The 144179-nt window shown below is 43.7% G+C and overlaps 2 protein-coding genes across 2 annotated transcripts; one reads left to right on the top strand and one right to left on the bottom strand.

Moving 5' to 3' along the window:
• Positions 1-43182: 43182 nt before the first annotated feature.
• LOC103640480 (achilleol B synthase) lies at positions 43183-119011 on the bottom strand. Its single transcript, XM_008663047.3, has 18 exons — positions 118662-119011; positions 118292-118492; positions 118081-118170; positions 117808-118002; positions 115195-115279; positions 104497-104663; positions 92852-93040; positions 66081-66194; positions 64970-65092; positions 64740-64862; positions 60472-60570; positions 59880-59936; positions 49554-49600; positions 49314-49457; positions 49047-49224; positions 44899-44973; positions 44376-44459; positions 43183-43504 (listed from the first exon to the last, which is right to left on the bottom strand). The coding sequence occupies exons 1-18, from the start codon at positions 118857-118859 to the stop codon at positions 43388-43390; spliced, it is 2286 nt and encodes a 761-aa protein (XP_008661269.1). The 5' UTR covers positions 118860-119011; the 3' UTR covers positions 43183-43387.
• Positions 119012-138625: 19614 nt separating this feature from the next.
• Positions 138626-140180, top strand: LOC103645009 (serine/threonine-protein kinase-like protein CCR4). Its single transcript, XM_020547189.1, has one exon. It carries the CDS (start codon positions 138649-138651, stop codon positions 139732-139734), a length of 1086 nt encoding a protein of 361 aa, XP_020402778.1. The 5' UTR covers positions 138626-138648; the 3' UTR covers positions 139735-140180.
• The last annotated feature ends 3999 nt before the right edge of the window (positions 140181-144179 follow it).

The following is a 144179-nucleotide window of genomic DNA, read 5'->3' as shown; positions in this document are numbered from 1 at the left end:
AAGTAAATAATGGAACATGAATAACATCGAGCAACAGTTCGCACAATGGAGTACGAGAATGAATACATTTGACATGGATGTGATCAAGTATATGACACATAAATCAATCAACGGTATAAACCACCACTATTTTACTTGCCTTCACCGGGGAAGTTTGGACAAAGCCCTAAGTACGATCCGGAAGTCCACCACCTGTTTTTGACATACAACTTAGTGCACAAATTTCACATAACAACACTCATAAACGACGCCGCACCTACGCACAATTCAAACCCCGCCGCGGGCGACAACTCTCCCCAACACCCACCAAACTGCAGCGGCGCTGCTTAACAATTTCATATCTTTAAAATATGACAGCAGTGGTAACAAATAAAAACTCTAGAGGCATCTACATAACATTCCCCACAAGTTTTGTATACAAATTATAATTAAATTCCAACATCTAGTTAGCCCAAAACCATCCACAAGATAACCCCTGCAATCTGTTTTTGGACAGCAACATACCCGGATTCAAACGGCGATATCTCCTAAAATATAACTCCGAATCGAGCGCATTAGTACTCGTTGGAAAGGTATGACAAAGCTCTACATGATTCTCCCACTAATTCCCACCAATTACACACAAAAAAGTCCCAGAAACCACTAGAACTACTGCTGCTCGCCCACCCACAAAATTTCTGGACAGCACCTCTACCGATTCGCATAGGTTAACGTATAATCAATTGGATTGCAGCACAATTAAACAAGAGATGATCTCAAAATCACCTTGAATTCTCCCCCTTTTCTCCCTCCTTCCTTCCACCAAAATCTAATTGGAGACTTGCACCAATGCGACGTGGATCCACGCGGGAAAGGGGCTGCACCTTGGGAGGGGAAGAGGGGGCTAGGGTTGATGTGGGGGCTGCAAGAACTTGAGGGAAATGGAGATGGGGAGGGGGGCGGCGGCCAACACAAGGGAGAAGAGAGGGGGGAAGGGGCGGCTGCACACTAGGGGAAAAAAGAGAGGGGGCGGCTAGGGTTGGGGGGAGGAAAAGAGTGGGCTCTCTGTCGGATCGAGATCAACGGCCCAAAATCGCTCACATGCCTGTGCTCCCGTCCCCCGCATACACAACCAACATAAATTCTACTGTTTTTCTGAGGTTTTCCTCCCAAAATTCCAATCCCCAAAAGCGCACCACCCGAAAGAGAAGAAAAAAACTAAGAAAGAATAAACTCCAACCTCTCTTCTTTGCAAACTGGGTATCACACTCTACCCCCTTAAAAAGAATTCGACCTCAAATTTCAACGCTTCTATCGGAACAACAAAAGAAAAATTAACAAAACAAAACAAAACTCACCCAAAACGAAAAGTTCAGGATATTTCTGCCGCATCAGCTTCTCAAGTTCCCAAGTCCTCGCGCTCAGACTGATTAGTCCATAAGACCTTAACATACTTAATTGATCTGTTTCTCATAACACGCTCTAAGGACTCCAAGATACGCACCGGACGACACTCCAGAGTCAGATCCTGCTACACAGCAATTGATTCCATCTTGATCTGATGATCCAGATCCCGCAAGAACTTTCTCAACATAGAGACATGAAATACCGGGTGTACCCCTGCCATGGAATCCGGCAATTGCAAGCGATAAGCCAAGCTGCACACCCGAGCCAAGATAGAGAACAGTCCAATGTATCTCGGGCTAAGCTTTCTAGAGACACCGAACTGAACGACTCCCTTAGTAGGTGATACCCTGAGAAGGACTTGGTCACCCACTACAAATTCCAAGTCCTGCCTCGTCACATCAGCATAACTCTTCTGACGGCTCTGAGCGGCCAAAATATTCTAACGAATTTCCCGAACCTTCTCTGAAGTCTGCTGAACCCAATCAGGACCAACCACCGATCTCTCTCCAAAATTCTCCCAGCACAGAGGGGAGATACACCGCCTTCCATATAAGGCCTCATATGGTGCCATCTTGATGCTAGCCTGGCAGCTATTGTTATAAGCGAACTCGACCAATGAGAGATGATCCTCCCAGCTACCCTTCCAAGACAGAACACAAGCACGCAGCATATCTTCCAAGGTTTGGATAGTTCGCTCCGACTGACCACCAGTCTGAGGGTGAAAAGCGACACTAAGCGAGAGCTTGGTACCCAATGCACTGTGAAGACTCTCCCAGAATTTGGATACAAATTTGGAGTCTCGATCAGAAATAATGGACTTAAGCACCCCGTGAAGCCTGATTACTTCCTTCATATACAAGGGAACCAACTCTGAAGCTGAATTTGTGGTCTTCATGGGAATAAAGTGCGCAGACTTAGTCAAGCGATCCACTATCACCCATATAGCATCCCTTCCCCGAGGAGAACGAGGTAAGCCCACCACAAAATCAACGGTGATATGCTCCCACTTCCACTCCGGAATTTCCAATGGCTTCAGTAAACCTGCAGGCCTCTTATGCTCGACCTTCACGCGCTGACATACTTCACAGGCGGCCACATACTTAGAAACGTCAACCTTCATCCACTTCCACCAGAAGTTTTGCTTCAAATCTCTGTACATTTTGGTTTCGCCAGGGTGAACGGTGTAAGGCGTTTTATGAGCTTCTCTCAAGATATCCATCTTCACCTCTGATTTTTGTGGCACACAAAGACGGCCCCTGAAACGAACCAAATCATTCTCATCAATGGTGAACTCCCGGGGTTTACCATCGCCAACCCTCTTTCGAGCTTCCTGCAATAATCGATCCGGCTGCTGAGCCACACGCACTCTCTCCATGAGGGAGGAATGAATAAGCATCCGAGTCTCCTCACTAGCGGTGCCGACATAGCACAAAGCGATCCCCAAATGGTCCAGATCAGCGATCAAAGGCAAGGCCACTTTTGGAACCCCGGACCTGCTAAGGGCATCAGCCACCACATTTTCCTTCCCCAGGTGATAATGAATGGACAAATCATAATCTTTAATCAATTCGAGCCACCGACGCTGCCTCAAATTCAGCTTCTTTTGAGTGAAAATATACTTGAGACTTTTATGATCAGTGAAAATGTCACAACACTCACCATAAATATAATGCCTCCATGATTTAGAGCAAAGACCACTGCGGCCAATTCAAGATCATGAGTTGGGTAATTCCCCAAATGCTTCCTCAACTGCCTTGAGCCATAAGTGATCACTCTGCCTTCCTGCATCAACACACAGCCAAGACCAATTCAAGAAGCATCCGTATAAACTGTGAAACGCTTACCATTCTCAGGCAAAGCTAGGATAGGGGCTGTTGGGTCTATGCTTCGTCGCCGAAGGTCTTCAAGGGAGAAGCGGCTTAAAATGTGTGAGCAGGTATCTTCGGACTCGTATCAGAAAGGGAAAAGCTACGAAGGTTGACACAACGCCGAAGCTGTGAAGCAGGAAAGCTTCGGCATGTTCGCAGAAAAGGGAACCGACTTAAAGATGAAAAGGCCATTTAGACCTCGATAGAGTGCTATAGAATTATCACCAAATGTAAAGGGCATGTATGTAATTTTGTATGGGTTGTACCTCGTGCCTATAAATAGGTGAACAGTACCCCCGTACTGTTCACGTGGACTTGGCATTTGCTTTTGCGTCACACTTGTATTTTCATCTCCTTCCAAGCCGAAGGTACATTTATAATTCGATATTGTTTCTATTTCTCTATGATGATATAATAAAGTTAAATGAATGATGTTATATGATTATTCGTGCAATCTTTTATGTTTCATATGCTTCGTCTTTCATTAATGTATACTGTGATGATGAAGGTTCGTCCTTCATGACCTTCGTCCGGAGATCGTTATATCCTAAGGGAAATAATGCCTCAAAGGACGAAGGACTTTATCGTTTAACATTCTCTGTGTTGCCTTGTTCTTAACTCATAGCATTTGAGAACAAGTCCCCAACATTGGCGCCCACCTCCGGTGAACTCACTTCCACTTTTTGAGCTGATGGCTTCGTTCAACGACCAAGCTGGAGCTGCTTCGGACCCGAAGCTGGTGCTCCCGATCACAGGTGGCTCGTCCTCAGAGCCAGCTAACAAGAAACAGAAGAAGGAAGCACAGAGAAGGGTACAGCATGTTGGGGTGCAAGGACCCTTCATCAAGTCAAGATGGTCTCACATTCCTATTACCTTCTCTCAAGAGGACCTTCAGCTCAAAGATTACCCACACAACGATGCCATGGTTATCTCTTGTGTTATCAAAGGATTTCTGGTCCACAATGTCTTGGTTGACACAGGCAGTGCAGCTGACATCATATTTGCTAAGGCCTTCAGACAAATGCAAGAGCCAGAAGATAAGATTCATGATGCTACACATCCTCTCTGTGGCTTCGGAGGAAGATAGATTGTAGCATTGGGCAAGATCACCATGTCAGTGACCTTCGGGTTCATCAACAACACTAGAACTGAGCAAGTTGTGTTTGACATTGTCGACATGGAATACCCTTACAATGCAATTATTGGTCGTGGTACTCTCAATGCCTTCGAAGCAATCCTTCATCCTGCCTATCTTTGCATGAAGATACCTTCGGATCAGGGACCCATCGCTATCCATGGAAGTCAGGAAGCTGCAAGAAGGGCCGAAGGTAATTGGACTGACTCAAAAGCAATCCATAACATCGATGGAGCTGAAGCTTGTGAACAGTACAAATTCAGAAGGGAGAAAGTAGCTTCAGCAGACCAGCCGAAGCCTATGCTCTTATGTGAGGACATAGCAGAGCAGAAGGTGCTGTTAGGCTCTCAGTTATCCGAAGAGCAGGAGAAAACCTTGATAAGGTTTTTGTTCAATAACAAGGATGTTTTTGCATGGTCAGCCAATGATCTCTGCGGAGTTAATAGAGATGTTATCGAGCACTCACTCAATGTCGATCCATCCTTCAGACCCAGAAAGCAAAGGCTTCGGAAAATGTCAGATGATAAGGCCGAAGGTGCTCGCAACGAAGTCAAAAGACTCCTTAGTGCAGGAGTTATCAGAGAAGTGAAGTACCCAGAATGGCTAGCTAACACTGTTATGGTAAAAAAGGCCAATGGCAAGTGGCGAATGTGCATCGATTTTACAGATCTTAACAAAGCTTGCCCGAAGGATGAATTCCCACTACCAAGGATAGATTCTTTAGTTGATGCAGCAGCTTCTTCAGAGCTCATGAGTCTGTTAGACTGTTATTCAGGCTATCACCAAATTTGGATGAAGAAGGAAGATGAGCCGAAGACTAGCTTCATAACTCCAAGTGGCACATATTGCTATCTTCGGATGCCTGAGGGGCTCAAAAACGCTGGAGGAAGTTTCAGCCGAATGACTGCAAAGGTTCTCCAATCTCAAATAGGCAGAAACGTGCTAACTTATGTTGATGACATCATTGTCAAAAGCACGAAGCAGGAGAATCATATTGCTGATCTGCAGGAGACCTTCGCCAGTTTCAGGCAAGCTGGCTTGAAGTTAAATCCAGAAAAATGCGTCTTCGGAGTGAAGAAGGGGAAATTTCTTGGATGCTTGGTTTCAACAAAGGGGATTGAAGCTAATCCAAGTAAAATTGAAGCTATACTTCGGATGGAGCCACCAACTACAAAGAAGGGGCTCAAAGATTGACAGGAAGATTGGCATCTCTCAATAGATTCATATCCAGATCAGCAGAGAGAAACTTACCATTCTTCGAAGTGCTGAAGTCAGCCGAAGTCTTTAATGGGGACCAATCCAACAGAAGGCCTTTGAAGAGCTAAAACAGTATTTAATAAATCTAACAACATTGACTCCACCAATGCCAGGGGCTCCTTTGTTATTATATGTGGCAGCTTCGCACTCAGCGGTAAGTGCAGCGCTTGTCCAGGAAAAGCTTGATGGTCAAGTCAAGAGGCAGGCCCCAATATATTTTGTATCCGAGGTTCTTAGTTTGTCAAAGAAAAATTATACAGAACTGGAGAAGGTATTGTATGCTGTCTTGATGGCCTCCAGGAAGCTTCGACACTATTTCCAAGCTTACAACATAATTGTTCCTTCATCACAACCTCTGAAGGATATTATGAGGAATCGAGAAGCTACTGGAAGGATTGGAAAATGGGCTGTAGAGCTCAATGAATTTTGTATTGAATATGTTCATAGATCTTCGATTCAGTCACAGGCGCTGGCAGACTTTATTGCTGATTGGACGCCAGGGGCTCAGGAGGAGGAAACGAATAAAGACAACGAAGCCTGGACAGTGTTTTGTGATGGATCTTGGGGAACCTTCGGAGCAGGAGCGGCTGCTGTGTTGGTTTCACCTTCCAAAGTCAAAATTTGTTATGCGGTAAAACTTGATTTTAATTGCACAAATAACATTGCTGAGTACGAAGCATTGGTTCTAGGTCTTCGGAAGTTAAAAGCAATGGGAATCAGAAGGGCCATACTTAAAACTGATTCCCAGGTTGTTTCGGGTCATATTGACAAAAGTTGTAAGGCTAAGGATCCGAAGCTTGAAAAATATCTGGATATGGTTCGAAGAGTCGAAGCTTCCTTCGAAGGGTTTTCTGTCAAGAATATTCCTCGAGGACAAAATGAGCATGCTGATCTGCTAGCTAAGTCAGCAGCACAGGGGCTGCCTTTACCTTCGGATGTGTTCTTCGAAACAATAAAAGCACCTTCGGTGGAACTTCTTGAAAGAGCAGTTCTTAATATATCTCCTGTTTTTAGCGAAGATTGGAGAACCGAGATCATCTCTTACCTTCAGGGTAAATTTCTTTCAGATGACGAAGCTTATAACAAGAGGATAGAAGCAAGAGCTCGTCCATATGTCATGATAGAAGGGGAGTTGTACAAACATGGAGTTTGTGCTCCGCTGCTCAAATGCTTATCCAGAACCGAAGGTATAGAGTTAATGAAAGAAATACATGCAGGCCTGTGTGGATCTCACATCGGATCTAGGCCGTTACTCGGAAAAATTTTCCGTCAAGGGTTTTATTGGCCGAAGGCAGCTTCGGATGCAGCAGAATTGGTTCAAAAGTGCGAAGGTTGTCAGAAATGTGCAAGAGATCAAAAACAACCTTCGTCCCTAACACAGCTCATACAACCCACTTGGCCATTGCAAAGGTGGGGCCTTGACTTGTTAGGTCCGTTACCACCGGCCCAAGGGAACCTGAGATATGTTGTAGTAGCTGTGGAATATTTTTCTAAATGGATTGAGGCGAAGCCTTTAGCAACAATAACTTCGGCCACCGTCCAAAAGTTTTTCTGGCAGAATATTGTTTGTCGTTTCGGGGTGCCAAAGGCCATCACTGTGGACAATGGGACACAGTTTGACTCCGAAGCTTTCAGGGATTTCTGTGACCAAATTGGTACGAAGATCCATTTTGCATCAGTTAGGCACCCGGAGTCAAATGGACTCGTTGAAAGAGCCAACGGCATTATAATGACAGGAATAATGAAGTTAATCTTCAATCAACCCAGAGGAAAATGGCCAGATCAGTTAATCAAAGTGGTGTGGAGCCACAACACGACAACATCAAGGTCTACAGGCTTCACTCCATTCAAGTTGTTATTCGGTGACAAAGCAATAACTCCAGAGGAAGCTAAAACCGGATCAATAAGGATAGTAGCTTCGGCAGAATCAGATTCCGAAGCTGCTTATTCTATAGAAAAAGATGCTTTAGAAGGGATCAGACTGCAAGCCGTGGAGAATATCAATAAATATCAAGCTGAAACAGTTAAATGGCGGGATAGAAAGGTTCGGCTAAAAAATATTGGGCCAGGGCACTTGGTGCTTCGGAGGGTGGCCAACTCGGAAACAGTGGGCAAATTGCAGTTGAAATGGGACGGGCCTTTCTTAGTAGCATCTTCGTCAAGACCCGGTTCATACAGATTGAAAGATATGGACGGCAATGACATTCCTAGATCTTGGAATGCGGATGAGCTTCGGCGATATTATGTATAATGCGATGTAATTTTTCATATTTTTTATTTTTTAGATCTTCTTTCATGGCACCCTTTTCCTTTCCGAAGGGGGAGAAAGGTTTTTAATGGGGCCATCACGTGTAATTTTCTTTTTTAGTTCTATAAGAGCAAAATCCCCCAAAGAATGTAAATGTAAAAGCTGAGAATGCACCATCGAGTGCCAAAAAGAAAAAAAGAAGCTCCAAAGACGTTCCTAAGGGAATGCAGAGCTTACAGCGAAAAGTCAACGCTGATTCCGCCAAAAGTAAAGGCGAAGAAGCTCCAAAGACGTTCCTAAGGGAATGCAGAGCTTACAGCGAAAAGTCAACGCTGATTCCGCCAAAAGTAAAGGCGAAGAAGCTCCAAAGTCGTTCCTAAGGGAATGCAGAGCTGAGGTGTGATTGTTTTTAAGAAAATAATGGCTATGAATATGGCTTCGGATACGTGTTTGGCCATTCATTTGCACATCACATTACATCATAGCATTTGCATTCATAAACATTCATCTAGGCATATGTAGGATAATCATCTTCATCGCATAAAATGGTTGCTTCGGCAAGAAGAGAAAAAAGAAAGGGAAAATTTCTATGAAGGAGAGCTTCGGAGAAAAGGAAAATGTTGTTTTCTATGAAGGAGAGCTTCGGAGAAAAGGAAAATGTTGTTTTCTATGAAGGAGAGCTTCGGAGAAAAGGAAAATGTTGTTTTCTATGAAGGAGAGCTTCGGAAAAAAGGAAAATGTTGTTTTCTATGCTTCGTTGCGTACGAAAAGAAGGGAAGGTGTTTTTTCGCCTTCGGCTCAAAAAAGGAAATTTCGTCCACACCAAAGCATTTCTCATACATCAGTGAAAGGTTAAGGATATATTACAAGGTATGAACAGCATACATTAAAAACAAGTTTTTGTTTACATTTACAAAAGTTATCTCAAAAGTTTTTCAAGTACTGTCTGCAGTCTACTATCTAAATCTCCAAGGAGCTTCGGCTTCGGCGTTATTTTTGATCATCAGCTTCGGCTTCGTCATCCTACATGAATAAGGTCGTTGGAAGTCAGAATCAAGTTTACAGGAAAAGGTAAGCACAAGGTATGATTTCTTACTGGATCAAGGTGGCTACGAGCTTCGTCTCCAGCTTTCTCTCGACCACCTTTTGTCCATATCATTTTTACAAATCGATTCGAGATGCTTCGGGCGAGATCAGGGATGTCATCCAGGATTGATGGTGACAAAGTAAAATTTGGCCTATTGACAATTTTCCCATGATCACAGCCAGCCTTCATGAAGGCTGCAGCAGTCCCTCGAGAAGCCACCCAGGCACAGAAGTCACCATGCCCAGCTATGACTTCGTCGAGCTCGTCAATCTCCCCCTCAATGTGTTCGAAGGTTTTTGGTAGATCTTCAGCTGAGGGGGTAAATTTTTCGCTGCTAGCTCCAACCGAGTAAAAAATCTTTCTTAGTCGTTGAATGCACTTGTTGCTAAATTCCAGGCATTTTTCTTGAAGATTTGTTAGTAGTTTTCTCAAATCCGAATTTTGCTGAGCTTCGGCTTCAAGTTTTGCATTGAGATCTTGTTTTTCTCGTTCGAACTGCTCAGACTGGCGGAGAAGCTTCGAGTTCAGTTCTGATATTTTTGCTTCAGCTTCCGCCAGTAAGCCTTCGGCTGCTTGGAGCTCAAAGTTCTTTTTCTCAAAAGCATCTGATTGCTCCTTTATTTTGTTTTCCAAATTTCCGATTATGATTTCATGCTTTTTATCTTCAAGATCTTGCTGCATTTGCAAGGCTTTGCTCAATAACATACTCTACACAAACACAACCTTCGTCAGACATGTTTTTATTAGAAGCAATAAAGGTTAAGGGACAAGTCATTCACCTTGAAGTTGGAGTAAAATAAACTACCAACAACATGTTGTCGTCGGTAGCGGCTGATGTCTGTTTCTAGCTTCGGGAATCCAATACTCTTGGACAGAGTACTGATAACTTTGGCCCCTGTTTGGTCCCGAATACACTCTAATTTCTCGTCATCAACGCCTCCGAAGAGGAGTGCCCCAGGTTTGTATCCACAGGATTGGGCATACTCTTTAAGCTCTTCTATTTCAGCTTTTGTTAGATGTTCTCCAACTAAGTTTTGGAACGCGAAGGCTTCATTTTCTGAAGCTTCATCAGCAATTTCTTTTCCTTTCTTTGACGCTGCGGTCACAGTCTCTTCGGCAGCAGTGGCAGCTTCTTCTGCAGCCATGTCTAGCAGCATTTGGTCAATATGTTCAATTGTGCTCTCTAAATTCAAATCTTCAGCTGAGGTAACTTCGGCGGCTGCGGCCTCCGAAGGTGCAATTTCAATATCTGCCCCCTCTAAAGCTGCTCGTGTTTTTTGGGCCGAAGCTCTTGGCGGCGTTTTGTCAATTACCTCTGTCACGGTAATGATTCTTTGTTTCCTTGCCTTGATTGTTTTCTTCGATTTCTCGGGCTCCTTGTCCTTCTGAAAAAACTTTGTCAGTTGAGGACCCAGTGGACTTAGCTTCGCAGGTAAGGATTCAGTCATTACCTTCAGAATTTCCTCAACAACAGCAGCAGAAGGTGATGCGGGAGTTTCTTCTGCTTCGGATATTTGTTGCTTCGGAGAAGAAGCTTTCCTTTTCTTCGGAATTTTCTTCGTTACTGGCTCTTTTTCACCTTCATCTAAGGCTTCAGTTACCCTTTTCCTTTTTTGGCCTCCGGCACCTTTGTTCAGATTTTCGTAGTCTGGGTATTCGAAACCCAAGGCGTCCAACACTCGATTTAGCCTTCGTTTCGGACGAGTGCCGAAGGCTGCGGTCATCAATTGATCTTCTTTTTTGGAATAATTGCCAAGTATTTCATTACACATTGCTTCAATCGTATCTAGCCACTCTTGGCAAGGTGCTTTAAAGTACTTTTTAAACTTGAAATAGTAAGGTAAACGTACGAGTTCACCTTCTTTCTTTTCCCCCTGTAGCTTCGGCATTTCCCATTCTCTCAAACTGGGAAAAACTTTGAATGCTAAAAACTCTTGAACCAGGTCCCTTGTGCTGATATGCTCTGCAATAATTCTGAATTCACTCATTGCTTGTTATGTTGGACCTTCGGGTGTCATATTGCAGCGAGGTCGGGTTTCTCCGAAGATTAATTCCAGCGGGCTTTGTACAAGCTTTTCCTTGTCGTCATCAACCTTGACATAGAACCACTCTGATTTCCAGCCTGCTGCCCACTTGCTTCGGTAGCTAATTACAGGGAACTTTGTAGTTTTCCAATAGGCAAAGTTATAGCAACCAAAATTATCGTGTAATCCATCTTTTCTAGCCTTTGTTTGATAATGTAGCTCGTGAACCCGGCAGAAGCTGTCTGCAAATGGTTCCACTGCTTGGCTTCGGAGTGCCCAGATATAAACAATAAGCCTAACGATAGCGTTAGGGGTCAGCTGATGAAAATAGATACCGAACCTCTTCAGTACCTCTCCAATAATCCCATGCAGGGGGAACCTTAATCCAGCCTTTAGAAAACTTTTAAAAATAACAATCTCATCCTTCTCTGGCTTCGGGGTAGTCTCTTCTCCACCGAAGCGCAACAGCTTCTTCTGATTTTCAGTGAAAAAGCCCGATTTTACCATCTTGGATAGATCAGTCTTCGAAACAGTAGATTTTCCGAAGTCCAAGTGGCTCGGCTTGCTTGGCATGGCAATGCGGTAATCATCTTCGGAATCAGTTTCCTCAATATCTTCTTCCTCTGCTTCAGCGATTGCTTGTTCTGCTTGTTTTGCATCATCATGAGGGATCTTTTCTGAAGTCACTAGACCCGATCGTTGCATGGCTTCGGAGATGGGAAGAGTCTCCGAAGCTTCAGTTTCCTCCCCCTCGCGCTCAACCCTGGCGGTAGAGCGGACTCTGGCCATTCAATTATGAACTTGTGAAACTTTAAAATTTTCTTCCTCCGAAGCAGGTTTCAAACTGGAGCTTCGTTCGTTTCTAACAGACAAGCTTCGGCGATGGTTAAAAATTTTGGCAGGAAAACAGTGCAACTAGCAATGAATGCTGTGGTAACTTCACACCTACTCGTCTGTTTATATAGTGCTGCAGGTAAGAAGGCGAAGCGCCAGAGTTTTTACACCAGGCGCACACCCGCTTGCGCTCGCTGCGCGGTGGACCGCAGGGACAAACAGTAAACTCTGCAAGGTGGGACCGCTGCGTGCTGGGAAATTAAATCGTTTCTCGGCAACGAGCTCAGGGAAGGTGTTTTTTGGACCTTCGGCTCCCCGAAGCTTAAGAGACTTTTTTCACGGATCAAGCTCGTTACGAAAAACGATCTAGCACCGCGAAAGGGGCTACTGTTGGGTCTATGCTTCGTCGCCGAAGGTCTTCAAGGGAGAAGCGGCTTAAAATGTGTGAGCAGGTATCTTCGGACTCGTATCAGAAAGGGAAAAGCTACGAAGGTTGACACAACGCCGAAGCTGTGAAGCAGGAAAGCTTCGGCATGTTCGCAGAAAAGGGAACCGACTTAAAGATGAAAAGGCCATTTAGACCTCGATAGAGTGCTATAGAATTATCACCAAATGTAAAGGGCATGTATGTAATTTTGTATGGGTTGTACCTCGTGCCTATAAATAGGTGAACAGTACCCCCGTACTGTTCACGTGGACTTGGCATTTGCTTTTGCGTCACACTTGTATTTTCATCTCCTTCCAAGCCGAAGGTACATTTATAATTCGATATTGTTTCTATTTCTCTATGATGATATAATAAAGTTAAATGAATGATGTTATATGATTATTCGTGCAATCTTTTATGTTTCATATGCTTCGTCTTTCATTAATGTATACTGTGATGATGAAGGTTCGTCCTTCATGACCTTCGTCCTGGAGATCGTTATATCCTAAGGGAAATAATGCCTCAAAGGACGAAGGACTTTATCGTTTAACATTCTCTGTGTTGCCTTGTTCTTAACTCATAGCATTTGAGAACAAGTCCCCAACAGGGGCGTTCACCAACTTGTTCTTCAATGTCTGATAGCTGACCTTGCAATCGCTGGACCAGATGAAAAGAACATCCTTCTCCAAGAGTCTAGTCAAAGGCTTAGCAATGCTGGAAAAATTTGGTACAAAGCATCGATAATATCCGGCGAGCCCCAAGAAACTTCGGATTTCAGAGACACTAGAGGGTCTCTTCCACTCCACCACAGCCGCGACATTCTTGGGATCAACCGCAATGCCCTGCTGACTAATCACATGCCCCAGGAAAGCCACTTTGGACAGCCAAAAGGCGCACTTCTTCAATTTGCCATAAAACTGATTCTTCCTAAGAGCACTCAAAACGAGACGGAGATGCCGTTCATGCTCTTCCTCGGTCTTTGAATAAATCAGAATATCAACCAGGAACACGACCACAAAGTCGTCCAAGAATTCATGTAACATCCTATTCATTGCTTCCATAAAAGCTGCAGGGGCATTAGTTAAGCCAAAAGACATGAATATGAACTCGTAATGCCATACCTGGTGCAAAAGGCTGTCTTCTCAATATCCTCCTCACGAATCCTCAATTGATGATAACCAGAGTTCAAATCAATTTTAGAGATCAACTGTTCAAAGAGAACCTCAATACGGGGTAGCGGATATTTATTCTTGATTGTCACTTGATTCAAAGCACGATAATCCACAGATAGCCTCTTGCTTTTATCTTTCTTCTCAACAAACAATACTAGGGAAGCCCATGGCGACCTGCTAGGCCTAATGAAACCCTTAGCCAACAGATCATCCAATTGTCGCTTCAATTCAACCTGCTCCTTTGGAGCCATCCGATACGGGGCCTTATGAATAGGGTGTGTAACCGGAATTAGTTTGATTTCAAAAGCTACATTGCACTCCGGTGGAATGCCTAGAAGTTCTGCTGGAAACACGTCGGCAAAGTCACACACCACACATATGTCCTGCACTCACAAGGCAGCCTCACCCTCCACCACCATGGAGTAAAGAATTCCCGACTTCCTTGACCGACGATCCGGAAGCAATTGCGACAACAAGGATAACGTGAACTTTGAAGAACTTACCAAGAATATCACCTCCCTACCCGACGGCGCCTGCAATAACATTGTCTTCCAAAAACAGGATATAACTGCGTGATACTGAGATAACCAATCCATACCCAAGATAACATCGAATGCCCCCAAGGAAATCACAACAAGATTAGCCGAAAAGACATCATCAGCAAGAATGATGGAACGCCCCTGACAAACTGAACAGCTACTAACGGAGCCATTAGCAGAACTAACCAAAATTGGGTGACCCAACCTCTGCACCAAAAGACCAGCTCACGACACAAAATTCTGCGAAACAAACGAATAGCTAGCGCCAGAGTCAAAAAGAGCATGGGCCACAAACAAATCAACTGAAATCGTACCTGTCACCACGTCTCCTTGCTCTCTGTCATCCGCAGAGGGTAGCACATAAGCTCCGGAAATACCCGCAGAAGAGGAAGCTCCTGGAGTGAAGTTAATAGAAGAACCCCACTAAGTCATCGGGTGAGGCAGACGCGGAGCTCCAAACTGAGACAGTATAGTAGTAGTCGGTGCAGGAGTAGGCGCGGCCAGATACTGAGGAAAACCCTGCATCGGCACGAACTGAGAAGTCCCAGGTACATAGAACTGCTGCGGAGGAAGTGGAACTGAAAATTGTTGATCAGCGCTTGACATCATGTTGACAGTGCCCTGAGAAGAGGAGGAAGTCACTGGCTCCCATCTGAGCTTCCCATTGGGATTCCTCCTACACACCACATCCTTATGGTATTGGCTGCATATAGAGCACCTGCCACCCCACTGACACTCAGCACGGCGATGCACATTACCACAAAGGAAACACACCAGCCCCAGCCCGGGCTTAGGAACAGCCCGATACATCTTAGTACTTCCTCCTGAAGTACCCGATTCAGAGGATTTGCCATGGTAGGGGTGGTGGCGCTGGTGCTTAGACTTGCCCCTCTTGTGGGCTGGACCACCAGTGTTGCCCCTCCTCGCGTCCTGGCCACGAGGCTGATCAACACCCGAAGACTTCTATGACTCCATGGTGTACTGGTGTTGCATCTCCACACCCAATGTCTGCTCCACTGTAGTACGGAAATCCACCAATGGAAAGGCTCCCAGGGCATTACTAATAGAAGGTTTCAGGCCCTTACGGAACTGGCTCGCCTTCTCCATCTTATTGTAAGCCACATGAGGAACAATGAGGACCATCTTGTTAAAGCCCACTTCATACTCTGTGACAGACTTCTTCTCTTGCTTGTAGGACTGCAAATCAATCTTCATTTTCTCCAGGAAGGTGACCGGGTAGAACCTCCTCTCAAACTGCCTGATGAAAACATCCCAGGATAGGACTCCTTGTGAAGAGGAGTGAGGTGTCTGCACGCCTCTCCACCAAATTTGAGCCCCTCCCTTCAGCAGTTGTGTGCCAAAGCGAACACGATCACCATACACAATCTCAAAGACATTCATCTTATCCTCCATGTAAGTTAGCCAATCTGCCGCCTCGACCAGAGTACCACTGCCATCAAAAGTGTCCAACTTCATGCCCATCCACTACATCAGAGAAAGACCACTGACGGGAAGAGGCACCTCAGCCCCACCACCTAGAGCAGCACTCGCAGGGACAGCGCCCCCAGGCACTCCTCCACCACTCGCACCCTAAGCAGCATCCGCAGGGGCAACAAAATAGCTTGCCTCAGAATGGCCAACTCCTGCTGCATGGCCTGCATCACGACTAACATTGTCGCCGGAATCATCGAGTCCCCACTAGGAACTTGCGAGCTGCCACGAGCCCTACGAGGCGGCATAGCTGCAGCCACAATGGGTGAGAAAATAAGTAAATAAGATTGGCATAGCACCTCATCAGATAATGTCAAGCCAGCACAAACAATAACATAATATATCAATAGTAAAGCAGGAAACCCATCCTACATGTGTAGTGTGTCAATTTATTATTATTCTAGTTGTTAGGACCTACAGCCTATTGCTTTGATACCAACTTTAACACCCCATTGCTCCCACACAATGAATGTTACCAAAGCCCTTCCCATAGAAACTTCAACAACATAAGAAAAGAAGTAAAGACAGAAAGTAAAGAAAAATCCGGCAGCACCTCCCTTGAAAATAGCAGAAACGAGAGGAACATACAGTTTACACGTAATGTAAGAGATAGATAATCCACAGAGTATAATCAGAATGCATAAGGTAGTAACAAACATTCATTACCAAAATAAATTAAAATAGAAATGAAAGGGTGTAGTGACCATGCTGCTACTTCCCACCTTTCCCCAAGCAAGATTCAAGTGCCTGCATCAAACAATGCAAGAGTGAGATGACACATCTCAGCAAGTAAAATGATCAAACAACAATTTGACAATGTAAACAAACCGTGTTTTAACAACCACGTGGTTCACAACTTCCTTCTTGAATATTAAAATGCAGCAAGTATACAAGATATCAACTACTCAATTCCAAAACAAAACACAAAGTGAAGATCTACAATAACCACATAGCCTTAACAGGCCCACATTCCACCCATGAATGCACATGGCTATAGATGCAGTAATGACTTCTGTCTTCATATCTCTAAGGGTATGAAGCTGCATCATACCCCTCCTTGAGCAACGTATGATGCTGAGTGTACCGGTACGGTCACACCATAGGATCACGACAAAACTTCTATGCAAGGGATGATGGATGCACTATGCATGACAACAACATGAGACCCTCCACCCAACATGTGGTAAACATAAACTTCCACTTCTTCAAAATGATAATTAACACGTGTAATAAGCTCGAACAACATCTTCAACATAAGTAAATAATGGAACATGAATAACATCGAGCAACAGTTCCCACAATGGAGTACGAGAATGAATACATTTGACATGGATGTGATCAAGTATAGGACACATAAATCAATCAACGGTATAAACCACCACTATTTTACTTGCCTTCACCGGGGAAGTTTGGACAAAGCCCTAAGTACGATCCGGAAGTCCATCACCTGTTTTTGACACAAAACTTAGTGCACAAATTTCACATAACAACGCTCATAAACGACGCCGCACCTACGCACAATTCAAACCTCGCCGCGGGCGACAACTCTCCACAACACCCACCAAACTGCAGCGGCGCTGATTAACAATTTCATATCTTTAAAATTATGACAGCAGTGGTAACAAACAAAAACTCCAATGGCATCTACATAAAATTCCCCACAAGTTTTGTACACAAATTATAATTAAATTCCAACATCTAGTTAGCTCAAAACCATCCATAAGATAACCCCTGCAATCTGTTTTTGGACAGCAACATACCCGGATTCAAACGGCGATATCTCCTAAAATATAACTCCGAATCGAGCGCATAAGTACTCGTTGGAAAGGTATAAAAAAGCTCTACACGATTCTCCCACTGATTCCCACCAATTACCCACGAAAAATTCCCAGAAACCACTAGAACTACTCCTGTTCGTCCACCCACAAAATTTCTGGACAACACGTCTACCGATTCGCATAGGTAAACATATAATCAATTGGATTGCAGCACAATTATACAAGAGATAATCTCAAAATCACCTTGAATTCTCCCCCTTTTCTCCCTCCTTCTTCCTTCCACCAAAATCTAATTGGAGACTTGCACCAACGCGGTGTGGATCCACGCGGGAAAGGGGCTGCACCTTGGAAGGGGAAGAGGGGGGGCGGCTAGGGTTGATGTGGGGGCTGCAAGAACTTGAGGGAAATGGAGATGGGGAGGGGGGCGGCAGCCAACACAAGGGAGAAGAGAGGGGGGAGGGGGCGGCTGCACACTAGGGGAAAAAAGAGAGGGGCGGCTAGGGTTGGGGGGAGGAAAAGAGTGGGCTCTCCGTCGGATCGAGATCAACGGCCCAAAATCGCTCAACATGCCTATGCTCCCATCCCCCACGTACACAACCAACATAAATTCTACTGTTTTCTGAGGTTTTCCTCCCAAAATTCCAATCCCCAAAAGCGCACCACCCGAAAAAGAAGAAAAAACAAAGAAATAATAAACTCCAACCTCTCTTCTTTGCAAACTGGGTATCACACCATCAAGTTGGTGCAAGCCTCTAATTGGAGAATTGTTGGGAGGAAGAAGAAAGGGGTGAAGGAAGAACTCAAGGGGATCTTGTGTTTATTTTGTATTTGTGCTGCAATTAAATTTGATTATCCGTTCCCCTAGGCGAATTGGTAGAAGTGCTGTCCGGATTTTTGGTGGTGCGAAGACAGCAGTAGTGTTGGTAGTTTCTGGGATTTTTGCGGGGGTAATTAGTTGTAATCACTATGAAAATCATGTAGAGCTTTGTCATATCTTTTCATGGAGTACTTATGCGTTCGATTCGGTGGTATATTCTAGGAGATATCGCATTTTGAACTCAGCTAGGTTGCTATCCAAAAAACTGAACACATGGTGTACTTATTCGGCTGTTTGGGGCCATCGAGATGCTGGAATTTAGTTATCTTTTAAATACGAAACTTGTAGGGAATTTTATGTAGATGTTTCTGGAGTTTTTGTTTGATATCACTGCTGTTATAATTTTAAAGTTATGAAATTATCAAGCAGCGTCGCTGCAGTTTGGTGGGTGATGGGGAGAGTTGTTGCTCGCGACGGGTTGGAATTGTGCGTAGGTGCGGCGTTGTTTATTAGAGATTGTTATATGAATATGTGCACTAAGTTGTGTGACAAAACAGGTGGTGGACCTCTGGATCGTACTTAGTACCTTTTCAAATCCCTGGTGAAGGCAAGTAAAAACAGTGATGGTTTATTGTGATACCTAATTTTCAAAAAAAAAGAAGTTGGAGTTTATTCTTTCTTTATTTTTCTCTTTCGGGTGCCATGCTATTAGGGTTTGGAATTTTGGGAGGTAAACCTCAGTAAAACAGTAGAATCTATGTTGGTTTTGTACGTGGGGGACGGGAGCACAGGCATGAGTGTGGGTTTGGACCGTTGATCTCAATCCGGCGGTGGGGAGCCCACTATTTCTTTCCCCACAACCATAGCCGACCACCCTTTTTCTCCCCCCCCCCTTGTGTGGCCGCCACCCCCCCTTTTGTCTCCCTTGTGCAGCCGCCCCCTCCCTCTAGCCCTTGGCCGCCCCCCCCCCCCCCCCCCCCCGCCCTCTCCCATCTCCTCCTTCCTCAAGCTCTTGCAACCACCACAACCTTAGCCGCCCCCCATCTTCTCCTCTCCAAGGTGTCACCCCTTCTCCGCTTGGATCTGCGTCGCGTTGGTGCAAGTATCCAATTGGATTTTTGGTGGAAGCAAGAAGGAGGGAGGAAAGGGGGGAGAATTCAAGGTGATTTTGTGATTATCTCTTGTTTATTTGTGCTGCAATCCAATTGATTATATGTTTACCTATACGAATCGGTAGAGATGCTGTCCAGAAATTTTGTGAGAGGGCGAACAACAGTAGTATTATCAGTTTCTGGGGATTTTTCGTGGGTAATTAGTGGTAATCAGTATGATAATCATGTAGAGCTTTGCCATACCTTTCCAACAAGTACTTATTCGCTCGATTCGGAGTTATATTTTAGGAGATATCGTTGTTTGAACCCGGCTAGGTTGCTGTCCAAAAACAGATTGCATGGTGTATCTTGTGGAGTGTTTTGGGCTAATTAGATGTTGGAATTTAATTATCATTTGAGTACAAAACTTGTGGGGAATTTTATGTAGATGCTTCTGGAGTTTTTATTTATTACCACTGCTGTCATAATTTTAAAGATATGAAATTGTCAAGCAGCACCGCTGCAGTTGGTGGGTGATGGGGTGATAAGTCGCTCGTGACAGGTTCAGAATTGTGCGTAGGGGCGACGTTGTTTATGAGCGTTTGTTATGTGAATTTGTGCACTAAGTTGTGTGTCAAAAACAGGTGGTGGACTTCTGGATCGCAATTAGGGATTTGTCCAAATTCCCGGTGAAGGCAAGTAAAATAGTGATGGTTTATCCCGTTGGTTGATTAATGTGTCCTATACTTTATTATATTTATGTCAATTGTGTTCATCCTCATATTCCTTGTTGGGTACCGTTGCTTGAAGATATTCATGTTCTATTATTTACATATGTTGAGGATGTGGTTTGATCAAGTTACACATGTTGATTATTATTTGGAAGGGGTGGAAGTATATGTTTAACACATATTATTTGGGGTGGTCTCATGTTGTTGACATGCATAGTGCATTCATCATCCTTTGCATGGAAGTTTCGTCACGATCTTATGGTCCGACCGTACCGGTTTAATAAGCATCATACGTTGCCCGAGAAGGGGTATGATACAGCTTCATATCCTTAGAGGTATGGAGGCAGAAGTCATTACTGCATCTGTTGCCATGTGCATTCACGGGTGAAATATGGAACCTGTTATGGTGGTGTGGATATTGTGGATCTTCACTTTGTGTTTCATCTTTGAATTGAGTAGTTGTTATCATGTTTACTTGCTGCAATTTGATATTCAAGAAGAAGTTGTGAACTATGTGGTCATTAAAACACGGTTTGTTTACATTGTCCAATTGTTGTTTGATCTTTTTACTTGTTGAGATGTGTCATCTCACTCTTGCATTGTTTGATGCAGGCACTTAATCTTTGCTTTTGGGAAAGAAGGGAAGTAGCAGCACGGTCACTACACCCTTAAATAATTGTACCACAGCTTAGTAATGATGTTAAATAGGGGTTCAAGTCTAGGGGATTAATATGTTTTAGCCTTCATGGTAGTCGTATTTTCTTTTGGGTCGACTGAATTTCATTTTTATTTTAGTAATGAATATTCATTACTACCTTTGCATTCTGATTATACTCTGTGTATTACCTTTCTTTTTACATTATGTATAAACTTTATGTTACTCTCGTTATGCTACTTTCAAGGAAGGTGCTGCCGGATTTTTCTTTACTTTCTGTCTCCATTTCTTTTCTTATGTTGTTTCAGTTTTGTGGGAAGGGTCTTTGGTAACATTCATTGTGTGGGAGCAATGGGGTGTTACAGTTGGTATCAGAGGGATAGGCTATAGGTCCTAGCAAGTGGAATAATGATAAATTGACACACTGCACATATAGGATGGATTTCCTGCTTTACTATTGATATATTATATTATTGTCAGTGCTGGTTTGACAATATTTGATGAGGTGCTATGCCAATCTTATTTACTTATTTACTTACTCCTATGGCTGCAGTTATGCCGCCTCGTAGGGCTCGTGGCAGCCCGCAAGTTCCTAGTGGGGATTCTATGAGTCCGGCGGCAATGTTAGTCGCGATGTAGGCCATGCAGCAGGAGTTGGCCATTCTGAGGCAAGCTATTCCTGTTGCCCCTGCGGGTGCTGCTCAGGGTGCTGGAGGTGGAGGAGTGCCCGGGGGCGCTGTCCCTATGGGTGCTGCTCCAGGTGGCAGGGCTGAGGTGCCCCTTCCCGTCAGTGGTCTTTCTCTGATGCAGTGGATGGGCATGAAGTTGGACACTTTTGATGGCAGTGGTACTCCGGTCGAGGCAGCAGATTGGCTGACTTATGTGGAGGATAAGATGAATGTCTTTGAGATTGTGTATGGTGATCGTCTTCGCTTTGGCACATAGCTGCTGAAGGTTGAGGCTCAAATTTGGTGGAGAGGCGTGCAGGCAGCTCACTCCTCTTCACTAGGAGTCCTGTCCTAGGATATTTTCATCAGGCAGTTTGAGAGGAGGTTCTACCCGGTCACCTTCCTGGAGAAAATGAAGTTTGATTTGAAGTCCTTCAAGCAAGAGAAGAAGTCCGTCATAGAGTATGAAGTGGGTTTTAACAAGATGGTCCACTTCTATCAGGCATGCTCTAGGCGCCTTTCCGTTGGTGGATTTTCGTACTACGGTGAAGCAGGCATTGGGTGTGGAGATGCAACACCAGTACACCATGGAGTCTCAGAAGTCTTCGGGTGTTGATCAGCCTCGTGGCCAAGACGCGAGGAGGGGCAACACTGGGGGTCCAGCCCACAAGAGCGGCAAGTCTCAGCACCAGTGCCACCACCCCTACCGTGGCAAATCCTCTGAATTGGGTACTTCAGGAGGAAGTACTCAGAGGTATCGGGCTGTTCCTAAGCCCGGGCTAGAGCTGGTGTGTTTCTGTTGTGGTGATGCGCGTCGCCGTGCCGAGTGTCAGTGGAGTGGCAGGTGCTCTATCTGTAGCCAAGATCACAAGGATGAGGTGTGTAGGAGGAATCCCAATGGGAAGCTCAGATGGGAGCCAGTGGCTTCCTCCTCTTCTCAGGGCACTGTCAACATGATGTCAAGCGTTGAGCAGCAGTTCTATGTGCCCGGGACTCCTCAGTTTGTGCCTAAGCAGGGTTTTCCTCAGTATTTGGCCGCGCCTACTCCTGCATCGACTACTCCTATACCACCTCAGTTTGGAGCTCCGCGTTTGCCTCATCCTTTGACTCAGTGGGGTTCTTCTGTTAACTTCACTCCGGGAGCTTCCTCTTCTGTGGGTATTTCCGGAGCATACTTGCTACCCTCTATGGATGGCAGAGAGCAAGGAGACGTGGTGACAGGTATGATTTCAGTTGATTCGTTTGTGGCCCATGCTCTTTTTGACTCCGGCGCTAGCTATTCGTTTGTCACCCAATTATGGTTAGTTCTGCTAGTGGCTCCATTAGTAGCTGTTTAGTTTGTCAGGCTTGTTCCGTCATTCTTGCTGATGAGGTCTTTTCAGCTAATCTAGTTGTGATTTCCTTGGGGGAATTCGATGTTATCTTGGGTATGGATTGGTTATCTCAGTATCGCGCGGTTATATCCTGTTTTTGGAAGACAGTGTTATTACAGGCGCCGTTGGGTAGGGAGGTGATATTCTTGGGAAGTTCTCCAAAGTCCACGTTATCCTGGTTGTCGCAATTGCTTCTGGATTGTCGGTCAAGGAAGTCAGGAATTTTTTTCTCCATGGTGGTGGAGGGTGAGGCTGCCTTGCGGGTGCAGGACATCCGTGTGGTGTGTGACTTTGCCGACGTGTTTCCAGCAGAGCTTCTAGGCATTCCTCTAGAGCGCGATGCAGCTTTTGAAATTAAACTGATTCCGGGTACGCAGTCTATTCATAAGGCCCCGTATCGGATGGCTCCAAAGGAGCAGGTTGAATTGAAGCGACAATTGGATGATCTGCTGGCTAAGGGTTTCATTAGGCCTAGCAGGTCGCCATGGGCTTCCCTAGTATTGTTTGTGGAGAAGAAGGATAAAAGCAAGAGGTTATGTGTAGATTATCGTTCTTTGAATCAAGTGACAATCAAGAATAAATATTCGCTACCCCGTATTGAGGTTCTCTTTGAACAGTTGAGGGTTGCCCAGGTGTTCTCTAAAATTGATTTGAACTCTGGTTATCAACAATTGAGGATTCGTGAGGAGGATATTGAGAAAGCAGCCTTTTGCACTAGGTATGGGAATTACGAGTTCATAGTCATGTCTTTTGGCTTAACTAATGCCCCTGCTGCTTTTATGGAAGCAATGAATAGGATGTTACATGAGTTCTTGGATGACTTTGTGGTCGTGTTCCTAAATGATATTCTGATTTAGTCAAAGACCGAGGAAGAGCATGAGCGACATCTCTATCTCGTTCTAGGTGCTCTTAGGAAGAATTAGTTTTATGGTAAATTGAAGAAGTGTGTCGTTTGGCTGTCCGAAGTGGCTTTCCTGGGTCATGTGATTAACCAGCAAGGCATTGCGATTGATCCCAAGAATGTTGTGGTTGTGGTGGAGTGGAAGAGACCTTCTAGTGTCTCTGAAATCCGAAGTTTCTTGGGGCTTGCCGGATATTATCGACGCTTCATACCAAATTTTTCCAGCATTGCTAAGCCTTTGACTAGACTCTTGGAGAAGGGTGTTCTTTTCGTCTGGTCTAGTGATTGCGAGGTTAGTTATCAGACATTGAAGAACAAGTTGGTGAACGCCCCTATCCTAGCTTTGCCTGAGAGTGGTAAGCATTTCACAGTTTATACGGATGCTTCTCGAATTGGTCTTAGCTGTGTGTTGATGCAAGAAGGCAGAGTGATTGCTTATGGCTCAAGGCAGTTGAGGAAGCATGAGGGGAATTATCCAATTCATGATCTCAAATTGGTCGCGGTAGTCTTTGCTCTAAAATCGTGGAGGCATTATCTTTATGGCGAGTCTTGTGACATTTACACCGATCATAAAAGTCTCAAGTATATTTTCACTCAGAAGGAGCTGAATTTGAGGCAGCGTCGGTGGCTCGAATTGATTAAAGATTATGATTTGTCCATTCATTATCACCCGGGGAAGGCAAATGTGGTGGCTGATGCCCTTAGCAGGTCCGGGGTTCCAAAAGTGACCTTGCCTTTGATCGCAGATCTAGACCGTTTGGGGATCGCTTTATGCTATGTCAGCACCGCTAGTGAGGAGACTCGGATGCTTATTCAATCCTCCCTCATGTTGAGAGTGCGTGCGACTCAGCAGCAGGATCGTTTATTGCAGGAAGCTCGAAAGAGGGTTGGCGATGGTAAACCCCGGGAGTTCACCATTGATGAGAATGATTTGGTTCGTTTCAGGGGCTGTCTTTGTGTGCCTCAGAAATCAGAGGTGAAGATGGATATCTTGAGAGAAGCTCATAAAACGCCTTACACCGTTCACCCAGGCGAAACCGAAATGTACAGAGATTTGAAGCAAAACTTCTGGTGGAAGCGGATGAAGGTTTACGTTTCTAAGTATGTGGTCGCCTGTGAAGTATGTCAGCGCATGAAGGCCGAGCATAAGAGGCCTACAGGTTTACTGAAGCCATTGGAAATTCTAGAGTGGAAGTGGGAGCATATCACCATGGATTTTGTGGTGGGCCTACCTCATTCTCCTCTGGGCAGGAATGCTATATGGGTGGTACTGGATCGCTTGACTAAGTCTACGCACTTTATTCCCATGAAGACCACAAATTCAGCTTCAGAATTAGTTCCCTTGTATATGAAGGAAGTAGTCAGGCTTCACGGGGTGCCCAAGTCCATTGTTTCTGATCGAGACTCCAAATTTGTATCCAAATTATGGGAGAGTCTTCACAATGCATTGGGTACCAAGCTCTCACTTAGTGTCGCTTTTCACCCTTAGACTGATGGTCAGTCAGAGTGAACGATCGAAACCTTGGAAGGTATGTTGCGTGCTTGTGTTCTATCGTGGAAGGGTAGCTAGGAGGATCATCTCGCGTTGGCCGAGTTTGCTTATAACAACAGCTACCAGGCTAGCATCAAGATGGCACCATTTGAGGCTTTATATGGCAGGCGGTGTATCTCCCCTCTGTGATGGGAGACTTCGGGAGAGAGATCCTTGGTTGGTCCTGTTTGGGTTCAGCAGACATCAGAAAAGGTTCAGGAAATTCGTTAGAATATTTTGGCCGCTCAGAGCCGTCAGAAGAGTTATGCTGATGTGATGTCACACCCGGGCTTTAAGGAACAAAGCCGGGTGCATCTCATATATGCGCCAAAGAAGACAACACATATAATAATAGAGTGCATAGAGATAAATGTCATAAATATCATAAATGTACTTATTACATAGTGGAAGTCTTACAGAAATAAATGATAAAATAAAGCGAACTATATATTATTCCCTGGCGCCACAAAGCTGACTGGAAGACACCACCTAGATCAAGTCGAAAGCCTCAGTGTTAGGCGGCTCCTCTTCAACCACATGTTCTTCTCCTGTGGGGGGGTGTGAGACAGCAAGGGTGAGCTCACACATGTTCATCGCTCAACATGTTGTGGGGAATAAGGTGCATGAACTCACCAAAGGTGGGAGTTCATGTGAAGTGTAAGGCTAATCAACAAAGTGAAGGTTGAAGCTGAGCATTGCTTTTATAAGTTGGTCAAAATTTTATTAGCAGTTACTAAGTGTAAGTAAATACCAAACCATAGTAATAGTAAGTAAAAGTAATAATAAAATAATCCTAATGCGTTGCAAATGACAAATTAAGTTTTAATTCCATAGATTAATCATGTGAGTGTCTGAGCCGCTCATGACCGTGAGCATGGCTAGTATACCAGTTTTACACTCTGCAGAGGTTGCACATCTTTACCCACAAGTCGTGTTACCCATTTGCCACGGAGTTGATCAGACCCCATACACCTCTACCAAGGAAGCGAGGTAGGGTACCACTATGAGACCTTTACAAAGTTCCACTAGCTTCAGAAAACTCGGTACAGTTTATAGGAAGCTCCAGTGCAGGAATCCCTCGCCTAACCCCCATCGTAGCAAAATCAACCCAAGGACCTCTCTACAATGACCGCTCCCCTACTGTCGTTGCCCCTTTCGGGTAAGGTAGTCATCCACTAGCTTTCCTAGTTAATTAGCCAAGGGCGTCCCATTAAACCCTTGTGGTAGCACTATTTTTCTAGGTGGTTCTCTATGTTCCCATTAACATAATGATCTTATTATGAACAGTAAATAATAAACAGATAATAAAAAGTGTAATCATGAGTAATGAATATCTCTATACCCAAAACAACATAAAGAAATAGCATTAACTACACAAAAAATTAGTAGTAAAACTATTGGTGAAACAAGGTATAAAGATAGTCAAAATCTAGGGTAACCTATTGGGTCCCATCAAAATTAACATATGTAGATCATTATGATTAATAAGAACATGACTGGGTAAAAGAAGTGATCAAGGGCACAACTTGCCTTCAACGAGCTCCTGCTCAGCAGTCTCTATCAGCTGAAACCCAGGATACTCAGTAGCTTGCTCGTCTACACGCATCAACACAATACATACATAGTATAGCAAAAATTAACATCACACCAAACATGTAAATAAAATATACAATAATAATCTAGACATTAAAATAAGATCATAGGAACTAGAATCATTAAATTTGGAGTTATAGATTTTAAGTTATGAATTTTCTAAGGTTTTATGTATTTAATACAAGATTAAGTACTAGATAAATTTTAATGTGTCTTTCATGTCAAAACAGTGACACTAATGGATAGACAATAATATTACAAAAATTTAGGAACTGGAATGGGCCAATTTGGAGTTCATATGGATTTTCTACAAATTAAACAGGTTTCTGAAATTAAATATGTACAAAAAACTATTTTCTAAATAATTTTCCTGGTTTTATCAATTATCTGGACTGGGCCTCAAATACAGAGAAGTACAGGGGCCACGGGGTAAAATGTCCTAGACAAAGTGAGCAACAATACGGGACGACGGGTTCTATTTTCTAAAACTATAAGGTTTCTTATGCAAAAATCCAGGCCGAAGGGGTATGGTTAACTATGAGCCATTAGATCACGATCTGCGGTTAGGATTAGATCATGAAAGGGTACGCGACCCCAGACGCAGGATTTGATATCAAGGGTTCAGATTCTATAACGCGAAGGGGTATGCGGGTCAACATCTCTACCGTCCATCTCAAATCCTACGGCCAGATCACTACTCTGAACCGATCAAATCAAAGTCGCCCAGATAGGATCGAGTGGCCAGCACGTGTTCTACTCCACGGCCGACCGAACGGACGGCGACGCCGCCCTGAACGCGACGGAGCGACACCGGCGAACTCCAATCCGGCAAACCCGAGCGCCCCATGCCGATTCTACTGGTTTTAAATGAAGTGGACGACCACGCGAACATGGAGTGCAAATACTCACCAAAGATGGCGCGCACAGGAGGGTTGGCCACTGAGGAGTGCGAGTGCATGGCGGAACCTATCCTCCGACGAGCAATCCACGCCACACCGACCACAAAACTTGCGTGGCGAGACTACGGATGTCCTCAGGGTGGTGAGGCGAAGCTCCCACACTGATTCGGGTCAGCCTGACGACGGTGGTCGCGTACTTCAGCCACGGCGGAATCAGCGGCTGCGGCAGCACTTCGTTCGCTCCTTCACGGTTCACGGAAACGGCCAGGAGAGGGAGTCATGTGCGGCGGCCGAGACCCTGGGAGGCATTTATCCTCCACGCGGACGAGTTAGGGGAAGGGGTTGTGGTCGCCGGATTCGTGATTATAGCGCGGACTCCTGCCGAGTTCGGGGCGTTTGTTGAGGGGGAGAGAGCTGACAAGGTAGGGCCCACAATCTAGCCAGCACGGAAGCTGCGGAGCACGCGCGGGTGCTCGGTTGTTAGTGGCTGCCAGTGGGTCCCCCCTTACCAGGCGGCAGCGCGTGCGGTGGAAGAGAGAGTGTGGGCCACGAGGATGGCTTTCACTGATGGGCCAGATAGGTGGCGCACGGCCCAAACGGGGTTTTGGTTTTCTTTTTCTTTTTCTTTTTTTGTATTTTCTTCTCTCCCTTTTCAAATTCAATTTGAATTCCAATTTAATTCAAACTGTTATGGCCCATCATTACCAAGTGTATTTGTGAAATTGGAGGTACTAATTCTAGAGATATTTATTTATATATATTGTTTATTTATTCATATCCTTTATCTTTTCTCTTCTCCACATTTATAGAATTCCCTTTAAATCTTAAATTCCCATTTAGGTATTAATATATTTCTCTTTATTCTATTTTTTGTATTGCCACAAAATGCACACAAAATAAAGTCCAGCATGATGCACAATTTAGTGACATATATATTTTTATTAATTGTTTTTTAAAGATGGTGCTCACATGTGATGACAAATATAAAGGAAAACAATTGCTCCCTTTTATTCTTCCTTACAATTTGGGTATTACATGTGAGGAGGCGGGACATGGAATTTGTAGTGGGTGACCAAGTCCTTCTCAGGGTATCACCTACTAAAGGAGTTGTTCGGTTCGACGTCTCCGGAAAGCTTAGCCCGAGATACATCGGACCATTCACTATCTTTGCCCGAGTGGGTAGCTTGGCTTATCGCTTGCGATTGCCGGATTCCATGGTAGGGGTGCACCCGGTATTTCATGTCTCTATGTTGAGGAAGTTTTTGTGGGATCCGGACCATCAAATCAAGTTGGAACCGATTGCTGTGCAGCAGGATCTGACTCTAGAGTGTCGTCCGGTGCATATCTTAGAGCCCTCGGAGCGTGTTATGAGAAGGAGATCAATTAAGTATGTTAAGGTCTTGTGGACTAATCCGTATGAGCGTGAGGCTACTTGGGAACTTGAGGAGCTGATGCGGCAGAAATATCCCGAACTTTTCATTATGGGTGAGTTTTGTTGATTCATTAATCTTTCTTTTGTCGTTCCGATAGAAGCGTCAGAATTCAAGGTCGAATTCTTTTTAAGAGGGGGTAGAGTGTGATACCTGTTGGGGGCCTTCGGCTTCCGAAGGTCCTCAAAAACATGATTTAACAGTGTTTCTAGAGTGTAATGTGTGAACAGGTACCTTCGGACTTATATCAAAGAGGGAGAACCTCAAAAGATACGAAGGTTGGCAGTGCCGAAGCTGTGAAGCAGGAAAGCTTCGGCATGTTCGCAGAAAAGGGAACCGACTTAAAGATGAAAAGGCCATTTAGACCTCGATAGATTGCTATGGAATTATCACCAAATGTAAAGGGCATGTATGTAATTTTGTATGGGTTGTATCCCGTGCCTATAAATAGGTGAACAGTACCCCCGTACTGTTCACGCTGACTTGGCATTCGCTTTTTGCGTCACACTTGTACTTTCATCTCCTTCCAAGCCGAAGGTACACTTATAATACAATATTGTTTCTATTTCTCTATGATAATATAAAAAGTTAAATGAATAATATTATATAAATATTCATGTTATTTTTTATGTTTTATATGCTTCGTCTTTTGTATACTGTGATGATGAAGGTTCGTCCTTCATGACCTTCGTCCGGAGATCGTTATATCCTAAGGGAAATAATGCTTCAAAGGACGAAGGACTTTATCGTTTAACATTTTCTGTGTTGCCTTGTTCTTAACTCATAGCATTTGAGAACAAGTCCCCAACATTGGCGCCCACCTCCGGTGAACTCACTTCCATTTCCTGAGCTTTTCGACACCTTCGGCAAGCATCAGCTTCGTCATGCCGCCGAAGAAGGCTTCAGCACCAGGGGCTGGCACGCTGCAGCCGCTGGACCCCAATCAAGACGTCCTTTCTCTCAGAGAGGCACGAAGCCAGAAGAGGAAGGCTACCAGTCCAACACATCCGGAGGATGATCTAGATCAGGAGATTCAGAATCTGGAAATCCTTCAGCAGCAGGTTCAACGCAGGAAGGAGAAGATGGCCAGGCTAGCTGAACTGCAGAGGCAGATAGATGAAGCCTCTGAAGAAGTTCGTCATCTTGCTCAGGATGAGCAACACCGAAGGCCTCAGCATCAAGACCTTCATCAGGAGGGCTTTCACAACGAAGACGACTGGTATGACAATTTCCATCGTGGGAATTTTGTTTTTGATGATGCTTCTCCCCTGTCCGCTGAGTTACAGGCTACACCTTGGCCTCCGTCCTACAAGCCGCCTCAGCTCCCCGTATTTGATGGCCATTCAGACCCGAAGCAGTTCTTGATGAGCTACGAAGCAACAGTGTCTTCGTACGGTGGCAATGCTTCAGTCATGGCCAAATCTTTCGTTATGGCTGTCAGAAGTGTTGCTCAAACCTGGTATTCCTCCCTTCGACCAGGAACGATCACTTCATGGCAGAAGCTGAAGGATTTGTTGTTAACCAGCTTTCAAGGATTTCAGACGAAGCCGGTCACTGCTCAGGCTCTGTTCCAGTGCACTCAGGACCACGAAGAATACCTTCAGGCATATGTCCGAAGGTTCTTGCGTTTGAGGGCACAGGCACCAACGGTGCCCAATGAAATTGTCATTGAGGCCATGATCAAGGGGCTTCGGCCAGGTCCGTCAGCTCAGTACTTCGCCAGAAAGCCTCCTCAAACTTTGGAGAAGCTTCTCCAGAAAATGGATGAATACATTCGGGCCGACAATGACTTTCGTCAAAGAAGGGAGGAGGCTTTCAGATTTTCTGAAATGACCAGGGGCTTCGGAGGGAGGTTTTACCCGAGGCATGTGAGATCAATTCACAATTCTACGCAAAATGATGACAGAGGAAGCCAACAGCAAAGGCCACAATGCTCCTCGCAGGCTTCTGGACAACAGCAAAGCTCCTTCCGGCCACCAGCTCCAAGAGGCAGAGGCGCCAGGGGCTTCGGAGGAAGATTTGGCGATCAACCAAGAAGAATCTTTTGCTTATTCTGCGGTGAGAACAAAGGCCATACTACCAGGATGTGCCATGTTACTATACAGAAGCAAAAGGAAATAGCTGAAGCAGCAGCACAACAAGCCCAGCCGAAGCAGGTCATGCATACAGCTTCGTATCATTCGCCCTACATCCCAGAATATGTGGGCAACCATCCTGCAGTCTCTGCTGCTTCGGCAAGTCAGCCTTCAGCTTCCTGGCAACAGCCTCCGCCTCCACCTCCGTTGCAACAAGGTCAGCAGCCAGAAGGGAGCCAATATGCTCCACATCAAAGGGACTTCAGAGAACAGTCCGAAGCTCGCACGGTCAACAGCACCGTGCCAGAATCAAAGCACATCTATTGACAAATATCCTACCTTAATAGCAATCTTTTTCATTCAGTTTTATTTTCTGCAATAAAGGACATTGTTCAGGTTTTCATGTAATTAGTTTCGTTGATTCCTACAAGAAAAATATGTTTTCTTCACAGGTTTGTGATAATAAAAAGGACCTTCGGACTACCGAAAATCCTTCGAAGCAACAAAAAGTCGTTCTAAGGAACGCAGAGTAAGCCTGACGAAGTCACAAAAAGTCGTTCCGAAGGGAGCGCAGTGTAAGTTTTCTGCTCCAAAGTCGTTCCAAAAGGAATGCAGAGCATACAGCGAAAAGTCAACGCTGATACCGCCTAAGTAAAAGGCGAAGAAGCTCCAAAGACGTTCCTAAGGGAATGCAGAGCTTATACCGCCTAAGTAAAAGGCGAAGAAGCTCCAAAGACGTTCCTAAGGGAATGCAGAGCTTATACCGCCTAAGTAAAAGGCGAAGAAGCTCCAAAGACGTTCCTAAGGGAATGCAGAGCTTACAGCGAAGAATCAGTGCTGATACAAAAATATTGTGTGGGGATATGTGTGTATCTTTCGGAACAAATGTCATCTACGTAGCATAACATCATCACATCATTTTGCATAGCATAAGCATCATACATCATGTTGCATATGGCACAAGAAGGGGACACAATATTGATCTTCGGAAGTATGATTTGAAAGAGTGAAAATCGTGGTCACAAGAAGGGGACACAATATTGATCTTCGGAAGTATGATCTGAAAGAGTGAAAATCGTGGTCACAAGGAGACACAATCTTCATCTTCGAAGTATAGCTTCGGAGAATTTTTTTTACGAAGCTTGGATATTCTTCACGAAGCATGAAAAGAAGGGAAGGTGTTTTTTCGCCAGACTCAAAAACGGTACGTGTGTAAAGTTTCATGCATCGTAAAGAATTGAGTAGCAAAAATAGATATATTACATTCGGGGTTACAAAGTGTTACATTATATTACATTTCCGAGGTTTTTTTACAAAAATGTTTAATCCTCTCTCAAAACGACTTCTGCAGCTTCATTCAGAAGCCGATTGACGACTTCGTCCATAATATCTTCGGCCATCTTTTTAATTTCGTCGTCCCCCTTCGGCTGAGGGCCCGAAGGCGCTTTAGTAGGATCTGAAGCAGGACACGACTACATTACTATTACAAATCGCAAACAGATCTTAAAAGCCTAAAGATTACAACACGGTAAAAACTATTATTTAGTACCTAATTGACCTTCGGGCTCTGTGCTCTTTTCAGCAGCCTTAGCCACTTCTCTAGCATCATGGATGCCCTTTTCACTTCTCTGAATAATTTCTCTTGCCATTTCTCGGCCACCGTTATCCCAGATATCAGTAAAAAACTTTCCACCAATTATGCTAGCTTCGGCCGAAGGATCTTTTGTATCTTCAAAGGACAAAGCAGCTTCGGACTGTGCTAAAATTTTCACATGCTCACAGCCCTTCTTCTCTAAAATGGTGGCAATCCCTCTGGCGCCAGAGAAGGCACATATATCTCCTCGGCTATTTAAAATTTCTTCGAAGGCTTCAGCTTCGTGGTCAATCCATTCAATGACACTTTCGGGATTGCCCCTCAAAAAATTTTCTTCACTTGAGAATGCGCCGACCTTGGCGAAGCTAGCCTTTAATTTTTTAACACAATCTACAGATTTATTGTAGCATTTCTTTTTGGACGAACGAAGCTCTTCAACAGTCACTTCTAGATGATCTGCCCATTGATCGCTGAGTTCACGCTTTGTTTCTTCAAGTATACGTTCTTCTTTGGCTCTGGCCAGTTGTTTCCGAAGGTCTTCAATTTCGCGTTTCTGAGCTTCAGCTTGACTTTTGAAAGCAGCTTCGTCCTCCTTTATTTTATCTATCAATGAGTATAATATTTTGTCTTTTTCGAGACCTTCGTTCCTCAGTTCAATTACTTCGGAACGAAGGTTGCTCAGGGCTATAGTACATCCTTCGTCCTCAGCATCTTTCTGTGCTCTGAGGGCATTGCTGAGTATCAGGCCCTGCAGACAGGAATATGTCTGTGTCAATAGTTTTAAACAAACGAAAAATTTTGAATTCAACAAAAATATAAGAATTCCATTTGTCGCACCTTTAAACTGTTGTAAGCTAGGCTGTCAGCCAGATCGTTCTTTGACAGCACCGAAAGTCCGTCTTCTAAAGTTGGAAATCCGAAGCTTCTGCTCATCTCCCGACAGACAGAAATTTCCTTGCTGTCGGGGAGGCAATACAAGAAATCTTCTTCTCCACTGCCATTAAATATCAACGCCCCCTTTGGATATTTCAACTTTTGGGCATAGTGTTGGGCCTCTTGTTCTTCTTTTTCTGTTAATTTTTTCCCCGAAGCATGACGAAAAATATAATCACGAATTTTGGATGCTTCGGGGGTAACAACACCAGTTCCTTCAGCAAAAGTTGGCTTTGTTATTTTTTCTGCCTCACTTTCCAAGGTTTTTGCCTTTGAGGGCTCTGAGGGCCCAGCTTCGGCTTCAGTATCTTGCTCTGGAGCTTTAGAACCCGAAGCTTCGACTGTTGTTTCAGGAGTGACGGCAGCCTTCTTCGGAGGGGTGCTTGAAGATTTGATCGTTTCCAGCACATCTAGCACATTAGCCATTCTCCTTCTTTTCGGAGTCACTGCTGGCACTTTTTGATTTCTTACTGTTTCAATGTTTGCCACAGGACTCAAAACTTCTGATGTTTTGGAGTCCTCGGTTGCTTCCTTTACCTCTTCCATTTTTTCTGTGAATGGCGCTTCGGCCTTCTCTTTCGTTTCTGGTAACAAAATTTTTGATTGCTCCAATTTTGCCTTCGTTGGTATTTCGGCTGTTTCTGTGACTTCTGGCAGCAAAGTTGGCTCGGCTGGTTTTTCAGCTTCGGTGGCCGAAGAAGTCTCTCCGGTAAACTCAGGCACCGAAGCTGGTTCAATATAACGCGGTCGATAAGTAAGAACCTTTATCTTCTTCCTTTTCGGTTCTGGCTCGCTAGGAGTAGCTGCAGTTTCTTCTTTTGCAGAGGTTGTATTTTTTCTCTTCTGCCTTCGAATGGGGTAGCAATAGTCAGGGTAGACAAACCCGATGGCATCAAATACCCGATTCAGCCTTTTCTTTTTTCGGCCTCCGAAGGCTGCTGACATTGCAGTATCTTCGGCCTTCGAGTATGTCCCAAGCAGCTCATCACTTAAATTGTCAATGCTTTTCAACCACTCATCATCTGGCTCAATAAATTTATCTCCAAATTTAAAAGTGTACTTAAACCTGACAAGTCCACCTTCGTCGGCCTCTTTAATGGTTTCTTGTGGCATTTCCCATTTCTCCGCAAGCGGCCACACCCTGAAGGCAATATGCTCTTGTACTAAGTCCCTTGTTCCTATAAAAGAGCAGACAACGCCGAAGGCTCTTTGGCACTCTTCGGCGGTTTCGTTCATTTCAACCTTCGGCCTCCGAAGGCCGAAGCTTTGCCAAATAGGACGCATAATTATACCTTTGATGTCTTCTCGTGCTGATAAGTCATTCTTCACATAAAACCATTCTGTCATCCAATCCCCGGGCCATCTCTTCCGAAAGGTTGGTACGGGACAGCTTGCCCCGGACCGAGAGACGAAGCTGTAGCAGCCAAAGTTGTTATGGTACTGTTCTTTGCCCCAAGGCTTTGTTTCATATAATAATTCATGAACATTACAGAAGCTTCTTGCGTCAGGCTTCAGACCTTGGCTTCTCGCGGCCCACACGAAGATATTTAGCCTTATAATTGCCTCGGGAGTAAGTTGATGAAGATAGACTTCGAAGATTTTCAACACCTCCACGACGAAGCTGCTCAAGGGGAATCGCAATCCAGCTTTCAAAAAGCTTCGATACACCACAACTTCATTTTCTTCAGGGTGTGGACAAGTTTTTTCCCCTTCGTCCGCCCTCACAATGGACAGATCCCGGAAATACCTTCCTCTCATATTAACAAGATGATTCTCTTTGATAGTTGATTTACCATAAACTGAATGGCTTGGTCGCCAGGGGCGATCTTCGGAGTCTTCGCCACCGCTGTCCACATCATAACTTTCACTGTCACCAGTATCTTCAGACAGCCCTTCCAGAATTTCCCTGGTGATCTTTTCTGTGTTGGTCTTCGACATTGCTATAAGAAACCCTAAGTTCTTCTCTTCATCAAGACTCAGCTTCATCTCAGCAGCAGCCTTCTTAGCAGCTTCAGACATCTTCGGAAACACTAAAAAACTGTTTTTAAAAGCCGAAGCTTCAAAGCTAAAAACTTAGCAGATCACAGTGCACAAGAGCTAAAAAATGAGTGAGCAGGAGTGGTTGGCCAGAAAGCGTGCAAAATAAGTTTGCGGTATGGCCGTATTTATACGCTTGATGCGTTGAAAGTTGAAAGACCCCACTTGTCATTGAATGTTGCTATTCTAGCAAAGGGAAGGTGTTTTTTCGGACCTTCGGCATAAAGCCTTCGTTCATATCGCAATCTGAATTTATTATTTCAAACAAATTAATATTGCGAGGGGCTACTGTTGGGGGCCTTCGGCTTCCGAAGGTCCTCAAAAACATGATTTAACAGTGTTTCTAGAGTGTAATGTGTGAACAGGTACCTTCAGACTTATATCAAAGAGGGAGAACCTCAAAAGATACGAAGGTTGGCAGTGCCGAAGCTGTGAAGCAGGAAAGCTTCGGCATGTTCGCAGAAAAGGGAACCGACTTAAAGATGAAAAGGCCATTTAGACCTCGATAGATTGCTATGGAATTATCACCAAATGTAAAGGGCATGTATGTAATTTTGTATGGGTTGTATCCCGTGCCTATAAATAGGTGAACAGTACCCCCGTACTGTTCACGCTGACTTGGCATTCGCTTTTTGCGTCACACTTGTACTTTCATCTCCTTCCAAGCCGAAGGTACACTTATAATACAATATTGTTTCTATTTCTCTATGATAATATAAAAAGTTAAATGAATAATATTATATAAATATTCATGTTATTTTTTATGTTTTATATGCTTCGTCTTTTGTATACTGTGATGATGAAGGTTCGTCCTTCATGACCTTCGTCCGGAGATCGTTATATCCTAAGGGAAATAATGCTTCAAAGGACGAAGGACTTTATCGTTTAACATTTTCTGTGTTGCCTTGTTCTTAACTCATAGCATTTGAGAACAAGTCCCCAACAATACCCAATTTTCAAAAAAAGAGAAGTTGGAGTTTATTCTTTCTTTGTTTTTCTCTTTTGGGTGCCGCGCTATTGGGGTTTGGAATTTTGGGAGGTAAACCTCAGTAAAACAGTAGAATTTATGTTGGTTTTGTACGCGGGGGACGGGAGCACATGCATGAGTGTGGGTTTGGGTCGTTGATCTCAATCCGGCGGTGGGGAGCCCACTATTTCTTTCCCCACAACCCTAGCCGACCACCCTTTTTCTTCCCCCCCTTGTGTGGCCGACAACCCCCATTTTGTGTCCCTTGTGCAACTGCCCCTCCCTCTAGACCTTGGCCGACGCCCCCCCCCCTCTCCCATCTCCTCCTTCCTCAAACTCTTGCAACCACCACAACCCTAGCCGGCCCCATCTTCTCCTCTCCAAGGTGCCACCCCTTCTCCGCTTGGATCTGCGTCGCATTGGTGCAAGTCTGCAATTGGATTTTTCGTGGAAGGAAGAAGGAGGGAGGAAAGGGGGGAGAATTCAAGGTGATTTTGTGATTATCTCTTGTTTATTTGTGCTGCAATCCAATTGATTATATATTTACCTATGCGAATCGGTAGAGCTGCTGTCCAGAAATTTTGTGGGTGGGCGAACAGCAGTTGTATTATCCGTTTTTGGGGATATTTCGTGGGTAATTAGTGGTAATCAGTATGAGAATCATGTAGAGCTTTGTCATACCTTTCGAACGAAAACTTATGTGCTCGATTCGGAGTTATAGTTTAGGAGATATCGCTGTTTGAACCTGGCTAGGTTGCTGTCCAAAAATAGATTGCAGGGTGTATCTTGTGGACTGTTTTGGGCTAATTAGATATTGGAATTTAATTATCATTTGAATACAAAACTTGTGGGGAATTTTATGTAGATGCTTCTGGAGTTTTTGTTTGTTACCACTGCTGTCATAATTTTAAAGATATGAAATTGTCAAGCAGCGCCGCTGCAGTTGGTGGGTGATGGGGTGATAAGTCGCTCGCGACGGGTTCGGAATTGTGCGTAGATGCAGCGTCGTTTATGAGCGTTTATATGTGGATTTGTGCACTAAGTTGTGTGTCAAAAACAGGTGGTGGACTTTTGGATCGTACTTAGGGCTTTGTCCAAATTCCCCGGTGAAGGCAAGTAAAATAGTGATGGTTTATCTCGTTGGTTGATTAATGTGTCCTATACTTGATTATATTTATGTCAATTGTGTTCATCCTCATATTCCTTGTTGGGTACCGTTGCTTGAAGATATTCATGTTCTATTATTTACATATGTTGAGGATGTGGTTTGATCAAGTTACACATGTTGATTATTATTTGGAAGGGGTGGAAGTATATGTTTAACACATGTTATTTGGGGTGGTCTCATGTTGTTGACATGCATAGTGCATTCATCATCCTTTGCATGGAAGTTCCGTCGTGATCTTATGGTCCGACCATACCGGTACAATAAGCATCATACGTTGCCCGAGAAGGGGTATGATGCAGCTTCATATCCTTAAAGGTATGGAGGTAGAAGTCATTATTGCATCTGTAGCCATGTGCATTCATGGGTGAAATGCGGAACCTGTTATGGTGGTGTGGATATTGTGGATCTTCACTTTGTGTTTCATCTTTGAATTGAGTAGTTGTTATCTTGTTTACTTGCTGCAATTTGATATTCAAGAAGAAGTTGTGAACTATGTGGTCATTAAAACACGGTTTGTTTACATTGTCCAATTGTTGTTTGATCTTTTTACTTGCTGAGATTTGTCATCTCACTCTTGCATTTTTTTGATGCAAGCACTTGAACTTTGCTCTTGGGAAAGAAGGGAAGTAGCATCACGGTCTCTACACCCTTAAATAATCGTACCACTGCTTAGTAATGATGTTAAACAGGGGTTCAAGTCTAGGGGATTAATATGTTCTAGCCTTCATGGTAGTCGAATTTTCTTTTGGGTCAGCTGAATTTCATTTTTATTTTGGTCATGAATATTCATTACTACCTTTGCATTCTGATTATACTCTATGGATTACCTTTCTTTTACAATATGTATAAACTTTATGTTCCTGTCGTTATGCTACTTTCAAGGTAGGTGCTGCCAAATTTTTCTTTACTTTCTGTCTCCATTTCTTTTCTTATGTTGTTTAAGTTTTGTGGGAAGGGTCTTTGGTAACATTCATTGTGTGGGCGCAATGGGGTGTTACATTTATACCATTCGGTTGAATTATGTGTCATGTTCTTGATCCATATAAGTATCGAATGTGTTTATCATCGAATTCCATTATAAAAATTGTTGTTTGAAGTTATTCATGTTCTACTATTTTAAATATGTTGAGGGCATTGTTCGAGCATGTTATATGTGTTGATTCTTATTTTGAGGAAGTGGAAGTATCTATTTAACACATGTTAAATGGGGTGGACTTATGCTGGTTTGTCATGCATAGTGCATCCATCATTCTTTGCATTGAAGTTTCATCGTGATCATATGGTCCGACCGTATCGGTACAATAAGCATCGTACGTTACCCGAGGAGGGGTATGATGTAGCTTCATATCCCTAGAGGTATGAAGGCAGAAGTCATTATTGCATTTGTAGTCATGTGCACTCATGAGGAATATGTGGAACCTGTCATGGATACGTTAATATTGTGGATCTCTTTTTTGTGATTTTGGAACTGGGTGTTTGGTACTTTGTATACTTGCTGCACTCTAATATTTAAGAAGGGAGTGGTGAACTCCGTGGTTGGTTGGTAAAACACTATTTATTTTACGTTGTCCAACTGATGCTTGATCATTTTACTTGCTGAGATGTGTCATCTCACTCTTGCATTGTTTGATGCAGGCACTTGAACCTTGCTTGGGGAAAGGAGGGAAGTAGCAGCACGATCACTACACCTCTAAACAAATTTACCACTGCTTAGTAATGATTTTAATTAGGGCTTTGGGTCAAGGATGTTGGTCATTTTTTGATAATAGTGTGTGCAATTGGTCTAATAGGTTCTAGCCATTATGGTGGTCGTATTTTTTTGGTTAGCTGAATTAAATCTTGTTCTGAATGTTTACTTTTCTCTTGCATCATGATTATACACTGTGGATTACCTTTTTCTTGCATCATGTTTAAACACTGTGATATCCTCGTTATGCAACTTTCAAGGGAGGTGCTGCCGAATTTTTCCTTTCTGTCTTCATCTTTTTATACATGACCATTTGGGGAAAGTGTTTTAGGTGACATTCATTGTGTTTGGGTTTATGGGGTGTTACATAGCCTCATCCAAAAAGAACTACGCAGAAATGTAGAAGGTCTTGTATGTAGTCTTGAAGACCTCCTGGAAGCTTTGGCACTATTTCCAGTCCTACAACATCTTTGTACCTTCTTCACAACCCTTGAAGGATATCATAAGAAACAGAGAATCTTCGGTGTGGATTGGAAAATGGGCCACAAAACTCAATGTGTTTGCCATTGATTTTGTACACATTTCATTTATTCAATCTCAAGCATTGGCTCATTTCATTGCTGATTGGACTCCTGTCCAATAGGACGAAGCCATTACATCAAAAGAAGCTATATGGACAGTCTTCTATGATGGCTCATGGGTGTCCTTCGAGGCCGGTGTTGCTGCTATTATAATGTCACCATCAGAAGCGAAAACTTCATACATAGCCAAATTATAGTTCCAATGTACAAACAACATTATAGAATATGAAGCTTTGTTGCTAGGCTTGCGAAAGCTTAAAGTAATGGGTGTAAAAAGATCAATTCTCAAATCTGACTCCCAAGTCTTCACATGCCATGTTTATAAGACGAGCAAGGCAAAGAGCCTAGCATTGGAAAAGTAACTTGACATGGTCTGAAGAATGGAGGCTTCCTTCGAAGGCTTCTCTATGAAGAATATCTTGAGGTTGGATAATGAGCATGCTGATATATACTAGCTAAGTCTATGGCTTAGGAGCTCCCTCTGCCCTCAGAAGTATTCTTCGAAGTATTAAAAGCACCTTCGGTGGAATTGATGGAAAGGACCATCTTAATATTTCAAAAATATTTTTCTCACTTTATCTATTTGGGAAAATGTAAACTCATGTTTTAAAAGGAAAATAATTTGAATTCACCTCCAAAACCTGTGACATATGTTGTGTATTCATAGTGGTTTTGTGCCATACAAAAGTAGGACGTTACAATTTGGTTGTACACAAACTGAATTGTTTCTTATTTTTTATCAGGGTGTTGATAATAGTATGTGTTGGCGGCCTTCATCTTCCGAAGGTCCTAAAAAACATGATTAACAATGTTTCCCAAGTGTAATATATGTACAGGAACCTTCAGACTCGGAATGAAGTTGTACACAATATGAAAAGCATGGTCAGGACGAAGGTTGAACCAGCTCCGAAGCTACACGCAAGGAAGCTTCGGCTGGATAGCAGAAAAAGGAACCGACTTAAAGAGGAAAAGGCTATCTATCCCTTGATAGATTGTCCTTAAGTCAATAGTAAACATGAAGGGCATGAATGTAATTTTACACAGGTTGTGCCCTGTGCCTATAAATAGATGAACTGTAATCAAGGTATACTAAGCCAATAGCATCAAATACCCTATTCAATCTTTTCTTGCCCCGACCCCCGAAAGTTGCGGACAAAGCATTATCTTCGGCCTTGGAGTATGCCCCAAGTAGCTCATCACTGGTAGCTTCGATACATTTCAACCAGTCATCGTCTGGCTCATCAAACTTCTCCCTAAATCTGAAGGTATACTTCAATCGGACCAGACCACCCTCACTAGAATCGGCGGTGGTCTCCTTCGACATGTCCCAGCTCTTTACAAGTGGCCATACCCTGAAGGCTATATGCTCTTGAATCAAATCACTTGTGCTAATGAAGGCACACACAGTGGTAAAGGCCTTTTGACATGCTTCAACATTGCCATCAATTTCCACCTTCGGCCTTCGGAGGCCGAAGCGAGACCAGATGGGGCGCTGAATGATTTCCTTGATGTCTTCCCTTGCCTTTAAATCATTTTTAACGTAAAACCACTCCTCCATCCAGGCCCTGGGCCATCTTTTCTGGAATGTTGGCACCGGGTGGCTTGCATTGGGGCGAGCAATAAATCCATAACAACCGAAGTTGTTGTGGTACTGTTCTTTGCCAGTAGCCTTCGTCTCATATAAAAGTGCGTGCATACTGCAGAAGCACTTCACGCTTGGCTCTATCCCCTAACTCCTTACAACCCAGACAAAAATCCCCATCCTAATTATAGCTTCGGGGGTAATCTAATGAAGGAAGATCTGGTATATCTTTAGCACTTCAACCACAAACTTGCTCAGCGAGAACCGAAGACCTGCCTTTAAGAAGCTTCGGTATATAACAACTTCGTTTTCCTTCGGAGCAGGGACAGTACTGTCTCCTCCAACTCTGACAATAGACATGTCGCGAAAATATCTCCCCCTCATGGCATCAATATGACTTTGCTTGATAGTCGATTTTCTGAAGATAGTATGGCTTGGGCGCCACGGCCGATCCTCAGAGTCTTCATCCCCACTTTCCACGTCGTAACTATCACTGTCATCAGAATCTTCGGATAAACCCTCCATGATCTCCTTAGCAATTTTCTCTGTATTTGTTTTTGCCATGGACTCAATAAAACCAGCAATGAAAGGATCTGCAACTTTCTTCTCTTCATACAGCTTCGTCTCCCCGGTCGTTTTCTTCTCTTCAGTCATCTTCTTCTCTCCACTCATCTTCTTCTTTTCAAATTTGGAGCAAACGTGTCTTTAAACCGAAGCTCTAAAAACTCGAAAATCAGGCAAGAGTTAATGAGCAAGAGCTAAAAGTTTGAGAAAACAACGCAAATGGCAGAAATGGTGTATCAAATGCTGCCGCTATGGTTCATATTTATACGCCCATTGCTTTGCAACTTGGTGGACCCCGTTTGTCATTGACTGTTGCTATTCTAGCAAATGAAAGGTGTTTTTCGGACCTTCGGCTTAAGGCCTTCATTCACGTCGTAGTCTAAATTCGTTATTATAACAAACTAATACTGCAAGGGGCTACTATTGGGAGCCTTCGTCTTCCGAAGGTCCTCAAAAGCATGATTAGCAATGTTTCCCAAGTGTAATATATGTACAGGAACCTTCGGACTCGGAATGAAGCTGTACACAATATGAAAAGCATGGTCGGGACGAAGGTTGAACCAACTTCGAAGCTACACGCAAGGAAGCTTCGGCTCAGTAGCAGAAAAAGGAACCGACTTAAAGAGGAAAAGGCTATCTAGCCCTCGATAGATTGTCCTTAAGTCAATAGTAAACATGAATGGCATGAATGTAATTTTACACAGGTTCCGCCCTGTGCCTATAAGTAGATGAACAGTACTCCTGTACTTTTCACGCTGACTTGTATTCACTCGTGCGTCACGCTTGGACTTTTGCCTTCTGTCAAGCCGAAGGTATAAATGTAATTCAATATTATTCATATTCATTCATGATAATATAAAAAAAGATATATTGATGATGCCATATGATTATTCATGTCACTTCTCATGTTTCATATGCTTCTTCTTTCATTAACATATACTGTGATGATGAAGGTACGTCTTTCATGACCTTCGTCTGAAGATCATTATATCCTAAGGGAGATAATGCTTCGAAGGACGAAGGACTTTAACCTTTAACATTCTGTATTGCCTTGTTCTTAACTCATAGCATTTGAGAATAAATCCCCAACAGTATGCATACATCATAATAAAATTGTACACAGAATTACATGCATGATCAATCGAAATCCTACCTATTACATTTCATGATATAAAATACAAGTGGTTTTATTGATTCCAATATAATTTTCCTTTAATATTTAACACAATACTACATATGACTTTTTTGAATTCCATGGATCCCTTCAATTAGTTTTGGCACGTACTTTGCGGTGATACTCTCCAAGAGCCCAAACAGGGAACAAAATACGGTAGTTGGGGTAGTTGAAGTATACAGAGCAGTTGGTGTTGCCGACATGTTCCTATACACAAAATGCAAGAAAATTGTCAATGATGATAAATTATTGGAAGTGTAATAGCAATACTTTTTTCCTACAAGATAATAATTCTAGGGTTAGATATCTCCAACAAAATATAAGTACAAATGTAACTATGAACATGCAATGCAAGAACTAACTAACCAAACATAATAATGTATCTATGACCTGTCTACTATATATGCAGAACACACAATGCAATTGATTGAGATCTCAAGTGTCCCCATCCTTGAAACTTGATTATTACAACTATCTAAAAGCCATTACATAGGAATGTGATAGTAAGATAACTGAATAATGAACATGAAAATGTCTAGCTCTTAGTAACCGGGAACTGGGAACTTGGCCACGTTCCTCGTTCCGGGAACGTTCGTTCCGTTCCGGGAACGTGGGAACAATCTCGTTCCAGTAGTGTTAAATCCTAGTTTTTGTATAGGAACACCAAAGTGAGAGTAACCACCAGCTTATCTTGGTCATAGGGAATCAGTAAGTATAGTTTTCAAAATCTAGAGGGGCACATAGCTTGGCTTGGACATAACAAATGGATTGCTCATACTACTGATGATCATAAATATTAGTCTATCTAGGTTAGTGCTAAATCAAAATTATACTAGCTACTACGCTAACAAAAATAAATAAGATCAAATAAAGGGCATTACACACTGTGAAACTACATGAATACATGATTGTGGTAGCAGATATTTTGCAATCGTGATCCATGCATGCATGCAAAATCTTATTCATTGTTAGTCAAAGTTAGAAAAGTGACTTTAGAAAAAAAAACTAAAATAGATTTATATTTACATTAGAGATGAAAGGACATTTTCCCATCGTAACATTGTTTGGAAAAACTCACTTGTTGAGGATAATCTCCTGACTCCAGTTGCAGACTAATCAATGCTTTTGCTGCTTGATGTAATGGTGTTGGGTCCCGTTCCATCTAGTTGTTACAAATTAGAATAGAAAGGTGGATGCAACCAGCAAGTACTTATAAATAATTAATGGTACAAAAACTAGTAATCGACATTGATGCTTTGGGACAAAAATGATATAAAACCCAAAATATTTTTATTTTTTGAATATAGTAAACCAATACCATTGCAAAATATTTTTTGAGCAGATGAACCTAACATATCGAGGTATTTGCATATTCATAAGGACTGATTTAGTGACCAGGGATCACGGGGGATTGGAGGGGATTGAGGGGAAAATTAGTTCATTTTCCCCTCAATCCCCTCCAATCCTCCTGTGATCCCCTTGTCACCAAATCATCCCTAAATGTTGTGATGATTGATAACATCTACGTACATTCCCTTGTTTCTATAACAAGGGAGTAGTTCTCTGCACTAAATAAATGACATGTGGTCAAGAAATAAAACCTGTCCTGCATAAATCAAAGCTAGCATCGCCCAAGCAGTCTGTACACCATGAGTGCTAAGGCCCTCTACATAAACCTGGACATCATCAAAACATTTTTTCTAGGATCAGGATCACTACACTAAGAATAAGGAAACTCTTATTTTATAAAAAGAATCATGTAAATTAGCTAACAAACTTTAGAAATGTGAACTAATATAGGTGTCGTTTGGTTCACAAAATATAACGTAAATGGTAATGATAATGATTCACACTCGACTACCGGCGGTAACAAGTTTGAATAGGACGATATCCATTTATAGTGTAATATCCGATTACGGTTAAACTTAAACAAACATGATTTGACGTTATCAGTTAACCATTACGTTACTGATATATGAGTCAAGCGGCACCATAGTTCGTTGCCTTTGATGGTTGCACTTAAGACTCTTTCAGGCTAATCTATGGCCGACCATAGAATATTGTTCTATGACCACTTCAATTTACGATTATGTTTGTACTAATATTACAATAAAGTGACAACATGTTTACAATATATTTGTTACTATAACTCATGTGATATTTTCCATATGTTTTAGTAAATTACTTAGGAGGAGTTATGATAATCTTATGAATTAGTACAATCCATTATGGTAACTCAAAGTGGCTACAAAAAAAATATATTATGGTTGGCTAGTGTGTGTCTTTTTGTTTGAGCGTGCACATGTACTATAGGATTTTTCTATCTGACAAGTAGATCATTTTGTGTAAGAAATTAGAGGATTAACACATGAGACATATATGTTGTGTTTAGATAGAAGAAACATTTTCAGCCGTGACGAGAATCAGCAGAATCACTTCAAAACTGTCTTTCCAACCAGTGATTTGGAACCAAAAAGTTTCACCATTTCTACATACGTGCGCGAAATGGCCGAAGTCTGGTTTAATTTCACTGATATTTCTATCGCATTGCTTCCCATTTTTTCATTTGTTGTTAATTTAGCTAAAATGATTTGTATTTAAGTTGTTTTCCATCCACAATAAGTTTAAATTATTTAAACTTATTTTTTGTTACATGATGTTTCAATCGGAATTAGGTTTATCTTCCAAACAGTTTATAAAGTGGATACTGATTCATCATCAGAAATATTTTTGAGAGAATATAGATCCAAAACATTTCTGCGAGCACTGGTAGGAAAAAGCTCAAAGCATACAGTAAAGTTTAATTTTTACGGTCGGTTCTAGTTATCAAGCGTTAGTGCTATTTCTAGTGATGGTTTCTTAAAAACCGTCGCTAGAAATGATATTTCTATAGAGGGTTCATTAATAAAAACCGTCACAAGAAATCTATGATTTCTAGTGACGGTTTTTTAAGGAACCGCCACTAAAAATCAAAAACAGAATTCTTTCAATACCAATTTCAGTTTGTTAAGGATGCTGGACAACCAAAAGTTTGAATTCTGTCAATACCACTAGAAACTACAATGTTCCCTACGTGCAATTCAAAGAAATTTGTCATCTGTTCAAAATTTTGCTCTTTCTTGCCAATTCTGTTAGTCAGCTGTTACAATGGTGTGAAATGGCGACAGAAAGACAATTTTACCACACTAGAAAATACTAAATGTAACCGCCAGTAAAAATAGATTTATAGTGGCAGTTTTCATAAGAAACTGATACTAGAAATCATTTTTATCCTAATTTTTTTAGTTTTTCAAATGCCGTCATATAAAACTTTATAGTTGACAACGTTTTTATTTGAAATCATTTTGGCACTAAAAAATTACATCGAAATTTGTCAAATTTAAAATGCAAATTTTGCAAAAAAAACTTAGATGAGAAAAGTACTAAAATAAAAGTTGTAGAACTTCAAAAGTTATGAAACTTTATAGTTGACAACTTTTTCATTTGAATTTGTTTACAGCCTCAAATAGTCAATTTATACTTGGATTGTTCTAATATGTGGGCAACAAAACTGCAACATAAATACAAATTAAGTAATAGACCGAGTGGTAGAGGGGGCTACGCGTGGGGTGAAGTTGTGGATTCAATCCCCACCGGGACCGTATAGTCGAGAATTTTGCGTGGAAAATGCCGCGACTTGCGACTTCGATGCAGGCGGGTGGGGGTGCCTTAGCGAGGCCACTCCCCTAATAAAAGTATTTTTTGCTATTTTAAAACATGTTTTATGTTTCATGGAAAAATTGTTCACTGGCGGTTTTATTATCTCGACCACCAGTGGAAATCGATTTCCACTGACGATTTTTTTAACCCGACCGCAAGTAGAAATCGATTTCCATGGGCGGTTCTAAGTTACCTGCATGTACAAATAATTTTTTCTACTGGTGACGCTAGTGAAAATTGTTTTATGTTTTAATTTTTTCTACCTGCAAGTGGAAATCGATTTCCATGGACTAGCAATTCTAAAAAACGTCAATACAAATATGTTCACACCACATGTATAGAGCTTATATGTACTAGTCGAGAATTCGTAGCTTTACCAAATGTACCATTATACTATATATTTCAGGTACAGGGTTCCCTATGTCTAGCAGAGAATGTTTCTCTTGCTTCTTATCCTCAAGTTTAAAAGGTGCATATGAGTTTATCTGGGATTCCTAGCTATAAGGTACTAGAAGTTGTTTGATTGCACTAGAACTAATAGTTAGCTGATAAAATTAGTCGAGACATCCAAACAATCTAGCTACTAGTTCAGCTATTAGCTACTTTTAGTAAATTCGCTAATAGTTAACTAGTTATTTATTAGCTAGCTAATTCCACTAGCAGTTTTTAACTAACTAATTATTAGCTCTAGTGCATTCAAACACACTCCCTTATCTATTGAATGGGTTGCCCCTTGTATGGTCTATGGGTATGGGTACAAGGGGAACACTGAATGACTCATATCTATATAGTTTACTAGTTTGTCAAAGAAAAATCTTATTTAGAGGGTGTTTGAATGCACTACAGCTAATAGTTAGTGGCTAAAATTTGGCCCTGTTTGGTTTGAGTGACTAAAGATTATTCCCTACATTTTAGTCTCATTTATTCTCTAAATTGTCAAACGGTAAGACTAAAACAGGGACTAAACTGTTTGTCTCTAGTTCCTCAAGGGGTGACTAAAAGGGACTAAATCATATAAATTTCACCATTTGCCCCTCCTTTATTTTAGTTGCACTAATGGCGGGAGAATGACAAGGGATATTTTGGTCCTCTTATGATTCATTTAATGTGTTTAAATAATTTTAATCCCTAAAACCAAACAGGATAGAGACTAAACTTTAGTCTCGTAACTAAACTTTAGCCCCTGGACTAAATGAACCAAACAGACCCTTTGTTGAAACATCCAAACACCTTAGCTAATAGTTCAACTATTAGCTATTTTGGTAAATTATTTAATAGTTAGTTAACTATTTGTTAGCTAGCTAATTCCACTACCAATTTTTAGCCAACTAAGTATTAGTTCTAGTACATTCAAACACCCCCTTACAGGGTGGTTGAATGCACTAGAGTTAATAGTTAGTTGCTAAAAAATTGCTATTAAAATTAGCTAGCTAACTATTAACTAATTGACTAAAAGTTGTAGCTAATAGCTGAATTATTAGTTAGACTGTTTAGATATCTTTAGCTAATTTTAGCAACTAACTATTAGCTCTAGTGCATTCAAACACTCCCTTAGTTGTTCAATATTTTTTTGACTCCCAAGGCTATCTAGTCCATATCTTGTTTTCTAAGTAGTCAACTTAGGGCCCATTTGGAACCATATAGTTTTTAAGAAACTGATTTATAGAAACTGAGATGATTCCAAACATAGCAGTTTATGCCTCAGTTTATAGAAATTGGATTCATGGTTTCAAAAAAACAAGAAGCTAGCCTTTCCTAATTAAAATATAAAAACTGATTTATTAAAAACTAGATTGCTTCCCAATAGAACCTTAGCTGGTTATTAAAAACTGGGTTGCAACAGCACCTTAGCTAATTCAGTTTGCTACTTAGGGTGTGTGTGCCGCATTTCCAAAAAGACCTAACGACAGTTGAAACAAAAACTTTGTGAATAGACAAGCATATGTCTTTGGATTTTTTTTTCATAGGGTGCTCTATATACATGAGTCATGACTGTTGTTAAGTAACTGATGACAATATCAACGTGAAATGAAATACAGCAGTTACTCACCTGTCTTTCGCAGGAACGATAGCTCTCTGCCCAGCCACCAGTTTTGAGTTGTATTGAGAGCAAAAATTCACATGCTTTCCGAATGCAAATATTGTTCTCATAATTTCTCCCAGCAGCAACTAAGCCATTTATCGCATGGAGGGTCCCATAGATAAAACATATTCCCCAAGTGCCATACCTTGCAGGTAATTTCTGATTTAGTTACAGTTTAGACATAAGGGAAAAAACCGATAATCTGTACAAATTAGAAGATGTTTTCATACAAACCAGGATCCATCCTTGTTTTGATTACTCTCGATAAATATGGCAGCTTTGTCAACATTTTCTTTTATTTCTTTACTGCGGTACTCTGAATTGAAGTCACCAAATAATACCAAAGCCTGCAACACTGAGGATGTACATTCAACCGTTCTGCCAATAGATGAATTGAGTGACTTAATTAGTTTGCAAGGCAAATCGACATGGCAGCATGAAATTCAGATTTAGAAGAGTGGCCGTTGTTCTTACGGGTAATCGGCGACAATATTTCGAAAACTCTCCGCAGGATTCAGAATCTAGGATGCCAAATCAAACAAAGTCAGTCTACATGGATCTATAGTATCTACATATATAAATTACTCGTTCCTGTTTTCTAAAAAGTACTTTTCCTTTGCTATTTTCAATATCATTATTAGTGGCTAACATCGTCATAATTTTGAATATTTAGTAACAATGCTGGGCCTTGTGGTTTTATTGATAACTAGTTGAGTGCCCGCGCGTTGCAATAGGAACATATAATATCATGATAACTTATATACAAAATGTGTCTTATATTGTTATAAGAAAATGTTTCATAATCCATTTGTGGTCCTGGTCATACATAAATTTTATTATTTTAATTTAGTTGTTTCACTACTACATTGCAACCATCAGTATCATGCAGACTTCGATATATGTCACGATTTGTATGGTCTCATCATTAGAGAGCACGTGCCACACCTGCCGGTAGAAGTTCCCTCGTCAGTCATCTGGCACGCACCACCATACACGCTTGCTTAAACAAAAAAGCAAAGTGTGTGTTTGTGAAGAGAATTAAAAGCAAGCCGGCACAAAAGCTACCCCGACAATGGCGAGTAGTCATTGCTGTCGGTCATCCTCTGCGTCACCTCCGGCGCCGATATGATGCCACAATCCTTGATATAGTTGTCGTCGAACGCGCGCGACATGGCGAGTACCGATGACTTTTGCCTAGGCTGCCAAACGAAGTGCACCCCCGGCTCATCAGCGAGGTAGTACACCTGGCTGTTGCACCACCAGATGTGCTACTCATCTACATACATCTTGTTCGAGGACACTCACACAACATCAGCAACGGCCGTCGTCCCCGCGCACAATAATTCTTGGCTGGTCAGTAGCGACTTACGTGGCAGGTTGGGCTTCAGGTGGATGATGAGTTGGACGGTGTGATGGCGCCGTCGTCGGATGCGGTGCCCAGAACAACACAAGAGTCATCGGCGTTGGCGACGACCATGAGGTCCCCCTGTTTTACGATGGACAACGCGGTGCAGCCGCTCTAGACCGCGCCCAAGCGGCGGCTGCGCCGGAGCTTGTCGTACACAGTGGCGCATGCGGCCACATAAGACTGCTTCCAGAGGTCGAACTGGCAGTCTCCAAGCTTCTTCTCATCGTCGATGAGCGACGCCAATGCGAGCGCCTACTGCTAGTGGTGTTTGTTCGGGGTTTCCAAGTAAGAAACATGGATTCATCTTTGGCGTTGGTTTATGAAAATGACTCATAAGTCAGATCCATGAAAAAAAAATATTACGGAGAATAAATGTCTCACATGCAAAAAGGAATTTAAGTTGAAAATATTATTTAAACAAAAAAGTAATTGCATGCAAGGCTCTTCTTTAAATACTACTCCCTCTATCCAAAAATATAATTCAAGAATCTCGGTGATACTTATCTACTACTACACATGTGCAAGGGTAGCAGGTGTGCTTCGGGAGAGATGTAGTAGATGTTTTTACTGTAATAAATGTAGATATAAACACACATGTGGTGTACTGGTAGCTACGAGCATATTTGCTTGAGGGATCACGAGTTTGAATCCCCTTGGGGCCATTTGTGTTTTTTAATTTAATTTTAGCTAGGCGTGGGATGTATATGGGAATGAGAATGGGCTTTGCGGGGAGGGGAAAATGAGAAAGGCAACAAGGAATGAGAATGACAGAACAAAGAATGGTCTCAGAACATGAGAATGGACTGTGCGGGGAGGGGCAATGGGAATGGCAGGGAAGGAGGAATGGGAATGGTAGAACACGGAATGACAACCTACCCCTTACTGCCTTAATAAGTAGTAGAGATTTGTGATATACATGGACTCCATAAAATAAGGTGATAGACTAAGAAAACATTTTTTTGCTAAACAACAAAACCCATTGACGTGGTAAAAATTCTATCCCTAGTTTGAATATATGTTTTAACTTTTCATGTTGTGACAATTAACTAATTATTAGCTCTAGTGCATTCAAACACCCCCTTATCTCGCTCTCTCTACCCGGTGGGTCCGGGCTGTTAGCGCCGCACCCCTCAACCTTGTGCTATCGCTCTCTGCCCCGCGGGCCCCGCTCGCCTGCCACCCCGCGCGTGCAGTCACTGATGCCTCGGCCCCGCTTGTCAGCCTCGTCGTCCCCGCAACCGCCGCTCCCCCAGCGCGCACGCCCGCCGAGAGAGTCGGCCCACATCACACCCCAGGACCCCATCTCCTTTTTGAGCCTCGCGCACACCCGCCCTCTCTCCCCTGTCACATTTCGCTCGCTTCCAGCCCCTCATGTGCACAGCCGCCACCGCCCGAGCTCGCCGATGACGCATGCCCGTCGTGCTGACTGCCCAGAGCTCCAGACGCCGCGCCAACCCCCCCCCCCCCCCCCAGTGTTGTCCCGAGGTAAGGAACCGCTCCTCGTGCTTTGTTTGCCTCGATTCCTCTCCTCTTTGGTGAATTGTGCTCGCCGGTGCCACTGCTCGTCAGTCCGCCGCGCCCGCATGGCGTCCGGCCAATGTAACCCCGTCACGTGCCCAAGTATTGGCCCTAGGTGTCCCAAACACCTCACCAGAGCCCGGGCCGGCCTCGGTGCGCTCGATTACCCCTCCCCGCGGCCAGTATTAATCACCGGAGTACCCTCGACCCGCCCAAAACACCCCCACCACCGTTCAACCACCTTGAGTCCCGCTCTCACGGCCAAAACCCCACCACCGAGTTTGCCGGGTACCCCTCACTAGCCTTGGCCAGCTCCGGAGACCACAGACCCCCTGGAACCCGTGCTCACCTCATCTCCAGCAACTTCACCGCCGCAGGAGAGAGCGGCATTGCCAAAGTCGTTAACCCCTTGGGCGCTGGATCACAACCGCTCGTCCCCGATCCAACGGTCTGGATCTCTGGATATTGGTTCGCGTTGGCACCTCTACCCTTGGGCCCCGCTCGTCGGTTGCCTACACCCCTAGTGTTGGGCCTGACCGGTCAGCCCCGCCCTCACCCCGAGCCGCTAACCACCCTCGACCGCCTGTCAGTGCACGCTCGCGTCCGCGAATCTATTCTCAGCCATCGATCTATGGTTGAATGGCCGTGAACACTTGATACCCCTTCGCCTGGTTATTTTGTTAAACAGACATTTAGTTCCTTAGAAATAAACCCGTCATCCTGTTTTCTTTCGCCTGAGTCCCTGGTTTCTTGCACAGAGACCCCTGGACTTTATTTTAATCACATAAATGGGTATAGATTAGGGTTTTTGAATGCTAAAACTTCCAAAATTCATAACTTTGTCATATGAACTCCAAATTGGATGGTTCAAATTGCAAAATGTTCATTATGTTATTTTCTACATTTTTAAATTATGTTCATCCACTATTTCCATGTCTCAATTTTATAGTTGGTCTCTAGGTTAGAGTAAGCTATGGAAATTTTATTAGAAATAAAATAAAGATAAAACCCTAATGAGTGCTCAAATGCCTAACTTTGTAGACCCAACCCCGTTTAATGTATGATCCCACCCATGGAATAACTTTATTTAAGTAAGTAATTGTCTAAGGTAGACCTAGTTAGAGAACAATATACCACTTGGCATGGTGACCTACTCCAAAACCTAGAATGTGCATGTGTGTCTTTACCCATTTATTGAACCCGTGTTCACTCTGTTGCATATGTTTGGTGTATTGTTCTTTTGTTATTCCCCAAGTGTGTTGAATGAATGATTGCTTTGCATAGACAACGAGCAGTTCGTGGTTCCCGAGTGTGTTGCATGAGACTTCCCTAAGCAGCAACCTGGTGAAGGCAAGTGTCCTCTGACCCATTATGTCCTACTTACTTTATAATTCACCGTCCCGCATACCATGATCAACCTAAGCATTGACTAGTGTTCTGGTTTTCCTATCCTTGGTTATCCTTTGGGAATTGGCTACTATGATTAGTATCATGCTATTGCTTTACTTTAATCAATGAACATGATGAGAATATTTATGATACGACGATGATATCTTGATTATGATGATGAACTTGTATCACTTTAGGGGACTCGGGCTGTTTCCTGAGTACCTCTCCGTAAGGACCTGTTCATTGGATGACCACCTAGGAAAACAATACAACTATGAGAGTGGTATGGGACTGAAAGTCGCCTAGAGGGGGGTGAATAGGCGAAACCTGAAATATATAAACTTTGAACACGCACTTCGCCTGGGGTTAGGGTTAGAAATAAATAATAGTGAATTCGGAGTGCGAAAGATAGTTCTTCTTGCTATGAGTTGCTCAATCAATGCGGATAACTTTGTGAGCTAACTCAAACCAATGTGAGCATGAGAACTTCTAGTGAGAGGGGAGAGGGGAGAAACAAATCAAATGGTAATGATTAACACAAATGAACACTGCGATTTATTTCCCGAGGTTCAGTTCCAAAGAACCTACTCCTCGTTGAGGAGACCACAAAGGCCGGGTCATTCCAACTCTTTCCCTCTCTCAATCGGGCACTTAAACTAGTTGAGCGTTTCTTCTCAATCTCATGGGTCACTAAGACCTCATAAGGATCACCACACAATTAGGTGTCTCTTGCAAACTTTACAAAACACTTAGAAAGTTTAGAGAGAGATGAAGAAAGCAACCAAGCAAGAAGAGCAACAAAAGAAACACAAGTCACGCTCTCTCAAGTCACTAAACACTTTTTATCACTTGACTTGATTTTGGAACTTGGAGAGGATTGAATGCTTTGAATGTGTCTTTGGAGTGTATTCTTTGCTCTTGTATTGAATGAGCAGAGTGGGATGCTTGGATGGATGGAATGGTGGTGGTTAGGGGGTATTTATAGCCCCAACCACTATTCTAGTCGTTGGCTGACTGCTCTGTCGATGGGCACACTGGAAAGTCTGTTCAATGTTTGGTGCATGCCACGTCAGTCGATCGTTGGGTTTTAGAGCGGTTGACCGTTGAAGTCGTCTATCCTTTTGCTACACCGGACAGTCCGTTGCGACCTGTCGTCGCAGACTGTCTTCTGCTACAGACTGCGGGCGCAGTCCCGCAGTCGACTGTTGGCGGAGTCGGTCGTTGCACCGAGTGCTCACCGGACAGTCCGATGGCACATCGGACAATCCGATGGCACACCGGATAGTCCGGTGATTTTTAGTGGACGAGCGCTGAGAAAAGCCGAGAGCAGCTAGTTCGTGAGGTGCTCCAGCCAGGGCATCGGACACCGGACAGTCTAGTGCGCCACTGGCTGCAGCAAGTCTGTTTTGCTCCAAACTTATAGAATCGCCCAAGGTCATTTTCTTTGTATAAGTATATGAACTTTATGCACCTAGAAAAAATATCAACTAGGCAAACTAGTTAGTCCATTAGGTTTGTGATGGTCGTCAAACACCAAAATCGATTATAGGAAATGTTGAGTCCATTTCCCTTTTAGGGACGCCCTTAGCTGATTAATTAGAGGAACTTGAGGTGTAGTCTGCTTCGTCGTTGTGCCGTCAATGGTGTCCAGGCACAGTACTTTCTTTGTCGAGGCTTGGTGCCGAGGTTCTTTCGTGTTGCTTTTGTTAGTCACCCTTCCATTGGGGATAGGTACTGTGTTTTTCAAACTAGAGAAACCTAACGGGCAGCTATGACCTCTAGGGTATCTTTGTAAAGGCTACGTAGTGACTCCCTAGCCATTCACCTCGGTAGTGGGAAGGGATCACGACTCGTGGGTAAAGTGTGCAACCTCTGCAGAGGGTTAGAAACTGGTATATCAGTCGTGCTCACGGTTATGAGCAGCCTAGGGAGCTCCTTTGATTAGAGTTAATCTGGATACATTTATGATGATGCTTAATAATGGTGATTATAATTTTGGACTCTGGTATTTCCTCTTGGAAGGAGTACCATTTGAGTTAATAACTTGGGATTATTACTAAAACCTGGCTCTCTACTAGTAATAAATACCTGACCAACTAAAAGCAACTGATTTAAGCTTAACCCCACATACAGCTAGTCCACTTTAGTCAAACGGGACATTTGCTGAGTATGTTGATGTGTACTCACCCTTACTTAAAAATACCAAACCCTAGGTTGTCCCCATTGCAACCAGTGCTCAGGAAACGATGGAGGCAACATGGAGGACATTCACGAGTTTCAGGGCTTCGACGAATTCTAGAATAGATTAGTGGCAAACCCCCAGTCAGTTGTCTGTGAAGGCCTTATCGTACTGGGTTTCGATCAGCACTTTGATTATGGTTTAAGTTAATGACTTTGTGGATGTTTTGGACACGTGATGTAATAACGTACTTATTTACGCTATTATTTTTTACCAATTTGTAATGATATCTAACTATGTAATCGTTGTGTACGTGAATTTCTGATCCTAGCACGTACATGGTTCGCATTCGGTTTGCCTTCTAAAACTGGGTGTGACACCTGATCGTCCTCTTCTAATCCAAATCATCCAGAGCAAGCAGCCATCACTATGCTCACACGAACACAGGTTCAACGTCAATGCAACATGCCCCACTCGTCCGCCCGCTCGTATGGTCTCTCATACCCGTGGGCCCCCTTCCCAGCTTGCCTTGCGGCGGCGCTGTCACTTCCATCGTGGTGTTCGTGTGAGGTCCTCAACTGGGGTGGATGGGAGCTTCTGCACCAGTGCCGCAATGTCTTGACTAAGCTTGGCGATCGGGGAGAAAGTGGATGAGCTTCTGGCAGTGAAGAGAACCGAGCCCTACTCGAGGGCATCAAAGATGTCGATTACCTTGCTCGCCAACACTAGCACCAATGCGTCGGCGTGCCTCCCACGTCGTTCAATGCCCCGCGCCATACCACTACGGCCACCATCCCTTCCCATAGGCCGGCCAGGCACAGATGTATAGGCTCGTCCAGCTACATCAGCAGCGGCGAACGGAATGAAACTGGATTTCTGGCACAAGACCGAGGAAAACAGGGAAGATTGGGACGATAGTGTATGGCGAAAATATCCACCATGAGAGTGGTGTTTTACGCCTGCGGGTGAATAGGGAGATAGAGTAGGGAGCTGTTGGATACTTTTTTTTTCTTTTTTTACAATAATAAGATTTGGAATTAGGTGTTTTAGGATTTGTTGTAGATGCTCTAAGGACAGGTTCGTCGAGCAACTACCTACGAAAATAGTACAACCACAAGGACTATATGTACTCTAGTCTTGATCAAGTAATTAGGAAAACTGGTGTGGGCATTAGTCATGGAAATTGGGGATGGGAGAAGGCTCTTTGGCTACACCTACCCTGCCCATGGATTGCTTAGTTGCAAGGTGGTGAAGAGTTATGGGAGCACTTCCAAATATTATCTCATGGTACGAATGCACATAGGGGACCCTTTTTCCTTATGCATAGCTTCCGACCATAGGTCATAGGTGGCCTCGGTTCCCATGCAATGCCAGAGGAGCGCACCCACCTTTTTGCAAGCAAATTGCAATTTTCATTGCTGTTATCAGAATCTGCGCCGAGTGTGTACCTATTTCCCTCATGCGTCATGTTTTTAAAGTTGCATGTGATGGGTTTCTCCTCCCGCTGATAGAAGCACTGACGCACCTTTCCGTGCACACACCAGGATATGGGTGGGCCCCACTTGCAGGTGCACATACACAAAAACCTATGCATAGCTCCTTGTGTGGTGTTTGGTGCTCCTTAGATTTTTAGAAGTTGCATACTACACAAAATCCAAGAAAAATTATATTATCAACTTGCGTTGAGAATGTAAGATTGTGGCACAAATCCAATATATAATTTAGAATCTATTTGGATAATAATGAGATTCTAAACACCACCAATGTGCCATGTACAACCCCATCCAACCTTATTCTTTTTCTTTTCTTCCCTTTTTCCATTATCTACTACATCCGTCACATGGCCCCACATCTTCTCTCCCATACTAGTCCACACAAATCTACCCACCTTCAATCCCCAATGTCGCAGATCAGTTCTTCTACACATAGATCCGTATAATCCATCGTGTGGCTCACCTTCAAACCTTCATATGTTTTTTTGTTTTCATTTCGTTCTCAACAGTTCTTATCCCACGATCCCACAGTGAAGTGTAGATTGCTGTAGAATTCTTTTTAATCTCTGTCCTTTTATGTTTGGTGTATTATATTGTCTTATCTTATGCTTATCACCCATTGTCTATAACATTAGGCTAGGAGTATGTCATGCTTAGGGGCGTGGGCGTTCGGGTTACCCGAAAATTTCGGATCGGGTAATTCGGGTATTTAAAATTTCGGGTTTTGAGAATCGATACCCGAAATTACAATGGGTTTTACAATACCCGAAAATTCGGGTACCTGGAATTTTAGGTTCGGGTTCGGATATTCCCGAACTACCCGAACTGTTGTGTGAGCTTCATAAAAACACATGCACCCTATTAAATTAGTATAAAAATACAGTTTGAATAATGATATACATGGACATAAAAAAACACAAGCAATCTACAATCACAAGTCATGCACACTTACACATAATTATAGATGTACAAATTAATAATTAAGAATGACATGAGTACATGACACATGAAATTTTGGGTAATTCGGGTACCCGATTATGATACCCGAATTACCCGAAATAAATTTGGGTTTTGCAAGTTGCTACCCGAAATTCCCGAACAAAATTCGGGTTTCGGGTATTTCATTTCGGGTTTGGTACGTATTCCGGGTTCGGGTTACGGGTTTTTTGCCCAGCCCTAGCTCATGCTAGACAATAAGCAAGTTTGCAAAGGATAGGAGCCATATTTTGAGGAGCAAGGCAAGTGTCATTCGAGTTATCCCAAAAATTAGGTTGACTATTTGCATAGCATTAATCTGATTACTGCTATTAAGGGTCACTAGCCTTGCTTTGTTCTCATGTGAAACCTTGGTATATTTGTTAGTCTTTTGCTAGACCTTTACCTTTAATAGTGTGACGATAATTGTTCTAGTTAATCTTTTTTAATCACTTATATGCAATAATGGTAATTAAAACTTGTGTTTTAGTAACATGAAAATGGAAGATTATGTATAGGGTTTCCATATGCAAAGTACATCACACTAAGGACCGATTCATTGAGTAATCACCAAGACTTTATTATGCACCCATAAGGTCTAACATGGACAATAGGCTTGGCCAAAGTATACTTAAGATCTCGGATGGGTCAATGCTTACTAGGAGTGGTGCAAAAGAGGGTCTAGGGTATAAACCTTTAGATGCCAAGAGAGGTCTAGTAGTTTTATTTACTCTTTTGTTAGCCACCCCTTAGAATTGGGGTATATATTGATAAACTGGGTTGAATCATGTAGCTGGTTAAAAACATCCACGTCACTCTATAAGGAACGACCATGAAGTGAAAGTACCTATCAGACACCTAGGAAGTGTGTAAGGGTCGGTATAACTCGGTCAAAGTGGAAATCTTGTCTTGTGGGTAAAGTGTGCAAACCTCAAAAGAGTTGTTATTATCTAATATTAGTTTTACTCATGGTTAAGGTCAACTTGGGGGATCCCCATAGCTAGAGTTTCACATAATATGGTTTGGGCTTGGACTTGTTCTTAGTCACCTGTACGTTATTTTCATGGCAATTCGTGGAGGTTATGCTTTCACCTTAATAATAATGATGATAACTTGGTCAGCTAAAACGCTAATGCTTGACCAATCTAGTATATAGTCTTCATAAACATTGCTTTAGTGTCACTAGTTAACTACGACTATTGCTCACACATGCTTTTTCCTATAACAACTCCGTTCCATCCATTGCAATTGCTACTTAGATGATATTGGAGACCAGGAATACATGGTGGAGTTTTAGGAGTTTGGTGATTACTTTGCAAACGTGCCATCAGTCAGATGCCTATAGAGTTGTTAGATTTATAGTTATAAAAATATTCATTTAGACTATTTGTCTTCCACTATGACTTTGTATTATAATAACATTATCGTATGATTTAGTTTAAGTGTTATGTGATGCTATTTTTACTGATGACATCATTGTGTATGTGAAATTGATCCTAACACAAACATGATTCACATGTGTTGTCTCCTTAAACCAGTTGTCACACAAAATATGCTTGATAAGCTCTAGAGATAAAACATTATGATGATTTTCCCAACTAGTCGAGTCCAATATTGCAAAAGTATCAAATATTTTTATCTTATTCTTGAAGAGGTTATGGGCTACTTTTGTTTCCAAAACAATAGGCAAATCATGTTGTTCATAAACTCCCTATTCTTACTTGGTGGCATTTTAGAAGAAGATGATATGCTACTAATTTTCATTATTGCACACATATGTAAACATTCATTGAAAGGTCTATTTCTTGAGAGCATGCAACTTTACAAAATATACTCACCTCTAGCCAAGAATAAGTTCTTTGGCATTCAAATGTCGAAACTGAACCATCTTTATTCTGTAGATGAAAATAGAGACTTTTGTTAGTGAAATATTGCATTCAAATAAATAAAACAACTCATGTAGTTTTGTAAAGTCCTAATATCTAATCCACAAAATAAGCTAAAAATAAATTGTGTCAATATAGAAGTCAAACTTAACCAAGTGCATGAAGTCCAACTATAAATGGAAATATGCAATACATGAAAACAACGGATTTTTTAAATAAAAGGGCTGCATGGTGCATTTGCTCCCACTTGCATAGGGTCGGAGGAAGGGTCAAACCCATCTGGATCTATAGTAAGTATTCTTTTCTTATATTTGCGAAAGGATGTTTTTGTCATTTGAATTCGTGACCTCCTCGTCACAGGGCAACAGCTTTACCACTGTGTGAGTACCCCACTTCATATTTTTAAAAGAATTTTAAGTTTTAATAGTCCCAAAACTTTGACCAATCATATATAAGGCATAATGAGTATTATAGATGCTCCATCGCATGCATGATTTTAATAAAGAAATGTTTCAATCTAACTAAATGCTTTATAGAATCATACCATAAATGAAAGAAGGCAATCAACGGCATTCAACATCCACTCATCTCCATTTGAATTTTCAACGAGGTTGGGATATACCTTGGAAAGCAACAACATTGCCTATTTCAAGAAAACAAACAAATTTGTCAAGTGATGTATATATGTGGTGCTTTATATAAACTAAACTTCATTCTATATGTTTCATTTGTTTGATATTTTGGTTTTAGTGTTTGTTCAAAAAATAATCACAAAATAAAACATTAGATCGACTGGGCATTTCCCATCACTAGCGCTTAGGAGATTGTACCTTCTACTAATGTGGTGGCTAGGGTTTCAGAAGCAGGAATCATAGGCTTCCATGTCGTTTTTAGACGTGTTTAATAAAGAGTATGTGACTAGAGACTCAACCAAAACGTAGAATAGATGAGACTCGGTACAACATTGGACCGAGATAGAGAACATACCTAATAGGCCACTCCTAGCTAGCATCAAGTAGGGGAGCACCTACAACGGTGGCCATCCTAGCGCAACGCGGAAATGTTTTTGGATAGTTAACAAATGACAATAGACATGTTGTATACCCACATACAATTCACATGCAACATGCCAATTTGTCAAGCATCAATTATGACGGCATCGTACAAGGCGATTGACCTTAGCAGTGTTGAGTTTGTGATCCAAATTCTGAAGAAGGTGGCTGATACAAAGAATTAAGCAAGAGAGGTCTTCTTGATGGTTGCCATGCTGATACCCTTGATTTCTGTGAGCACTGTGTTTTCGGTAAGCATAAAAGGGTAAAGTTTAGTTCTACTGTTCATAATACCAAAAACATTCTTGATTATGTTCATGCTGATTTGTGGGGGCCATCACGTATAACTTCTCATGGTGGTGCTCGTTACATGTTCACTATTATTGATGATAAGTCGCGCAGAGTTTGGCCTTATTTTCTAAAGAAAAAATCATATGCCTTTGAGTCTTTCAAGGTTTGGAAGACTATGGTTGAGAAGCAGACTGAGAGGAAGCTGAAAGTTCTGAGAACTGACAATGGTATGGAGTTTTGTTTTGGTGATTTTAACTCCTTCTGCATGAAGGAGGGCATTGTAAGGCACCGCACTATACCACATACGCCTCTGCAGAATGGTGTGGCGGAGCGTATGAACAGAACAATAATCTCCAAGGCTCAGTGTATGTTGTCCAACTCAGGTTTGAGCCAAAAGTTTTGGACTGAGGCCGCTTCCACTGCCTGTCATTTCATCAATTGTTCACCATCCACTGCTATCGATAAGAAAACTCCACTTGAGGTTTGGTCTGGCTCCCCCTATGATTATTCTCAGTTGAGAGTGTTTGGTTGTACTACATATGCACATCTTGATAATGGTAAACTGGAGCCTAGAGCAATTAAGGGTGTTTTCTTGGGTTATGGATCTGGTGTTAAAGCATATAAATTGTGGAGTCCTAATACACAAAAGGCATTTTATAGTAGGAATGTTGTGTTCAATGAATCTGCTATGTTCACTTCGGCTTTATCTACTAGTGCTACTAACCAGAATTCTGAGTCTATTAGTGTGCAGGTGGAGCACGTGGGGGATGTTGATGATCATGCTCCACCATCTGCTGAACCTGTTGAAAATTCATCTCCTATCCACTTGTTGTGGAGTCTCATCCTCAATCTCTTGCTGAAGGCCGAGCTAGGAGGAAGATAGTTTGGCCCAAAAGACTGATTCAAGAGTGCAATATTGCTTTTGCTTTGGCTGTTGCTGAAGAGGTTGATAATGTTCAAGAGCCATTGAATTACTCAGAAGTTGTATTGTCTACTGATAGTGAAAAGTAGATTGGTGCTATGCAAGAAGAGATGGAGTCTCTTGAGAAGAATGGTACTTGGGAACTAGTTCGGCTGCCTCCTGGCAAAAAGGCAGTTAAGTGCAAATGGATCTTCAAAAGAAAAGAAGGTATGACTCCAAAAGAGCCTCTGCGCTATAAATCAAGGCTAGTTGCATAAGATTTTAGTCAGATTCCAGGAATTGATTACACTGATGTCTATTCTCCTATTGTTAAGCATAGTTCAACTCATACCTTTCTTAGCCTTGTTGCCATGCATGACTATGAGCTTGAGCAGTTAGATGTGAAAACTGATTTCTTACATGGTGATTTGGAGGGGGACATTTATATGGACCAGCTTGAAGGGTTCGTTGTTCCTAGAAAAGAAAACTATGTGTGCAAGTTGAAGAAGTCCTTATATGGTTTGAAACAATCTCCTAGACAATGGTATAAGAGGTTTGATTCATTTATGCTCTCTAATGGCTTTCAGAGGTCTCAATATGATAATTGTGTTTATCTTAAGTTTGTTAATGGATCACCTACATACTTGTTGTTATATGTTGATGATATGTTGATTGCTGCCAAGATCATGAAGGAAATCGCCGCTTTGAAGGCGTAGCTTAGTAGCAAATTTGATAAGAAGGATCTGGGTGCTGCAAAGAAAATCCTTGGCATGGAGATAGTCAGGGATAGAAAGTCTGGATTGCTGTACTTGAGCCAGAAGAGTTATATTGAGAAGGTCCTTTGTTGTTTCAACATGCAAAATGCTAAACCTGTGAGTACTCCGTTGGCTCCTCATTTTAAACTCTCTGCGAAACAGTGTGCTGAAACTAATGCTGATCTTGAGTATATGTCAAAAGTTCCATACTCTAGTGTTGTTCGGTCACTCATGTATGCTATGGTTTGCTCTCGTCCTGATTTGTCTCATGCTATGAGCATTGTTGCTAGATACATGTCTAATCCTGGTAAAGAGCATTGGAAAGTTGTTCAGTGAATTTTCATATATCTACGTGGTTATTCTAGTGCTTGTTTATGTTTTGGTAAATCTGGAGATGGTCTGGTTGGCTATGTTGATTCAGATTATGGTGGTGATTTAGATAGGAGGAGATCACTTTCAGGTTATGTATTTACTGTTGGAGATTGTGTTGTGAGTTAGAAAGCTCGTTTACAGGATATTGTTGCTTTGTCTACCACAGAAGCTGAGTATATGACGATTGCAGAAGTTACTAAGGAAGCCTTATGGTTGAAAGGTATATATTCAGAGCTATGTGAAATTAAGTCTTGCATTACCATTCATTGTGATAGTCAGAGTGATATTTTTCTCGCCAAATATCAGATGTTACTGGAAAATCCAAACATATTGATATTCGTTATCACTTCGTTCGTGATATCATTGAGAAAGTTTGGTGAAGGTATGCAAGATCGGTACTCAAGATAATCCTGCTGATATGATGACGAAGCATGTTTTTGTTGCTAAGTTTGAGCTATGCTCAAGCTTAGTTGGTATTACAAATTAGCCCCTAGTGGCTATTGGCACCGACATGGTGATGATGCTACAAGGAATTTGTCTCAAGGTGGAGTTTGTTGAGTTTGTGATCCAAATTCTGAAGAACGCGGCCAAGTTGGCGAGCGAAGTAGAGGCCCGTCGCCGGGAGGCTTGGGCCGGAGCGGTACATATTGTTCTCTACTCACCTTAGGATTTCACCTCTATAAATACACTTGTAATCCACAGGAGATCGTCACCTCATTGTAAATCTCCTGTGATCTATAACCACCCGAAAATAGTGATATTGTTGCTGGCCGGCGCCCGTGGTTTTTTCTCCTTCGTTTTGGAGGGGTTTTCCACGTTAAATTTGTGTCTTCTCTATGTTTGATCTACTTTGTGTCGTATTGATTCTAACAAACAGGATGTGTTTGGTTTGAGGTCAAAGTAGGATGAGATGGGGCGACACTGCCCCCTCGATTTTTTGGGATCACATCGCCACCAAAAAATTACTCCGGTGTTTATCTCGCCCCCACATGACTCTAATCTAGACACTATAGAAACTGAGGTCGCCCCCCTTCCATCCATCTTTATACATCCAACCAAACACATAATGCAACAAGACAAAGATGGCCCTATCGTCGGCGCTACCAGCTTCAGTTCTTAGTGCTCAAGGTAGAAGGTGTGAAGCACTACGAACCACTAGAAGAATTATTGAACAACGCAAGAGGTCGGGAGCCACCGGGACGACCAAATCTTAGGGCTAGTTTGGGAGCCACAAAACTGGAGGGATTGGAGGGGCTAGAATCTCCTTCTTATTTAATTTTGAATAAGAAGGAGATTCTAGCCTCTCCAATTCCTTCTGGTTTTGTGGCTCCCAAACTAACCTTATAGATCCAGATCGGGACGACAACCTCCTAATAACTTGTCTAGCAATATCTATGTATCAAAATAAAATACTAAACTAAAATAAGCTTCTTGTGCTGACCTTAGTTACTTCGGCAGTAGTATCCGATGAAGCCCAGCCATAGTCTACAGTTGAAAGTGGCCATGATCCTTTTGATTTATGTCGGAACCAGTAACTTGGGTTCCCTGGAGGGTTTGTAGTAGCCTGTTTGTTAAAGAAGGGTATAAAAATCCACGAAGAAAAAAGAGAAAATTTTGAATCTAATCTATTCTTAATTTTAGGATAAAACGTAGATGTGGTAAGAGACATACTTGTGCTCTCTTTATGTATCCCATAGCCCTCTCAACGGTTGGACCATATTCATTGGTAGTATCTGCTGATAACAAGGCCTGGATTATAAATGCTAACTCCCAGTTGTTAGCGCCATTGGTTACCTAACATGAGAATTGCACATCAAGGTTTTATTAATTTCCATAGTGAGCTAAAAACTCAATACAAGTAATATAGCATATTCCATGATGTGGACTAATTCCAGAGAAAAAAGTAATAGATGATTAAAAAAATCTAAACAAAATATTTTTGTGACATCCAAGGCTATGTACTCTTGAAAACTATTGACACATGTAAACCAGTATATGCACAATATATAATGAACTTTGTTGGAATATTTTTTTAATGTCAATAATACAATCAAAGAATGGAAAGAACAAGTATTGCTATCAATCCACCTATCCACCTTTAAGACATATCTTTTTTTGTAAAAATAAAGAAGTTTGAGTCAGTAATTTTCTTGTTTTATGGTTGTTTTTAAATCTAAATATGAATAATACTTTAATTTGAAAATAAAATTTAATGCATGTACCTTTTGTAAGGTTTTTGTTGTAGAGACTGTAGCAAGTTTTTATTATGAAATAATAATTAAAGGAATGAGAGGTTTGTCCCATCATATAGGGTTGTATATAGTTAGCTTAGGATCTATTCAGATCTTGGCTCGATTAATATAATAAAGATTATGTGTATGTTATTATAATCAGGATTGTATATTATAATAATTAGAGTATTTTGGTCAATGGATTATGATGCTTATGGTCGGTTAAAGTGAGAAATTCCTATTTTGAAGGCAAGTTGGCCTTTCAACATCTATCATACTCTATAACCTGGTTTTTGCATGAATTGTGAAATTATGGTTATCAAGAGGTTTGATTATAGCAATATCTCACATAATGAATTTTGCTTGTATCAAAATTTGATTATGTAATCTGACTAAGAATCCAAGCAGGGACATAAAATAGGTAATGATGAGATGTCCAATCACATACCAGCTATTTAATATATGATTTATCCATTCTAATAACAAAAACAAAGAAAACATATGCCAATTGCATGAAACTACAAGAGTAGTAGGAATAAAATATACCATACTTTGGTTTTCATTCCATCTTCAGCAATCCACATATAATCATGTATCCTTAGATTATGTCGCTTGGCGGCATCTGAGTTTGGGTTTTCGACCCAACGACAAATCATGTTTAGTGCCTAATCATAAATTAAGTAGAATGTTAGATTTCATCAGCTTTGGTATGGACAAGCAAAATAAAGAGAAAGGTATAGACTAATACTCTTAAAGAAACCATATTATAGTGGAGAATGATGGAAGTAGTAATACATGTGGCATCGAGAAATACATCCTTTCTAATCTTCCACTTATCAAGTACTCCCTTTGTCATGAAATATGTTGCTTTATGACTTCTACAATTTATATTGGAATATAATGTATGATACATGGTGTCTACGTTTAACTTTGGCAAAGTTTCTTAAAAAGAAAATCATAATTTGAGGAGAGACTCCATAATTTGGTTTAATCCTTGACTACATGTGTCATTTAAGTACTCCCTCAACTTGCCTTAAATTTTTTGGAATGTGTTATATTATACTACAAATGGAGTAGAGTTGCATGATGTTTCATAAGGAGTTGTCCCAAAAGTTTTTCCAAGTGCTTTGGCTCGTCGTCATGAAGAATTTATCTACCAATATTGAAGAAGATTGATAATCATTCCTTGGTGTATTTATCAACACATATCAAAACTATAATACATATGTAGATACTATCTTGCATAGGTTTTAATTAGTAGTTTTTAGAGGCCATTACTTTTAAAACTGCCAAATTCAGATCACTCTTAGGCATCATGATCCCTTCAACTTGATTTTGTGTTAGTGTGATATACTAGATGAATTTAATGTCTACATTCTAATGCTTCCTATCGATCAAAGAATAAATTCTTGAATCTTGTGTTTTCCTGTGTTTTTGAACTAATTCCTGTGAATCCTAAATCATTCCTATGAAATTCTTGCATTCCAAAGGAGCCCTAAAGAAATATTGCTACTATGCATGGACTAAGGACTTGACTTACATTATGGCCCTAGAGACACCTCTTACTGTGATCTTTGCTTAGTTCATGGACTTGTCCGTGTTAGATGTTATAGTAGTTTAATTTATTTAATGTAGTTGCTTTGAATTCCATGGGATTCCGTTGAACTCCACTCTCATGAGTCCAATTTGTTCTGAGGTAGAAAACTAAAATTTTTATATGATTAATCCAATATAATTAATAATATTTGTGCACTAGCACCATGGGACTTGAACCCCTTAAGATTATTGGCCTTCTTCATTTTTGTAGAACGACACCAAGAAGCTTGTGAGGGGATGCAAGATACCTTATTTTGATGACGCAAGCTCAAGTAAAGAATACATCATGTGAAAAGGAGAGAGGCTAGTAATGACTTATGAGAATAATAGTTGGTTTGTATGTAGCGAGCCTATCTAGGTGACCACCTTTACGGTTGTAGACCAAGAGCCAAGAGAAATATTGTCTTGGTGACCAGAAGCCTATCCATTATCATGTTCCTATGTATTCTAGTGCTATTAGTTAGCTAGTCGATGCCATGGAAATTGCTTATCCATGTTTTTGCCCTCTTGGCCATCATTTTATGTATGAATCGTGCAACCATTGCATGATTATGAATGGTCTTGGTGATTGAGATGACAATACAAGCACTAGGACTAACATGTATGTTGAGATGTAGTAAAAAGAATGTAATAGGTCCTCAGGGTGCAAGGTAAGAAGTGGCACAAATAATCATGAAGAAACATAGTAAAAATAATGAAGTGTACTAAAAACAAATCGCACATGCCAGATAGTCTAGTACAACATGCTAGAGAATAATGTCACAACCGAACACACTATTAGAATAATGAGGTTTAGTCTTGGTTGGGAATGGGCTCTAGTCCTAGTTTCCTAATCGAGACTGTGTATCTCTGACTAAAGGGCATGCTATTTAGTCCTAGTTGGGAGAACTAGGAGTGAAGGTCCCTCGAGGCTAAAAAATAATCAACTAGGATTGAATGACCATTTAGTGCTGATGAAACTTGGACCTAGGATTAATGCGGACATGAGTCCCATCCCCAACTCTAACTAGGACGAATATGCTAAATTGAAGTTCTATACTCTATGAATGACAGTCACCAATCTTGAGAAATTAGAGGAATATTCCAATGGTATCTCTTAAATTGATGAATAGATGTTGTGGCTGATTGTATGTTAGACACTAGGAATACAATCACCAATCCTAAGATATTAGTGGAATATTCCAATGGTATCTCTAAAAGCTATGAATAGTTGGAGTGGTCGATTTTATGATAGGTGCTAGGGACAGTTCCTAGTAGTCAAGTTAAAGCAATTGGTAGTCTAGTGATGGAAGGAATGATGTGTAGGACAATCTACACTTTGTTTAGCCAACATTGTGTGGTAAACATTATGAAGGAGCACATGCTAGAAAGTACAACGATAAAAAAGGAACTTCTTGAGAATTATATTAGTAGGGTTTCTAATAGTTTATTTAAAGTACCAGTAGGATTGTATGTATTAGAGAAAATTAACCTTGCAAAATTGTTCAAGCATTACTAATATATTTGGCAATCTGTGCCTAATGGCTAGTTGGATATATATATATATATATATATATATATATATATATATATATATATATATATATATATATATATATATATATATATATATATATATATATATGTGATTTCCTACTCGCTTGATATTATTAGAGTACCTAGGGCTACTATAAGCTATAGAAAGTAAATCTACACTCCATCCACTCAGTCAAGTGCATAAAGATTAGTTTCAAGGCTATGATAGACATCATAGTTGATCTTAATAACGGTTAAGCCTTAGATCTTGAGGGCTTTGAGAAATTGGGCAACTATGATCTTAAATTTGGTGAACCACAACACTTGAGGTCTTAGTGACCTTCCTACAAAGAATTATGTGTCCTTTCATTATTGTCAACTCTTTGAGCGTCTACTCGATGTGCATGGGATGAGGAGACACCTTCCTTATTGAAATATTTCCATAGTGGATGACGCTTAAGTGTTTAGGAGGTTTAGGCAGGAAGAGACAATTCTTAGTGTCTTATTGCACTTATATTGGATTATGTTGGCCTTTGTGACTTGCCCAACACCATGATGAGTTATACTTCATGGAGCTCCAAAATAAACTAGGAATTGTGGTTTGACAACTAATACTACATGTTAAATTTGTGTCTTTGAGTGTTTTCCCTATCTTGACTAACTTTTGACCTTATGCTAAGTTCCATGTTATTCTTATTTTTGCGACTTTTATATTCCCTAGATTAACATAGGCTAGTTTATAAGATTCGTGCTAGGTTGTAGAACTCATCTTGGGTTGGTTAACTAGAACACACTAAATAACCCTAAGGTGTTATATCACTAATTTAGTTTGAGGCTTTAAAAGTGTAGATCAATATCTCCTAGATGCAAGTTTATAAGTGACCCAATTCACTTCCTCCTCTTGGCATCACATGCACCAACAAGTGTTATTAGAGTTGGGATTCACACCTTCACAAGGCTAGGTGTTCATAGTCACTAAGTACCAAATCTGACCATTGAATATCTAAAAATAAATGAGAATTAGAACTATGTATGCATATTTAGTTTCAATAACCCATTTCCACTTGTAGTTGGTGTTACTTGGTTACACGTATATTACTCATGAAAGCACAAAATATCTATGCAAATGGTTAACATATTAAAATACAATCAACTGATGATCGCTATAGGCACCTATAAGGATCAAAGGGCCAAAGTCACCCATATCTAGCCTAAATTCACAACGTGCATCAAGGTCGATGACCATAACTCATAACAGGTTAGTCTACCAAAGATGGGCCCATGGGGCTGCACCCCATTTTGGTTGAACCAAAACCCAATAAAGGTTTGACTAAATCCCTATCAAAGGAAAACAAATCTAGCCTTTGTAGAAGTCAATGCACCACCTAAGAACATCATTTAAGCTATCCACACTAAGGATGGTGGATCCTCCTTGGGTTTGACAAAACCACTAGTGATTCCTTGTGGCATGACCTTTGGTACACCAGCTCTAGGGGCTCTTTACATTTATAAAAGTGGGGTAGACCTCCCCTTATGATACACTATGACAAAAGCTCATCTCTCTCGTAATTGTAACCATTAGCTCTAGGCTCTAGTGGATAAAGGTGTTAGCAAGCTAGTTGTCTGTTACTAAGTAGTGTTGATGAGTTAATATATAATTGCATTTTATCTAATTGTAAGACTTTGATCTACTCAACATGGCTAGTTTAGTCAAATCATGCTATGGGATTGGATTGGCATAACATTGGTTTACTCTTATCTAGGTGTGTGGTGTCGTGGCCATACGACGAGGGCATCGCCATGGGGACCCGGTGCGTCTTGGGTAGGGGCGTAGACGTACCTATCTGGGTGGTTACCGGGTTCACGGTGGTCGGGCCTCCGTTTTCATCGGGTCAGGAGCAGGATTCAATCGTGGGGACGACAAACTAGCGTTCTTCTGCGAAGTGCACCACCTCGGAGGGATCGTGGGCCACCGTGATGGTTGGCTGGGGGCTGAATATGGGCTCTAGACCATTGGATCTTCATCGAGTGCTAGTATTAGAATCTACTGCACCGTTTTGGGTGGTTGTTCAGGGTCGTCGATATCAGATCGGGTGGGCAACATTAGATTGGCCATCATAAAATCTGGGTCATGGATCTCAGATCCTATGGCCTCTGTTAAGTACCTGTTCAACATTATGAAGATCTAATCTTGACCATAGATAGTGAATCCAACGGCTTGTGTTGAAGGATACCCCGTCGATATTCTAATTTAGCTAAAGAAACCCTATGTTTTTTATAAAATAAACCTGTAGTCCACACATGCATAAAAATGTTATAGAAAGGTCCTCGAATTCATAGATTAGTCCCTAGATTTTTGAAATACTTAACCCGCAGTCCAGGTCTCGGGGAAATTATAAAATAAAACCTGAAATTGATTTTAATGTGAAAATAATTCTAAAAACCATGGAAAATCATATGTTCTATGTAACTCTGATTTTAGTGGTTCTTTTGAACCTACGGATTCATCCCGATGCGTTGAACAATATTATGCAATTATTCTCTTATTTGGAGTGATGTTAATTTATGTTTATATATGGTTTGTTTGTATTGCTGTGAATAGACGAGCAAGTGGCCGAAGAACCTGAAGCTTAGCAGATCGAAGATTCTGAGCAGGAGCTCACAGTTGAATGCAAGTTGTGTCCTTGATCACATTCTTTGACCTAACAATATTCATGATTTTGTTAATCACCGTGGCACTGTTAGGTTAACCTGATGGGACTTAATAGGTTACCTAGTTTTGTCTACCCTACACCTTGCATAAAAATGAATTATTGGATAGTCTTGCTATTGCTCTACCTGCTTTTGGGATTAACGACACTTATGATTTATGATCATATTCCATTATGATTTATTGTTGCTGGATTACCTATGCATGTTAAGATTACTTTGTTTAATTAGAACATGGAGCGACAACCCGAGACAACAGTGTTACCATACGGGTGGAATGGGACACCCTTGGCCAATTAATTAGGAAAGCTAGTGTGAGTTAGTCCTTTCCTAAAAGTGACAAGCGGGGTGTGAGGAGCTACCGATATAGGGATGTTCTCAGGATGATCTGTTTGAGATAGCTTTTCGGACGAGGGATTCCTATATCGCCCCCTCCTGCTTGAAACCGTAGCAGGTTCTCTCATGCTAGTAGAACTTTGGAAAGGTCTCGTAGTCTGCCCTCGCTGACTCATATTGGAAGTGTTTAAGGTACCATACAACCCAAGGAGAAAAGGGGAACAAGACTTGTGGGTAAAGATGTGCAACCTCTGTAGAGTGTAAAACTGGTATATCTGTCATGCTCACGGTCATGAGCGGCTCGAACCCTCACATGAGTAACTCATGGAATTAAACTTAACTTGACATGCATTTGCATTATGGGATTTTAATATTGATCAAGTATTTAATTCACCTGGTATTTACTTATACTTAGTAATTTGCTAATAAAATTTTTACCAACTTAAATAAAAGTGATGCCTAGCCTTAACCACATTTCGTGGTAAGCCTTACACTACACCTTTACCCACACTTGCAGAGCGATGATCATATGGGAGCTCACCCTTGCTATAATCATACCAGGTCAAGAGCAGGTACTGCCGGAGGACTATTACAACAAGTTGGATGAGATCTAGGCGTCATCTCCCAGTCAACCACGCCGTGGAGATAGTTATCTTAGGTCGATTTATTTTATTATCAGTTATTTTGTAAGACATTCTCATTATGTATTAAAGATTATGACATTTATCTCTATACACTGAGTCATTATATGTGTGGAGCTTGACTTGGCGCACATATGAGATGCAGCCGAAATTGTCCTTAATTTCAGATGTAACAGAAATGGTATCAGAGCAATGTTAACAGTAGGACATAACCTAGGTAAGATTGAGAAAACATTTGCCTACTTACCTTTGCTACTCTGATTCTTTCTATACTTCCTTTGATTCTATCTCATCTTTTGATAATTTACTCTGATTACTCTTACCTCTTCAATCCTAAAAACAAAAAGGATTTCACACCTTGGAATCCTATACTTTTGATTCCCTAAGAGATAGTAGACCTAATCCTAGGAATAAAAAACTATTTTTGTAGGTATCTGTGCGCTTGAATTTTTGTTCTTATGTAACTTGTTTGATTCGGTTCTTTGATTGAGTGAAATATTTGTGGGGTTATATACATAATAATACCTAGTATAGTGGGTACATTCTAGAATGTACCAACATAACTATAGTATAGTAATGATAGATAGGTAGTGCTTTACCCAACTAAGCTATAATGACTCAAAGATCTCAACCTAAAAGTCATGTGTTCCGTACCTAGCTATCTGTCTTATCTGCAAATCTATCTTATATTATTTCTGTAACTCAGATGGTCAATACTAGGACAGGAGGAGGTGTTGATCAAGTTGCACGCATACGTCATAGAAGGGCAAGGATTAGTTTAAAATCACAGATGAATGTCCCAAATCATCCACCCGCTAGGGCAGAAGCATTCTTCACCGCCCAAACGCAGTTACTGCAACATATGGCCAATGCAATGGCCAACATGCAAGCTTAGCTTAATAATAATCAGCAGCAACCACACCAACCACACAAACAATGTGAGTTCATGAGCCACAAGCCACCAACCTTTTCGAACACCCTAGATCCACTATAGGCTGACGACTGGCTAAAATCTATGGAGAAGATGGTTAATATTGCACAATGCACTAACAGGGAGAAGGTGTTATATGCATCAGGTCACCTCACTAGCCCCGCTGCCGATTGGTGGGACGCTTATTGCGCAACACATGCCACCACTAACACCATCACTTGGGCTAAATTCTCGACCAACTTCAGTAATTATCACATTCCTGCTGGTTTAATGAAGATCAAGGAGTTTCTCTCACTCAAGCAGAGATGGATGTCTGTAAGCAAATATAGGGACAAATTCATCCAGCTATCTAGATATGCTCCCAAGGAAGTCGTTGATGATGAGAAGAAGCAAGAGCTATTTCTAGAGGGACTTATTGGGCCACTCCAATATCAGCTTATGTCTCACACATTCCCATCTTTCCAGAGACTTCTAGACAAGGCCATAGCTCTTGAACACAAACATATTCAGCTAGGCGAGATGAAGAGGAAGGCTATCGCCCAGGGTCAAGCTGGTAGCAGCAGTCGCCCTTGCTACACTCAACCTGAGAGTACACTAGTTCACACAGGGGGACAAAGTGTTGGACAACAGTCATATCAATGCCTTATTCAGCATTCACCACAAGCCACACCAAACATACCACGCTCTCGTTAGGCATTCTTAGCAGGTAGCCTAGCAAAACCACTAGCCAGAACATTACTCTAAGCAACACATGTTTTAGGTGTGGTGAGGTTGGGAATTACGCCAACACCTGCCCTAAGAGGAATGCAAACACCACTCCAGCTTGGGGTAGTAACCCTAATAGGTCGAACTAATCTTTTAGTGGTGGGAATCATGCTCCATCCGGTAATCGCGGCCAGTAGAATTTTGCTCTTGGTCGTATTAATCAGATCAACGCTAAAACTGTTGCTAATGGTTTTGACATCGTCATTGATAAGTTCTTTATTAATTTCGTATCAGCATCTATATTATTTGATTCGGGAGCTTCACATTCATTCATCTCTACTTGTTATGTTTATTTGCATGATCTACCCCTTATAATTATGAGTAAACTCATGGTAATTATCACACCTAAAGGACCTATTGATGAAACTTTTATGAGACACCAAATAGATATAAAAATCTTGGGGAGAAATTTTTGGACCGCATCCATGGTACTAGAAGAAAGTAACATAGATTTGATCCTTTGTATGACATGGTTGAAAAAGTGGAATGTGGTTATACATTGTGCTAGAGGGAATGTAGAACTCAGTAGTACGAATGGAGATAGATTTGAGGTTGTAGTCACCTTATCCCCATCCATTGAACCTAATATCTATCACCTAGAGAGGGCAAATTTGCGGGCGACCATATCCGAGTAATCAGGGATTACCCAAATGTCTTTCTAGAAGAGTTACCTAGAATGCTGTCAAATCAGATGTTGAGTTCGTTATAGATCTCTTGCCTGGTACCACCCCTATTTCCAAAAGATTGTATAGGATGTCCGTAGAAGAATTAAAAGAACTTAAAAATAATTGAAGGAGTTGCAGTATATGGGATTTATTCGTCCTAGTTCCTCACCTTGGGGAGCGCCTATCCTATTCATACAAAAGAAGTATGGTTCCAAAGGATGTGTGTAGATTACTAGTCTCTCAATGATGCGACCATCAGGAATAAATACCCCTTACCCTGTATTAAGGATCTATTCAACTAGATGTAAGGTGCTAGAGCCTTTTCCAAGATTTACATGAGGTCTGGTTGTCATCAGATGAAGATCAGGCCTTCTGACATTTCCCAAGATGGTTTTCTCTACCCGATATGGACTCTATGAGTTCATAGTCATGTCATTTGGCTTGACTAATGCTCCAGCCTACTTCATGAATATGATGAATAAGATGTTCATGGAATATCTTGATAAGTTTGTTGTAGTATTCATCGATGACATTCTGATTTATTCCAAGGATGATGGAGAACATGAGGAGCATCTAAGGCTAGTTTTGTAGAAACTGAGGGAAAACTAGCTCTACGCCAAATTCATCAAGTGCGAGTTTTGGTTGGATAAAATACCTTTTATTGGGCACATTATCATGAATGGGGGAATTGTTGTAGATCCAGTCAAGGTAAAAGTAATAGTAGATTGGAAGATACCGTAGTCGGTTACATAAATTCTGAGTTTTCTAGACTTATCGGATATTATCAATACTTTATTGAGAGGTTTTTCAAAATAGTGAAGCCTATGGCCTTGCTATTAGAGAAGGGGAAGGAATTTAAGTGGACTCAGGTCTGCCAAGATAGTTTTAATCAACTATAGTTGAGACTGATGTCACTCCCAGTATTAGTCATACTGGATTTGCAGAAAGGTTTTGATGTATATTATGATGTGTCTCATCAAGGATTGATATGTGTCCTTATGCAGGACGGACATGTCATCGCCTACGCATCCCTTTAGTTGAAGAATCAAGAGTTGAACTACCTCACTCATAACCTAAAACTTGTCACAGTTGTGCATGCCCTTAAGATTTAGAGACACTATGTAATGGGAACCAAATGCCAGTTCTACACAGACCACAAAAGCATGAAGTATATCTTTACGCATAAGGACCTAAACCTTAGGTAGCGCCATTGGTTGGAACTTATCAAGGATTATGACTTGGAGATTCATTATTACCTTAGCAAAGTGAATCTAGTTGCAGATGACTTGAGTTGAAAGGGCCAAGCTCATGTGGCTATAACCACCCTGATGCCCGAAGAGTTAGCAGAGGAGTTTGAGAGGCTCAACCTAGGAATAGTTGCTCATATAGAAGGAGTTACCATACAAGTGGAACCAACTTTGGAGCCGGATATAGGGAAAGGTCAGGTTGGAGATGCCAATATTCAAGAAATCAGAGATCTGATGGTAGACGGAAGAGGTATGGACATCACGGAGGATGCACAAGGCATAATATGGTTCAAAAACAGGATATGTGTTCCAGAAATAGATAATCTCCAGGAAACCATACTGAAGGAAGCCCATGACTCAACTTATTTTATCCACCCCGGTAGTACCAAGATGAACCAGGACCTGAACCAGAAGTATTGGTGGTACGACATGAAGAGATATGTAGCCTCACATGTAGCAGTGTGAGGACTATTACGACAAGTTCGATGAGATCTAGGCGTCATCTCCCAGTTAATCGCGTCGTTGAGATAGTTATCTTAGTTTGATTTATTTTGTTACCAGTTATTTTGTAAGACATTCTCATTATGTAATAAAGATTATCATATTTGTTTCTATACACTAAGTAATTGTATGTGTGGAGCTTGCTTTGGAGGACATATGAAATGCACCCGGATTAGTCCTTAATTTTGGGTGTGACACTATTTTCAAGATATAGTGGAGGAAGATAAGCCCATGGAGGGGTTCATGTATGATGACCCAGCATAGATTGATGAGCTAGAACACTAGGATGAGGTTTGGTACCCTGATGAACCTAATGAGCTAGAGGAGCTAGATGCCTTCTTGCCAAAGGTGCCCTATGTTGGGGATCCTACACCAGAAGACCTAGAGGACCCAGAGGACCTAACAAGGCCAGTGGGTGCCCTAAAAGATTCTTGCCTTTCACGTAGGAAAATGACCCTCATACCAAAAAAGGGATGGAAATACACTTCCCATGGTTGTATCACAATTTGCTCATTGCAGTTGGACATGCATTCCTACAAATCACCTATATGATCGGGGATATCACCCTATCACATTCAAGAGCAATAACCAGAGGACTAGTAAGTCATAGGTTAAGCTATATGAGGAGGATGAGTATGGGGTATAATGTTGGTATCTAGGCACTATGTCCTAGTTAGCTTGTCCACCTTTGAGGCTACAATGAGTGATGTAGTGAGGCAAATCATGTCATCTTTTTATGAAATGTAGAAGGCTGGCCTAGCAATAGTATCTACCGCTACTACCCACAATATATATTAGGGAGTAATACCACTTGGATCACATCTATGGGGGTGGAGAACAACACTCACTTGAAGATCTTGCTGAAGTATGTGAGGGCACTGAAAACTGATCTTGATGCATCCCTAGTAGAGCTAGATACACTATGGAGGTCCAATGCTGCCCTTAGAGCATGCATAGAGGGAGTTGTAGACTCTGACCCAATTGAGCATGTATATGATGCTGCTAAGTCACCACATCGAAAGAAGCCTCGATACAATGAGCTAGAAGAAAAGACTTACATATAATTATATGATGACCCCAATAGGTCGTACCATAGGTTTCCCTTTTTTAGGGTGTGTTTGGCATGGCTCTGCTCCACCCCAGAGCAGCTCTACTCTAAAACTCTGGGTGGAGCAGCTCTGCTCCAGAGTTTAGATTGTTTCTCATAACCAGTGGCAATGGCGGGTAAATAACTCAAAACTCTATGACTAGATTGCTTTTTTGGAGTTTTCAGAGCAGCAAAAGAGGTACTCCAAAAAATTGTACTGCAGCTCCAAAAACTCCATAGAGTTTACAACTCTGGAGTTATGGTGTTTGGCATGCTCTGGCCAGCTCCCCTTGGAGTTTTGCTCTGGAGCCATGCCAAACAGGCCCTTAGACAATCATTTAGAGTTCTGCGTTAGAATTAGATCATTTAATTGTCATCGTGTGGTTGCTATTGTTATTATGTTTGAGTTGGTCCTTTTGCAATGAGTGCAACTGAGTTGTGGCTTAATGCCACAACCTAGTTATCAATAATAGGTTATAATTAATATAATAAAGTTAATAAATTTTGTTGGGAATAAAATCATTTTTGCCTTTATCTTTCTCTTTATCTATGTTGTAATTGTTTTGTGTAATGAAGAAGAGGCAAATCTTGATGATGTGACTTAGAAGATATAAATTAACCACGAAGGACATTGAATCTGTGGTGGATGTCGATGTGGACCTAGACGTGCCACCCTTACCCTAGTGGATCCTAAACTTATTGCTGAATCTACCACCTGATCCACCGTAGTTCACCCTGGAGTAGATCATCTAGAACCATATTGAGGTCATGAATAACTTTTGCCTAGTTGTTGCAGTTATCCACTAGGCACAACAGAAAACAGAGCCAACACATCCACCTTGTGATTGGTGCGGGGACTTTCTAAGAGGAAACCTGCCTATTTTCACTCACTCTATTGATCTACTAGATGCAAATGTCTGACTACACACAATACATCATTAAAAGTGCATCAACACCTTCGCTGATTTTGGTGGATTGAATGACAAAACTATTAAAGGACTAATTAGTTTGTCAAGTGTTGTATAGGAAACTAAGTATGAAGCATATGTCTTAGTAAAAGGCATAAAAGGTTCAACACAAGAGAATAAAGGTGGTATTCCATAGAAGGATCAGTAGGATTACGTGAATACGGAATATCCCAAGCAAGATGAGAAAGCAAACAATATTTATAGAATCAGGATGAGACTTAAGATGAGGATGAATTAAAGAAACCTTGTGCAAAGAAGCTTTGCTTATGAACAAAGATAGGAAGACCATTGATTATGTTGGTCTTTGTTGGAACTTGCTATCCCAAGCAAGATGATCCGACAGGGGAGTAAAAGTAATGCAGACAAGGTTTTAGCTCAAGAAGGCAATTGCTCTGTTAATCAAGCCTCTCAAGGGCACTGTGCAGGGGTATTTGTAGGTGCCTAAGTGCCCAGCGTCTTGGGTTAAGGACGCATGTGCCCTCAGGCACCCAGGTTATCCCCGGAATATTCCCATAAAGCAGGGTTACAGACTATAATTACAGAGAAGCCTTTACAAATTAGGCACGTAATGCGCAGCGGCCACGCGGGGTCTGTTACAATGGGCCGGATTGCACGTGGGCCTTCGTGTTGGACGAGGCCGCAGGATGGGGCGACCTCGCCATAGGCCTTCGTCCTGCGGTGCGCTGGACGAAGGGTGGAGTCTGCCAGTCGTCTTGTCTCCGTTGGTGCAGCGAGACTGGCGAAGGCATCGAGCGAAGGGTAGCGTCTTCGCCTTCGCCCCAACATTTGCCCTCTGAGGGACCAGTTCGACTAAGTCATCTGGTGCCGAAGGCGTCACTAGATGGTGGAGACGCTGCCCTCGCTCGAAGTGGTTCCGCGGGGGTTTTTGACATGACCGTTGATTGACGTCGTACTGTTGGATTGTGAGTTTCCCGAAGCGTCGCGCCCTGTGTATAAAAGGAGGTGGGGGCGGCGCAGGTTGAAATTTACCTTTCCACGCGCCGCGAAAACCCTAACCTCCTTTTCAAACTGCTCGCTTCCTCGTCTACCCTCCTTGCTCCTATTCGTCGGAGATCTGGCCCACGTGAAGCAGACCACACGCCGCCGTCGACGGTACGTAGCCATGTCGTCTTCCTCCTCGTCTGCTGCGACCACGCCGACGGCCGAGGTGTCGTCCGAAGATACCTCGGGCACTGTGGCGGCGGCAGAGTTACGATCGGGTGATATGGTGGAATTCGGTGTTTTGAGGATGTCGTCGGTCCGCGTGCAAGATATGCAACAGTTGGGATATTTTAGCGGCGGGGTTGGGCGCGTCCCGGGGGCAGAGGAGGTTCCCGAGCCCGAGGGCGAATTGGTTGTTTTTTAGGCATTTTTCATCGCCGGCCTTCGTCTGCCTGCACATCGTTTTGTGTCGGAGGTTCTGCAGAAGTTCGAAGTCCAGGTTCACCAGCTGACACCGAACGCCGTGGTGGCGTTGGCGAAGTACGTCTGGGCAACGACGTCGTATGGCAGTCAGCCTTCGGTGGAAGTCTTCGCCAAGCAATACTGTCTGCACTGGTAGAAGAGAAAAAATGGACATAAGATTGCACAATTCGGATCGTGCACTTTCACACCGAAGTCCGGGAAGACTTCGATGGAAGTCGTGGAGCTGGTCCCCTATGCCCGAAATAAGTGGGGCAACTGGTGGGATTACTGGTTTTATGTTTCAGAGGCCAAAGTCGAAGACCACCCAAGGCTCCCCGCAGCCATTATGTGCTCTCATTATTATGTGGCGTACCCGCCATTTGAAGTGGCGGAGGATGATGAGAATGAAAGGGCCCTTCGGATCGCTGCTCGTACGAGTAGTGGGCGTGATCTAGTTGAGGAATTCATAGGGTATGGGGTGTGGCCCTTGGCGCATGGATGGGCGTTGGGCGAAGTATGCCCTCGCGAGATGCGCTCCCTAGGTGGGCGGAAAGTGTGAAGTCCGCTTTTTGCTTTGGATGTGCGAGGGCGGGATCCTGCCGCGGTTGTGCGCGAAGCGGAGGATAGGGCGGTGCGAATTGTGGGGCGCTACGTGCCGAAGACGGAGGCCCTGCGAACCTGGGATATACGCGGATCCAATGATCGTCTGAATAGGGTCTTCGAGTTGAATCGTTTACCGTATGGCGGTTATCCCGGGGAAGACGTTGTCGACAGCCGCAGGAAAAAACCAGCGGTTGTGACTGAAGAAGACCCCGCGCCGGAGGCCGCCCCAGCCACTAAGAAAAGGAAGCTAGGTACTGCGGTGGGGGAACTGGGGGTCTCCGATAGTTTTGCTATGGAGTTGATGGGGACATGCGCGGCACCCGGGGGAAGGATGTCTTCGCCCGAGCTCTGGGAGTCTTCGGCGCGGATGCTGGAGGTTACAGGGGGTCGATGGCCCAAGAACGTTCCTATCCCCCGCGCAACTGGCGAAGACTTCTTTACGTCTCGCATGGCCCGTGACTTGAGAGTGTTTCCTTACGGACGGAATATTGCTGCTGTTGTGTCGGCAGTGATGAACAAGGACCGTCAAGATGCTGCGCAGAAGCGTCGGGCGGTCGTCAGGATGGTCGATCCCGTGCGCGAGGCGAAGAGGGCGTGAGGAAGCACGAAGGCTGCAGCCTCCGGCAGTGGCAAGCTGGTGCCGGCTGTGAAAACGGCTGCGCCCGGGGGCGGCAAAGCGTCGACGGGCGAGAAGGCTGCAGCCGCTGGCGGAACCAAGCCTCTCCCGGGCGGACCGTCGCCCGCGAAGCTGCCTCAGCCGGGGAAGCGTGTTGCTGACTTCGGCACAAATATCAGTGTCGAGGATTATCTGGGTGGTAAGTTTCTTTTTGACCGGAGACGTGTTGCAGGGTCGGGCGAGGGACAGTTGGTTGTTGTCCCGCCTTCAGTGGCAGCCACCTCGCCATCGGCGGTGGTAAAGGCGAAGGGGGCCACGCAGGACCCGTGGGCCACCTTTTGCGCGAGCGGCGAGATTCTGACGGCCGCTGCCGCTAGGGACGTGGCGGGCACCATGTCCCAGTGGCTGAGGGAAGTGTCTCAGTAGTTGTTGCAGCAGCTGACGCGGCAGCTGAAGCAAGTAAGTTGCGCTGGACTTCGATGTTTGCTGTGTTTTGGTTCATGCGTTTGTCTCATGAAGGTTTGACTTGTGTTTTTGCCAGGCGGCCGACTTCGCCGACCGTGTTGCGTCGGGCGTCCTGACTGTGGACGTCGCCGCCGAAGTCGAGAATCTTCGGGCGCAGCACGCGGATGCTGTCTAGGATAAGTCGGCTGCGGAGAGCAAGAACTGCAGGCTGGCGGAGAAGGTGGCCGCCCTGGAGGCCGAGAAGACTGACCTTCGACGCCGGCTGGCGGAGGAGAGGAGGGAGGCTAACCAGGCCATCGCTGAAGCGCAGGCTGCGCAAGCAGAGGCTAAGGTGGCGCTGGCGAAGGGTAGCCTCGCCAGCCAACGCGCCGAGGAATGGGAGGCGAGGTTCAACGCCCTGCGCAGTCGCGTGGACAAGGCCGAGACCTCGGTGCGCTCAGAAGTCGTGCGGACGCACGCGCAGCTCACGGAGGCATACCGCGATCTGGGTGCGCGGACTGCAGATTTCGATGTGCCCGACCACGAGGCTAGCCTCCGCTTCCTTGAATGGTTGCAAGAGGAGCTGCTGGTGCTCCTGACTATTGTGCAGGGCTTCATGTCCTACGCCTCCCTCGTCACATGCGCGGGGGCCATGAATGCGTTGTCCCGCGAGGGGTGCAAACACTATGAGGTCTTCGACCAGTCAGATGAAAACTTTGAGCGCGAAATTTTTAAGGTTGAAGACCCTGTGGTGAAGGATTCCGCGGGGGCACTCTTCGATCGGATGTGGGGTCCTCATGGTCGAGAGGCGGTTAGGGAGCGGTCTGACCGGGCGAGGGAGCAGGTAAAGTTTGTCTTTTGTTTCGTGTCGTTGAATGTGGGTACGCGTGGGTTTGCTGAATGAGTGTGTTGTTGCTGCAGATGGCGCGTGCCAAGGATGTTGAAGACTTTGGACATCTGAACGGCGTGCGGCCCGAGGCGGAGGCCAACCCGGTGCTGCCCGAGGCTGAGGTCGACCCGGCACTGCCCTCGGAAACCGGTGAAGGCTCCTTCGCTGCACCTGCATCTACTGTGTCTGGTGAAGGCTCGTTGCCAGCCCCTGCGCCGATGGCGGAGGATCCCCCGAAGGCGGTGGCGGAGCTGGCAGCAGAGGATCCCATGGCGGCGGCTGGGCATTCGCAGGTGGCTTAGTGGGTGTGGGGGAGTTAGTGAATTTTGTCTGTGTTACTGAACCTTGGTTGCTGCGCAGGTTCAGGATTTTGGGCCTGCGCACGCAACCGCTACTGCTAATTTTGTGGCGGCTTCGACCGTGGTTGCTGGAAATGAATCGGATGAGTCTGTGTCTAAGTTTTTTGAGTTTGATGATTCTGGGAGTTCAGTTGTGTGGACGAAAGAGTCTTCGGATGAGGACTTGGATTACTTTGCGGCCTTGGATGTGGCTGCGGCGGAGGCTTCTCCGCGTGTGACGGATGCTGAAGTTTTTCCTGGTCCGAGTGCTGGGCGTAGGCGGCGAAGGGCGGTGGCGAAGCGTAGAGTGAGTGAGGTGGAGGGTGGTCGTCTTCGTGTGGATAGGGCTGGCAAGCGGGAATTGTTGTCCTCGTCGGCTGGGGCGAGTGTAGGTAAGGGGTAGTTGCGAAGTCTTTTTGAGGGTGAGGAGCTGAGGATAATGCTGTTTAACTATAGGGAGATGGGTATCATTCTGAAGGTTGAACCAATGTAAGGTGTGATGCCCTCGTTGTACGTATGTAACTATAATTTGTATGATGAGGCTGTGTGCCTTCGCTGATCCGGCCGTGCCCGTGGGGGACTTGTGCACTTGATCTAGCGTGTTTATGATGTCGGTCCGGTTGCACCTGTAGTCGGTCTTTGCCCGGATAGTGTTTTTAGGAAGACTTCGATTTTGCGCACTTGTTGTGCTAGTCCGGCTGCACCCTTAGGCGACTTTTGCACGGATAGTCTTTTGAGGAAGACTTCGATTTTGCGCACTTGTTGTGCTAGTCCGGCCGCACCCTTAGGCGACTTTTGCACGGATAGTCTTTTGGGGAAGACTTTGGTGTTGCGCACTTGTTGTGCTAGTCCGGCTGCACCCTTAGGCGACTTTTGCATGGATAGTCTTTTGGGGAAGACTATGGTTTTGCGCACTTGTTGTGCTAGTCCGGCTGCACCCTTAGGCGACTTTTGCGCGGAGTGTCGCACGCGAGGGTAGCTAGCGCTGCCCCTCGCGGTGACTTCGTTGTGGTCGAATGCCGAAGACCGTCAATGCGGTCTTTTTTCGACGTTGTAATTTTTTGCGGGGGGTTTTTGCGTGTATATTACATGGCTCCGCCTCATTAAAAACCTCACCCCCAGGAGGAAAAGAGTGTGGGCCAGAATAAAACTGTTTGGGGAATTACAAGGGTGAGTTGGCCCTGAGTAGTCAAACAAAAAATTTGCAAAGGTTGTCTATGTTCCAGAATGTTCCAGGTCTTCGCCAGATTGTGTTGTTAATATGTACGCGCTGGGAGACGACTTCGTCTTGATGATAAATGGTCCTTCCCACTTTGGTTCCAGCTTTCCCCGTGACTCTGTCCGGGTTGTGCGGACAAGTACGAGGTCTCCTTCGCTAAATTCCCTCGGGATGACTGTGTGGTCGCGCCATGCTTTTGTTTGAGCTTGGTATTTGTTTAGAGCCTGTAGGGCGAAGACGCGGTCTCCGTCGATGAGGTCCTTCGAAGTAGGCTCGTCTACGTCGGGGACGGCTGATGTGACTGTCCGGAGTGACCCATGTTTTATTTCTTGCGGGGTCATGGCCTCCGATCTATATAGAAGGCGGAAAGGGGTGAACCCAGTTGCCATGCACTCAGTCGTGTTCAGCGCCCAGACCGCTTCATGTAACAGGTCGGCCCACTTGCCTTTCTTGTCGTCAAGGAGCATTTTCTTGACAACTGTGAAAATTTTACCATTGGCGCGTTCCACGACTCCGTTGGATTGCGGGTGGTACACTGAGGCGAAGGCATGCTTGGTGCTAATGGAGAAGCATAAATCCTTGAAATCTTGGCTGTCAAATTGCTTGCCATTGTCAACTGTGAGCTCGGACGGTACTCCGAAGCGGCAAACAATGTTTTGCCAGAAGAATTTCTGGGCAGTCTTCGATGTTATCGTGGATATAGCCCTCGCCTCGATCCATTTGGTAAAATACTCGACAGCGATGAAAGTGAACTTGAGGTTCCCCTGGGCCGTGGGTAGGGGGCCGACAATGTCTAGGCCCCAGCGCTGAAGAGGCCACGTGTGGGCGATTAGCTTTGTGAATTGTGAAGGGCTTCCCGAGCGTGGAGAAAACTTCTGGCAGGCTTCGCAGGACCTTGTGACCCGATTTGCGGCGCAGATCATGGCGGACCAGTAGAAACCTTGACGGATCACCTTTGCGGCTAGGGCCCTAGGCCCTGCGTGAGAGCCGCAAGTCCCGCTGTGGACTTCGCGCAGGATTTGGACGCCTTCGGTCTCGGTGACACATTTAAGCATGGGTTGACTGACCCCCTTCTTGTAAAGCTGACCTTCGATTAGTGCGAAGTCTCGGCTTCGATGTTTGAGGCGCTTGGCCTCATTGATATTGGTTGGATGATAGTACCCCTGCAGGAACAGGGTTATTGGTGCCTGCCAATCTTCGGTCATGATGAGGTTGACTATGCGGTGGCCCTCGCTGTCATTGTTTATTTGGAGCCCCTCTGGGCTGCGGACGGCTGGCGTGCCGATGACATGGTAGAATACGTCGGAGGGCAGGGCCTCGCCTCTGGCGGCTACCTTGGCCAATGCATCGGCCTCCTCATTCTTGGCGCGGTCCACATGCTGCAAGGTAAAACCTTTGAATTGTCTTTCGAGACTGTGGATAGCCGCGAGGTACTGCATAAGTGCGGGGTCCTTCGCTGCATAGTCTTTCTCGACTTGGCCGATGACTACCTTGAAGTCTGTTCTGATGATGCAGGTGGTGACACCAAGTGCCCTTAGCTTGCGAAGGCCGAGGATGACAGCTTCGTATTCTACTATATTGTTGGTGCATCTATCAGACTCCAAAGCAAAGCTGAGGCGTGCTGCATATCTGTGCTTGACCCCTGTGGGTGAAGTAATGACTGCAGCGGCGCCTGCCCTCGCATGGCACCATGCGCCGTCGCAATGGATTGTCCACACCTTCTCTGCGGACGGGTCTGGCTGTGTTATTGGCCCAGTCCAGTCGACGACGAAGTCTGCCAGGACTTGTGATTTGATGGTTGTCCTGGGTTCGAATGTGATGTGGTAGCTGGAGAGTTCGGCTGCCCATTTAGCAATCCATACTGATGCCTCCGGGTTTCTAAACAATTCGCCGAGTCCCCTATCTGAGGTGACCCGGACCTTGAACGCTTCAAAATAATGGCGCAATTTGCGCGAAGCCATAACAACTGCGTAGGCAATTTTTTCCAGTTCCGTCATATTGCATTTTGATGTCGTGAGTACTTCGGAGACGTAATAAACTGGACATTGCCTAATTGTGCCCTCTTTGTTCTGCTCTTGAACCAGTGTTGCGCTGACCGCATGCGGCGAAGCTGCGATGTAGAGCAACAGGGGTAGCGAGGGGTCGGGGCTTGTAAGAATCGCCAACTCTGACAGGTACTGCTTTAATGAAGCGAAGGCCACCGCCTGCTCTGGTCCCCATGCTAAGTCTTTTGCACCGCGGAGTGTTTTGAGGAAAGGGAGGCTTCGCTCTGCGGATTTGGAGATGAATCTGTTGAGGGCGGCCAATTTGCCTGTCAGTCGTTGGACGTCTCTGGCTGATTGCGGGGGCGTCATATTGATGATGGCCTGGATTTTGGTTGCATTGGCTTCAATCCCGCGGTGCGACACCAGGTAGCCCAATATTTTCCCCTGGCGAACGCCGAAGATGCACTTTTCGGGGTTTAGGCGAAGTCGTGCGTCCCGCATGTTCGCAAACGTTTCGGCGAGGTCAGTCAGATGGTCTTCCTTGCTTCTGCTGGCGACGACGATGTCGTCCACATACGTAAATATGTTTCTGCCGACTTGGCTCTCGAGCACCGTTTTGGTGAGCCGAGAGAATGTGGACCCGGCGTTCTTAAGTCCCTCCGGCATTCTGATGAAGCAATACGTGCCGAAGGGTGTTATGAAACTGGTGCTTGCCTTGTCTTCCTCCTTCATATATATTTGATGGTAGCCAGAGAAGCAATCAAGGAGTGACATGACTTCGCACCCGGCCGCACTATCGACGATTTTGTCGATCCGAGGCAGCGGGAAGTTGTCCTTGGGGCAGTCCTTGTTGAGACTGGTGAAATCGATGCACATCCGCCATTTGTCGCTCTTCTTCTGCACCATCACTACGTTGGCGAGCCATGTAGGGTAGGCGGTTGGCTCGATAAACTTGGCCTCAAGCAGGCGATGTACCTCGGCCTTGGCGGCTTCTGTCTTCTCATCAGACATCTTGCGCAGCCGCTGTTTCTTTGGCCTCACCAAAGGGTCGATTCCCAAGCTGTGCTCGATTATGGAGCGACTGACTCCAACCAGGTCGAGGGTGGACCAGGCGAAGACGTCTTTATTTTTGGACAGACAGCAGAGGAGTCTCTCCTCATCATGCGAAGTGAGGTCTTCGCTGATGGTGATCGTTTGCTTGGGTGTTGCCAGGTCGAGGGGAACAGTCTTGGTCCCGTTGTTGCTCTACAGCTGTGCTTTGTCATGTTCTTTGGCGGTTGGGCTAGCAGACTCAGGGACCTCGCGCTGGGCCGTGAGGCAGTGTACGTTCCTTTGTCCGAGAACAAAGTCTCTTTCTATGTTGCGCGCGACCTGCTGGTTGCCGTAGACTGTGATGGCGCCTTGCAGACCTGGGATCTTCATGCACAGGTAAAGTCCGTGAATGGCTGCCTCAAACTTGTTGATGGAGCCCTGACCCATTATGGCGTTGTACGGGTACACCATGTCGACGATGTCGAACGTGACTTGCTCACTTCGTGCATTGGGTGCTACACCGAAGGAGAGGGGTAGCTCTATTTTGCCGACAGGAAAGGTGCCCTTGTCGTCGAAGCCATACAGTGGGTTGTTCGAAGGCTTAAGCAGGCTGTGGCTTATGCCCATGCGGTCGAAGGCATGGAGGAAAATGATATCCGCCTGGCTGCCGTTGTCGACTAAGACTTTGTGCAGGTCCCAGCCTGCCACGCTGCAGTTGATAACCATGGAGTCGATGTGAGGTGCGCTGCGCAGATCGACGTCTCGGGCGTCGAAGGTCAATGGCACATGGGACCACTTTGTCTGCACGACTGGACCGGTGACGGCGACGTGGTTGATGTTGCGGTAATGGTCCCTCTTCTGTCGCTTCGTGTCGAAGTCGACGCTGGACCCCCCCAGTGATCATGTGAATGACTCCGCGATACGGCTGATCGGCGAAGTCTTCTTGCTTTGGGGCTTGGGGGTGGTTGGGGTGGTGGATGTTTTGCTGTTGCGGGTGTGGAGGTGGGGTGGGGGAGGTACGATTTGTACCTCCTGGTGGTGTTGGTATGCGTGGTGCGGTGGATGCGGAGCGGGGCCGTGGTTGTATGGCTGAGGGGGTTGTTGATATGTGTGCGCGACAACTCTAGGGTTGTCGGCTGGTTGCGCCCGTGCCATCCTGTCTCTGGTGGCCTTCGTCTCTGGGCAGTCTCTTGTAGGGTGCACGCAGTCTTCGCCGTGGAACAAGCAGTAAAATCTGCACGGCTGTTGCGCACGTCCTCGACCCTGACCACGAGTTCCGTTTTTGCGGCCCTGGGGGGATACTCCTGGCGGCGAGGGGCCTCGCCAGCGGGGTGCTGGTTGGTGATGTTGTGTACCTACTGCTGATTGCGGCCGTCCCGACCGGAGTCTGCCTGCGAAGGCCTCATCCACGTACGGCTGGACTGCGGAGGGTCTTTAGGTTTCCTCTAAGACTCGACTTTGCGCTGGTGGAGCTCTTCAGATCTGGCATATTTTTCGAATAGCTGATACAGCTCCTGGAGGTTCCTGGGCGGATCTCTGATGCAGTGGCTGTAAAGGATGCCAGCCCGAAGACCACTGATGGCATAGTGAATGGCGATTTGGTCATCAACCGAAGGCAGTTGTGACTTGAGAGTCAGAAACTTGCGGTAGTACTCCCGCAGGGTTTCTCTTTCCAGCTGCTTGCAGAGTGAAAGTTCAGCCAAGGCATCGGTGTCTGGGCGGTACCCTTGGAAGTTGAGCAGGAATTTGTCCTGGAGACTTCTCCAGGAGTCGATGGACAACGGGGGTAACCTGGTGTACCAGGTGAGGGCCGGGCCTTCGAGGGCGATGATGAATGACTTGGCCATCGTGGCGTAGTCCCCTCCGGATGATGCAACGGCGACCTGATAGCTCATGATATACTGTGCTGGGTCAGTGCTGCCATTGTACTTGGGATAGGTCCCTGCCCTGAAGTTGGCGGGCCATGGTGATACTTGCAGGTGGGGCGCTAGGGGACTCCGCTCGTCAAGGTAGTTGACACCTTGGAATGCTGCAGCGTGCGGAATGGCGTGTCCGCACTGAGGGATGAACAGGTCTTCGATTTGCGCGTGCTGTTGGAGGGGTGGGCCGTGTTGCAGACCGAGTTGGCCTTCGCGCTGCATGAGCGTGATCTCTTGCTCAAGCTCCTGAGCCTTTTGCTCTTCGTCGCGTATCATCTAGCGCACCTTGGCTTGCGCAGACACACATTGGTGTTTGGCCTCGAGGATCTCTTTTTGCTTCTGGAGGTTGCGGTTCTTGATGCGCAAGGCACGCAGCTGTAGTTGTTCCTCTGCTAAAACGCCGATGACTTTGCCGTCCTCGGTGGCGTCCGTGCCCTCTGGTGGAGCGAAGCCTGGGGGAGGTTGCGGTTGTCCTTCGGAGCTGCAGGTGCGGAGACTGCCTTCGAGTGTGAGTTGTTCATTGCGCTGCCTCTTGCTGAGTGCGTCGTCTTCGCAGGCTTCTGGGTGGGTGGTGTCGACAAGGGCCTCGCCCTTTTTCTCAGCCAGCAGCGCTGCCTTCGCAGCTTCGACAACGGATGGGGCTGCCTTCGAGCTAGCTCTCTTTGGTGCCATCGCGGGTGGTTTTTCGTAGCACAAACGGTGGGCGCCAAATGTTGGAACTTGCTCTCCCGAGCAAGATGATCTGACGGGGGAGTAAAAGTAATGCAGACAAGGTTTTAGCTCAAGAATGCAATTGCTCTGTTAATCTAGCCTCTCAAGGGCACTGTGCGGGGGTATTTGTAGGTGCCTGAGTGCCCAGCGTCTTGGGTTAAGGACGCATGTGCCCTCAGGCGCCCAGGTTATCCCCGGAATATTCCCATAAAGCAGGGTTACAGACTGTAATTACAGAGAAGCCTTTACAAATTAGGCCTGTAATGCGCAGCGGCCATGCGGGGCCTGTTACAATGGGCCGGATTGCACGTGGGCCTTCATGTTGGACGAGGCCGCAGGATGGGGCGACCTCGCCATAGGCCTTCGTCCTGCGGCGCGCTGGACAAAGGGTGGAGTCTGCCAGTCGTCTTGTCTCCGTTGGTGCAGCGAGACTGGCGAAGGTATCGAGCGAAGGGTAGCGTCTTCGCCTTCGCCCCAACAGTCTTCAACATAATGTGAATTGGAGGCAGTTTGATAAAAATTTAGGGCAAGGAAAGGATAGGGCTTCGAAGGACCTACCCAGGTGAAGGTTAAAAGCAACATAGGTTTTGGGACTAAAGGACCATGAGTAAGGTGAAGAATAAACGTTTATGCTACAAGTCAAAGGTTTGATCAGATTGTGAAGAGTTATGTTGTGTTGGAGACCACAACATTAGAAGACATGATTTGAAGCCATCAGATTAACTTATATGTATTGTAATGGTTCAAGTCACAAGGCTTAAGGGATGCTAGCTAAAAAAATCAAGCCTGATCACAATTCCAAGCATAAGGTTTCAAAGACAGAACCTTGAAGGGCTCACTTATGCAGACTTTGATAGAAGCGGCCAAAAGTGAGAATTTTGAAGGAATTAGATATAGGGCCATTATAGTGTTTGAATAAGTTCTTGATGACCATTGCAGTATATTGGAACTCAATAAAGTAAGAGAATTGATCAGATTTGGAGTTTGAGGTTCCAACTGCCAACTAGAGCAAAAAGGATGATGTGAAGAGGCAAAATGAGTTGGAGGAAAGCCAATAAGATGACTTAGAAGGTATGTACACACTCAAGGAACATTTATCTAAGTCATAGAAGTGCCCAAGAAAAGAGCCAAACTCAAACAGAGAAGAAAATACCAATATAGACTTAGTTCGGCATACAACGAGGCACCACATGGTTCGATGGTGCACCAGACCGTTAACATAGAGAAGTATTTCTTAGGGCTTTGATAGTTTTGGCACAATAGACCAGTTCGGATAGCACCGATGGGATACCAGACCAATTGCGTAGAGAAGGAAGTTTTGGGTCTACCAAAGTCAAACACTAATGGCACATTGGACCAAGCACCAGTGGTAAACTATACCTTTATAGTTTAATGGCTAGTTTCAAAGTTCAACGGTTACGCTGATGTGGCGCTGACATGGCTCAATCTAGAGGTTCACCAGACTGGTCTGATGCATCCTAACAGCTGATAACTTTTCAGAACGATCACTAGGAACAATAGTCTGACATAAGTCTGGTGCACCTAGTATCTGCATAATTTGGGTAACAACTAGTTTGTCTTGTGGGCAACATACATCACTCGTCCATGCCTCCAACACATACAAGCAAGTGTTCAGAAGTGATTAGCAAGTGGAGAACCCAATCTAGTGCATCTCTTTATGAGATCAAGTGATTAGTATGTAATCAAGTGATAGAGAGTGGTGTGTAAAATAGGGTGCTTGTTCTTAGAGCAAGAGAATTCTGTAAAGAACTAGAAAGAGCTAGAGAAAGTTCTTAGAAGAGCTAAGCGACCTTGAGCAAGCGTGCGGGCTACGGCCATTCACTTTAGGCATCCGTCGATGAGCTCACATGTTTATCACAAGTGGTAAAGAAAATAAACTGGTAGTGAAATCTTAGATTATCACAAGTGGTGATAAATTTGAGCAAAGGGGAGGAGGAGTTCAAATAAACTCTAATCCTATTGGATAACTCCAACCTATATTAGGGAAGCATTTGAGGCTTTACTGAACCACAGGATAAAATCATGTGTCTTGTCCTCTTGCATACTTACATTACTAACAATTCTTATTGCATATTGTTATTTGAGTTTGTGAAGTGTAGGTACTAAGTACACAAAGACATTATTCCACTACAATCGATCAAGTCAAGTAAGTTGAGTTCATTTAGGTTGAAAAGTTTTAATTGCCTTTTCACCCCCTCTAGACGACATCATGGGCGTGTGTGTGCTAGGGGTTCGGGCATATGGCGCATGTAGATCCAGATTATTCACATGGCATGGCATATGATGTGCTGGACATACAGATGTGGCCAAGAGGGAAGGTTCTTGGCTTACGTCGGTCTTCTAAGGGGATGGATTGTGGTATCATGACATAGGTGGATTGTGTGTTATCATGGTCCAAGGCTTAATAAGATTGATAGAATACTCATGCCAACAAGGTGTAACTTCTTTTTCGAAAGTCTGTCTTGAAAGAACCTCTAGGTTAAACGTGCTTGAATCAGAGCAATTTTGGGATAGTGACCGATGGGGAAATTTTCTTGGTTGTGCATGAGTGATAATAAAGTTCAAAGAATAGACCTGTGTTGGTATGTGGGGATCGTGTATGGTCCTAGAGGGCTACCAGGAGTATGCATAGACGATTTGAGGAGTCGCTAGGGTGTTACCCATTGCCACAATATGTTTCCAAAGTTTGTTGTTCTTGTGTTATGTTTCTTAGAAAATGCCACTTATTTTTTATCTAGACATGCATTAGATATAAAATATTTGATATCTCGTATGTCTCAAATCCAATATATTATTTATGGTTTCTATAGTACACCTAATTTCTATTTTTATGTTGAAACAATAAGTTGATTGTAGCAGTATTATGTTTGGCCTTATTTAAGCCTTGCTATTATATCAAAATTCACTAAAGTTCTATTGTTTGTTGATCTGTCTTTTATCTATGATGATTTCAAATGGTTTCCATGCTTAGATACCAAAATCAAACTAAAACCACATGTTCTTTTTTGCAATGATCAAGTTCCAATTCCAAGACAGTTGTGAATCGTGACTTTGTGCTAGTGAGAATATTTAATACATATAAAATAGATCAGATGACACATTTTGTGTCTTATAACAAAAAAATATGATTGGTTGCATTACTTCAAAAAAATAAGATAGAATGATGACAGTAGACAATACCTTCGTAATTGAACATATGCCAATATATTGAGTAGTCTCATCTTCATAGTGGATATGTTCTAGGATGTGGTTCAAAGCTCTCTCTCTTAACTTTTTAAGTGGCCAATAGTTCAACACTGGCTCCACAAACATGTTCAAACATGTTGAAATAAATTTGAATATTCCTGAAGGTTTATTGCGCATATCCTCCTAATGAAAAGGCAAGAGTGAAATTAGTACATGGTTAATGTTCTTAATTCTAGGCATTATTTGGCGCTTATAAGCTTTGTTTCTGCATGAGTGCTAAAGTCCTGAATAAGTACGTAAGAGAACACATGTAATTAAACATTGAATGCATCCATACATCCTAATTACCTTATGACATTGCCATGTTAATAAAGGTAACACAAATCTACAGTTTTGATAAATAAAGGGTTTGAAGTTATCTCTAAATTTCTAAGCTCAAAACTTGATGTATAATAATTAAACAAAGGAAAATTTTAATTTAATGGGTAGCACTATGTTAGTATTTTCCTTTCACAAAAAATTAAATTCATTTTCATAAAATATGAATTTATACTCATGATAAACAAATAAATTTTGACCTCAAAATTTAAGGGATAATTGAATATTTAGAGTCACTTTTAAGAACAATTTGAGATAATGATTAGAGATGTACATATAACTTTGTCCTCTAACCCTTCCACATCTTTCTTACACTAAACAAGTCCTTCCACATCTTTTTTACACCAAACAAGTCCCCAACAGGATAAGCTAAAAAGGAGAGGCAAAAGGATGTTTGCATCGCTAAATAGTGTTGCATAAGGCATAAAAAAATCCCAATTTCCAATAGAGACCATGCATTTGGGCCACATATTATCCGACGGTGGAGCGACACAGCGAGTCAGCGATATCATCTCCAGTGGTGATGACGAGGGTGGCAAGGGGTAGCAACATGGTGGCAACGGGGCGGTGGCAGTAGCACTAGGCATAAAACCAAAGCCCAAATCCCGAAGCCTGAAATATCCGAGACCATACATGTTTAATCCGAAGCCTGGTACTCGAATAATTCCTATGGTTAACAAAATATCTGATTTTAATTTGGGCCTAATCGGGTATCACTCTATTGTATACAAACTACCCAAATGTTGGGCCTGAATTTTTTTTTACTGGCAGACCTCCACCAGCACACAGCGCCACAGCCCAGTATGCCGCAGCCCACAGGCCCACGACCAAGCCAGGTCCAGCGCTCGTCGGGCCGTCGGAGTGAGATAGCTGTGTGCTACCTTGAACATGAACCCAGAACCCTAGCCAGTATCCGCCATGAACATGAACCCCATTGCCATGAACATGAACCCAGAACCCTAGCCATGAACATGAACCCAGAACCCTAGCCAGTATCCGCCGGCCGTCGACCACCAAACCAAGTGCCATCGTTCGACTCCAGGCCGGCCTCCTCGCCTTCAATCTCCGAGCTCCTCGCCTCTGGTCTCTGGCGGCCGATGTAGGCATGTAGCGACCCTCCGGCGGTCCGGCCTCCAGTGTCTGGTCTCCTCCTCGCCTCCAGCCGTCTGACGTACTGGCCACTGGGTGCCTCCTCTGCCTCCAGTCCTAGTACGCCACCGGCCATCGCAGTGTAGACCGTGCGGTGCTGCCTCCTCTAGGCTCCAGTCCTCTCTTCCCTCACTCCTGCTCGGCTGCTTTGCTGATGCCTGGTTGTTGATGCTCCTATTATTCGTCTACTGCAGTGCTACCTTGCTATTGCTGTGTGCTGCACATGCATATATTGTTGTTGTCGTGTGTTGCCAGGCACTAGTAACCGGTAAGACCGTAGTACCGTGTGTGTCTGAACTGTGAAAGATCAGTGAAGTGTGGTGTGTGAGATGTTCAATGATGTCAGTGATGTGCGTGAGTCATGATCAGTGATGTGTGTGATTGTATATTGTTTGCTGCAAGAATGCAAGCTAACTATAGTGAAGCAAAGTAGCAGATAAGCTGGTAGTTTAAAATTGGGCAGAACGGGTTACCTGGTCCTGAACCCAAACCCCAAAAATTAGGGTAGCTGAAAATTTGGGTAATTGTGGATAGGCTAACCAAAGTAGCCCACTTTATTCAAGTGAAGACTACTTATTCGGGAGCCTGATTGGTAGAGTTGTATATGTCACGGATTGTGTATCTGCATGGCGATCCAAAGAAGATTGTCTTAGATAGAGGATCCTAGTTCACCTCCCGGTTCTAGCAGAAGATACTCGAGAGTATGGACACAAAGCTAAACTTTAGCTCAGCCTACCATCCCCAAACAGATGGTCAAACCAAAAGGACTAATCAGGTGTTGGAAGATATGTTGAGAGCTTGTGCTCTTAATCATGCTGGCAGCTGGGACAAGAGTTTACCCTATGCGGGGTTTTCCTATAATAATAGTTATCAAGCCAGTTTAAAGATGTCCTCGTTTGAGGCGTTGTACGAGAGAAATGTAGAACCCCATTGTATTGGGATCAGACTAGTGAAAGACAGTTCTTTGGGTCAGAAATCATCCAAGAAGCAGAGGACCGGGTTCGAATAATTAGGGAGAACATGAGGACAACACAGTCAAGGCAGAAAATTTATGCTGACACCCGAAGAAGATAATTGGAGTTTGAGAAAGGTGATAGCGTATACCGAAAAGTGTCACCAATCAGGGGTATGCGAAGATTTAAAGTCACAGGAAAGTTGTCCCCTCGCTTTATTTGATCCTTCAAAATCCTAAAGCGAGTTGGGAAAGTGGCCTAACAGCTAGAGCTACCCAACCACATGAAAGATGTGAATGATGTGTTTCATGTATCCAAGTTGAAGAAGTATCTCCGAGTCCCAAAGGAACAGTTGCCTATGAAAGAACTCAGTGTGCAGGGTGATCTGACCTATATAGGTTATCATATCAAGATCATTGATACCCTAACTCGGGTCACAAGAAATAAAGTGATCAAGATGTGCAAGGTGCAGTGGAGTCATCACGTAGAAGATGAAGCTACCTGGGAATGAGAAGATGAATTGCTAGCAGAGTTCCTCCACCTATTCCCTAGTTCATCTTAATCTCGTGGACAAGATTTTTTAAGGGGGTAGGATTTAAAAGACCCATATTTTAGAATAAATAAAGCATGTGATTATTTTTTTTATGAGTGCTCCTTTATCTATGTGACATATAACCCATAAGTTGAGTAGTCAATTAAATGAAGGATTATAAATATAAATTTAAAATTTATGCATCGTGATGGATAATTTATTTTTGCTATGTTGCATTCAAAATGGCAGTTGGTATTCAAATTGTACTTAAGTTTTAGACAACTTTCTAATAAATAAAAAAAGAGAAGTAGAAAATAGAACTCCAGGCACTTGGGCTGAAACTCTGCTCGGCCTATTTCAACTGCCACTGCTAACCCAGCCCGAAGCCCATTTGTGCGCGGCCCAGCCACCCTGCAAAGCCAAATTGCCGGCCCATTTCCGTACGTCGCCGCTCGGACCGTAGCTCAGACCCGTGTTGTGTTCCCGCCATACGGGACCCAACCGTCAGTCAACCTCCACACATGCCAGCCTCCCTTCTGCCGCCACCATGTGGGCCCACGGTGACAAACTCTCCGTGGCGTTGCAACTGAACTCCACGTTGGTCGGAGTCGGAGCTGCTCACATGCTCACGTGTCACCATGAACTACCTGGAGATTAGCCACCGTCGGTGAGGGAAACAGAGAAGGTCACCGTCGAAGCAGAGAAGAGGATCACGTCCGCCGCCGACCGTTATCGTGTACGTCGATGGTCTGCGTGGGGTTGGTGCCCATGGTCGTGCCGAGGGAAGGAGGATCTCTGCTATTTAGGCCTGGGGGTGAGCGTTTCGTCGCCGTAGAAGGAAACTCATCACGTAGTACTTGCGGCTCGACGCAAGCAGCCCTAAACTAATTTGTCGTGTTCTCCACAATGTTTAGCAAAGTCGTTGGGTCGGGACAGTGCATCCGGGCGGACTCCGGTTGGCACTAGCCATGGCGCCGCCGACTGGTTCATAACCGCCGCCGACTGGTTCATAACCGTAACCGAGGTGGAAGAAGGCAAACCAGTCGTTTATCTAGATACCTGTTGGATCCTTTGATCCATACCATTGATCCACGATCGAAGCGTCGTGGGTCGGGCAGTAGTGCTTAAAATCTGAACCATAGATATCTAGATGGAGGGATGGGTTTGGATCATAGCGTGGGCAAATGTGGACCATTGATTCGGGTTCTAGGGGAGAGAATCGCATAACTATTCGGTCGTGGTACCTGGCCGTCGTTCGTTTGATGAACAGACACGATTAGATCTTAGGGCCCGTTTGGGAGGGCTTCGGCTCCTCTAAAAATGGCTCTAGCTCCGGCTCCTCTAAAGAATTAGCTTCTTCGCAGGAGCCTGTACTTTTTGCAAATTGTTTGGCAAAACCGTGCTCTCTACCGTGCTCACCGTGCTCTCTACCGTGCTTCTCTGTTGCGCCGGCCAAGAACCGAGTGCCAGCTATGGACAGACCGTGCGTCGTGCCGTGGGCAGCAGCTAGGCCTCGAACAGCCCCAACGCGCCATGTGCTGCTGCTTGGGCGGCTGCCAAGGCAGTACCGTGACCTGCACCGGTCACCTGGGCGCCTAGTGTCGCAGCTAGCCTGGGCAGCAGCCAAGGATGGGGCGCCAACCAAAGGCAGGCCGTGCGTCCATGGAAGCAGCCAGGTCTGTGTACGCAGAGCCGCGCACAGAGCCAAAATTTTTGGCTCCGGCTCTCAGCCGTATTTTGGCTCCTGCTCCTGTGCAAGAGCTGGTTTGGGAGATGGCGTTTGGGATGGCTTCAGCGAGGAGCCGGTACTGGAGCTGGCGAGGAGCCCTCCCAAACGCCCCCTTAGGGTCGTGGTACCTGGCCATGGATTTTGAATCAGGCGGCCTAGATCAGGGCGCGTAGGTGGTCGAGTGTAGTTTTTGTTGTGAGCCCCCGGGATATTGGGGAATTAACCCGCAGCCCACCCGGAGTGCAAGATAATAAATGTTAGGTCCAAATTTTAGTAGATTTCACCCTGAACTCTTGTCTTATTCAACCCACCATCCAAATACTTACTAATATAAATATAATAGATCTGAAAATAATTCTAGTATGAAAATAATTCAGAGAACTTAGAAATTCCGTAATTAATTCATTTTAACTTTGATTGTAGTAGTTCTCAAACCTAAGGTTTTGTTACGACGCATAGAAGATTCTCAATAGTTTTCCCTATTGTTTGGTGTGATGTTAATTTCTGTATAATTTGTATGTGTTGTTGCGAATAGACGAGCAAATGAGTGAGGAACCCAAAGCACAGCAGGAGTTCATAGAAGTCAAGTTGTGCCCTTGATCACTTTTCTTTACTTAATAATGTTCTTCATAATCATCGTGACATATTCACGTTAATTTGATAGGACCTAATAGGTTACCCTAGTTTTGTCTACCCTATACCTTGCTTACAAATGAACTATCGGATAGTATTTGCTAATGCTCTATGTGGTTTTGAGTGTTATGATACATATGAATCATGATCATACTTATTTCTGTCAATGGATTATTTACTGTTCATGATAAGATTGTTTTGATTAATTGGAACATGGAGCGACCACCTAGGAAAACAGTGCTACCATAAGGGTTGTATGAGACGCTCTTTACTGACTAATTAGGAAAGCTAGTGCAGGTCTACCTTACCCAAAAGGGGCAAGGGCGGTATGAGGAGATGCCGGCATAGGGAGGTTCTCGGGTCGATCATGCTGCGATGCTTTTCAGACGAGGGATTCCTATATCGCCCCTTCTCAAGAAATCGTAGCGGGTTTTCTGAATCTAGTGGAACTTTATAAAGGCCTCGTTGTGCTACCCTGCCTCGTCTCCTTGGTAGAGATGAATGGGATGAGACCCCTTGGCAAATGGGTAACAAGGCTTGTGGGTAAAGATGTGCAACCTCTGAAGAGTGGAAAACAGGTATATCAGTCGTGCTCACGGTCATGAGCGACTCGGACCCTCACATGAGTATCTTATGGAATTAAACATAACTTGTCATTTGCATTGCATTGGGAGATTTATTATTAATTGTGATCTCTTATTTAATTGGGTTGGTATACAATTATACTTAGTAACTGCTAATAAAATTTTAACCAACTTATTAAAAGCAATGCTCAACCTTAACCATTATTTGTTGATAAGCCTTACACTACACATGACCCCCAACCTAAGTGAGCTCATGCAAATTATTCCCCACACATGCTAAGCGATGAACGTATGTGAGCTCACTCTTGCTATAAACCCCCAGGTGAAGAGCAGGTGCCGCCAGAAGAGGACTACTACGACGAGTTCGATGAGATCTTGGTGTCGTCTCCCAGTGAACTGTTGGCACCAAGGAGATAGTCATCTAAGTTCGATTTATTCATTATCAGCTATTTTATAACACATTCTCATTATATAATAAAGTTTGTGAAATTTGTCTCTATACACTGAGTCATTGTATGTGTGGATTTCGATTTGGCGCACATATGAGATGCACCCAGGTTTCCCCTTAAAACCGGGTGTGACACATTGAAGGAAAATGGAGTCCCGGAGAAAGACAATGTGCTTCCACTGCAAGAATACTGTCATCCAAACCATTTGATTAGTATCATATTTTGATTGGTATCTTTTACATGTATTCTCCAATATTTGAATAGGTTGTCATTTTCATCTTATGCCCCCATGTTGCCATATTTGCATATGTTGTTAAATGTTTCATTTGATATCACTGGAATATTCTCTATCATTTATCTATGCATAGTTTTAGGGGGAGTTAGTCTATCCAGTCATGTCTTGTTTCCTTTTATATTCATGTGCTTTTCTTAAGTAGAGGGTTTTCCAACAAGGGGTGTATATCTTTTTCCTTGAAAGGGGGAGAATACTTTTCAATGTGGGGAGAACCTTCTTTTAGGGAGAGTAATTCTTTTTAGAGGGCAAGTCTTTTCAGTGTTTGATTCCAAAGGGGGAGAATTTTGTGGACCAAAGCAAACCAAAGTTACCAAATACCAAAAAACACCAAATTTTAATCTTTGATTCTTCCAATTGGTTATCTTATTGGTTTCGGACCTAAATAGGAAGTATGTGTATTATGGAGTTAGGGAGAGGCTTAAGTCTATAATCACACATTAGGGGACTAGATGCATATGCAAGAATGTGCTTAATTTCTAAATAACCTCATAATTATCAAATTCATATCTCATAAAACTTGCTTATGCATATGCATCCATAGCAAGTAGAGTGCATATTTCAATTTGGTATTCCATAATTGCTTTCTTTGGTTGTGTTGTCATCAATCACCAAAAAGGGAGAGATTGTAAGGAAAATATATCCTGGCCCATTTAACTAAGGGATTTGGAGTTTGATGAACAACATAACTAATGAACCAATGTTTCCCAAGTGTGTGTTTTGTAGTTCACAGGATGCGAAGTGGATTGGACTTTGGCCCTAGGGATGCAACACCTCAAAAGAAAACCTAAAAGACTCCTAGAAGACTTACAAATACTCAGCACAAGTCCAATACACAAGATCAAAAGAGCCTAAGAAAAGAAGATAGAAGATACAAGAAATGGGCTATTAGCTGGCATACCGGTGGCTCATCGTACCAGTCCGGTGTGCACCGAGCCGTGTTCGCAGAGAGCACTGCAATCGGCTCTCCGGCAGTTAACAGACTAGACTGTCCAGTGGTGCACAGGACCAAGGTCCAACGGTCAGCAACGACTAGTCACCAATGGTCACCTGATGTAGCTCGATCACCGAACGGTCCGGTGGTGCATCGGACCGGCTACAATGCTGACAGGAGAAAGGGCTAGCTGACGTGGAGCCCAGACCGGACGGTTCGGTGACGCACCAGACAATTCGGTGCACCCGTAGACAGAAAAGTCTATAGCCTTTCCAATGCCTAGAATTGAAGGGGATCTCTATACAAACCCCCTTAGCTAGCCCTTCAAAGTTGTTAGAGGACAAGAAATATATCCAAAGCATAGAGGCATATTTCCAAGAGCTCCATCACATAAGAGCTTAATAGAATCACTAGGTGATTAGCATAAGTACTTTGCGAAGTGCTTCGATTAGTTAGACCGCATTAGTGCTTGCTCTAGGTTTGTTCCTAGTTGTGTGAGTGAGGTTAGAAAACCCACAAACCCCTCGGCTATTGTGTGAACCGTTGTAATTGTACTGAGTGGGGCATCGTCTTGCAAGACCACATCAACCGCGATTGTGGTGCGACTGCCACCGTGTACGGAAGGGAATGAGGCCCATGGCATTTCGGCCAGAAGCTCGATAGTGAAGACAGTAGGGAGTATCAGAGAGGAGCCGGAAGCATAACACCACTTGCACATGGAGAAGGCTCGTGGCTCTCGATGGAGTTACTCGTCCATGGGTGCTTGGCCCTCACGTGGGCTACCCTTTGCGTAGGGGCACCAATGAAGATTAGTCAGGACCTTGTGTGGTTCTGGTTACCTTGGTAAAAATACCGGCGTCATCTACAGGAGTTTGCATCTCTACATTTGCTCTTCAGCTTCAGCATTTACATTCAAGAACTTAAGTTCCTTTATCTCTATTTCTAGTTAGATTTGTTAGGATTGGAACTTAGGTTGCAAAACTCATTTTGCGGTAGATATAGCAACACTTAGACAAAACCTAGTTTGCACATTCTAATTTGCTTATTTGCATAGTTTTATTCTAGGGATTTATTTGTGGCCTAGATTAGCTAATTTTTAGAAGCCTAATTTACCCCCTCTTAGGCATCTATGTTCCTTTCACAACCTTTTCATTGAACCACTAGGATGTGTGAAGGCTTAGAGGTCAGCATCGTAAACCGAGATCGAAAACACGATCGCAGGACGATAACTCTCTGATGGAGGAAAAATAGACAAAAGACCCTCTAAATAAGTCAATGACTCTTTCAAAGGCTCAATGGCTAGACTCATCGAGTTCGCTCATATGTCCTAAGTAGAAACAAAGCACATCGTAAAATGATAACAAACCTCCAAAGGAACGTTAAGCTCCTCTAGATGCTTGGGGGCTACTATTAGGGGAGAAAATCATAGGTATGACTTAATGTGGGATGAACCAAGATGATAAGTATTCAAGGAATTTGGATGCCATTACGACTTCATGAGGTTGGCCACATTTGAATTGACCACCGACCCACACGATTCTATAAAAAGGACGACACTGTCTCACAATTCTATCTCGCACAATATCGACCCTTAAGGGCTAGAGGGAACAAGCAACTTATCCCCAAAGTCCTCGCTTCGCCTGACCTCTGGCCCTTGATTGACAGAACCAAGAAACCATGTCTTAAAGCATCGCCTCGCCTGATCAAGGGGTCCGAAGTTTCACCTAACCCCATAGATCTAGAAATCTCGAAACTATACCACTTTGGCAACTACAGACGTGGAAGAAAGAGAGTCCAACTCTAACACAAGCATGTGGTACAAATGATGGCATAGGGTTGGTATGTCAGGGAGCAGGCATCACCTGTCACAACAACAACCCAGTTAAAGCTTGTTTTTGGTCAAATTCCTCAAATTTTAGTTTTGAAATCTTATTTAGAGGTTCTACTGGAGGATTTTCTGTAATAAAAATGTCTAAAAAAGCATTAGGTGTTTAGATTGATAGTATTTTCTTTGTGAAAATGTTTAAAAATGGCATCAAGAGTGTAGTAGAATAGTGCATCTGCAAGCACTATTCAGTAGGAACTATAATCTATTGTAAGGAAAATGGACCTTGTCTCATTTGGTTATGTGATTTTGGTGTTTGATGATCAATATAACATGTGGACTATTTTGTTTTCTAGTGTTTATGTTTATATTTTACAGGACGCAAAGTGGTTTTGGACTGAGGCATTGAGGGAGTAACACCTCAAAGAAGACATTGGAGGACTCATTGAATACTTACCAACATTAACCAAAGTCCAAGTCACAAGACAAGAAAAGCCCAAGTAAAGAGAATTTAAGAATTGAAGACTAGGTTGTATCTAGGTGCACCGGACTAGTTCGGTGTTGCACCAGACCGTGTGCATAGAGAGCACAACTTCGGCACACTATGCATGTTAGCACACCAAACCACTCCGGTGAGGCAATGGTGGAACACAAGATCGAGTGCGCAAAGAGCGCATTCTTTGGCATCTCGAGCCTAGCTCACTACACCAATCTGGTGAGGCACCGGTAGCGCACCAGACCAAAGGCTCAACGCTCGACCATGGCTAGCTCCAACAACTTTCTGATGTGGTGGTCACCATCAAGTCCAAACATGCACTGGATCTCTAGTGTGGTGCAGAGAATCTGTCATAGCAGCAATGTCAAGCTAACATGGAAGGGCACGGACCATCCTAATTTGGGCTTCGAGTTTGGTGTGACACAGAAAAGTCTGCTACCTTCAAACAGCTCTTTTGGCTTCAAGTTCTATATATACCCATCAAACCTGCCATTCTCAAGTGTGGAGAGATGATAAACATTGCTAAGTGCATAGAGACACCATTCCAAGGCTCCATACACCTAAGGGCTTGTTCGTTTTGGAGTGGATTGAGGGGGATTGGAGGGGATTAAATCCTCTCCTATACAAATTTGTATAGGAGGGGATTTAATCCCCTCCAATCCCCCTCAATCCACTCCAAAACGAACAAGCCCTAAGTGCTTAATAGAATCACTCAATGATTAGCGTAGGTGCTTTGCGAAGTGCTTAGTTTAGTTAGACAGCTTTATAGTGCTTGCACTAGGTTTGTTCCTATCTGATTGAGTGAGGTTAGACAACCCTCAACACCTTAGGCGTTATAATTGTAACAAGTGGGGCAAGAGTCTTGTGAGACCACATCAACCGTGTTTGTGGTGTGGCCCGCGCCTTGTACTGAAGGGGACGAGGCCCACAACCTTTTGGCTAGAACCTCGATAGTAAAGACGACAGGGAGCATCCGAGAGAGGCCAGAAGTGGAGCACCACTTTTGCGTGTAGAAGGCATGCAACTATCTACGAAGTTACCTGTCTTAGGTGCTTGGACCTTGCGTGGGCTTCTCTTACCGTAGGGCACAAACAAGGATTAGTAAGAACCTTGCACAGTTCTTGATACCTCGATAAAAATACCGACATGTCAACGAGAGTTTACATCTCTACCACTCTTAATCTTCTGCATTTATATTGCTTCCTTTTGTAGTGTTCTTTTCCATTCCGAGCTTAGTTATAGGCTAGTTGATAAAACTAGAACCTAGGTTGCATAACTTCATTTTATGGCAGAGATAGCAACATTTGGATAAAACCTTAGTTGCACTAGTTTACTTGGTTATCCGCATATGTTTTATTTAAGAGAATAATTATTGGCCTAGTTTAGAGTGCAAGAAATACAAGTCCTAATTCACCCCTCTCTTAGGGGGTCCATGTTCCTTTCATCTATCAATATTAAAGAATGCAATGATACTTTCTCCATCATTTAATAGAATGGTCTATGAAAAAAAACCATAAATTTGCAGTGTCCTAGGGTAAAAACATGTAGTAACAAAAATAGTGTCATCCTAACATTGCACAAATTTCATGTCCCCAAAGTACCAAATTGTACAAATGACAATGCACACTTTAATAATTTATAGCTATAAAATAATAATTAAGAGTTAATGAAGAACGATGGCAAACCTTGGCACAAGAATTACGAGCTTTGCTCCAATCAATGTGAACATAAGCCGAACTGTAGAGTTCATCCCTTAGTGCTAATATAGTTGGTGTAATGGGACCAACAAATTTTTTGCCATAAAGAAAAGCTATTGACATGTACATAATCCTGGTGAAGCACCAGAACCGCCCTGTGTACAAAAAACTCACTTCAGTACATTATCTCCATCATTGTCGTCTCTACTTACCATATGCGCAATTTGATAATAAATGAATAACAACAATAGTTCATTTCTTCACGGAACACATAACTCGTACAAGAAAAAAATACATGCCAAGGTCTAGCATTAATTTCATTCCTATAAATCTTATTAGTCCCTATTCCTAATGCATATATAAATAAAGGACTGAACCTTCATGTGACACCACAGGAGACAAGATCTTTTTCGGCGGTCAGAAGCCGCAAAAAATAAACTATATACCACCAAAAATAGCTTATTTCGGCGGCTTCTAGCCGCAAAAAAAATTAGCCGAAAATTTCAAAATATATATATATATATATATTGTTCGCTACCATTTATTTCAAGTTCTTAGTTCATGACACTCTGAACAAAATTTCACTTCACTCTCTCCTTTAACTACATAAATAAGCCACTTCACCAACCAATCACATTTTTCATTTCTTTCTCCTCAACTAAAGTTTATGTGTACATACAATTATAGTTCAGGGCATTTGTGATTATTACCGCTCTCTAGCCTTACAATTGTGATTTGACCCCTCATTTTTTAACTTTATGATTTTACATCTCCATTTTGAAAATGAATTAGCTTTGTAATACCCTTCTGATGTTACTTGTAGTTGATAGTGTCAAATCTGATGCGAAAAGACAAAAAATGCTCATGCAAACTATTTTGATTTTACCCCTCGCTATATTATGTAATTGTGATTTTACCCCAGTTGGGGTTGTGCCCGTACATAATAGGAGGGTAGTTCGGACCTTTCACCCATTTCTTTTCACATTTTGATTTTTTTAATCACTAATTCTGATTTTCACTAATGACATTTAGCGAGAGGGGAAAACAATAAATTCGTTTTGAAAACGCAGGGGTAAAATCACAAAGATGAAAAATAGAGGGTAAAATCACAATTGCAAGGGTAGCGAACGGTATAATCACAATTGTCCCTTATAGTTTTTAGGTTAATATGTAAGTACATATTTGTTACTATGAAATGCTTTCATATTTCTTTATCATCAATAGTCAAATAGATTTTAAAGGTATTCGCTTTCATAGGATACCATCCTACACTTGTATTTTAACTATATAGGTCTAGGGGAAGTTAATTATAGCACTCTAGCCACTCTCGGACTGGCGGTACTTGTGGCATCCCACCCACAAAAACTTGCCAGTTGGTCAGTCATCCCAACATTTCTCTAGGCCAAGCATGCTTGACCTAGAAGTTATTTCGAGATTGGCTTTCTGAAAAAGAAGGTGCACCTTGTTGGTATGAATTTACTATCAATCCTATTATGCCATGGGCTAGGATATTACATTAATAATATGAGTTTGTATTGTTGATACTAGCACTATTTCAAGCTTCTCAAGTGTGTAGTAGTTTCATTGTAAGAAACATTGAGTCCTAGAGTTAAGAATGAATCCTAATGTTACAAGACTTATTTCATATTCTTCAACTAGTATGACATATTCTATAAATTGGTCTCATGTCTACCTAAAAATATTGAATTGGTATCAATCTATGAATTAGTATCAATTTGTTCTATTTTAATTTGTATTTTTCTTATTTATTATTTATCCATGCATTATATCTAAACTCTCTTTTATGCTTAAATGTTGGTCTATGCATATGCTTTGTCACCTGCCATATGTATGCATATACTTAGGGAGAGCTTTGTCTATGTAATGTGAAAGTCAAATTTTGTGACCAATTCCATTCCACATACAAACGATAATAAAATCTAACCCTTCATTCTATGAGTCAGTGATTGATATCTTCCTCTTCGATGTTTGATTCCAGATAGGGAAAACTTGAGGGGACACAAATAAATCCAACCCATAATAAATACCAAAATCAAATTAAAAATATCAAGTATTTTTTGTATCTGGGAGAACATAATCAAAGTGGAGTTAGTCCTTGAAAGGGTGCATTATGGAGTTATTGTGGTTTAAGTCCATAATGCCACATAAGAGGGCATATTACATATGGTATGAGCAAGGTAAGAGTTATATAGATGTCTTGCATTGCATATATCAATTAACTTCAAATGACCTTGCTCTTGCATTGTATCCAAGCAAGTAGATATGTTGTAGTTGAATTTTCTATATATGGTACATATTATTTGCTTGCTTTTGTAGTGTTGTCATCAATGGCTAAAAAGGGGTAATTGTAAGGAAAATGGCACCTAACATGGACCATTAAGTTAATCTTGGTGTTTGATAGATAACATTGTGCCTATGCCATCATTAAAAATGTCTAGTGGATCATTGGAGACAACACTGCAATATAGGGGCACATTTAGAGGGGTTCTAGAGAGGAATTTCCATCACCTAAATTGTCCAATGCAAGGCACTAAATGAAATGGCTTATCTGTTGAAGCTCACAATAGGAACCCAAAGGTAGAACACTGTCACCAAAATTATCTATGTGCAGTAGAAATATTAAACCAGAGAAATGGGTAACAATCGACAAATGATCAAACATTCATACTCAACTAATAGTACGGTCATCGAAAATCTTCGATGGGTTCAACAAATTTCTGGTGTGAGTGCAAAATGTGTTGTGCATTACCTATTGACCAGTTTCTTAGTGGGGGCTATTATTACCCCCTTGTCCTTCTTGTTTATGATGTTTAAGAATAAGGAGTGTAACACTCTCTCAAGTGTTCTAGTCAGCATATTTGCTAAAGAGAAAAATATGTGAGGTTCTTAGAATAGTTAGATCACCATTTATGCACTTTCTTTAGGTTTAGGCCTAATGTTTTGTGAGGTTCCCATACCTCTTACTCAATCGGTACTTGTGTACATCATTTTTATACTAAGAGGGACTTGCAGTCTTCCAAAACCACAACAACTGTGTTTATGGTACGATTGTCACTGTGTACTAAAGGGAACGGGGATCACATTGATTTGGCCAGAAGCTCTATAATGATGACGATAGTGTGAGGTCTGGGAGAGGCCATTTTGGGGACCCACTTATTAGTGGAAAAGACCTAGTGGCAACCCTCAGAGTTACCTAACTGTGAGCTTGTCTCTTGTAGAGGCTTCTTTGAGATGAGATTCAATAAGGACTAGCGAAAGCATGAACTTATCAATACCAATAATGGAGTCATCGAGGAGAGTTTGTATCTGTATCTTAATTAAGCTTTCACATTTATATTTTGTACCTTGGTTGTGTGCATACTATTCTAGTTTAGCATGCTAGCCCAGTTGATGGAATCCAAAACTAGGTTGCATACCCTTTTGCAAGTTATAGCCCAACCCTAGAAGTATATCTAAATAAATTACTTTCTTACATAGGTTTAATTAAGTCAAATTTAGATGTTATAGTTTACAGTAGGATTTCATAAAACCTAATTAACACCCCTCTCTAGGTGTCCTGGTCCCAACAGACACCTTTGAGAATAATTTTAGAGCAGGTTGCTTAAGTCATCCTTATCGGCAAACGATTTTGTTAGTGATGCCTTCAAAAAATGTCGATAAAAATCATTTTACACCAAATGTTAGGAAGGAATATCTCTCTTATTGCTATCAACAACAGATACATACACACAGTGGGATTGTATTGAAGGCCAGTGTCGCACTAGTAAAAAAGAGCTCTAAGCATGCGGTGGGATTTAATTTTTACCGGCGGTTTCAGTTATCAAGTGCCAGTGGTATTTCTAGTGTGGTTTCTTAAGAAAACCGCCTGTAGAAATCATATTTATATAGACAGTTTCTTAATAAAACGACCACTAGAAATCTATGATTTCTTTAGGCGATTTTCTTAAGGAACCGCCTGTAGGTTCTCTTAAGAAACAGTCACTAAAAATCATTTTTATCCTAAATTTTTTGAGTTTTTTAAATGACCTTGTATGAAAAACCACCAACATAAAAGTTGTAGATCTCTACAAGTTATAAAACTTTATAGTTTACAACGTTTTTATTTGAAATCATTTCGGCTCTCAAAAATGCATCTAAATTTGTAAAATTTAAAATGCAAATTTTGCAAACGACCTTGGATGGGAAAGTACCAAAATAAAAGTTGTAGAGCTTCAAAAGTTATGAAACTTTGTAGTTGACAACTTTTTTATTTGAATTCGTTTACAGCCTCAAATAGTCAATTTATACTCTTATTGTTCTAATATGCGGGCAACAAAACTGCAATATATATAAAAAGTAAGTGATAGGTGAGTGGTATAGGGTACTACTCGTGAGGGTGAGGTTAGGGGTTGGATTCTGACCGACTGAGTAGCATGAGAATTTTGCGCAAAAAATGACGAAGACTGGCGAGGCCTCCCCCAATTAAAATATTTTTTTGCTATTTTTGAAACACATTTTATGTTTTCTGAAAAATATTTTCACTGACGGTTTTATGACCTCGACAGCCAGTGGAAATCAATTTCCGCTGGCGATTCTCAGTTACCCGCCTGTACAAATGACGAGAATTTTGCGCGAAAAATGCCGCAACTTGCGACTTCGACAGAAACGGGCGAGGCCTCCCCTAATTAATTTTTTTTGCTAATTTTGAAACACATATGTTTCCTAGAAAATATTTTCACTCATGGTTTTGTTACATCGAGTGCAAGTGGAAATTGATTTCCACTAGCGATTTTCTTAGCTCAACCGCTAGTGGAAATCGATTCCACTGGCGGTTCTCATTTACCCGCCTATACAAATAATCGTTTCTACTGGCCCATAGCACTGACGGTTCTAAAAAAACACCAGTGCAAATAGGTTCACAACCGCCTCTATAGAGCTTCTTTGTACTAGTGTCGGAGAGTATGTGGTAGGATCACCCTGACTACAGAGGTTATAGGTGTGGCTACTGGGATGAGGTTTGGAGGAAGAGGGTCATGCAGGAGCCGTGCTAGTGCTCAGAGGAGGGCTCCATGCCCGACGGTGATAGAGGACAGGATGGAGGCAAGTACAATCTCTTTTCTTAGATTAACCTTGTTTAAACATTCTGATTACAAAAGTGGGACTTATATCTCATCCCTTCTAGCATAACAAACTCCCTTAATAAAAACTCTATCTAATCTTTATCTTTAATCTAACAAACTCTATCTTTATTCAAAAGCAATAATCTATCTTCCTGGATAGCTGATGTCAGCCTCTTAGTGGGCCTAACCTAGGGGCCGCTTAGCCCTTCTTCCATAGGGTTTGCCCATCATAACATCTCTCCATCCCCTCCACGAACAACTCGTCCTTGAGCTGGAACTGGGGGTAAGAGGTCTTGAACTCCTGTAGCGGCTCCCAAGAAGCATCAGTGGGCTGTAAGCCGCACCATTGAACTAGAACATGTTATTCACCTCACCGGAGTTGTGCCTTGAGTACCTTTTCTAGGAATGGCAGAAGCTGACCATTTTCCATCGCTGGTAGGGTAGGAGGTAGTACAGGGGAGGCCCTCCGTATGGCTTGAGAAGACCCACATGGAAGCCATCATAGATGCGCGCTCCAGGTAGAAGTTCCAGACGATAGACGACGTTGCCAATTCGTTCCATGACATGAAAAGGACTAGAATAACATGGTCCCAACTTTCCTTTAGGACTATTGATCTGAGAGTGAGCCTAAAGATTGAGCAAATGGAGCCAAACACAGTCATCCATAGAGAATTCTAGATCTCGATAACGACCATCATAAAAGCTCCGAGGGTGCTCCTATGCCTGAAGCAATCTATCCCTGACCTCAAAAAGAAATAAGTCGCATTCTTGGAGCATTTCATCAACTGCCTGATTAAAGTTGTGCCCAGCTAATAGAAAAGCAGGGCTAGTTGGTCTCTGCCATATACCACTCTAAATGGGGTAGTTTGTAAAGATGAATGATAAGATGTGTTGTAACATTATTTTGCCTAGGGTGGCCACTCAACCCATGCTCGGGGACGAACTCCTATAAGGCATATGAGATACATGGCATTAGTTTTATTGACCACTTTAGATTGACCATCTGTCTATGGATGGAACGCTTTGCTCATTTGAAGTTTTACCCTAGACAATTTGAACAAATCATGCCAAATATTCCCTATGAAGACAGGGTCCCGGTTACTGACTATGGACATTGGAAATCCATGTAGTCGGACTACTCCTTCAAAGAAAGATCGTGCCACTATCATTGCTACATAAGGATGACTTAAAGCGATAAAGTGAGAATATTTGGAAAACCGATCAACAACTGTGAGAATAACTGACTTGCCATGTACTTTAGGGAGCCCCTCTATGAAGTCCATTGATATGTCAGACCAAATCTAGCGGTAGCTGCAGTCCTGTAGGATGTATGGCTTTCTCTTTTTCTGTTGGAAGACTGCACAAGAGTGCACCCAATCGCATACCTAAGCCACATCCTGATTGATATATAAATCTACACTGAGGCGTTGAAGGGTCTTTTGGATACCATTATGCCCTGCTGCATGTGATGTGCTAAGAATGGCAGGCAAAAGTGAGGAAGTGGTTGGTACAAACAATCTGTGACCTTGGAGAATGAGACCATCCCTCACCTGCCATGGGGGTAGTCAAGGTACCCTCCTTGATCTGATTGTAGAGATGCTCATAGTCTAGATCAGAGGCGCATTCTTGGCACATATCATCATATAACTGGAAGTTGGAGCTGGACATTGTATTGAGCATGCCCTCTGCTGTGTTGTGACGAGACAGGCGTATGGAACTGTGTTTAAGCAACCCACCTTTATTCTACATTGAAATCAAATCCAAACAATTTGCTGACCCACTGTTGTTGAGGTACTGTTGAAATATTTAATCAAGCATGAACTTTAGACTATAGTGATCTGTGCACACCACAAATAGTCGACCTCAGAGCTAAGGTCGCCAATGACGAACGACATGGACCAAGCAATGAGCTCGCGTTCATATGTGGCGAGCTTCACATGCCTTGATGCTAACAGTCTACTGAAGAAAACCACCGAGCCCGCTCCATGATGCAGCATAGCCCCAAAGTCTGATCTCGAAGCATCGCAATCAACCATGAAAAGTTGTTCAAAATTGGGTAATAGTAGAACCGACAGGGCCTGTTTGAGATCCCAAAATGTTGTATCAGTTGTGACCCTCACTTGAACCCTCCTTCTCCAGTAATGCGGTCAATGGTGCTACAATTGTCTCAAAATTCTTAATGAACTTTCTATAGTATCATGCCAATCTCAGAAACCCACAAAGTCCCCATGGGGATTTAGGGATTAGCTATGAAGTGACTGCTTCTACCTTGCTAGTGTCCATTGCTACCCCTTCTTCTCAAATGACATGGCCTAAGTAAACAAGCGATGTGGCCCCAAAAGAACACTTGGACTGCTTCACAAAGAGATGATGTATGTGCAATGTTTCCAACACCGCTTGACATGTCAGTGGTGATTAGACAAAGATGTATTGTAGATGAGAATGTCATCAAAGAATACTAGGACACAACAGCGTAGGAAAGGACCTAGAACATCATTCATTAAAGCTTTAAAGGTTGCTGGTCATTGGATAGTCCAAATGGCATAACAAGGAATTCAATGTGGTCGTGATGTGTCCAAAAGGCTGTTTTGTGAATATCATCTAGATGGACACGCACCTGGTGTTAACCCAGGGATCGAGTTTGGTGAAGAACCATGACCCGTTGAGTTCATCCAGGAGCTCATCAACCACTAATATGGGGTATTTTTCTTTTACAATGTGCTCATGAAATTATATGATATGTAATCAATGCAGAATCGACAAGAGTTATCTGCATTTTTAACTAGTAAGACCGGGGTCGAAAATGCAGATGTGCTTTGTCGGATTGTGCCCTATTGCAGCTTGGATGCACAATATGCTTCAAGTTCATCCTTCTAGAGCTAGGGCATCTATAAGGCCATACAACAATAGGTGCACTTCGTGGAATCATGTGAATACAGTGGTCGCATCCCCTTGCTAGAGGAAGACTGATGGGGGTTGCAAACACATCTGCAAATTGTTGGAGAAGAGAATCCATCATGGGTGTTGGATCTGCTTGTGATACTCGTGCTGACCGAGGCATGTTTCTGCATGGGGCGCCCATCCCTTTCCATAGGATCCGGCTGCCATTTCTCTAGAATGCTAAACACATACCATCGAGGTCCCAAAGAATAGATCTCAATGTCTGAAGGAACTCCACTCCCAGGATGATGTCAAAGGAGTCCAGGGGCATGCATAGGCGTCCATTGAGAAGACCTCTAGGCCTACTAAGATGTGGAGATTGTTTGCAATGCCTCTGCAACTGACCTTGTCACCTTGGCTGCAGTAACTCGTCCTCGGCATGAACAGAATTCGAGGTGCAGAGATAGGGCAGTCTCTTGATCGACAAAATTATGTGTGGATCCGGTATCCAGAAGGGTTATGACGTGCTAGTCCTTAAGTTATACTCTAATCTACATAGTGTCCTTAGATCTAATGCGACTTAAAGCGTGTAGCAATAAGATTGGTTCAGGATCCTTAGGTGGGGTATCTTCTTCTTTAGTCGTGTCATCCTCGAAGTCCGTTAATTCTAGATAAAACAATCGAGGACACCGGTGACCGTGGACATATTTCTCATCATAATTATAGCAAAGCCCTTGGCACCTCGGTTTGGCCATTTCACCAAGAGTCAATTTCTTGAACGGTCTATGTGGTGTTGTCTTGGGTGCAGCTGGTGGCATTGGTTGTTGGGTTGTCACTGGCACTAGAATTTATGGTCGTTGCGACTTATTGGGGGTTATGTGGGTTGGCTGTCGAGCGCCTGAGCTCACCTTTCATATGCTCTTGCCAAGCTCAAGGCATGATTGGGATTTCGTGGTGCCATGAGTTCTACATTAATCTTTATACGCTCTGGAAGTCCTGTCGTGAATAGTTGTACCTTATGTTCCAAAGTGAGTGGCGTTGTGTGGGCAAGCAGATCCCAAAATCTTTCCTGATAGTCATCCACCGTTGTGCGAAACGAAAGCCTTGCAATTCTCTAAGGGGATTGCTGCAAAGTGGTGGTACAAAATGGAGTTGGCAGAGCTGCTTGAAACGCCTCACGACAGTGGTGGTTCATCGCGCTAGCTATACCAAGTCCGGGTGACTCCTATTATGTGATACGAAGCCAACCAGACCTTTTCTTCTTCCAACGTTTGCTGGCCCTCGAACAATTGTTCACGCCAGTTTAACTAGTGAATGTGTTCTTCCTTGCCTTCAAAGGTTGCGAACTCCAATCGGTGGAAATGAGGGATACTAGCTGATGAAGGTGGAGAGGGCGCACTGGCCATGGGATGTGGTACCAGTGGTAATGAAGGATGGGCGATGGGGATTTCGGTAATGGATGTAGGTGGAGCGAAAGCGATGAGGTGGTGCACCGTGGCTAGCGGCGTCATGGATGTGGTGAAAGCGGATGGGGTGGGCAGCGGAGGGATGTTTACCTCAGTCCTTGCCATGGACGGAGGTAGCCCGCAGTCTCCGGGAATGGCATAGGGGCATCTAGACGGGGGCACGGAGGATCCCGCTGTGGATTCCAATGTGGTGATCCGAGACGACATTGATGACATTTGGGTGGCGAAATCTCCAAGCTGGCACTGGACTACAAAAATTGAATAGCTAGGGGATTCCGCCCCCATAGATCGTCTCCATTATTCTGTTCACCAAATCAGCCTGCCTGGTCTAGGGGGTGTTTAACCCTTCTTCCATAGGGTATGCTCGGCCCGTCATAATAGTATATGTGAGTTTGAATCCTAGAAAACTCACACGCATAGAATGATAGAAAATTGTCTGACTGGTGACTCACAACATGTATCGGTTGGGTTCTTTGATGGTGCGGCAATTTGTTTTCTATTTTATGCTTTTGTTAATGAAATCGTTTCTACTAGAGGTTAGTTTGTGGAAATCTGTCGACACTGACGGTTGGAGACTAAGGATGGCCCGCCGTTAATGCAAAATACTCTGCTTTCACTTAGGCCACGTTTGTTTCGTTGGAATTGAATTCCATTTTAATAATTATAATTTAGACAAAACTAATTAAGTTCATATATTTATATATGTAATATATTAGTATATTATCCTAAATCATAAGAGAGATAGTTATATACTACATTTATGTTATAGCGAAGAAAGTAGAAGAGTGTGCTATAAGTTGTACATTGGAAAAATAGTATGTAAATCTATAGAATCAATTTCTATTTCTCACCTCATGAATTTGAGATAGACTTATATGATAACTTTGGAAAGTGGTGGAATGTCACATTCTAAAAAATAGTCTATTCGATTAATAAGATTTCAATTCCTCAAAATGAAAGGAAATAAACGGAGCGTTAGTGATGTGTTTAAAGAATAAGGTATGATTTCATCAATCACGCCACAAATGTCAGATCGATCAACATATATATAATTAATGGAAGAATGAAAAGCACAACTATTACTACAGTACAGTGAGATGAAAAATTGGATCCTGTGTTTTATTGTTGCACAGTATAGTGAGATGAAAAATTGGCCGACACTAAAACAGATTTTGCTGTAGTCAATGGGATATTATGGTGGAAATAAGAAAAGAATATACCTGGGTGAATTGGGAGGAAACGTGGAACCAGCCATAGTTCAGGCACAACTGGATTATTGCCACGCCAGTCATATACACCAATAACCTTCAGTTAATTAACAAAATACGGAAGCATGCATCAACAATAGTTACCACACCTTGCTGCTATCTTTTCTATTTGATGTAATTAAAACATTATCTAACCTATTCTATAATTAATATACTCCTTCCATCGCACACTATAGCTTGTCTAGGGAACAGCTAAATTATACAGATCTTGATGGATAATTATTCAGACTATATATGATAAATCCAAGACATAAAACTTGTATAGTTTAGAGCTAGTCTGGGAACACTATTTTTTAAGGGATTTCAATTTTTACGAGAGAAGAGTAACCCTGAAACCTACGAATAGGAAACTGTCTTTACTTGAAACCGTAAGCAGCAAACCTATGCCAAGGTCACTCATCTTTCCTAAAGACGTTGACTACGACTCTAGATTAGATCTGGTGAATCACCGGTACCTCTAGGTATGGAGATCCTTCGACAAGTTCTTCTTCCCCATTGGCCATTTCCTTGAGAAAATGAAAATCCCTTGAGAAAATAAGGTTCCCAAACTAGCCCTTATATTGATACTAGTCGATTGTCCGTGCGTTGCGACGACTTACAACAATACCCACGTAAACTATCTATTAAAAAAAATTCAATATTTTTATTGATTGTCTCCGTATAATATATTTTTTGATTTGGCTAACTGATGTAATTGTTTACTCCATGCAAATATGTCTTAGTACAACACAGTCAATTAAGTGAGCGATTAGAAGAGAGTTCACAACGATTGACTGAATGAACAGAGATTATAAAATGACATAATTTCATCATACAGAGACCAAATAAGAGAAAGTTTATGAGATCAAGTTTATAAAATAAGTCTCATGAAGTCAAACTTATAAAAAAGATAGATCAAAATATGGAGTGATTGCTAAAGTCAGGCATAAATAAAAACTGGATGCGCTCCATATAAATTATGCAACTTCGTAGCAATTACTAACGTTTAAAACCAACAAATAACCTTTCATTTTACTGTCAGTGTGACAAATCATTGCTGCTTCATCCAATTCAGCAACCTCAAACATCATGTAGTCCATTGCGCCAATGTGGTCTCAGAAACGACCTAATGCTTGCAAGAGCAAAGAATGTCGTGTCATGCTTGGGCTGTAGCCTCGGTCCGTAGTGCTGGCCCGACCCGACACGATTATTTTTTTATTTTAGAAAAAACGTATATACATATATACAATTTATATTCAATATTAAAAACATCTTAGCGTGATGTTCTACTGGTTAGACAGTTTCACCCAGTGTCTCCTGCCCTTCTTCCATCAGGGCATGGGTTCAAACCCCACCTCCTGCACCGTTTTTAACATTTTACGCTAATTTGATTAAATGGATCGACGGGCTAACGGGCTGGCCCGACACAGTTAGCAGGCAGGCCGGCATGACGTGCCTGTGCCATAGTTGTGGCCCGCGTGCATCTAGCCCGTGTCGGACGTCGTTTGGCATCTATAGACGTGCAGCGGATAAAATGACGCATGACGACCGTTGAAACTGGTGCTTTAAGTATAGTATAGATATAGATATACAGCTTAATTAGACCACCGGACATTGGCTCCTCACCGTCGCAAATTACCTATTTCCGACGATTTAAACCTTATCTCCAACAACAACGGTCCATTGGCCTTAAGCTTGGTCTTATATAGTGTTTGGGTATTTAGCAAAGGGAAACAGAGCGAGAGAAATTAACAGTCAAAATACATTATGTTTGACCATTTCTTCGTTAAAATATGCTTATTATTATTATTATTATTTTTAATATTAATATTATTATTATTATTATTATTATTATTATTATTATTATTATTATTATTATTGAGTTGTATGTGTCGATCGGTTCCACTAAAAATCTCAAGATGGTGAAAAGATAAACAGTTCACCTATAGGAAATGTGGCATCTTATTAAATGGAAAATCAAACTTGGACAAAACTCCCATTGAAAATTATACGTGAGAAACAAGGTAGAAGGAGATCTAAGGCGTGTCGAGCAGGTCGTGCATATGGCCATATAGAACTCTAACGATAGAAGTACTGTTTACACGGTCAAGTTTAAAATAGGAGGTAAGATAAGAGAGGCCTAATATAATAGGTAAAAATTGGAGACATAAAACATATGATATCTTTTGAAGAAATTGCCTATTAAAAATATGTTTGTTTGTATAACCGAACAATGTGGGTGCTAATGGATCACGATCCAAATATTTCTTCACGGTTCGCAAGAGTGTTTTAGTTTAAAAATAAATAGAAATAGTGTCCGATCCATATACGACATGACCCATTTTATAGTGTAAAATTTAGATACTCGTTACCACCGCTACCTCACAATGAAAACTATCTTAGTTTCTAAGACGGCACTGTCCAGGAACTGATAGAATAACACAAATATACAAAAGCTTTCATGCTATATACTCCTATGTTTTTTATTTGTCATGTTTTAGTTTAAAAATAAACTAATGGGACGACAAATATTCAAGAAAAGCGGTAGTATTATTTACTGTACGCGTACGTGTGAGCCATGCATACCGAGAGTAGTATCTTTGCCCACTGCGGTGCTGCAGTTGCAGTTCCATGGGATAGGATCCATGCTCGACCTTTAGCTAGCCCATCGTTCTCCTCCTGCTGCACCTCACCCAGAAGTCTCAAGCTGGTGTAGTTTAAGCACGTGGAAAACATGGCGCTCTCGTCTATGACATTTAAGCCCCATCCTCCGTCCTCGTTCTAATGATCAATCAACCAATGAGCGTCGTACGTTCTTCTTATATAAGTTAGCAATAAAAAAGTGCTTTTCATATGTACCTGATGGTTGTAGATATGGCGGCAGATCTCACGTCTATGCTCTTTCGATAGGACAGCATCGACCGTGCCTGTGATGTGCAGTGCGAAAATCTGAAAAAACAAATTAAAACAGTTCAGGAGCCTACAACTGAGCAAAATGCAAGCTAGCTCAAGTGCTTGTCGACGACGAAACACACAGGAAATTATATTATTATATTAAATAAATACGGACCCAGAACGGCATGAGGTACATAACCCCACTGTAATCACCAGGCCAGTGGCCATCTTCAGCTTGGAGAGCAGCCATGCAACCCAGCGCTCGCCTCAGCGACTCCCGCAACCTCTCCTCCGTCACCGGCACCTCGTCGCCATCCTCCTCCTCTATCTTGGTGGCCGCAGGCAGATCCGCATGCACATATTTTTGTCCAGCGAACTGCTTGCATATGCATGCGTCATACATCATATCACACTACTAATACCCAAGCTCAACAACATTATATATGTTCTAACAAAGTACTACCTCCAATTTTATCCATTTGTCACCATGTATGTAGTTTAAATTTGTACATGTTAACAAGCGACAAATAAAAAAAAACACATACCTGCATACGCATTAGGAGGTCCTGCGATTCCCTCCTTCGGAAGCGGTTCTCTGTGAACGCCCGGCGAAGCTGCTCCACCTTGCTGCGCTCCTCGTCGGTGCCGGCGACCGGGTCGTACTCCCAAACCTGCCGGCCATGGAAGTCGCTCGCCGTCTGCATCCATGGCCCTCCTCCCTCTCCGATCTTTAGCCTCCACATGCTCCTCCGATCCACGCCTACTGCGCACGCCCCCCAGTGCAATGCAATGAAACCTTCTGCTCAACGCTTTTTATTGCCGTCTACTTTTATCTACACTAGTAGGAAAAAAAAGCTTAATTAAAGTTTATGGAGTCATCTAATTTTTACTCAGTTGGTTGCAATATATGGATAACAAAACTATAGTCTAGTTACAAATGATGTTATAGGCGAAGTGGTAGAGTAGGGTACACGTGAGGGTAAGGTCGGGGGTTTGATTCCTATAGACCGCGTAGCACGCGAATTATGTGCAAAAAATGTCCCGACTTATTCGTCGAGCGGGTGAGGTGGTTGGATGCCTCTGCCTCTCCTAAATAAAATGAATCCTTTTGATGTTTTTTAAACCCGTTTTATATTTCCTGGAAATAATTTTCACTGGTTGTTTTATTACGCTGACCACCAATAGAAATCGATTTTCACTGGCAGTCCTCAGTTACCCGCCTGTAAAAATGATAATTTCTACTGACCCCTAACACTGGCGGTTCTAAAAAACGACAATGTAAATAGGTCCACAACCGCCACTATAAAGATTCTGTGTACTAGTGCGGGTCGTACTCCCAAACCTGTCGGCCATGGAAGTTGCTCGTCGTCTGCATCCATGGCCCTCCTCCTTCTCCGATCTTTAACCTCCACATGCTCCTCTGATCCACGCCTACCACGTGCCCCCAAGTGCAATGCAAATGAAACCTTCTTCTGCACAAGCTTCAACGGTTTATTGTATTTTTCACGAGAGTCGAACAATGTAGTCAGGGTGGTAACATAAAGTCATCATATCCGAGATCAAGGGACTGTCTGTCGACGTTGCATACATGCTCTACATAGGTGCATAACTAGGTGGAGGTGTCCATGATACTGGTGGCTTTGATTGTGGATTTTGAATCAGTTGGACATCCCGAGCCGATTTATTTGGCCTTATCTCTTGAGATGAACCATTTTCTTTCGCTTTCGCTTGTCTCTCTCGGGTAGGTGAATGAGGTCGCTTCGCTGAGCAGTCACGTGGAACGACCTTTTTGTCGACATACTTAGAAAGAAGTTGATCAAAAGTAGAGTCGACTTCAATCAGTCGACTATGTGCTTTAGCTACGTTTTGTTTCCACATTCCTATCTCAGGTCATCGTGGCTTAAAGGAGTGTGGCCATGGTTGTGGGTGTCTATGGTCACCATCAGACTATCTAGATGAATAGTCCGGACTATTCGCTTGTTGCCCAGACCATCCGGGAGTTGGCTAGACCATCCGTGTGGTGCTGGATAGGAAGCCTTGATCGGTGGTCCGATCGGGCTTGCCCCAGTGTCTTCATTTCTAATGGTGTTTTTCAGTATCTCCCTTCCATCAGGGGTCTTCTCAGCTACTACTTCCCTCGAGAGGACCCTCTTGTCCTCATCAAGGACTCGAGGTTTACCGATGACAATGATCTTCCCTTTGTCTTTATTGGCCACATCCAGTCGAACTAAGACTTTCTTGTCATTTAGATCTATCATATTCACAAGGAAGGGGTATTTGTCATTATGCATTTCCTAGAGCTCAATCGGCCCTCATTTATGGTCGATTACACCTGTCGACGAAATACATTACAATCATTACTGGCATGGGAAAAAGAATTATGTCACTTACAACAAGCTCGCCTTTTTAACACATCTGTAGGTGGAATAGTATGAGTCATTTTAATGTTGCCGCTTTTAAGTAGTTCGTCAATTATCTTATCACATTAAGCAACATTAAAAGTAAACTTAACATCTTCTTGCCGATTCTTTTGAACTACCTATAAAGAGGAGCATGCTGGTGGTTTGGCCTTGCTAGCTAAACTGATTCAGCAGCATATACTTCCTGAGACTCATCATTTGAACTACTTTGATAACATTCAACTATATGGACATTACAACGAGTTGTTTTATACGTATCTTTACTTCGGCTTTCACAAGCCAAAGCATGTTGATGTAGTTGAGCTAATGTAAACAATCAGTGCCCTCTAATTTTTATTTTAAATATGAACGCATCCCATTAAAAGCTAGCCATATCAATTGCGTATCTGCTACATGGATCTAGAAACATTGGTTTATAGTGCCCTGGAATCTCTGGATATAGTCATTAACCGACTCATCCCACCCTTGTCATAGTGCTGCTAAATCGACTAACTCTAACTCATTATCCAAAGAAAAATGTTCATGAAATTTATGCTCTAGATCTCCCCATGAATAGATAGAGTTAGGTGGCAAGGCGACAAACCATGCAAATGCAGTATCAGTTAGGGATAATGAAAATAAGCATATGTGGAAAGCTTCCCTATCGACCAATTCTCCTAATTGTGCTAGGAACTTGCCTATATGCTCATATGTGCTTTTGCCATGTTCACCAGAAAATTTTGAAAAATCTGGTATTCTGGTTCCTTGTGGATATGGGACGATGTCGAATCAGCTATCGTATGGTTTCCGATATGACTGCCTCGTGTTGGTCATACTAACTTTGAGCTTATCATGGAATGCTTTAGCTATTTCTTCACTTTTTATATCAATAACGGCTGGCGGTAGCAACTGGCTCCTGGGCTTAAAGGTGTAGGTGGTCGAGCCTCATTATGTCGACCTCTTGCCCATGGATAATGAGGTATCTGATTTTATGACATGCTCATACTACCTCTAGTTGCCTTGTAGTGTGTATTGATTCTTTCTAGCCTCCTAGGGGCTGAAAAGTGCTCGTTCCCATCTAAGGGCAGAGCCATACTACGACCTTGATGAGCTATAGGTGGGAGGGGAAAGTGTTGTTGTGGCAGGTAAAAGTGTTACAAGTGATAATTCGCTTCCTGTTCTGCGTACTCGCCATCAGGCAGTTCGGTGTGAAACATGGACGGTCCAGGATACTCGAATGGCCCATGCGTGTAGCAGGATAGGCCAAGCATTTTAGTTAGATCTTACGAAGAGTATGGTGGCCTGACGCGGCTCTTTGTCGTTCGTCATAAAGGATGGGACCATTCGCTGGGGGTCGGATGGTCCGAGCTCAAGCTCGAACGATTCAGTCTTGTGCAAGACCGCATGTTTGTCCCAAATTGGTGGAGGGTGTGATTGCCCACCATATGAGTTTATCGGCATTGCCATAAGATGGCTAGGTTTGTGAATGCCCATTTGTAGCCGATGAATTGTGTGTGGCAGTCTTAGCATCAATCCCATATGATGGAAAATTAGAAACAACCAATTTTTCAAATGCGTGTGTGAGTTTTTAAATGATTCTTCCATACCCTTCATGTATTTTTTTGATTGATCATGTTGCTCATCTATATAATGCCTAAGAGATTGGATATCGTCATTTTTAGTTACATTTGGGGCATGCATATTAGACAGAAGAGATGCCATCTCGAACTCCCCTTGTCAAACGATCTTCTGATGTCGGTCAACCTTAAAATATCCCAGATATTTCTCTTTTGCCTCTCCGCGCTCTAGGGCTTGCCTTCGCATCATCTTTTCTTCCCATTGCCTCATGTAATCTTTGAATTGATGTTGACCTTTAACCGACAGGCTCTCAAGAGTTAGCTTCATGATGTCTCTTGGGGAAACTTCGGTGCGATCCTTGTGATAGGCAATTTGGGTCGATTTTTAGTAGATCTAGACACCCTCGTCGCTAGCAAAGTTGCCGAAAAGTGTGTTGGCTTGCTTTTGGGGCCAATCACTAGAAGAACTCTAGGGACGCCACATGCCGCAGGACCTTGCGATCCTCTTTGCTTGAGCGAAGATTGTCCGCGATGAGCGGTTGGGCTATCCGTGACTGCATGGAGCGGCTTTGGTCTTCTCTATGGACTCGCAGATCGTCCATGTATGGGCGGCAGACCGTCCGTGAGGTGCACAGAGGCCTTCGTGGATCTCCTACAGAACCTAGATCTCGCCCCGGGAGGGACCCGTCAGGGAGGAAAGGTCCTAGGGTTGTCTTGAGATCGGCAGGCCACCCAACACACCTGTAAACGACATAGAGCCAAGGAGAGGTGAATACTAGGGATGAAGAAGACTAATTACTACTACTCCTAAGGCAAGAATGCAAAAAATAAATAAATAAATAAATTGATTGGATCTATTGTACCACATGTCAACCAGGTCCAGGCGTCTATAAAAACACCCCAAACCCCTAGGGACTAGGGTTTCGGGGCTTGGCGGCGGCTGCAACCGTGTGAGGTGAGAGCGGATGCGAGCGGCAGCCCCAAGCGATGTCGGCGAGTGGCGGCCCGATACACGAGTGCCATGGCGGCCGTGACTGCCCTAGGCGTGAGCGGAGGTGGTCTTGTCTGCCCGAGACGCGAGCGGTTGCGGCGAGTGCGACCTCCCGAGGCATGATCTGTGGCGGTAGCGACGACCTTCCGAGGCGCGAGCGGTGATGGTTGTGGTGATCGTCCGTGGTGGCATCCAAACACAACGATATTCTCCGATGCGGCGCATCGGAGGGCATCCTCCTTCGACAACCACCTTCGACCCGATGGCCTCTGACGCGTCCTTTGATCTGACGACCTCAGAATCGTCCTCCGGCAACGAACTATCAGGTTCATGTTTATGCCATCAATGATTATGTTTTATGCCTCCTAATTACAATATTTATGCATTCCAGTGATGATGAATACGATTTTTATGTGTACCATAAAACTGTCCCTGATTCTTTTGGGGACTGTTAGTTGAACCGATATTAAGTTTTTTATCAATTATGCTACAAGGTGCATGTAATTATGCGACCTTGTATAAGAATTTATGCTCTACGTAAATCATGTCATCCTTTTTTTTTTTGCATGCATGCAGTGTAAACAAAAATATCATCCAAAACTAGCGTGTATGCAATGGAAACACCCATAATCTGCCATAATTTTTGGATCTGCATAAAAATAGAAACTGCATACATTCGACTCCCATAATTTTTGGATCTGCCATAAAAATAGGATCGGGAATACAACACACCAGAGTTATCAACCTGTCTCACATGACGGTATTTACGAACATAACTGAGTGTTTTTATGCTAAAAAATTAAGGTTTTTACGCTCGAATCTGGAGATGCATCTACCAGTGTACCACATGGCAGTTTTTTATGCAGTGTTTTGTATTGCATAAATACCAAGACTGTCTATCTTAATTAGTATCAGTATATATCATAAACTGTTTGTAATGAGCCTAGCTGCATGACTGTTAGAGCGATCCTATATTTATGGAGAAAATGCATCATCTAAAATAAGATTTTATTGTTTCCATACATGCCAATCAATTTCCTTGCATCGCACATTCATGTCATCCTAAATTTATACGCATGTAGTAGGAATAGGGGTGGTAATGGATCGTGATCCAAATAGTTCTTCACAAAATGTCAAGGCCCTAAATAAATTATAGTTAAAAAATGACTAGAAATAAAGCCCGATCCTAACCCGCTTCGATCCTTAAATCTTATAGTGCAAAAATTATAGCCCATTGTCAGCCCTAAGTAGGAAACAAATTTTTACGCAGTGTACCGAATCTCATAAATACCTACACCGTGTAGCATAATTAGTATAAACAAATATCATAAACTCGTTCTAACGATCCTAATTGCATGGCTGTTGGAGCAATTCTATATTTATGGAGTCATCCAATTTTTGTGTGCAGGCAATCGAAACGAAAAATTCATCCAAAATTCGTATGCATGCAATGAAACTATCACGATCTGCCATAATTATCGGATCTACCATAAAAATATAATAGGATCTGCATGCATGCATCTGCGCATGTGCACGTGGTACAGTGGATGGGCGGTGTTTTTACGCTATCTCTGTGAATTATTTACGCTATTTATGTGAACTATTTACGCTATTTGCGCAAAAAAATAGAACCACAATTTAAGGCTTGTGTCTCATGCGGGAGGTTGGTTGTTGGACCGAGAGTTTGACTGACACACATGGGGAGGTTGACCTATTGCATGGGCGGAGGACCTACCTGACAACCTGGCGTGGGGTGTCGGTGGGCACGCTGGTGCGGACCAGCCAGGGCGAGTGTGGTCGGCCAGAGCTTCCTCTAACATTTGGAAGCACAGGGCTCCCAATATACCCTATATATATAGGGTGAGGCTATTGGGAGCCCTGGGTTTCCAAACATATGGTGAAAGCCCTAGCTGCCTCTTGCACCACCTGACTAGACCAGCTTGGCCGCCTCCACCCCCGCGCCCATCCCTGCATGCGCGCCTTTTGTTTCAATTTGCATGCGCAACAAAACTAGAAGGCATGTCCACAAATTTAGGAGATAGATTGGCATGCATAGAAACAAAAAATCTGATTTGAATGTTTTATTCTATCTATAAATATATGATCTCTATAACATGCATGCAGCTAATCTCGTTAGAAACATTTTATGATATATACTGATAATAATTATGCTACACGGTGTAGTTATTTATGCAATACGGTACGCCGCATAAAAAATTAGTTTCCTGCTGCATGTGCACAAATTTAGGATGGCAAAAATGTGCGTTGAGAGGAAATGGATTAACATGCATGAAAACAAAAAAAAATATGATTTAAATGCTTTTATGTCTCCCATAAATATAGGATCTCTACAAACAGCCATGCAGTTAGGCTCGTTAGAACCAGTTTATGATATATACTGATACAAATTATGCTACACGGTGTAGATATTTATGCAGTGTGGTACACCGCGTAAAAAATTAGTTTTCCGTTGCATGCACACAAATTTAGGATGCCAAAAAATGTGAATTGAAAGAAAATAAATTGACATGCATGGAAATCAAAAAATCTGATTTAAATGGTTAATTTCGTCCAGAAAAATAGGATCTCTCCAACAGCCATGCAACTAGGCTCGTTGGAACCAGATTATGACATATACTGATACTAATTATGCTACACGGTGTAGATATTTTATGTAGTGTGGTACACCACGTAAAAATATGTTTCCTGATGCATGCGCACAAATTTAGGATGGTAAGAATGTGTGTTGAAAGGAAATGCATTGGCATGCATGGAAACAAAAAATCTAATTTTAATGCTTTATTTCATCCATAAAAATAGGATCTCTACAATACCATGGAGCTAGGCTCGTTACAAACAGTTTATGATATATACTGATACTAATTATGCTACACAATGAAGCTATTTATGCATTACGGTACACTACTTAAAAATTGGCATGCGGGTCACTGTTTGGACGCATCTCCATGTTCGATCGTAAAAACCTTCAGTTTTGAGTGTAAAACCTCTCAGTTTTGATCGTAAATATCGAGCTAACGTAAATGTTAGAAACCCCATATACACACTGGGTTAGGTAACGACATAATGCATACAAATCTATAAACGTTTGCGTAAAATATGAATAGAAATATCATAAACAGACAATAGATAGAAGGGTAGCCATTGACTGAAATATATGTCGTAAACACCTATTGATGTTGGCATAAATATCTATACAGAGTAGCATAAAAACATGTTGTCGCTCACGCCCTAAAGGAGCTGTAGCTTGCCGCACGAGCCTTTGGGATCCGACGCTGCTCACCCCTAGGGAAGTCCGCCACCACCGATCCCATCTCAGCTGTGTTGCCTATGACGGCGCCGCGTCTGTCCGCCAACCGCGAACTCATCGTCCGCCCGCCGCGGATCCCTTATGTCCACGCCGGAACCGCCCGGCCATGCGTTGGCCAGAGTCGCGCCCCGTCCTCGCCGGCTCACCTGCTCGCACGTCGGCTAGAGCCGCGCCCCGTCCGCGCCGCATGTTGGACATCGTCGTCGTGGTCCGCCCGCATCGGATCAGCCCGCCCATGCGCGTTGGTTCTGCTGTCGCGCAACCGCTGCAGCCACCGCAGCCCCATGGTGCCCTAGGGAACAGCGAGGTCGGGCGCGTGCAGACAGTACCAGCAACGACAACAGTTCCTGCACGATCGTCGCGCGCTTGGCCAGCGACGCCCATGCTGTATCCGCCAGGCCGCAAGGCCGCCGTCACGTGCTCGGCCAGCGCCGCCTGCCCGCAACCTCTGCCACGCTGAAACCCTAATTTGTGGTAGTCTCGGGTAGCTCTTATAGACGACTGGAGGCCTGGTCTGTTTGAGGTGGTGCGGCTGAACTGAAAGGTAGCATTGGGTCAGAGCTTCCGGTCACTCTTTGGAAGCTAAGGCTCCTAATATATATATATATATATATATATATATATATATATATATATATATATATATATATATATATATATACTACTCTATAAGTCTTTATTGTAGGTGTCCACACCCGTGCGCCATGTTCTGCCTCTCGACGCCCCGCTCCCCCTTCCCTGGCGCGAGATGGATCCGCGGCGAGATCCCTTCGCACACGGGCTGCTCCCCCACAAATCGCGCCTCCCCCACCGCGCATTACCGACTGACCCTCCGCGACGCCCTTCCATGGCAACTGCCGCGCCCGCGCCAGAAAATTCTTATCATCTGTGCAGCCGCGATCCCTCCGTGCACGGGCGGCTCCTTCCCATCTATGCCGATGCATCCATGGCAGCCGTCGCGCCCGCGCCCGCGCCAGATATTTCTTCCCATCTGTGCAGCCGCGCCCGCAAATCTCGCCTCCCCCACGACACCCTTCCATCCATGGCGTCCTGACATCCTCCGCTCCGCTCCTAGCCCGCGACATCTTTCTTCCCATCCTCTCCCTCAAAGATCTCGTCCACCTGGTCTCGCGGCTGCCTTCCCCGACAGCGTCTGCTCAAGAGCTCCAAGCGCTGTACTCTCCTGCGTCTGGGTATAGATGTCCAAACAGTGCGGGCCGCCCGTTTAGCCCGTGGCACGGCACGAATTTAGCCCGGTCCAAACACGACCCGGCACGGTCGGTTATGGGCCCGGGCCGGCACGGCCCGTTTAGCGGGCCGGGTATGGGCAGATACGGCGGCCCGCGTGCTTTGGCCCGGCCCGGCACGATAAATGAGTCGGCCCGACGGCGGCCCGCGTCACAAATAGAATATAGCGCAGACCCAATTCAATTAAATGGTCGGGACTGTTATTTCATATTTGATAATCTCGCTTTTGTTGAAATGTCCGTCTTTCTCGTTGAATCATACACAGGGAGGAGAAAGTGTAAACTGCAGCGAGTGAGCAGGAGAGCGTCTGACCCTGTTTGTGTGGTCTGGGCCATGATTAACTTGGACCCTGAAAGGGAATTAGGCTTACACCTAGTTCCTAAATAATTTTGGTGGTTGAATTGCCCAACACAAATCTTTGGACTAACTAGTTTGCCCAAGTGTATAGATTATACAGGTAAAAAAGGTTCACACTCAGCCAATAAAAAGACCAAGTTTTGGATTCAATAACAGAGCAAAGGGGCAACCGAGGGCACCCCTGGTCTGGCGCACCGGACTGTCTGGTGTGCCACCGGACAGTGAACAGTACCTGTCCGGTGCACCAGGGGACTCAGACTCAAACTCTTCACTCTCGGGATTTCTCGGAAGCCGGCGCGCTATAATTCACCGGACTGTCCGGTGTGCACCGGACATGTCCGGTGCTCCAAGGAAGCTCGGCCTCCTAAACTCGCCAGCCTCGGGTTCGCGCGGCAGCCGCTCCGCTATAATTCACCGGACTGTCCGGTGTGCACCGGACTGTCCGGTGTGCACCGGACTGTCCGGTGTGCCAGCGGAGCAACGGCTCCCTGCGGCGCCAACGGCTCCCTGCGGTGCATTAAATGCGCGCGCAGCGCGCACAGAAGTCAGAATCGCCCATGCCGGTGCACCGGACATCAAACAGTGCATGTCCGGTGTGCACCGGACACCCAGGCGGGCCCACAAGTCAGAAGCTCCAACGGTCAGAATCCAACGGCAGTGATGACGTGGCAGGGGCACCGGACTGTCCGGTGCGCCATCGAGCAGAAGCCTCCAGCCAACGGTCAAGTTTGGTGGTTGGGGCTATAAATACCCCAACCACCCCACCATTCATTGCATCCAAGTTTTCCACTTCTCAACTACTACAAGAGCTCTAGCATTCAATTCTAGACACACTAAAGAGATCAAATCCTCTCCAATTCCACACAAAGCCCTAGTGACTAGTGAGAGTGATTTGCCGTGTTCATTTGAGCTCTTGCGCTTGGATTGCTTCTTTTCTTTCTCACTTGTTCTTGAGATCACAACTCCATTGTAATCAAGGCAAGAGGCACCAATTGTGTGGTGGCCCTTGCGGGGAAGTTTTGTTCCCGGCTTTGATTAGAGAAGAGAAGCTCACTCGGTCCGAGGGACCGTTTGAGAGAGGGAAGGGTTGAAAGAGACCCGGCCTTTGTGGCCTCCTCAACGGGGAGTAGGTTTGCAAGAACCGAACCTCGGTAAAACAAATCTCCGTGTCTCACTTGCTTGTTCGCTTGGGATTTGTTTTGCGCCCTCTCTCGCGGACTCGTTTATATTTCTAACGCTAACCCGGCTTGTAGTTGTGTTTATATTTGTAAATTTCAGTTTCGCCCTATTCACCCCCCCTCTAGGCGACTATCAATTGGTATCAGAGCCCGGTGCTTCATTAGAGCCTAACCGCTCGAAGTGATGTCGGGAGATCACGCCAAGAAGGAGATGGAGACCGGCGAAAAGCCCACTACAAGCCAAGGGAGCACTTCATCGGAAGAGTCCCGCACCAAAAGGAGGGAGAAGAAGAAGAGCTCCTCCAACAAAGGGAAGGAGAAGAAATCTTCTTCTCATCACAAAGAGAAGAAGGAAAAATCTTCTTCCCACAAGCCGCATCGGAAAGGCGACAAGCACAAGAGGATGAGGAAGGTGGTCTACTACGAGACCGACACTTCATCAACATCGACCTCCGACTCCGATGCGCCCTCCGTCACTTCTAAGCGCCAAGAGCGCAAGAAGTATAGTAAGATCCCCCTACGCTACCCTCGCATTTCCAAACATACACCTTTACTTTCCGTCCCACTAGGCAAACCACCAACTTTTGATGGTGAAGATTACGCTAGGTGGAGCGATTTAATGCGATTTCATCTAATCTCGCTCCACAAAAGCATATGGGATGTTGTTGAGTTTGGTGCGCAGGTACCATCAATAGGGGATGAGAACTATGATGAGGATGAGGTAGCCCAAATCGAGCACTTCAACTCACAAGCCACAACAATCCTCCTCGCCTCACTAAGTAAAGAGGAATATAACAAAGTACAAGGGTTGAAGAACGCCAAGGAGGTTTGGGATGTACTCAAAACCGCGCACGAGGGAGATGAGCTCACCAAGATCACCAAGCGGGAAACGATCGAGGGGGAGCTCGGTCGGTTCCGGCTTAACAAAGGGGAGGAGCCACAACACATGTACAACCGGCTCAAGACTTTGGTAAACCAAGTGCGCAACCTCGGGAGCAAGAAGTGGGACGACCACGAAGTGGTAAATGTTATTTTAAGATCTCTCATTTTTCTAAATCCCACTCAAGTTCAATTGATTCGTGGTAATCCTAGATATACTAAAATGACCCCCGAGGAAGTTATCGGGCATTTTGTAAGTTTTGAGTGCATGATAGAAGGCTCGAGGAAAATCAACGAGCTTGGCGAGCCATCCGAAGCTCAACCCGTTGCATTCAAGGCGACGGAAGAAAAGAAGGAGGAGTCTACACCAAGCCGACAACCAATAGACGCCTCCAAGCTTGACAATGAGGAGATGGCGCTCGTCATCAAGAGCTTCCGCCAAATCCTCAAACAAAGGAGGGGGAAAGACTACAAGTCCCGCTCCAAGAAGGTTTGCTACAAATGTGGTAAGCCCGGTCATTTTATTGCTAAATGTCCTATGTCTAGTGACAGTGACCGAGGCGACGACAAGAAGGGGAGAAGAAAGGAGAAGAAAAGGTACTACAAGAAGAAGGGCGGCGATGCCCATGTTTGTCGGGAATGGGATTCCGACGAAAGCTCTAGCGACTCCTCCGACGACGAGGACGCCGCCAACATCGCCGTCACCAAGGGACTCCTCTTCCCAAACGTCGGCCACAAGTGCCTCATGGCAAAGGACGGCAAAAAGAAGAAGGTTAAATCTAACTCCTCCACTAAATATGAATCTTCTAGTGATGATAATGCTAGTGATGAGGAGGATAATTTGCGTTCCCTTTTTGCCAACCTTAACATAGCTCAAAAAGAAAAGTTAAATGAATTAGTTAGTGCTATTCATGAAAAGGATGACCTTTTGGACTCCCAAGAGGATTGTCTAATTAAAGAAAACAAGAAACATGTTAAGGTTAAAAAGGCTTATGCTCTAGAAGTAGAAAAATGTGAAAAATTGTCTAGTGAGCTAAGCACTTGCCGTGAGATGATTGACAACCTTAGAAATGAAAATGCTATTTTAAATGCTAAGGTTGATTCACATGTTTGTAATGTTTCAATTCCCAATCTTAGAGATGATAACATTGACTTGCTTGCTAAGATTGATGAATTGAATGCATCTCTTGCTAGCCTTAGATTAGAGAATGAAAATTTAATTGCTAAGGCTAAAGATTTTGATGTTTGCAATGCTACTATTTCCGACCTTAGAACTAAGAATGAAATGTTGCATGCTAAGGTTGTAGAACTTAAATCTTGCAAACCCTCTACATCTAATCTTGAGCATGTTTCTATTTGCACTAGATGTAGAGATATTGATGTTAATGCTATTCTTGATCATATGGCTTTAATTAAACAACAAAATGATCATATAGCAAAATTAGATGCTAAAATTGCCGAGCACAACCTAGAAAATGAGAAATTTAAATTTGCTCGTAGCATGCTTTATAATGGGAGACGCCCTGGCATTAAGGATGGCATTGGCTTCCAAAGGGGAGACAATGTCAAACTTAATGCTCCTCCAAAGAACTTATCTAACTTTGTTAAGGGCAAGGCTCCCATGCCTCAGGATAACGAGGGTTACATTTTGTACCCTGCCGGCTATCCTGAGAGCAAAATTAGAAAGATTCATTCTAGGAAGTCTCACTCTGGCCCTAATCATGCTTATATGTATAAGGGTGAGACATCTAGCTCTAGGCAACCAACCCATGCTAAGTTGCCTAAGAAGAAAATTCCTAATGCATCAAATGATCATGCCATTTCATTTAAAACTTTTGATGCATCTTATGTGCTTACTAGCAAATCCGGCAAGGTAGTTGCCAAATTTGTTGGGGGCAAACACAAGGGTTCCAAGACTTGTGTTTGGGTACCCAAAGTTCTTGTTTCTAATGCCAAAGGACCCAAAACCGTTTGGGTACCTAAAGTCAAGAACTAAATTTGTTTTGTAGGTTTATGCATCCGGGGGCTCAAGTTGGATACTCGACAGCGGGTGCACAAACCACATGACCGGGGAGAAAAGGATGTTCTCCTCATATGAGAAAAACAAAGATCCCCAACGAGCTATCACATTCGGGGATGGAAATCAAGGTTTGGTCAAAGGATTGGGTAAAATTGCTATATCTCCTGACCATTCTATTTCCAATGTTTTTCTCGTTGATTCTTTAGATTACAACTTGCTTTCTGTTTCCCAATTATGTCAAATGGGCTACAACTGTCTATTCACTGATGTAGGTGTCACTGTCTTTAGAAGAAATGATGATTCAATAGCATTTAAGGGAGTGTTAGAGGGTCAGCTATACTTGGTAGATTTTGATAGAGCTGAACTCGACACTTGCTTAATTGCTAAGACTAACATGGGTTGGCTCTGGCATCGCCGACTAGCCCATGTTGGGATGAAGAATCTTCACAAGCTTCTAAAGGGAGAGCACATTTTAGGATTAACAAATGTTCATTTTGAGAAAGACAGGATTTGTAGCGCATGCCAGGCAGGGAAGCAAGTTGGAGTCCATCATCCACACAAGAACATCATGACGACCGACAGGCCGCTTGAGCTACTCCACATGGATCTATTCGGCCCGATTGCTTACATAAGCATCGGCGGGAGTAAGTATTGTCTTGTAATAGTGGATGATTATTCTCGCTTCACTTGGGTATTCTTTTTGCAGGAAAAATCTCAAACCCAAGAAACCTTAAAGGGATTCTTGAGACGGGCTCAAAATGAGTTCGCCTTAAGGATCAAGAAAATAAGAAGCGACAACGGGACGGAGTTCAAGAACTCTCAAATTGAAAGCTTCCTTGAGGAGGAGGGCATCAAGCATGAGTTCTCTTCTCCCTACACGCCACAACAAAATGGTGTAGTGGAGAGGAAGAATCGAACTCTTTTGGACATGGCAAGAACCATGCTTGATGAGTACAAGACACCGGACCGGTTTTGGGCCGAAGCGGTCAACACCGCCTGCTACGCCATCAACCGGTTATATCTTCACCGAATCCTCAAGAAGACATCCTATGAACTCCTAACCGGTAAAAAGCCCAACATTTCATATTTTAGAGTTTTCGGTAGCAAATGCTTTATTCTTGTTAAAAGAGGTAGAAAATCTAAATTTGCTCCTAAAACTGTAGAAGGCTTTTTACTTGGTTATGACTCAAACACAAGGGCATATAGGGTCTTTAACAAGTCCACTGGACTAGTTGAAGTCTCATGTGACGTTGTGTTTGATGAAACTAACGGCTCTCAAGTAGAGCAAGTTGATCTTGATGAGATAGGTAATGAAGAGGCTCCATGCATCGCGCTAAGGAACATGTCCATTGGGGATGTGTGTCCTAAGGAATCCGAAGAGCCTCCAAATGCACAAGATCAACCATCCTCCTCCATGCAAGCATCTCCACCAACTCAAAATGAGGATGAGGCTCAAAATGATGAAGAGCAAAATCAAGAAGACGAGCCACCTCAAGATGATAGCAATAATCAAGGGGGAGATGCAAATGATCAAGAAAAGGAGGATGAGGAAGAACCAAGACCGCCACACCCAAGAGTCCACCAAGCAATCCAACGAGATCACCCCGTCGACACCATCCTCGGCGACATTCATAAGGGGGTAACCACTCGATCTCGGGTTGCTCATTTTTGTGAACATTACTCTTTTGTTTCCTCTATTGAGCCACACAGGGTAGAGGAAGCTCTCCAAGATTCGGATTGGGTGGTGGCAATGCAAGAGGAGCTCAACAATTTCACAAGGAACGAGGTATGGCACTTGGTTCCACGTCCTAACCAAAATGTTGTAGGAACCAAATGGGTTTTCCGCAACAAGCAAGATGAGCATGGTGTGGTGACAAGGAACAAAGCTCGACTCGTGGCCAAAGGGTATTCACAAGTCGAAGGTTTGGATTTCGGTGAAACCTATGCACCCGTAGCTAGGCTTGAGTCAATTCGCATATTATTAGCCTATGCTACTTACCATTGCTTTAAGCTTTATCAAATGGACGTGAAAAGTGCCTTCCTCAACGGACCAATCAAGGAAGAGGTCTATGTTGAGCAACCTCCCGGCTTTGAAGACAGTGAGTATCCTAACCATGTCTATAGGCTCTCTAAGGCGCTTTATGGGCTCAAGCAAGCCCCAAGAGCATGGTATGAATGCCTAAGAGATTTCCTTATTGCTAATGGCTTCAAAGTTGGCAAGGTCGATCCTACACTCTTTACTAAAACTCTTCAAAATGACTTGTTTGTATGTCAAATTTATGTTGATGATATTATATTTGGGTCTACTAACGAGTCTACCTGTGAAGAGTTTAGTAGGATCATGACACAGAAATTCGAGATGTCAATGATGGGGGAGTTGAAGTATTTTCTAGGATTCCAAGTCAAGCAACTCCAAGAGGGCACCTTCATTAGCCAAACGAAGTACACTCAAGACATTCTTGCTAAGTTTGGGATGAAGGATGCCAAACCCATCAAGACACCCATGGGAACTAATGGGCATCTCGACCTCGACACGGGAGGTAAGTCCGTGGATCAAAAGGTATACCGGTCGATGATTGGTTCATTGCTTTATTTATGTGCATCTCGACCGGACATTATGCTTTCCGTTTGCATGTGTGCAAGATTCCAATCCGACCCTAAGGAATCACACCTTACGGCCGTAAAACGAATCTTGAGATATTTGGCTTACACACCTAAGTTTGGGCTTTGGTACCCTCGGGGATCCACATTTGATTTGATTGGTTATTCGGATGCCGATTGGGCAGGGTGCAAAATTAATAGGAAGAGCACATCGGGGACTTGCCAGTTCTTGGGAAGATCCTTGGTGTCTTGGGCTTCAAAGAAGCAAAATTCGGTCGCTCTTTCCACCGCCGAAGCCGAGTATATTGCCGCAGGACATTGTTGCGCGCAATTGCTTTGGATGAGGCAAACCCTGCGGGACTACGGTTACAAATTAACCAAAGTCCCTTTGCTATGTGATAATGAGAGTGCAATCAAAATGGCCGACAATCCCGTCGAGCATAGCCGCACTAAGCACATAGCCATTCGGTATCATTTTCTTAGGGATCACCAACAAAAGGGGGATATCGAGATTTCTTACATTAATACTAAAGATCAATTAGCCGATATCTTTACCAAGCCACTTGATGAACAATCTTTTACCAGACTTAGGCATGAGCTCAATATTCTTGATTCTAGAAATTTCTTTTGCTAGCTTGCACACATAGCTCATTTGAATACCTTTGATCATATCTCTTTTATATGCTATGACTAATGGGTTTTCAAGTCTATTTCAAACCAAGTCATAGGTCTATTGAAAGGGAATTGGAGTCTTCGGCGAAGAAAAAGGCTTCCACTCCGTAACTCATACTTCGCCATCACTCCAAGCAACTCTCTATCCTTTGGGGGAGAAATGAGCATCAAAGAAAAGGACTTCATCCCTGGGGGAGAGAGTAAAAGCTCAAAAGCAAAAGGACCGGACTTCATCTTTGGTATAATCTTAACTCATTCATTTATGACCAAAGAGGAGGAACTTACTTCAAGGGCTCTAATGATTCCGTTTTTGGCGATTCATGCCAAAAAGGGGGAGAAATGAGCCCAAAGCAAAAGGACCGCACCACCACCACCAAATTCAAAACTTAGTGCTTTCCAAGAGTATTTATCATTTGGTATCCTATTGTGTTCAAAAGGGGGAGAAAGTAGTATTTCAAAAATGGTATATCAAAACCCTCTTGAACACTAAGAGGTGGATCTCTTTTAGGGGAGTTTTGTTTAGTCAAAGGAAAAGCATTTGAAACAGGGGGAGAAAATTTCAAATCTTGAAAATGCTTTGCAAACTCTTATTCATTTACCTTTGACTATTTGCAAAAAATCTTTGAAATGGATTTACAAAAGGAATTTGCAAAACAAAACATGTGGTGCATACGTGGTCCAAAATGTTATATAAGAAAGAATCATTCCATACATATCTTGTAAGTAGTTATATTGGCTCAATTCCAAGCAACCTTTACACTTACATTATGCAAACTAGTTCAATTATGCACATCTCTATTTGCTTTGGTTTGTGTTGGCATCAATCACCAAAAAGGGGGAGATTGAAAGGGAATTAGGCTTACACCTAGTTCCTAAATAATTTTGGTGGTTGAATTGCCCAACACAAATCTTTGGACTAACTAGTTTGCCCAAGTGTATAGATTATACAGGTAAAAAAGGTTCACACTCAGCCAATAAAAAGACCAAGTTTTGGATTCAATAACAGAGCAAAGGGGCAACCGAGGGCACCCCTGGTCTGGCGCACCGGACTGTCCGGTGTGCCACCGGACAGTGAACAGTACCTGTCCGGTGCACCAGGGGACTCAGACTCAAACTCTTCACTCTCGGGATTTCTCGGAAGCCGGCGCGCTATAATTCACCGGACTGTCCGGTGTGCACCGGACATGTCCGGTGCTCCAAGGAAGCTCGGCCTCCTAAACTCGCCAGCCTCGGGTTCGCGCGGCAGCCGCTCCGCTATAATTCACCGGACTGTCCGGTGTGCACCGGACTGTCCGGTGTGCCAGCGGAGCAACGGCTCCCTGCGGCGCCAACGGCTCCCTGCGGTGCATTAAATGCGCGCGCAGCGCGCGCAGAAGTCAGAATCGCCCATGCCGGTGCACCGGACATCAAACAGTGCATGTCCGGTGTGCACCGGACACCCAGGCGGGCCCACAAGTCAGAAGCTCCAACGGTCAGAATCCAACGGCAGTGATGACGTGGCAGGGGCACCGGACTGTCCGGTGTGCACCGGACTGTCCGGTGCGCCATCGAGCAGAAGCCTCCAGCCAACGGTCAAGTTTGGTGGTTGGGGCTATAAATACCCCAACCACCCCACCATTCATTGCATCCAAGTTTTCCACTTCTCAACTACTACAAGAGCTCTAGCATTCAATTCTAGACACACTAAAGAGATCAAATCCTCTCCAATTCCACACAAAGCCCTAGTGACTAGTGAGAGTGATTTGCCGTGTTCATTTGAGCTCTTGCGCTTGGATTGCTTCTTTTCTTTCTCACTTGTTCTTGAGATCACAACTCCATTGTAATCAAGGCAAGAGGCACCAATTGTGTGGTGGCCCTTGCGGGGAAGTTTTGTTCCCGGCTTTGATTAGAGAAGAGAAGCTCACTCGGTCCGAGGGACCGTTTGAGAGAGGGAAGGGTTGAAAGAGACCCGGCCTTTGTGGCCTCCTCAACGGGGAGTAGGTTTGCAAGAACCGAACCTCGGTAAAACAAATCTCCGTGTCTCACTTGCTTGTTCGCTTGGGATTTGTTTTGCGCCCTCTCTCGCGGACTCGTTTATATTTCTAACGCTAACCCGGCTTGTAGTTGTGTTTATATTTGTAAATTTCAGTTTCGCCCTATTCACCCCCCCTCTAGGCGACTATCAGACCCGAAACGCTGCATCGCCCGCCCGCGCTTTTGGCAAGGATCCTAGTCATGCTGCCGTGTGTGTTCATTGCAAGGAATTGGTCAAGTATTCTAATCATGCTCTACTGCCTGCTCTTTGCTCCTAATCAAACGTTTATCAAGCATATATAAAATGTATACATAAATATAAAATGCATACGTAAATATTGATACATTTAATTCTAAGCAAAGAATATTGATACATTTAATACGCGTCCAAGTATATATGCATTTATATATTGCTCTATTGTTGGTTCGGGCCAGTGGCTGGCCCGGTACGTTGAGGCCCACCGGGCCAACGGGCCGGCCCGGCACGATTTTTCTCTGTCCGTGCCGGGTTTGGGCATGTCCCTAAGCACGTGGGCCAGCCCGACCCGGCCCGAAGCATCAACGGGCCGTGCCTGGCCCGGCCCTATTCGTACCGGGCCGAAACGGGTTCGGGCCGGGTCCGTGCCGGGTGGCCCGTTTGGACATCTATACGTCTGGGGTGTGCTCAGCAGCGGGGAGCTCCACTGCTGGCGTTGGCGCGGCCTCAACATCTCCAGGGACCTCCGGTTTGCCGCCGCCGCCGTGGGTGACAGCTTCGTGTGTGGGATCCTCAAAGGGATGCCGGCGTCCATCCGTTGCTTCGGGAACGACACGGCGGCGGCCGCCGTCGCCGGATTCCACCATCCGCTGCTTGGGCGACGGCGTGGCCGTGCCGTCGGCCGGACTCGCGCGCGCCTAGTTCCTCGATGTGCGCGCGTACGGCAAGGCCTTTTGCGGCGTGCTCATGGCCAACTACTCCCTAGTCTGTTGGGGCGGACCTAAGTTCAACGCCACCAATCGCCTTGTCTTCGGTCGCGTCTTGCCAGGCCCCTGCCTCTGCCTGCCCATGTCCTCGTGCCAATGCGGCGTCTTGCTAGGCTCCGCCAACCTCTGCGACAACAACCGCTATGTCTGCGTCAACTGCGCGTTCGAGCTCAACGTCGCTAGGCCCAACGCATCGCTCATCCCCGTGAAGGGCGGCAGGAGTAGGAGGACCATGTGGATTGCCATCGCGGCGGGGGCCACCGCTTTCCTTGTCTTCTTCGTGGAATTGCAGTTCGCGCTGGTCCTATGGTGTCGCTGGTGCCGCGTCATCGTACGAACGAACAGGATACCTCCGGTGGTGCGCAACAGTCGCTGATGCCACCGAGGGTCGGGTCTAGTAGGAGCAGGGGGCCTGGCAACGTGGTGGTGGAGAACTTCACGCTGGACATGCTCCACGCCTCGACGGACGGGTTCTCCGACGACAGCCAGATCGGGACCGGCAGCTTCGGGTCCGTGTGCCGTGGCACCCTCCCCGACGGGCGCGAGGTCGCGATCAAGCGCGCTGAGGACTCGGCAAAGGCATCAAGCTCGGTGGCGCGGCACTGCGACCAAGAGACGGCGTTCGACTTGGAGCTGAACGCGCTGGCGCGCGCCAACCACAAGAACATCGTGTGCCTGCTGGGCTGCTGCGCCGACTCCGGCGAGCGCGTGCTAGTGTACGAGTTCATGGCAAATAGCACGTTGCACGACCAGCTCCACAGCCGCAGCCCCCTGGCGGCGGCCATGTCGTCGTGGCGCGGCCGCCTGACCATCGCGCTTGGCACAGCGCGGGGCATCGAGTACATCCTGCTCGACGACGCGTGGACGGCCAAGATCGCCGACTTCGGGCTGTCCTCCGTCCTGGACCCCAGCGCTGGTGCCGGCACGCCGCAGGTGCCACTCTACACGGGGGGCACGGTGGGGTACATGGACCCGGAGTACTACCGGCTGCAGCACCTGACGGACAAGAGCGACGTGTACAGCTTCGGTGTGGTGCTCCTAGAGCTCGTGTCCGACCGTCGCGTCGTGCAGCGCTACGCCAAGAGCGTGACGCCCAAGAACGTGGTTGAGTTCGCGGTGCCGCACATCCTGGCCGACGACGTCGCGCGCGTGCTCGACCCGCGCCTGCCCGCGCCCGGCGTGGCCGAGGCGCTGGCCTACGTGGGCTACCTCGCCGCCGACTGCGTGGGACCCGTGGGCTGTGAATGCCCGTCCATGACCGAGGTTGTGGTCGCCCTGGAGCGCGCCCTCGTAGCCTGCGGGGCGGCGCCACTGTCCCATGCAGGCACCGGCTGCCGCTCCGTGCTCTCCCGCTCCGGCACCGACGAGTTCGACCTCACCGACACTGACTAGCCGTCGTGGACCATGGTGGCTGCCAACTGCGAGCCGCAGCACGCGCCGAATCGCCTGTCCCTGGGCCATGGTTCTCCCGTTGAAAAGGTAATGAAGCAAGAGAGAGCGGGATCAGAAGGCGGTTGACGCCGACATCTCGGATGCCGCTGCTGCCGCGTGATCAACGACTAGATTACCTTCGATTGACTTGCGAACAACCCACACAGGGACAGGGCACTGGATCAACAGATGGCCCGGTGAAACGGTTGACGAGAGACCAGTAGCACGACGGAAAAGATCATTCATTCTTTCTTTCTTCCCACTTTCTCCTTCCTTGCTATGTTCCTTGTATACTTGTCTCTTTCCTCGTTGGGCGGTTTCTCCATGTTCTTTGACCAATGTGCATAGATAGATGAGTGACAAAATTTGAGAAGAAAAGAATCACGATTTATATTTGCTTCCAATTTTCTACTAATGTGCATATGTATTATTCATTGAAATTTCCCCACCGTCTTGTTGAGGAGCTTATAGAAGGAAAAATAAATAAATTGTTGAAAGCTGGTGCTACAGTGGTTTGATTGCTTGTTTACGACGCAGGGAGGGATGTTTCATGTGAATCGATGATTACATCGTGCAGTGCTGGCTCGTCTTCCTGGTTTTTCTCCAAAACGATTTCACATGGGCAGATCTGAAGTTGAAGCATATGCTACTAGCATTCTTTATGTCTTTACAAACATGTGCGTTGTTCCATTATTTGTCATCTCAAAATTGATACAAATATTCAATTATGTTCTGGGCTCCCACTTACCATCTCATGCTTTTGCAAACACAAGGTACTGCCGTATTGATTCTCTCAAATCTTTTGACTGTGGAAGGCCTTCAAAGACTTCATTCCTTCTTTGTAACCTGTCAATTATTCTAATCTTTCAGGTTGCAGCAAGGCCCTTGTGACCTCAACAGTATAGGATTTACAGTCATTGGCAGAGTTCATGTCCAAGGCGACTGGAAATACTGTCAACTGGGTGCAAATAGTTGGGATGAAGGTAATGACTTGTTTTTAAGGTAGTATGCTACCCTAATATGGTGATGCACCTGATGCTGATATTTCTGACCAATATAACAAATTATTGATTCTTATTGGTCTTGCATTTTCTTTTAGCTTCTGCAGCTGTGAGACATCTAACTAATTTCCGTTCAACGCCACCCTTCAAAACATTTTTTGGGATCCACAAAAAAATAAAGAATGCATTTCTAATTTATTCCGTAGTCAAACAGTTCAAATTATAACTAAACTTGTATAACATTTATAGTGTAAAATAAGTACCATTATATTATTTAGAAATTACATTTTTACAATAAATTTATTGAAAACATAAACACTAATATTATTTATTATAAATTCAATTAGTTAATCGACACAAATTCGATAGCCACAATATGAACACATAGTTGCATTCTTTTGTGGACAGGATTACAACTATACAAGAATCCAAACAACAGGCCTTTACTCTAGGTAAGTGTATTGTTAATCAATATAACTGGTTCAAGCAGGAATAAAAAAAGTACTCCAAAAGGTGATGTTGGGACTATGCTTCGTCGCCGAAGGTCTTGTAGGAAGAAGCAGTTTTCGGCTGAAGCTGTTTGTATGAAATGACCGAAGGTTCCTCTCCATGAAGTTTCGGAATTTACAAACCGACATAAGAGTAGAATGACCTTTTAATCCATATATGTTTGAGTCACCGTTGTAATCCCTTATGAGGGGCATAATTGTAATTCCTCACAGGCTACGCCCTGTGCCTATAAATAGGTGAACAGTGTCTCTGTACTGTTCACGCAATCTTGTAATCACTGGTGCATTACGCTGGAATTATTGCTTTCTGCCAAAACGAAGGTATATATGTACCTAAACATTATGTTTTAGTATTTAGGTCCATATAATAAAATATATATAAATATTGTCATTCATTTTCAGTATGTCTTTCTATAATGCCTTGTATTATATTTTACTTCATATTGTTTTTCAAATCTGATCACGAAGGTATGACCTTCGTGATATTTTGTTCATGGCCTTCGTCCGAAGCTCATTAAATCCTTGGGGAGATAATGCTTCCGCGGACGAAGGGCATTGATATTTAACATTTTATGTTGCCTTGTTCTTAATTTATAGCACTTGAGAACAAGTTCCCAACATTGGCGCCCACCTCCGGTGAACTCACTTCCACTTTTTTAAGCTGATGGCTTCGTTCAACGATCAAGCTGGAGCTGCTTCGGCCCCGAAGCTGGTGCTCCCGATAACAGGTGGTTCATGCTCAGAACCAGCCAACAAAAAGCAGAAGAAAGAGGCGCAGAGAAGGGTGCAACATGTTGGAGTGCAGGGACCTTTCATCAAGTCAAGGTGGTCCCACATTCCAATCACCTTCTCCCAGGAGGACCTTCAGCTCAAGGATTTTCCTCATAACGATGCTATGGTTATTTCTTGTGTTATCAAAGGGTTTTTGGTCCACAATGTCTTGGTGGACACAGGCAGTGCAGCTGATATCATATTTGCTAAGGCCTTCAGGCAAATGCAAGAGCCAGAAGATAAGATTCATGATGCTACACACCCTCTTTGTGGCTTCGGAGGAAGACAGATTGTAGCACTGGGCAAGATCACCATGCTAGTGACCTTTGGATTCATCGACAACACCAGAACTGAGCAAGTTGTGTTTGACATTGTTGACATGGAATACCCTTACAATGCAATTATTGGTCGTGGCACCCTCAATGCTTTCGAAGCAATTTTCATCCTGCTTACCTTTGCATGAAGATACCTTCAGATCAAGGACCCATTGCTATTCATGGAAGTCAGGAAGCTGCCAGAAGGGCCGAGGGAAACTGGACTGACTCAAAAGCAATCCATAATATAGATGGAACTGAAGCTTGTGAACAGTACAAATTCAGAAGGGAGAAAGCAGCTTCAGCAGATCAGCCGAAGCCCATGCTCTTATGTGAGGACATAGCAGAGCAGAGGGTGCTGTTGGGCTCTCAATTATCCGAAGAACAGGAGAAAACCTTGATAAGGTTTTTGTTCAACAACAAAGATGTTTTTGCATGGTCAGCCAATGATCTTTGCGGAGTTAACAGGGATGTTATTGAACACTCGCTCAATGTTGACCCATCCTTCAGACCCAGAAAGCAGAGGCTTCGGAAAATGTCTAATGACAAGGCCGAAGGTGCTCGTAATGAAGTCAAAAGACTCCTCAGTGCAGGAGTTATCAGAGAAGTAAAGTACCCAGAATGGCTAGCTAACACTGTTATGGTAAAAAAGGCCAATGGCAAATGGCGAATGTGTATTGATTTTACAGATCTAAACAAGGCATGTCCGAAGGACGAATTCCCATTGCCAAGGATAGACTCCTTAGTTGATGCGGCAGCTTCATCAGAGCTTATGAGTCTCCTTGATTGTTATTCAGGTTATCATCAAATTTGGATGAAGAAGGAGGATGAACCGAAGACCAGTTTCATAACCCCTAGTGGAACATATTGTTACCTTCGGATGCCTGAGGGGCTTAAGAATGCTGGAGGAAGTTTCAGCAGAATGACTGCGACGGTTCTCCAGTCTCAGATAGGCAGAAATGTGCTAACTTATGTTGATGATATCATTGTAAAAAGCACGAAACAGGAAAATCACATTGCTGATTTGCAGGAGACCTTCGCCAGTTTTAGACAGGCTGGTCTAAAGTTGAATCCAGAAAAATGTGTCTTCGGAGTAAAGAAGGGGAAATTTCTTGGATACTTGGTTTCAACAAAGGGAATTGAAGCTAATCCAAGTAAAATTGAAGCTATACTTCGAATGGAGCCACCAACTACAAAAAAGGGGGCCCAAAGATTGACAGGGAGGCTGGCATCTCTCAATAGATTTATATCCAGATCTGCAGAAAGAAATTTACCATTCTTCGAAGTGCTGAAATCAGCCGAAGTCTTTCAATGGGGACCATGCCAACAAAAAGCCTTCGAGGAACTGAAGCAATATTTGATAGATTTAACAACATTAACTCCACCAACGCCAGGGGCTCCTTTGTTATTATATGTGGCAGCTTCGCACTCAGCGGTAAGTGCAGCACTTGTTCAGGAGAAGCTTGATGGCCAAGTCAAGAAGCAGCTCCCAGTGTATTTTGTATCTGAAGTTCTTAGCATATCAAAGAAAAACTATACGGAATTGGAGAAGGTGTTATATGCTGTTTTGATGGCATCCAGGAAGCTTCGGCATTACTTTCAAGCATACAATATTGTTGTTCCTTCTTCGCAGCCGCTGAAGGATATTATGAGAAATAGAGAAGCTACTGGGCGAATTGGAAAATGGGCTGCCGAGCTCAATGAATTTTGCATTGATTATGTGCATAGATCTTCGATCCAGTCTCAAGCATTGGCAGATTTTATCGCTGATTGGACGCCAGGGGCTCAGGATGAAGAAACAAATAAAGATG

Source organism: Zea mays, chromosome 1 (assembly GCF_902167145.1).
Source record: "Zea mays cultivar B73 chromosome 1, Zm-B73-REFERENCE-NAM-5.0, whole genome shotgun sequence".
Taxonomy (NCBI): domain Eukaryota; kingdom Viridiplantae; phylum Streptophyta; class Magnoliopsida; order Poales; family Poaceae; genus Zea; species Zea mays.
The sequence above is the reverse complement of the archived record's forward strand: the minus strand, read 5'-3'. Positions and strand labels throughout refer to the sequence as shown.

What these genes read in the sequence shown, in the direction of transcription:
- LOC103640480 (XM_008663047.3), bottom strand. Translation starts at nt 118,859, where the DNA reads ATGTGGAGGCTAAAGATCGGAGAGGGAGGAGGGCCATGGATGCAGACG. An exon ending in GGGCAAAGATACTACTCTCG is followed by an intron (nt 115,280 to 117,807) that starts GTATGCATGGCT and finishes AATTAACTGAAG; the next exon opens with GTTATTGGTGTATATGACTG. An exon ending in CAGGAGATTATCCTCAACAA is followed by an intron (nt 43,505 to 44,375) that starts GTGAGTTTTTCC and finishes TTTTGTGTATAG; the next exon opens with GAACATGTCGGCAACACCAA.
- LOC103645009 (XM_020547189.1), top strand. Translation starts at nt 138,649, where the DNA reads ATGGTGTCGCTGGTGCCGCGTCATCGTACGAACGAACAGGATACCTCC.